At 45.3% G+C, this 126,196-nt stretch overlaps 9 protein-coding genes and 1 long non-coding RNA gene across 10 annotated transcripts; 7 read left to right on the top strand and 3 right to left on the bottom strand.

The window, feature by feature from the left end:
- The first annotated feature begins 4,796 nt into the window (after positions 1 to 4,796).
- Positions 4,797 to 15,512, top strand: pmelb (premelanosome protein b). Its single transcript, XM_072448645.1, has 11 exons — positions 4,797 to 4,908; positions 4,977 to 5,126; positions 5,303 to 5,431; positions 5,651 to 5,812; positions 6,883 to 7,188; positions 8,128 to 8,292; positions 9,413 to 9,538; positions 9,857 to 9,956; positions 12,675 to 12,880; positions 13,534 to 13,618; positions 15,225 to 15,512. Exons 1-11 carry the CDS (start codon positions 4,797 to 4,799, stop codon positions 15,334 to 15,336), a joined length of 1,653 nt encoding a protein of 550 aa, XP_072304746.1. The 3' UTR covers positions 15,337 to 15,512.
- Positions 15,513 to 17,441: 1,929 nt separating this feature from the next.
- On the top strand, positions 17,442 to 19,725 carry LOC140362395 (uncharacterized). Its single transcript, XR_011927083.1, has 4 exons — positions 17,442 to 18,403; positions 18,570 to 18,698; positions 18,833 to 18,998; positions 19,098 to 19,725. It is a non-coding gene; the product is annotated as an uncharacterized lncRNA (long non-coding RNA).
- Positions 19,726 to 21,723: 1,998 nt separating this feature from the next.
- LOC140362722 (tubulin alpha-1B chain) lies at positions 21,724 to 24,600 on the bottom strand. The gene is made up of 4 exons (XM_072448876.1): positions 24,455 to 24,600; positions 23,113 to 23,335; positions 22,884 to 23,032; positions 21,724 to 22,815 (listed from the first exon to the last, which is right to left on the bottom strand). The coding sequence occupies exons 1-4, from the start codon at positions 24,455 to 24,457 to the stop codon at positions 21,835 to 21,837; spliced, it is 1,356 nt and encodes a 451-aa protein (XP_072304977.1). The 5' UTR covers positions 24,458 to 24,600; the 3' UTR covers positions 21,724 to 21,834.
- A 16,229-nt stretch (positions 24,601 to 40,829) lies between these two features.
- Positions 40,830 to 43,468, top strand: LOC140362721 (tubulin alpha-1A chain). Its single transcript, XM_072448875.1, has 4 exons — positions 40,830 to 40,936; positions 41,789 to 42,011; positions 42,092 to 42,240; positions 42,309 to 43,468. Exons 1-4 carry the CDS (start codon positions 40,934 to 40,936, stop codon positions 43,287 to 43,289), a joined length of 1,356 nt encoding a protein of 451 aa, XP_072304976.1. The 5' UTR covers positions 40,830 to 40,933; the 3' UTR covers positions 43,290 to 43,468.
- A 3,136-nt stretch (positions 43,469 to 46,604) lies between these two features.
- Positions 46,605 to 48,726, top strand: LOC140362706 (tubulin alpha-1C chain). The gene is made up of 4 exons (XM_072448863.1): positions 46,605 to 46,653; positions 47,114 to 47,336; positions 47,417 to 47,565; positions 47,634 to 48,726. The coding sequence occupies exons 1-4, from the start codon at positions 46,651 to 46,653 to the stop codon at positions 48,606 to 48,608; spliced, it is 1,350 nt and encodes a 449-aa protein (XP_072304964.1). The 5' UTR covers positions 46,605 to 46,650; the 3' UTR covers positions 48,609 to 48,726.
- Positions 48,727 to 49,209: 483 nt separating this feature from the next.
- Positions 49,210 to 52,037, top strand: LOC140362705 (tubulin alpha chain-like). The gene is made up of 4 exons (XM_072448861.1): positions 49,210 to 49,331; positions 50,461 to 50,683; positions 50,789 to 50,937; positions 51,006 to 52,037. Exons 1-4 carry the CDS (start codon positions 49,329 to 49,331, stop codon positions 51,981 to 51,983), a joined length of 1,353 nt encoding a protein of 450 aa, XP_072304962.1. The 5' UTR covers positions 49,210 to 49,328; the 3' UTR covers positions 51,984 to 52,037.
- An 11,074-nt stretch (positions 52,038 to 63,111) lies between these two features.
- Positions 63,112 to 65,846, top strand: LOC140362704 (tubulin alpha-1B chain-like). Its single transcript, XM_072448860.1, has 4 exons — positions 63,112 to 63,290; positions 64,306 to 64,528; positions 64,634 to 64,782; positions 64,851 to 65,846. Exons 1-4 carry the CDS (start codon positions 63,288 to 63,290, stop codon positions 65,826 to 65,828), a joined length of 1,353 nt encoding a protein of 450 aa, XP_072304961.1. The 5' UTR covers positions 63,112 to 63,287; the 3' UTR covers positions 65,829 to 65,846.
- A 466-nt stretch (positions 65,847 to 66,312) lies between these two features.
- Positions 66,313 to 95,945, bottom strand: jph2 (junctophilin 2). The gene is made up of 9 exons (XM_072448847.1): positions 95,141 to 95,945; positions 89,567 to 89,885; positions 88,741 to 88,872; positions 87,908 to 88,285; positions 73,387 to 73,505; positions 71,766 to 72,272; positions 71,330 to 71,706; positions 69,486 to 69,581; positions 66,313 to 69,007 (listed from the first exon to the last, which is right to left on the bottom strand). The coding sequence occupies exons 1-8, from the start codon at positions 95,517 to 95,519 to the stop codon at positions 69,501 to 69,503; spliced, it is 2,292 nt and encodes a 763-aa protein (XP_072304948.1). The 5' UTR covers positions 95,520 to 95,945; the 3' UTR covers positions 66,313 to 69,007; positions 69,486 to 69,500.
- Positions 95,946 to 97,303: 1,358 nt separating this feature from the next.
- gdap1l1 (ganglioside induced differentiation associated protein 1-like 1) lies at positions 97,304 to 111,353 on the top strand. Its single transcript, XM_072448846.1, has 6 exons — positions 97,304 to 97,540; positions 101,312 to 101,504; positions 105,626 to 105,799; positions 106,487 to 106,581; positions 109,659 to 109,773; positions 110,999 to 111,353. The coding sequence occupies exons 1-6, from the start codon at positions 97,355 to 97,357 to the stop codon at positions 111,340 to 111,342; spliced, it is 1,107 nt and encodes a 368-aa protein (XP_072304947.1). The 5' UTR covers positions 97,304 to 97,354; the 3' UTR covers positions 111,343 to 111,353.
- A 5,919-nt stretch (positions 111,354 to 117,272) lies between these two features.
- Positions 117,273 to 119,223, bottom strand: fitm2 (fat storage inducing transmembrane protein 2). The gene is made up of 2 exons (XM_072448500.1): positions 119,045 to 119,223; positions 117,273 to 118,611 (listed from the first exon to the last, which is right to left on the bottom strand). The coding sequence occupies exons 1-2, from the start codon at positions 119,215 to 119,217 to the stop codon at positions 117,999 to 118,001; spliced, it is 786 nt and encodes a 261-aa protein (XP_072304601.1). The 5' UTR covers positions 119,218 to 119,223; the 3' UTR covers positions 117,273 to 117,998.
- Positions 119,224 to 126,196: the final 6,973 nt, after the last annotated feature.

The following is a 126,196-nucleotide window of genomic DNA, read 5'->3' as shown; positions in this document are numbered from 1 at the left end:
TATTTTTCTTCTCCATCTAAGCCTCTCCTCTGCATCTTTTACGTAATTTCACCCTTTATTCTGCACATTTTGCACAACTTGACCCTCTATTCTGCACATTTGACATAATTTCACCCTTTATTCTGCACATTTTACACAACTTGACCCTCTATTCTGCACATTTGACATAATTTCACCCTTTATTCTGCACATTTTACACAACTTGACCCTCAATTCTGCACTTTTTACATAATTTGACCCTTTATTCTGCACATTTTACATAATGTGACCCTTTATTCTGCACATTTTACGCAATTTGACATTTTATTCTGCACATTTTACACAATTTGACCCTTCATTCTGCACATTTTACACAACTTGGCCCTTCATTCTGCACATTTTACACTATTTGACCCTTTATTCTGCACATTTTACACTATTTAACCCTTCATTCTGCACATTTTACACAATTTAACCCTCTCTTTTTTCAACTTCTGCTGCATCTGACCCTTTAACTCTTCATATTTAATTACTCTTTATCTTTAACTGCCTTTCTGCATCTTTTATATAATTTCAAGCCTTTTTTTTGCACATTTTACTCTATCTCACCGTCTTTTCTGCACCTTTTACTCAATTTGACCGTTTCTCTCCATCTTTTACATCATCTGACCCTTCATTTCTCCATTAGGCTCTTTTTTGTGACTCTTTTACTCCATTTGACCCTCTCTTTTTCAACTTCTGCTGCATCTGACCCTTTTATGTTTTACCTTTAACGCACTTTGACTGCCTTTCTGAATCTTTTACTCCCTCTGACCCTTTTTTCCTGCATCTTTTAGTCGATTTTAACCTTTTAATTTATCATCTTTTACTCCCTCTGACTCTCACTTTTGCATTTGTTTTCCCTCCATTTGACCTTTTCCTCTACATATTTCCCTCCATCTGACCCTCTTTCCTGCATCTTCTTCCTCCACCTGATCTCCGCCTGCAAATATTTGGACTCATTAGTCAAGTGGGACCGTCTCGTGACGCTCTTGTTGCTACGCAAACAGGAGATAATTTCCGTAATAGCCTTTTCTTATAGATTAGGCTGCACTTTCTTAACACTCTTTTGAGCCAAAATAATCCTGGAACACTGTACACACTGTAAAATAATGCGTCCCGCTAATGTCGCTGGCCCAGAATGTGAGCAGAGGCGGAGCTGGGCCGGAGGATTTGGGTGGATGGAGGCGTGGCCCGCGTTAATGCTCTTGAGGTCAAACTTCTTGAGAGCTTTTAAAGGCGCTAAACACCGCTCCGTGTTCACAAAAGGGATTTTTCGCTGACTTTGAGGTGAAAATGCAGAAGAGCGTCGGGCTCCTGGTTCTGCTGCTGGTCGCTGGAACGCTGGCGAGTGAGTAAACCGCGATGGAAGCAGTTTAGAGATTTCAAACATGTCCAGGAGCTCTAATGTTTAGTAGTAAACAAATGCAAACATCTTCTGCATTATAGTTTGTGAAGGTCTGAACTGCAGAATGAACAGGTTCTTTTCAATCATCTAAACCAGACTTTTGTGTTCAGGCTTGTGTTCATCTCCTTCAGTTTGTGTTCAGGCTCATGTTCAGCTCCTTAAAGTTTGTGTTCAGGCTTGTGTTCATCTCCTTAAGTTTGTGTTCAGGCTCGTGTTCAGTTCAGTTTGTGTTCAGCTCCTTAAGTTTGTGTTCAGGCTTGTGTTCATCTCCTTAAGTTTGTGTTCAGGCTCGTGTTCAGCTTTTTCTTCAGTTTGTGTTCAGGCTCGTGTTCAGCTCCTTCATTTTGTATTCAGGCTCGTGTTCAGCTCCTTCAGTTTGTGTTCAGGCTCGTGTTCAGCTCCTTCAGTTTGTGTTCATTGACTCTTTGAATATATTAGACGATTAAGTACAGGTCTAGTAATGTTGTGCCGGGGGTTCCTGTACAGGTCTTATACTGAGAGTAATGTTGTGCCGGGGGTTCCTGTACAGGTCTTATACTGAGAGTAATGTTGTGCCGGGGGTTCCTGTACAGGTCTTATACTGAGAGTAATGTTGTGCCGGGGGTTCCTGTACAGGCCTTATACTGAGAGTAATGTGGTGCCGGGGGTTCCTGTACAGGCCTCATAGTGAGAGTAATGTGATGCCGGGGGTTCCTGTACAGGTCTTATACTGAGAGTAATGTTGTGCCGGGGGTTCCTGTACAGGTATACTGAGAGTAATGTTGTGCCGGGGGTTCCTGTACAGGTCTTATACTGAGAGTAATGTTGTGCCGGGGGTTCCTGTACAGGTCTTATACTGAGAGTAATGTTGTGCCGGGGGGTTCCTGTACAGGCCTTATACTGAGAGTAATGTGATGCCGGGGGTTCCTGTACAGGTCTTATACTGAGAGTAATGTTGTGCCGGGGGTTCCTGTACAGGCCTTATACTGAGAGTAATGTGATGCCGGGGGTTCCTGTACAGGTCTTATACTGAGAGTAATGTTGTGCCGGGGGTTCCTGTACAGGTCTTATACTGAGAGTAATGTTGTGCCGGGGGTTCCTGTACAGGTCTTATACTGAGAGTAATGTTGTGCCGGGGGTTCCTGTACAGGTATACTGAGAGTAATGTTGTGCCGGGGGTTCCTGTACAGGCCTTATACTGAGAGTAATGTGATGCCGGGGGTTCCTGTACAGGTCTTACTGGCAGATGACAGACGCTTGAGTCTGACGGAGGAAGTGAAGAATCCCTGGGTCAAATCTGTGCTTACAACCTGGAAGGAACTGATCAGAACATACAAACTAAACAAATATGTTACCATCTTAAACTGGTAAAGCTTTATGACCAAAGGTTTTGTACTTATATACTTATACTTATACTCCGGAGCGACTTATATGTGATATTATTTGTTATTTTCACACTTGCAACCGCATGTCATTCCCCAGTGAGACTTATTTATGGTTTTTTCTTCTCTATTATGCATTTTTTGGCTGGTGCGACTTATACTCCAGAAAGTACGGTATGTGTCTTTGCTGTTTAGTTGATGTTTGTTTGTATTTTTCTAGTTCTGTTGTGTTCTGTATTGAAAAGCATTTGGGTTAGAAAGAAAAGTAAATCCGTAAAGAGAGGATTGACTTGACATTCCTTGAAAGCGACAGGCTCCTCCCACTAAACGGCGTTCTTCCTCCTGAAGCTTAAACACGTCTGAACACAGGTCTTTCCCATGACCTGGTCCAGTCATGCGCGAGCTGAATGTGAATACCACAACTTTATCACAGAGAAATACTTCTGATTCTCTGCTCAATCTGGTCTATAATTGTTTTTTTTTATGACATTATAGACCTAAAAATACATTGAATCAAATCATTACAAGTGAATTCCAAAAGTATAAAACGGAAAACACTATTTTAAACACATTTTTGACTGAACACGTCACACGAGTGTCACATGAAAGGGATCGCATCAGATTAAAGGCACATTCTGTCACATTACTCACGGACAGCAGGGCAAGAAGTACTCGAGTTTGTGACTTATAGCGCCCCCTACAGGTTGAACATCATTCAACTGAAATAAAATTAAATCTGTTTAAAATGTTCCTAAAAATCATATACATTTGATCACAGAATAGCACATTTTTTAGGTTTGTAATTGTACTTCCTGTTTGTAATCGACGACATCACAGTAGGAAATTACCCAGCAAACACTGGGTCATCTACTCTCAAATTATTGACAACATTTGACTAATAAAAATATACGAGAGCGACTTTATTTTGTTGAATTAATGTTTAGAGTCAAAAAAGTGGTTTCTTTGTGTAAATTCTGTATAAACTTAAAATGCCTGCTCGATTGTTGTAAAACTATCATTTATATTTACAACAGATATAAATACACCAAATAAAGTCAACATTATAAAATTATAAAACTTGTCACGGGCCCTTTAAGTCAAAGTGCAGATAAAGGATGAATTTATCACTTAACAGAGTAAAAGTACTGAACTGTAACTGTTTAAACCTTGTATTTTTTCACATTTGTAGCAGTGGTGTAATAGTTTTCTTGAATCTTTAGGCAGAATGTCACCACGAATGTGCTCAAAAACAAGTGAGTTCAAAGTAAAAAGTACAGATACGTCATCTCAAATGTTGCAAAGTAAAAGTAAAACATATCCACTGTAAATTTGGATGAATGGTGGATTTATTATATCAATAATATTACTTACCTTATGTTCCCCCTGGTCCTGCTCGCTCTTCATGGAAACAGTTCCATCTGATGAGAGTAATCTGATTTAATTCTGATTGTTCACACTGCAGGTGTACTTTATAAATCCACTGCTTCACTGGCGCGTGTCATCAGGTGTTTGAATTATCACAGTTTTTATTATGTCTCAGATCTTATTATTGGATTGTCTGATTTTTCTTCTTTTTTGGCTTTGATAATGAATCCAGAGTTAAAGGTCCCATAACATGCAAAATCGACTTTTCAGAGCTTTTAACCTTCTTACATTGCTATTTGTGCTTCATATATGTAACCAGAGTGTTTTTTTGATTGATTCCCGCAGTTTTTAGCTATATTACAGACTATCTCCTTTCCTCCAATCTCCAAACTGACGGGCGGTGGGGCAAGACCGCGTCATAAGGGCAAGCACGCGTCATTATTCTCTATATATACTCAAGGGTTGGGGCGAATATCAAACCAAGCCGTCTGCATTTCCGGGTTGGTGAGGGGGTCCAAGGTCTGGGTGATATTTCTTAACTATTATGTTAAGGGTGTTGCACAACCCTTATTATTATCAATTATACACTTAGGATAGACTACGAATCGGGAAAAAAGCATGTTATGGCACCTTTAAAGAACGTGATGTATTGTGTTGCAGAGCCCAGAAGCCGTTTCACTCGGTTCCGTTCGTGGAACACAAAGACGTTCCCAATCTGGAGAGAAGGAGACTCGCGTTTCCATGACTCCTGGAAAGGTCAAAATAAACTCTTGCGTCGAATAAACACTTCTGGATATTTTTTTAACACTTCTGGTTTGACGCAGGTGGAAAAGTTACGTTCAATGTTGCAAATGACTCTCCGACTCTGACCGGAGCTAAAGTGACCTTCACCATCGACCTTCAGTTTCCTCACGGTCAGAGAGTGCTGCCCCCTGCAGGAGACGTGGTGTGGGCTCAGGACGGAGAACACAACGGTAATAACACTCTACAGGATCCTGCTAGAAGTCATTTGCTCTGATCATCTTTTAACTCCATATTGATATCCGTGATTGTAGATGGTCGCTCTGCTTTGTCAGTTATATTACACTTTGCTTCAGAGTTTGTGGGAGTCATTGTGTATGAATAAAAATCACTTTCTTTCCTCCGACAGGAACCGAGCACTTTGCCTCTGAGCCGGTGTTTCCTCGTGAGAACTCGGACGAGGAGCTGCTTTTCCCCGATGGAACTCCAATAAGAGACGACAAGAAGCCACAATATGTGTTTGTGTGGAAAACCTGGGGTACGTCGCTCCCCCTCTTTTCTCTGAGGAGGAGGAGAAATGATGAGGTCTATGTGAGATCGTGATGTTATGAGATTTAAACAGGAGTCTGTCCCGAGCCCTCTGCAAAGTCTTCAGTCCTGGTCCTGGTCCTGGTCCTGGTCCTGGTGCTGGTGCTGGTCCTGGTCCTGGTCCTGGTCCTGGTCCTGGCCCGGTCCTGGTCTAACCTTGTGTTTTCAGGTCAGTACTGGCAGGTCTCAGATGGACCGTGTTCTTCTCTGACCATTGACACCGATGGCGTCGCGCTCGGGTCGTACGTCGTGGACATCGTGATCTATCACTACAGAGGGAGGCAGAAGTTCATTCCTCTGGGCTACGCCTCCTCACAGTTCTCCATCACCGGTCAGTTTGGCTCATGTTCAAGCGCCGTAACAGCTCTGGCCTGGTCTAAACCTGGTTTAGTCCAGGTTCAGTCCTGGTTCTGTTCTGAGGCCTGTACTACAAAGACACATGGAGTAGAACTTAAGTCCATGTTTTGCAACTTGAAAGGACTTTAAACTCAGGCTGGTCCATGGATAAATCTCTCCAAATCTGGTTTAGACACTATATTTTTTAATTTTGGCAATGTTTTTAGATGGTAAAAAGCTGCTGATGTTATTAATTTGATGTGGCTGTTATAGTTCAAGTCTGAGTCCATTATTACCCCCAGATTTCTAACTTGGTTTGTAGGTTTTAGAGCGAGACTCTGGAGGTGACCGCTAACACTTTCTCTTTGTTTCTGTGGGACAAAAACGATGATTTCAGTCTTGTCTGAGTTCAGCTGGAGAAAGTTGTTTTGCATCCACACACTGATCTGTTGCACCAGAAGGAGGCCCTCTGGCACCAGCAGGAGGCCGGTCCACACACTGATCTGTTGGATGCAGTGACAGAGTGAATCCACTGGTCCATATTCACCTGCCGACAGTGATACATAGATCTGACTTGTCTGCATCATTGTGATAGGACACATTTTCACTGCGTATCAGCTGATCTAATGGCAGCATGTAGAGGATGAACAGAAGGGGTCCCAGGACTGACCCTTGGGGCACCCCACAGGTCAGGGGCATGTGGTCTGAGACACAAAGTACTTCCTGTCTTCCAGATAGGACCTTAACCAGTTTAGGGCGGGGCCAGTGATGCCCACCCAGTCCTCTAGTCTCTGTAAGAGGATCCCATGATGGACAGTGTCAAAAGCAGCACTCAGATCTAACAGAATTAAGACTGAGGCTTTGCCCGTGTCAGTGTTCAGGAGGAGGTCATTTGTCACCTTGGCAACAGCAGACTCAGTGCTGTGATGAGGTCTAAAACCTGACTGAAAAACATCAAATGAGTTGTTTGTGCTCCGTACCATCGAGATCATCATGTGCATATAAATAAAATAATAAATAAATGAGATGTTTTGTAAATCATCATCTCTTTTGCTCCGCCTCCAGACCAGATCCCGTTCTCCGTCTCGTTGGACCAGGTCAACGACATTGCGGCCGCAGACCTGCGCTTCGTCCAGAACCGGGCTATCGCGTTCACTGTGACGCTCCACGACCCCAGCGCGTACCTGGGGCCCGCCGACGTCACCTTCAACTGGGACTTTGGGGACGAGAGCGGGGCCCTGATCTCCAGAGAGCGAACCGTCACGCACACCTACGTCAGCTCGGGCTCGTTCAAGCCCCAGGTCGTGATCCAGGCCGTGATCCCGGACAAGAGCTGCGAGCCCGCCGCCACGCCCACAAGTGCCCCCACAGGTCTGCGAATGTACTGCTGTTACGCCTTTCACCCACTGTTTTATGTAAGATTAGTCAACCAATCGTGACTAGTCGATGGTAAAAAGTACTAATAATAGTACCGTATTATCCGGATTATAAGTCGCACCAGCCAAAAAATGCATAATAGAAAAGAAACATATATAAGTCACACTGGAGTATGAAATGCAGTTGCAAGTGTGAAAATAACAAATAATATCACATATAAGTCGCTCTAGAGTATAAGTGTATAACCCCGGCCAAAACTATGATAAAAGGTGCGACTTATAGTCCGGAAAATACAGTGTTTTGATCATCGTAATTGTTGAAAAGACGTACGAAAAGTTGTGATTTTCCCTGAATAATGCATTTTATTTATAAATGTTCTCTGTCTGGAAGCTGTCTGTCACCATATTTCAACCTTTTTTTTTCCTTTCATTAAAAAAAATAAGTTTCAGTGTACAATAAACATGATTACTTGAATAGTCGACGATTTGAATAAACCATTATACTTTCGGGCTATGGAGCGCTCCTGAATCAGCCACGCTAACGAAATTTACGAAGAAAGAAGCCCTTGTCCACATACGGGATATGTATATATATATATGAGATATTTACACATAAATATGGACAGGGTGATGGTGCAGGGGTCAGGTCGGGCCAAGAAAGTCTCATTTCACTGCTGCAGGTTCTAAACTGCAGATCGCCGTATATCACATTTGTGTGTCACTTCCTCATTAGAATCATTTCTCTGTCTGATTGTAATAAAACACACAGCGTTTTGAGCTTAAAACAGTGACCACAATCCACTGACGTCTTCTTCTACAGCGAGTCAAACGCTCTGACTCTTTACATTAGTATATTGTATTATTACGGTTGTATTTTTGTCGATTCTGTGCCATGTTCTTCTGATAACATGAGAGCTGGACCTTGTGTGTTCAGAGAAAACTGTTGTGGTGTCTGCGGTTCCTGTGGTCGTGTCCAGATCCTCTCGGTCAAACTCAGCTCCGTCGGACGCAGAGGAAGACAACTCTGAGTATGAAGCTTCGTCTGCTCCAATCACACAGGAAACTAGAAATGCTGAGGCCCACGCTCCCGGGACCCAAGGTCAAACTGCACAAAGACGGCTTTAAATGACACAATACACAACGGAGCCAGTATCATATTTTTACGAACAACATATCTCTATTTAATCAAATCAACTTGAGTCACAGTTGGTCAATTAATCGTTTTCATAAGCAATATTCTACAATTCTACAATTTCATGCATTATTCATTCATTCGCTCTATTTTGGTTAAAACCGTTTAAAAATGGTTAAAGCTCAAGGAAGTTGGATTTGCTGTCTCTTTTTTAAAACTAGTCAAAAACAAGAAATGCACATAGTTTTGATAAATGGAATAATAGAGGATTTTTTGCCGATTTGAGAACTCAAGCGACTGTTAGTCCCTTTTTTTTAAATGCACATGCGCACACTCACCCCCCACCCTCCTGTTGTTTCCAACATGAGCAGCTACAGCATCATCTCTCGTTTCCACAGATTTCCGTCTCTTCTGAGCTCAAACACAGTCTTTCTCTGTGTCATGTTTGTACTGTAACTGAAGGAACTCTCTAAACACACACCGACATATCAACCAAACATGTGTAACCAGGGAAACGTGCTGCTATGGGAACGAGGCTGCAGGTGTGCAGTAGCACACAGGGAATGATTGACATGTGGGAGAGCTACATGAGAAAATGAGACTCAGATTGCGCACCAAAAATCCTCTTTTATTCCTTTAATGGTAGTCTATAGATATGATATAGTAAATAATGTTCAGTTCATGTTCAGGTCAGTGGCGGTGCTGTGTCTCATTTTCAGCGCTGAAGAGCTTTAGTCGTTTAGGCGACCACAATGTTTGTCTACGAATTATGTCAAAGGTTTATTATTCAAAACAGCAGAAAAGGTCAAGCATGTTGTGAGTTTAATCTGACTTTTTAATGTTACCTGTGTCTCTGCAGCAGCAGACGGAGCAGATGGAGCAGACGGAGCAGACGGAGCAGACGGAAGAGCAGACGGAAGAGCAGACGGAAGAGCAGACGGAAGAGCAGACGGAAGAGCAGACGGAGCAGACAGAAGAGCAGACGGAAGAGCAGACGGAGCAGACAGAAGAGCAGACGGAAGAGCAGACGGAGCAGACAGAAGAGCAGACGGAAGAGCAGACGGAGCAGACGGAGCAGATGGAAGAGCAGATGGAGCCGCGACTCTGAGTGGAAAAGTGACCGTTCTCGCCTCTGCGGACAAACTTCCCCATGACAACGGCGACTGCGTCATCTACCGCTACGGATCCTTCTGCACCGGCATCGAAGTGTTCGGTCTGTGGAGAACGTTCATTAAAGCTGCACAGTGTAACATTTCTGGTTGCGATGCTTGAAAGTCACACATTCTTATTGTGAGCGAAGGCACCGCTCCACAGATCTGAGGTGTTACTGTCACCTGTTTGACTCTATGGTTAAGTTTAATGCCAGACTCTGGAACTTTCCAGGCAAATAACTGACATCTTCAACCAGAAAAGTTACGCAGTGAAGCTGTCCTCAAAATGGCGTCTACAACAGGAGAACGTCTCGTCTTCTTCTGTTATTAAAGCCGTTCTCCTTTTAAAAGAACAGATTATAATAATCCTCTGTTTCCAGAGGCCATTGACAAAGTGGAGATTGTGCAGATGGAGAACGCTGTGATGTCATCAGAAATGGACACAAACGTGTTGGACATCACGGTCACCTGTCAGGGCAGGTAAATACAGCACTGAGGGCCACATCACTGAGGGCCACATCACTGAGGGCCACATCACTGAGGGCCACATCACTGAGGGCCACATCACTGAGAGCCGCATCACAAAGGGCCACATCACTGAAACATCACTGAGGGCCACATCACTGAGAGCCGCATCACTGAGAGCCGCATCACAGAGGGCCACATCACTGAGGACCACATCACTGAGGGCCACATCACTGAGGGCCACATCACTGAGGGCCACATCACAGAGGGCCACATCACAGAGGGCCGCATCACTGAGGTCCACATCACTGAGAGCCGCATCACTGAGACATCACTGAGGGCCACATCACAGAGGGACACATCACTGAGGGCCACATCACTGAGACATCACTGAGGGCCACATCACAGAGGACCACATCACTGAGGGCCGCATCACTGAGGGCCACATCACTGAGAGCCGCATCACTGAGACATCACTGAGGGCCGCATCACTGAGGGCCACATCACTGAGACATCACTGAGGGTCACATCACAGAGGGATACATCACTGTGGGCCACATCACTGAGACATCACAGAGGGCCACATCACTGAGACATCACTGAGGGCCACATCACTGAGACATCACAGAGGGCCACATCACTGAGACATCACTGAAGGCCACATCACAGAGGACCACATCACTGAGGGCCGCATCACTGAGGGCCACATCACTGAGAGCCGCATCACTGAGACATCACTGAGGGCCGCATCACTGAGGGCCACATCACTGAGACATCACTGAAGGCCACATCACAGAGGGACACATCACTGTGGGCCACATCACTGAGACATCACAGAGGGCCACATCACTGAGACATCACTGAGGGCCACATCACAAAGGGCCATATCACTGAGACATCACAGAGGGCCATATCACTGAGACATCACTGAGGGCCACATCACAGAGGGCCACATCGCTGAGAGCCGCATCACTGAGACATCACTGAGGGCCACATCACAGAGGGACACATCACTGAGGGCCACATCACTGAGACATCACTGAGGGCCACATCACAGAGGACCACATCACTGAGGGCCGCATCACTGAGGGCCACATCACTGAGAGCCGCATCACTGAGACATCACTGAGGGCCGCATCACTGAGGGCCACATCACTGAGACATCACTGAGGGTCACATCACAGAGGGATACATCACTGTGGGCCACATCACTGAGACATCACAGAGGGCCACATCACTGAGACATCACTGAGGGCCACATCACTGAGACATCACAGAGGGCCACATCACTGAGACATCACTGAAGGCCACATCACAGAGGACCACATCACTGAGGGCCGCATCACTGAGGGCCACATCACTGAGAGCCGCATCACTGAGACATCACTGAGGGCCGCATCACTGAGGGCCACATCACTGAGACATCACTGAAGGCCACATCACAGAGGGACACATCACTGTGGGCCACATCACTGAGACATCACAGAGGGCCACATCACAAAGGGCCATATCACTGAGACATCACAGAGGGCCATATCACTGAGACATCACTGAGGGCCACATCACAGAGGGCCACATCGCTGAGGACCACATCGCTGAGGGCCACATCACAGAGGGCGACATCACTGAGGGCCACATCGCTGAGACATCACTGAGGGCCACATCACTGAGGGCCACATCACTGAGGGCCATATCACTGAGGGCCACATCGCTGAGGGCCACATCGCTGAGGGCCACATCACTGAGGGCCACATCACTGAGGGCCACATCACAGAGGGCCACATCGCAGAGGGCCACATCACAGAGGGCCACATCACTGAGGGCCACATCGCTGAGACATCACTGAGGGCCACATCACTGAGGGCCACATCACTGAGGGCCACATCACAGAGGGCCACATCACTGAGGGCCACATCACAGAGGGCCACATCACAGAGGGACACACAAAACTGGTTCATCCTAAGGACAAGATGCAGACACAAAAACAGAGCAATGTAGTTTATTCTGTCCAATGCAGTGAAGAAAATTGTAAAGAGCGCCACATAGTGAGACTAAAGAGCAACTGCACAAGAGGCTTTCTCAGCACGTCAGACACTGGAGTTCAGGACCACAGACCGCCGTGCATCTTCATCTTAAAGACACAAACCACTCTATCAAAGACAGTGAGGAGAAGATTCTGAGCAGGACAAAAGATAAAGAGAAAGAGTTAAAGAGGCAATCTTAGACGCCCAGAGCATTCGGATGCTAATGTTACACAGAGAGGAGAGTGAGCCAGGGACAATAGGAGGCTGATGGCCCATTAAAGGGCTGATACATGATGCATTGAGGTCTTCCCTGATGTTAAGGATTTAGTGAGGACTTTTCCCAGTCAAAAGAGAATATTTCGAGTTTAATTTCACTGTTGCTTGAAACCCAAGTCTCTTTTTGCATTGCAGTGTTTTCCCCTAGTGATGTCACACAGCCGCCATCTTGAATCGGTGGCTCTGCTTGCGAGTGTTTATCTTTGACTTAATATTTTACAAGATTAGGCTGGGATTAGTTTAGAAATGTGTATTTTGGTTGAAGTTGGACCGGTAATCCGGTCATGGCAGAAAAATACGAGATTTGTTTGTTTGTTTACTTTGTTGCCGTGTTCAACTCTTTGTTTTTTGTGTTATTTAAGTGCATTTTCCATCTGAACTTGCACGAGACATTTGTGCCACTGTAACAGCCGCCTCCCGTGTGTCTGTGAAGCTTTCCGAAGGAGGTGTGCAGCGTGATCATGGACGCCAACTGCCTGAGGCCCCTGCACTCGGTGTGCAACGTGATGGAGCCGTCAAGACAGTGCCACCTGGTGCTCAGACACTTCCTCGACACGTCCGGCCTTCACTGCGTCAACGTGTCCATGGCCAACGAGGTCAGCCTGGCCCACGCCTCCGCCAAGTTCAACATCGACATGGGTAAGAGACAAACACACACACACAAACAAACAAACAAACAAACAAACACAATCACTCAACTTCAGAATGTTAAAGTCCAATTAAGTTTCTCTTATTTTTTTAATTCTGACTTAGTTTGGTGGTGTAAAACCTGTGCTAAATATTTATCAAAGTTTGACTTGTTTAGTTGTAGTTTGTGAAGACATTTTGAAAAATAACAGGAAGTATGACAGGAAGTCGAGCTGAATCCCTCTGTGACGTCATCAGTGTGCGACACCTGACACACTTTTCTGAAAGTTTAAAAATGGTTAGACTAAATAAAGGTGTTTTATGGTATTATTGTGTGTCAGATCAGAACTGTTGTGTCATTTATGTGGAGTTCGGCTCTTGTTTACAGTCTGGTTGCTAGGTAACAGCTGTGGAAATACCTCCACCTGTGTCATATCTGTGCTCACGTCCAACCAGGAAGTACAATTACAAACTTTACAACAAATGGTGGGACAAATTGTTTAGAAGTGAAATATAATAGTTTAACATAAAATAAAGTATATTTGCTTCTAAAAATATTATGGAATAAATGAAAGATCTATAAGTTTCCAGGAGACGAGCAGACCCAGAAAAGTGACACCTTTTCATTGTGGAGAATAATCTTGAATGTTGTGTTTCTCTTTCAGGTTCTCCCCTGGCCGGCGTCCTCGTTCTGACCTTGGGCGCGTTTGTAGTTTTTATGGTCGTGGCGTTAGTGGTGTATTCCATCAGGTGAGATTCAACGCCACTGAAAACCGGACGAAGTCTTTGGACATTTTGTTGTGTTTTTGTGAAGTCCAACCGAGGCACGTTTGAGTGGATTATTAAAGATCACAGAAGCAGAATTAGGTTCATTTACTGTCAATGTCTCGTAAGAAAAGACTGTTCCAGGCCTGAGATCGCCGCTACACCTCTGCCATGCCAGATCTGACCAAGAATTAACTCAATCCAGGTTATAGAGTTATCAGATTATAGAGTTTTCAGATAGAGTTATCAGATAGAGCTATCAGATTTTAGAGTTATCAGGTTATAGAGTTATCAGATTATAGAGTTATAATATTTTAGAGTTATCAGATTATAGAGTTATCAGATTATAGAGTTATCAGATTTTTGAGTTATCGGATTATAAAGTTATCAGGTTATAGAGTTATCGGATTATAGAGTTATTAGACAAGAGTTATCAGAAATAGTTATCGGATTATAGAGTGATCAGATTATAGAGTTATCGGATTATAGAGTTATCAGGTTATAGAGTTATCAGATAATAGAGTTATTGGATTATACAGTTATCAGATTATAGAGTTATCAGATTATAGAGTTATCAGATTATAGAGTTATCAGGTTATAGAGTGATCAGATTAAAGAGTTATCGATTATAGAGTTATCAGGTTATAGAGTTATCAGATAATAGAGTTATTGGATTATACAGTTATCAGGTTATAGAGTTATCAGATTATAGAGTTATCAGATTATAGAGTTATCAGGTTATAGAGTTATCAGGTTATAGAGTTATCAGATTATAGAGTTATCAGATTATAGAGTTATCAGATTATAGAGTTATCAGGTTATAGAGTGATCAGATTAAAGAGTTATCGGATTATAGAGTTATCAGGTTATAGAGTGATCAGATAATAGAGTTATTGGATTATACAGTTATCAGGTTACAGAGTTATCAGATTATAGAGTTATCAGGTTATAGAAATGCCATGTAAACAGTTCCATCCGATGAGCGTAGTCTGATTTTGTTCCGATTGTTCACGCTGTGCAGGTTTTGACCAGGAAAAGGTAAAACCGATGGACAAAAGTGAAAGAGAAAACTTTAAAGATTGAAAGAGTTATTGACAAATGAACAGCTTCGGATTTCTCTCGCTGTATTGTGACGGACGCAACGGCGGCCATTTTTGAAGTACCGCCATTTCCTACACGAAAAAATGAAAATGAATATCGTCTTTCTCTGCACAAAAACTTGCAAACCCTGTTGTTTTGATCTGTCCAGTGAAACTTCATTGAGATTTTTGGCTCTGAATAACAATTATATTTATTTTATTTTATTAATAAAAATATTTAATTTTACTACATTCTTAACCAAATAAAGGTTGAAATGCGGTGACTTACAAATGACGTTTATTGTAGATGAAAAGCAGAAAAGATTTATTATTTTTTGACATTTTGATCTAAAAAGTCTTTGTTAAAAAAAAAGGTCTAGAGATCGACAGTAATTATGAAAAAAATAATAAAAATACAATATCAGTATCAATAACTATCAGTGGTAAATGTCTTTAATCTGCTTGTTCTCTCCATGGATGTATTATATTATCCGTATTCTCTCCGTCCCCAGGCTGGTGGTGAAGTCCGTGTGGCAGCAGGATCCCACAATGCATCGCTTCAGATTCCCGGAGTATGAGAAATCCCTTTTGGACAAGCGCCCCCTGCTGCCGGAGACGCCGTGATCGCCTGCTTTTTCTAATCTACAATGTTTTTTTTTTGTGTGTGGTATTTTTATACACTTTTTTTTTCTACATCAGAGTTTGTATTTACAATATTCACATCGGTCCAGGTCGCTCGTCATGGCAACGCTCACATTGTTGGTGTTTCAGGTTGATTAATAAAGTAATAGTGCGTCATGTTTGTCGTGTTTGTGAGTTTGTGAGTTTGTTCATCGGGTTTGAACTCAAATACCATTTATTCCAGATCAGTTTATTTGCCTTTTGCAGAATAAAAAAAGACATTGGAAAAAAGAGTTTGAGAAGCTCAAGGGCACAAGGGCACAGCATTCATACATTCAAGAGGAAAGTTAATTAAAGTGATTGATTCGAAGAAGACGCTCTCCTGTGGCAGAAACAGTGCGTTTAAAGGCACAATAACACGGATGAAGACGTCTGAACACGTCCTGCAGCCGAGCGGACCTGTCTTTCTTTTCTTTCTTATTAATCTTTTTATTCTTTACTGAATTTAAAGTAATAGTAGTTTTAAAATGACTTGTTGCCACTTGAACTGGAGAAAGCGGCTCTCAAGTTTCAAGTTTGTAGAGCACAATTCATACACAAGACAATTCAAAGAGCTTCACACGACAGGAAAAAATGCATTGAAATCACAAAAAGGTTTAATTTCGGTCATATGTCCTGACTCTGGCACCAGCAGGAGTCCGGTCCATGTTTAGTCCTGACTCTGGCACCAGCAGGAGGCCGGTCCATGTTTAGTCCTGACTCTGGCACCAGCAGGAGGCCGGTCCATGTTTAGTTCTGACTCTGGCACCAGCAGGAGTCCGGTCCATGTTTAGTCCTGACTCTGGCACCAGCAGGAGGCCGGTCCATGTTTAGTTCTGACTCTGGCACCAGCAGGAGGCCGGTCCATGTTTAGTCCTGACTCTGGCACCAGCAGGAGGCCGGTCCATGTTTAGTCCTGACTCTGGCACCAGCAAGAGGCCGGTCCATGTTTAGTCCTGACTCTGGCACCAGCAGGAGGCCGGTCCATGTTTAGTCCTGACTCTGGCACCAGCAGGAGGCCGGTCCCTGAGGTCCTCAGAGTCCGAGATGGTTCATATGTCACTAACATGTCCGAGATGTACTTTGGTGCTAGGCCATGGTTTTAGGGTTATTTTTTGCATTGTGGGATTTATAGCATTGTTTACGCCCTGAACTTTGTCATTAAAGAATAATGCAAACTCAGTACACTTGGATGTGGAAATGAGTTCTAACGGCAGCTGAGCTGGAGGGTTTGTTAATCTGTTACTGTGACAAACAGGACACGCAAGTTGTTACTGCAGCTTCCAATTATTTCAGAAAAATAGCTAGTTCTACATAAAATCAGGTTGTACATGTTCAACTTCTCTTTGTAAATCTCTTTTTGAACCTGGAGCTTTGACTTGCCCCATTTCCATTCGGCCCGGCGGCACTACCTTTTCTGTGCCCTGACCGAATCATCATTTCTCCATGGCGCCTTCTGCTTATTTAAAAACAAAATTAAAAATGCCTTCAGAGGGTTAATGGTGTCCAGATCATTCAAAACACTAGATGTAACAGAGTTCAACAAGTAATTTACATTAGAACATGACACATTTTCAAACTTTATCATTTCCATAATTAGTGCACCATAGCCATAGTTTATGTGTCTCCTCTGAACAGCTGCAGGACCAGCCTCTGAACAACTGCAGGACCAGCCGGTGGTTTGGGAAAAACAGACACAGAAATGATCAGACAGATCAGCATCGACCACATTGTCATTTGAAATATTTACCCCCTTTTAGGCCATACGCCAGACTCTGTAGAGTGAATCACCGCTACAACTGGATGGGGGATAGAAAATGTCTCCACTATAAAAAACGTTATGAACTAATAAATCTAACCTCGAGTTTCAACACGGGAAATTCCTGCAGTTTTCGCGTACTTTCTAATTGAAGGTGGAACTATTTTTCGTCTGTTAAGGACGAGTGAAGAGGCGCGGAGCAAGTCTGAACCAATCAGAACAGCGCTTCTTGGATGTAAACTTAGTGATCTGGTCTGTTTATCAACAAACATCGCGTCGAATCCGCGAAAGTGGCGCCATGTATCTTCAGAAAAACCTGCCTGTTGTATGCACATTGTAGAAAATTGCACCGAACAGACATGCGTTATGACTAAAGTCAGATGGGACACATTTCGGATGATTGTGAAAGAGGGTTATCGCTCGACGAGAGAGAAGCGCGCGCTGTACAACCCGTGCTGAAGTGTTTGGATCTGCAATACACCGAGCTCGAAACTTTGGAGAGTTTCCACTCCTCGTGTTACAAACGGTTTACAGACAAACGGCAACTGTACTATGCCAAAGAACGCCAGAAAAAGTCACCCGAAAATCTTGAAGCAACTTTGATCATTTTTGTAGGAATAATTGTTTTTGGAGAAATGTTGTAGTCCTGGTTTAGTCCTTGTGTAGTCCTGGTGTAGTCCTGGTGTAGTCCTGGTTTAGTCCTGGTGTAGTCCTGGTGTAGACCGGTGTTGTGGAAAAAAATATAATCTGGCCCTTTGCCTTTTTAAATTTTCAATTAAATACTATTTCTATTCGATTTAGTTTTAACATACAAAGTCACACCTTGACACAACCCCTCCTTGCCTGGAAATTTACATGTCCAAGGCCAGGCCCCGTTTGGTTTCACACTAGGACAAAGACGGCAAGACTTGTGAATTGAATTAATGCAAAGGTTATCCACTGTCCACCTTCCTGGAACCCCTGCTTCTTTTGTACCTGAGCCGGTGTCCTGGTGTAGTCCGGGTTCAGAACAGTTTCAGGCCTTTTTTATCATGTTCCTATCCTCAGTAGTTGTTGTATGCCGATGCTCATTTGTTTTGTTTCCCTAGAATCCACTAAAATTGGAGACGTATCATCCCCGAAAAGACTCCGGTCAAAGACAGAGATTATCGCACCCCGATCCCAGGCTCCTCCCACAAGTCTACTTGATATGCAAGAAGAAAGACCTCTACATTACAGTTAACCAAAAAAGAGTGAAGGATAAATTGGCAAAGGCTGAAACAGAATCATGCGGTATGTATAGGCTTAAATTATAGTTCACAATCCCCCAAAATACCACATACATATAGAACAGCCTTTGGTATAATCATTCAATTTCACTCTTTCTGTATAATAAAAATGCACTTTACATATCTATCATTTGTCTCGCTAATTGTTTGTGGTTGTGATTTTCCTTCAGGACGTCTGCGAGAGGCACATCCGGGATAAGGACTGTGTGGCAATAGAGGCAAGACACCATCACAGCAGCTCTAACAAGTACACACGGTTCCTGTTCACCAAAAAAAAAAACACAAGATGAGAGCGCAAGGTAAATTAAGATATGATATTAATAGAAAATATATCTCTTGTTAGGCCTAGAAATGGTTGAAACTAAATAAAGTTACTCTAGAAATGATTTTAATTTACCATATAATTTGCAATGAAAAATGTATCTTTTTCCAGTGAAACCAGAATTCCCTTTGCACATACGTACAAGCTCTTTTGTGATAGTGTGATCACAAAAAATATTCTGGAAGAGCAAGAAGTCATGCGTATGACAAAGCTATTGAGGATATTCAAAGAAATGGTTGCAACACACGAAGCTTTGGATGCATCATCATACAATAATGTATTTATGACTACCTCATTTCAAACACAATATTTGTATCAACTGATCTGTATTCACTAACGTAACAATTTTCAAGATGTTTAATTATTTCTATTCCAGGAGCTATCAATTGAAGAGAAGACTACAAGCTGACTTCCCTCAGATATCATTTCATCGACCAAGTCAACAAAATGCTAGCGACTTTGTGTATGTTGAAACTCCTCAGGCTGGTGATGTATTTGAGCAGCTTCATTCTGACAGTGAGATGTTGTCATCTTCAGAGACTGATGTTGGTAGTATTAGTAGTCCTGAATATGCAACAATTGGACGATCCAGTAAAGACAATTATGAGTTAAATACAAAAGCAGCACATACTACGAGCAAACTATCAAGCTGCAATTCATCGTAGGGCTCTACATCAACACATATCTGCATCGTCACCATCACTAATTGGTTGGAACATAAAGGACAATGAACTGTCCATAAATTGGATGTCTGGCAGTCCAGCCCCAAGAGATGTTCTGAAAGTCATAAACTGCAAGTGTCGCACAAACAAATGCGAGTCAAATCGGTGTTCTTGTAGGTCTTCTCAACTTGTCTGAACTGACCTTTGTCAATGTAATAACTGTTCTAACGAACCTCAGGATAATGATGCAGCTGTCATGTCAGAAGATAGTGAAACAGATTAATGTAAATACAGTATTGCTCTAAAATGAATGTTGACCTCAGACCTGTATGTAATCGTATCAAATGCAATGTCATTATATTTCATTATTAAAAGTTTTATATATTTAATTCATCATTAGTTTTTCATTTGTATTGTTGGTGTTGGTATTGTTAATGGATTTGTGAAAAGTTATTCAGGTTTGATGAAAATTGTCAAAATCGAAAATTGTTTCTAAATGGCAAATTTTTCACTTTTTACACTTACTGGTCCAAGCTTAATATTAATCCGATCAGTCTGAGGTTTTATATATCCAAACTCCAGTTGCCCCTTGATGTGTAAACAAAAAATGGTATCTCTATCTTGTCTGCATCTGGAGTTTTAATGCCAGTAAAAATGCCACATGTGCCAATTTTTGCTAATTTTCGCTATTTATCGAACTTCAACGGGCTATTTCTCAAAAACTGCAGGGATTTGGTTTGTGGAACTTTTTTTCATGTTACCTCAAGTATTTAGCTTTAAGAAAACACCAAAAGAAAGTATCCCCAATAATGTTGCTACGGAATCCACTTTCTAGCCACTTTTCTGTCTTCGGCAAATGGCCTATTTGTAATTATGAGATCTAGAGTGTGCCCTCTGCTGTGGGTGGGGCCACTCTGCTGTGGGTGGGGCCTCTCACTTGCTGAGTAAGACTGAAGGTTTCAAGGACAGCATCAAGCTCTTTAGCGTTTCTGTCACAAATATTAACATGCACATTGAAATCACCTGTAATGACCAAACCATCAAAGTCTGTGCATACGACTGAAACATCTCAGTAAAATCATCAATAAAACGTTGGCAGTGCTGGGAAGGCTTGTATAAAACAATGGAGAGAATGTGTCGGTGTAATCCCTCATTCGTCCAGGCGTGTTCCATAGTAGAAAAATTATTAATTAAAATTAAAAATATTCTAATAGCCCATTAAGATTCTGAATAGGCTAGCTCGGTAGATACAAGGGGGGAGTTTCTGTTGAAACAAACAACTCTTTCTACTTCAGGAAGGCTCCGCCCAATGGGTGGGTCTTACCACAGAACAGTATTAATATCGGAGTTCTCGATCTAAATTCTTTTATTGACAATGACTCTTGGATGAGAGTCGAAACGTCTATTTTTTCAAACTGAGTCCAGATGACTACAACTGAAGCTTTTTCTACAATGGAGAGAATGGATGGAGAATGTTTTAGCTCCATTTTAAAGGATACATACTCAAATGATGAAAACACCCCAAAAGAACAACCTGTGGGTCATTATTTCATCTCTAAAGATTGCACAGACTCCACCCCCTTTTTGTTTTCTCTTGTTTCAGATTCAAACTTAAAGTTAGGTGGAGCAGATTCTATCAGAACTACATTTCCTGTGTTTTTGTCAAGCCATGTTTCAGTTAAAAACATAAAATCAAGATTATAAGAAGAAATAAAATTATGAATTAAGAGTGATTTGTTACATAGGGATCTGGCATTTAGCACAGCAAGTTTCAGACTAGTTTCAGTGGGACTGGGCCTTATCTTTTCACAGGGAATATGAATCAAATTTCTCAGATTGGGCAGCCTGACTCGCATTTTCTTTTCCCATCTGTGTGATGTGACTACAGAAATAGCACTAGTGGGGGGCTGTTTTTACACATAGTTTGATTTTTTTATATGATTATAAGTCCAGGCAGCTCAGAGGAGACCGTGGACCATCTAACATGAGCCAGAGGAAGACATAAGACACAATAATAAAAATGTATTTGTCTCACACTGAGGAGTCCGTGTTGTTCAGGAGCATAAGCAAAGGGCCAGGAACGTTAACACAAAACCTAATCTTTGTTAAATGTGACAATAAAATAAGTTCAAACACGTTTATCCGAAAATAAATTGGTCTGACTTTAATGTAAAACTCCAAGAATAATCTTAAAACGTAAGTCAGAGCAGATCCTGAAGAGAGCTTGTTACCGACTATAGTGAAACAAATTATATATCGGCCCATATATTATTGTGAAGTTATGAATATGTAATAAGCACAAAGTAATACAAATGTAACCATAAAGACAAACACCACTGATTTGTTTCAGGAGGTTTATTTCAAATGGCCAAACACACATTTAAGATTTCATTTTGGTACCAAATATGACATAAACATTTGTTTGGAAAACCTTTGAGAACATGGTCCCCTTTAGTACTCCTCTCCCTCCTCCTCTCCTTCTCCCTCGATGGAATCGACTCCCACCTCTTCATAATCCTTCTCCAGAGCGGCCATGTCCTCGCGGGCCTCAGAGAACTCGCCCTCCTCCATGCCCTCTCCCACGTACCAGTGCACAAAGGCCCTCTTGGCGTACATCAGGTCAAACTTGTGGTCCAGCCGAGCCCAGGCCTCTGCTATAGCAGTGGTGTTGCTCAGCATGCACACGGCCCTCTGCACCTTGGCCAGGTCTCCTCCAGGGACCACAGTGGGCGGCTGGTAGTTGATGCCCACCTTGAACCCAGTGGGACACCAGTCCACGAACTGGATGGTGCGTTTGGTCTTGATGGTGGCGATGGCGGCGTTCACGTCTTTGGGCACAACGTCTCCGCGGAAAAGTAGACAACAGGCCATGTATTTGCCGTGACGAGGGTCACATTTCACCATCTGATTAGCTGGTTCAAAGCAGGCGTTTGTGATCTCAGCCACGGAGAGCTGCTCGTGGTAGGCCTTCTCAGCGGAGATGACTGGGGCGTAGGTGGCCAGAGGGAAGTGGATACGAGGGTAGGGCACCAAGTTGGTCTGGAACTCTGTCAGATCCACGTTGAGGGCTCCATCAAAGCGCAGAGAGGCTGTGATGGAGGACACGATCTGACTGATGAGCCTGTTGAGGTTAGTGTATGTGGGACGCTCAATGTCCAGGTTCCTGCGACAGATGTCATAGATGGCCTCGTTGTCCACCATGAAGGCGCAGTCGGAGTGCTCCAGGGTGGTGTGGGTGGTCAGGATGGAGTTGTAGGGCTCCACCACAGCAGTGGACACCTGAGGGGCGGGGTAGATGGAGAACTCCAGCTTGGACTTCTTGCCGTAGTCGACAGAGAGACGCTCCATCAGCAGAGAGGTGAAGCCAGAGCCGGTGCCTCCTCCAAAGCTGTGGAACACCAGGAAGCCCTGCAGCCCCGTGCACTGGTCGGCCTGTGGAGACACACCGTTTAAAGAGGAGCTCATAATGACACACACACACACCTTCAGACGGCTCGCACCAGTTTGCGGATCCTGTCCAGCACCAGGTCAATGATCTCTTTGCCGATGGTATAGTGACCACGAGCGTAGTTGTTTGCAGCGTCCTCCTTCCCAGTGATCAGCTGCTCGGGGTGGAACAGCTGCCTGTATGTGCCGGTGCGCACCTCGTCTGTGGAACACAGTCAGGTTAAACATCATTCACATGGGCTCATGCACTTAAGGCTCCAAACAGCAGTTTACTGCATTTACCAATGACAGTGGGCTCCAGGTCCACAAACACGGCCCTGGGCACGTGTTTCCCAGCCCCAGTCTCGCTGAAGAAGGTGTTGAAGGAATCATCTCCTCCTCCCAGAGTCTTGTCACTGGGCATCTGTCCATCAGGCTGGATCCCATGCTCAAGGCAGTACAGCTCCCAGCAGGCATTACCGATCTGCACTCCGGCCTGGCCCACGTGGATGGAGATACACTCGCGCTGTGAACGGAGAAGGCAGATTTACTTAAACAGGTGAAGCGTGTACAAATGGAAAAGTACTGCATGTGAAATTGCATTCCGACACGTCATAGTCTAATTGGTCGTGTCAGCTGCTCCCCCTATCGGCGGGGGGCAGTGGTGCGTCAGAGGCCCCGCCCTTCACTTTGCAGGGGACACGCTGAACTCATCCTCCCCCCTCATCCTCATCCGCACAACAACCTGCTCCATTCTGCTCTCTCCTCTTTTGTTTGCGCATTTGTGTTTTTCCAGTCCTTTTCGCCTCCATCTTTTCCCCATCACAAACACCCAAAGATGCAAATGTGAAGTTCATTTACATACGTGCACACGCGCGCCTGCACACGCGCACGTTCACGCAGCTAATCTAGAACATTCCGGCTGCCTGCTCGTATAAGCTTCAATGAAATGCCACGTTTAAACCCACCCGCGTGTGTGTGCGGCATTATCGGACACAAATGCTCATTGTGGCTTTCATTCAAACACTGCAGGCTATTCAAATGGTTTAAAACATGAAGAAATCGAAAACAAATGAGTTTTACTAATTTGACTACGCCAAGGTGCATGCTAATATAGATGATCTGCGGGATGAATACAATAAAACATGCAATTTATTGTTTCATCTCATAAATAAAAGACGCGTCTTCAATCTGTGCTTCACCCTCTCCACCCAAAGGCCCCGCCTTCCGCCACGAGCCGGCCTCAGACGCGTTGTAAGGTGCACAAGTCCTGTAGATGTGCAATAATAAAGCCTGAAAATGGCAAATAGCATAAGCAATTGTGTACAAAAGACTGATTTCTCTGTGCGCTTTCTCCGCTTTGCGCCGCCAGTGCGTTCATTCATTCATTCATTCATTGTTCTCATCCTCCCACAGTGCCACGCGCGTGCTCGTCATGATCATCACGCACACATCAAACACAACGACACCAATTTTTGTTTTTAATCATCTAAAAACGAAGCGAGAGCCGTAAACGCGCGCGGAGGACGTGATGCGGGACTCGGGCTGGTCCCAAATCACGGGCGCGACGCGCGTTTGGAGCGTCCGAGCCGCAAACGCGCGCAAACCTGAAAACGCGCAGCTCCAAATGCGTAAAAGCACTCACCATGGTTACGTTAGGGGCTTAAGGAGAGGAGAAAACGGAGGAAAAAGGTTCGTGTTTTGCGTTGCGTGGTGTACCCGGCGGGGTCGATGCAACAACTGGTGAACGCGAGGGCGGCGCATGCGCTTTTATAAGCGGCCAGCGGGAGACGCGAGTGCGCCGCGCCACTGCCGCAGCGGAAAAACCCGAGAGAAGAGGCGCAAAGGCACGGGCGCGATGTCCCCGTGAAGACCCGGGCACAGCATGTTTAATAAAGACACATTCAAAGCCTTTGGTGCGCGCGTTTTGACATTGTAACGTGCAGCACCATAATTACAGTGGATATTTAGTAATTGTTGTTTTCAGACAGTGAGATGATGAGGAGTGGGGGGAGGGACGAGTCAGAAGGAAGAGCCTCAGATGACTTATATTTGGTACATGGCGTATATACTTTTACTGAACGATGATACAATTAAAGCGCTGAATGGTTGGAATCTCATTTGCACAACCTTTGAGTGATATTCAGCAGATTGGTTCTTCAGACTGTAAAATGTGCTGATGTGTCTGTGAAATGGGTGCTTTCAGACTGGCAGCTCAAAGATGCTGAGTGTTTAGAAAATACTTCTGTGGCTTCAGTTATTGCGTCAGTTCCGTCTCGAGGCGGTAATAATCATAATGTTGTTATTGTGACGGGGCTATTCACAAATCATACTGTAGTGAGATGGTGGGACTGACGTGAAGATAATAATTCATAATAAAACCGTATAATTTTCAGCTTTTAATCAATGATATGACACGGAGGGAAACCGGAAGAGCAACAAGGCCCAACATTTTACAGGCCAGAAGTCAGAATGCACAAAAACTTTTTCAATCCACTTCATATGTTACCGGGACAACGGTTTAAAAGGTGATGACTTGGTCCAACACCCAACCACACATTATTTATCTTTCTGCCAAAATAATCAACAAACTAATACATTTTATATTATTTTTGTCATGTTTTAGATGTGCTTAGGTTCACAAGCGTCCTGCTTTGGTCCAGTTCCCTGTTCATCTCACGGTCCGGTTCCTTGTTCAGCTCTTGGTCCGGTTCCTTGTTCATCTCTTGGTCCGGTTCCTTGTTCAGTTCTCGGACTGGTTCCTTGTTCCATTCTCGGTCCGGTTCCTTGTTCATCTCTTGGTTCCTTGTTCATCTCTTGGTCCGGTTCCCTGTTCTTCGTCCGGTTCCGTGTTCAGTTCTTGGTCCGGTTCCTTGTTCATCTCTTGGTCTGGTTCCTTGTTCCGTTCTCGGTCCGGTTCCTTGTTCATCTCTTGGTTCCTTGTTCATTTCTTGGTCTGGTTCCCTGTTCTTCGTCCGGTTCCTTGTTCAGTTCTCGGTCCGGTTCCTTGTTCAGCTCCTGGGCCGGTTCCTTTTTCATCTCTTGGTTCCTTGTTCATCTCTTGGTTCGGTTCCTTGTTCATCTCTTGGTCCAGTTCCTTGTTCATCCCTTGGTCCGGTTCCTTGTTCATCTCTTGGTTTGGTTCCTTGTTCATCTCTTGGTCCGGTTCCTTGTTCATCTCTTGGTTTGGTTCCATGTTCAGTTCTTGGTCCGGTTCCTTGTTCAGTTCTTGGTCCGGTTCCATGTTCATCTCTCATTTCGGTTCCTTGTTCATCCCTTGGTCCGGTTCCATGTTCAGTTCTTGGTCCGGTTCCTTGTTCAGTTCTTGGTCCGGTTCCTTGTTCAGCTCTTGGTCCGGTTCCTTGTTCATCTTTTGGTCCGGTTCCTTGTTTAGCTCTTGGTCCGGTTCCTTGTTCATCCCTTGGTCCGGTTCCATGTTCATCTCTCAGTTCGGTTCCTTGTTCAGTTCTTGGTTCGGTTCCTTGTTCAGCTCTTGGTCCGGTTCCTTGTTCATATTTTGGTCCAGTTCCTTGTTTAGCTCTTGGTCCGGTTCCTTGTTCAGTTCTTGGTCCGGTTCCTTGTTCAGCTCTTGGTCCGGTTCCTGGTTCAGTTCTTGGTCCGGTTCCTTGTTCAGTTCTTGGTTCGGTTCCTTGTTCAGCTCTTGGTCCGGATCCTTGTTCAGCTCTTGGTCCGGTTCCTTGTTCAGCTCTTGGTCCGGTTCCATGTTCATCCCTCAGTTCGGTTCCTTGTTCAGTTCTTGGTTCGGTTCCTTGTTCATCTTTTGGTCCGGTTCCTTGTTCAGCTCTTGGTCCGGTTCCATGTTCATCTCTCAGTTCGGTTCCTTGTTCAGTTCTGGGTTTGTTCGAGCTGTAAATTTGCATGTTGTGTTTGAATTCGCTCTCGGGAAATGCAAATGTGCCGCGGGTAAAAGTAAATTCAAATGAAACATTTATTATTCAAGAATGTGACACTAAATCAACAGGAAATCCACTTTATTCAGTGCGCATTTCACAATAAAACATACACATAATGCAGCTGAACTTCACTCTGACCTGAACAACGAGCCCAAGAACAGTCGTGTTCAGAACCAAAGCCCCGCTCATGTTCGAAACCAAAGCCCCGCTCATGTTCAGAACCAAAGCCCAGCTCGTGATCAGAACCAAAGCCCCGCTCATGTTCAGAACCAAAGCCCCGCTCATGTTCAGAACCAAAGCCCCGCTCGTGATCAGAACTAAAGCCCCGCTCGTGATCAGAACCAAAGCCCCGCTCGTGATCAGAACCAAAGCCCCGCTCGTGTTCGGAACCAAAGCCCCACTCGTGTTCGGAACCAAAGCCCCGCTCGTGATCAGAACCAAAGCCCCGCTCGTGATCGGAACCAAAGCCCCGCTCGTGATCGGAACCAAAGCCCCGCTCGTGTTCGGAACCAAAGCCCTGTTTGTGTTCGGAACCAAAGACCCGCTCATGTTCGGAACCAAAGCCCCGCTCGTGATCAGAACCAAAGCCTCGCTCTTGATCAGAACCAAAGCCTTGCTCGTGTTCAGAACCAAAGCCCCGCCCGTGTTCAGAACCAAAGCCCCGCTCGTGTTCAGAACCAAAGCCCCGCTCGTGTTCAGAACCAAAGCCCCGCTCGTGTTCAGAACCAAAGCCCCGCTCGTGTTCAGAACCAATGCTCCGTTCGTGTTCAGAACCAAAGCCCCTCCCGTGTTGGGAACCCCGCTCGTGTTCAGAACCAAAGCCCCGCTCATGTTCAGAACCAAAGCCCCGCTCGTGTTCAGAACCAAAGCCCCTCCCGTGTTGGGAACCCCGCTCGTGTTCAGAACCAAAGCCCCGCTCATGTTCAGAACCAAAGCCCCGCTCGTGTTCAGAACCAAAGCCCCGCTCGTGTTCAGAACCAAAGCCCCGCTCGTGTTCAGAACCAAAGCCCCGCTCGTGTTCAGAACCAATGCTCCGTCCGTGTTCAGAACCAAAGCCCCTCCCGTGTTGGGAACCCCGCTCGTGTTCAGAACCAAAGCCCCGCTCATGTTCAGAACCAAAGCCCCTCCCGTGTTGGGAACCCCGCTCGTGTTCAGAACCAAAGCCCCGCCCGTGTTCAGAACCAAAGCCCCGCTCGTGTTCAGAACCAAAGCCCCGCTCGTGTTCAGAACCAAAGCCCCGCTCGTGTTCAGAACCAATGCTCCGTCCGTGTTCAGAACCAAAGCCCCTCCCGTGTTGGGAACCCCGCTCGTGTTCAGAACCAAAGCCCCGCTCATGTTCAGAACCAAAGCCCCGCTCGTGTTCAGAACCAAAGCCCCTCCCGTGTTGGGAACCCCGCTCGTGTTCAGAACCAAAGCCCCGCTCATGTTCAGAACCAAAGCCCCGCTCGTGTTCAGAACCAAAGCCCCGCTCGTGTTCAGAACCAAAGCCCCGCTCGTGTTCAGAACCAATGCTCCGTCCGTGTTCAGAACCAAAGCCCCTCCCGTGTTGGGAACCCCGCTCGTGTTCAGAACCAAAGCCCCGCTCATGTTCAGAACCAAAGCCCCGCTCGTGTTCAGAACCAAAGCCCCGCTCGTGTTCAGAACCAAAGCCCCGCTCGTGTTCAGAACCAATGCTCCGTCCGTGTTCAGAACCAAAGCCCCTCCCGTGTTGGGAACCCTGCTCGTGTTCAGAACCAAAGCCCCGCTCATGTTCAGAACCAAAGCCCCTCCCGTGTTGGGAACCCCGCTCGTGTTCAGAACCAAAGCCCCGCCCGTGTTCAGAACCAAAGCCCCGCTCGTGTTCAGAACCAAAGCCCCGCTCGTGTTCAGAACCAAAGCCCTGCTCGTGTTCAGAACCAAAGCCCCGCTCGTGTTCAGAACCAATGCTCCGTCCGTGTTCAGAACCAAAGCCCCTGCCGTGTTGGGAACCCCGCTCGTGTTCAGAACCAAAGCCCTGCTCATGTTCAGAACCAAAGCCCCGCTCGTGTTCAGAACCAAAGCCCCTCCCGTGTTGGGAACCCCGCTCGTGTTCAGAACCAAAGCCCCGCTCATGTTCAGAACCAAAGCCCCGCTCGTGTTCAGAACCAAAGCCCCGCTCGTGTTCAGAACCAAAGCCCCGCTCGTGTTCAGAACCAAAGCCCCGCTCGTGTTCAGAACCAATGCTCCGCTCATGTTCAGAACCAAAGCCCCTCCCGTGTTGGGAACCCCGCTCGTGTTCAGAACCAAAGCCCCGCCCGTGTTCAGAACCAAAGCCCCGCTCGTGTTCAGAACCAAAGCCCCGCTCATGTTCAGAACCAAAGCCCCGCCCGTGTGCACAACCAAAGCCCTGCTCTCTTTAAAATTGCGGGGACAGAAATGCTGTGTTAAAGGTGCGGTTCTCCTCTTCACCTGCTGCATTGTGGGGGATGGAAAATGGCCTCTTCCGTGGCTGCAGCGGATGGAGCAGGGAAACGCCCAGAAAGGCCTGTCCCTCTCCTCCCCTCCCCTCCCTCCTCTCTTCTCCCCTCTCAGTTCCTCCCTCCTCCCTCCTCTTCGTCTTCCTCTCTCCCTCCTCCCCTCTCTCTCCTCCATCCTCTCCGTTCCTCTCTCTCCTCTCCTCCCCCCCTCTCGGTTCCCCTCTCTCCTCCCTCCTCTCCTCCTCCCTCCTTCTTCCTCTTTAACCCTCCCCCTGCTGCCCCACCCCCCCTTTCCTTTGTATATTTATTGATCTGGAAAAGCACATTAACAGAGTAAATGTGTCTCCTCTGCCAGATTTGAAAAAGACATTGTGTGTTTCCTCAGGCCACGCCCTCTTCTCAACCTCTCTCTCTCTTTAAAGATTCACAAGCATTGATTGTCGTTTTATTTCTTTGTGTTTTTATTTGTTCGTGTACGACTTTGTGCTCCACGAATAAACTCACCTTTTCAAACAAAAGAACCAGGAGCCGGTCTCTCTCCTCCCTCTCTCTATCGCTCTGCCCTTTCCTCTCTCTCTCCTTCCTCTCTCTATCACTCTGCTCTTTCCTCTCTCTCTCCTCCCTCTCTCTATCACTCTGCCCTTTCCTCTCTCTCTCCTCCCTCTCTCTATCGCTCTGCCCTTTCCTCTCTCTCCTCCCTCTCTCTATCACTCTGCCCTTTCCTCTCTCTCTCCTCCCTCTCTCTATCGCTCTGCCCTTTCTGCCCTTTCCTCTCTCTCTCCTCCCTCTCTCTATCGCTCTGCCCTTTCCTCTCTCTCTCCTCCCTCTCTCCATCACTCTGCCCTTTCCTCTCTCTCTCCTCCCTCTCTCCATCACTCTGCCCTTTCCTCTCTCTCTCCTCCCTTTCTCTATCGCTCTGCCCTTTCCTCTCTCTCTCCTTCCTCTCTCTATCACTCTGCTCTTTCCTCTCTCTCTCCTCCCTCTCTCTATCGCTCTGCCCTTTCTGCCTTCTCCTCTCTCTCTCCTCCCTCTCTCTATCGCTCTGCCCTTTCCTCTCTCTCTCCTCCCTCTCTCCATCACTCTGCCCTTTCCTCTCTCTCTCCTCCCTCTCTCTATCGCTCTGCCCTTTCCTCTCTCTCTCCTTCCTCTCTCTATCACTCTGCTCTTTCCTCTCTCTCCTCCCTCTCTCTATCGCTCTGCCCTTTCTGCCTTCTCCTCTCTCTCTCCTCCCTCTCTCTATCGCTCTGCCCGTCCTGCCCTCTCCTCTCTCTCTCCTCCCTCTCTCTATCGCTCTGCCCTTTCTGCCCTCTCCTCTCTCTCTCCTCCCTCTCTCTATCGCTCTGCCCTTTCCTCTCTCTCTCCTCCCTCTCTCTATCACTCTGCCCTTTCCTCTCTCTCTCCTCCCTCTCTCTATCGCTCTGCCCTTTCTGCCCTCTCCTCTCTCTCTCCTCCCTCTCTCTATCGCTCTGCCCTTTCCTCTCTCTCTCCTCCCTCTCTCTATCACTCTTCCCTTTCCTCTCTCTCTCCTCCCTCTCTCTATCGCTCTGCCCTTTCCTCTCTCTCTCCTCCCTCTCTCTATCACTCTTCCCTTTCCTCTCTCTCTCCTCCCTCTCTATCACTCTGCCCTCTCCTCTCTCTCTCCTCCATCTGTCTGTCCATCCTTCCATTTTCTCTTTCTCTCCGGCACTGCTCCTCCCCGTCTTTCCTCCACTCCCTCTTCTCTCTCTCTCCTCATTCTCTCTTTATATCTCTCCCCTCCCCCTCCGCCTCTCTCTCCCCTCCCCCCCTCGTGTCCCAGTTTCCCTGCAGTGACGTCATGCAGTGGGCTGATCACGTGCTCTGAGAGGATTTGCTGCTGTTGAAATCAGGAGCTGAACATTTGCAGAATGAAGCTCGAGGTTAAATCTAAAAGAGACTTAAAACATTCTTTGGTAAATATATTTTATGGGTAAAAATCGTACATATTTCAGACAAATAAAGCTGAAAATTCTATGCATTTCGTTGACATAGTAAATACCAAAAATGTATGGCGGGTTTTAATTTGTAGTATTTGTTGGCTCTGTGTCAGAATGCATGTTTTTCCAAGTTTGTGTGTAATAAATAAAGACTTTTTGGCTCCTCCTTCTTCCTGGTGTGTGTCAAAGCTGCTTTAAGGTCTTTATGTTTCTGAGGGAGAAAGTCACAAAGTCCCAGAGAAATCCAAGGATGAAATCAGAATCAGAAAAGGTTTATTGCCATTGTCAATGAACAGAATTCACAAACATGCTTGCTTACGAACTTGCTTTGGTGATTCGGTGCAACCCTCAAACAGTCCGTGTCCAGGGTCAGAAGGGTCAGCTGCTCGTCCCAGAACCCTGGACATGTACAGGTCCTGCAGCCGATAACCTTCTCAGCAGAGGGCGCTGTAGTCTCTGTTTGTCCGTGGCTGTGGCTTCAGAGTACCACAAGGTGATAGAGGAGGTGCGGATGGACTCAATGATGTAGAACTGCACCATCATCTGCACTGTCAGCTTTGCTTTCCTCAGCTGTTGCAGGAAGTACATCCTCTGCTGGGCCTTCTTGATGAGGGAGCTGATGGTGGGCTCCCACTTGAGGTCCCGGGTGATGGTGGTGCAGAGAAAGCGGAGGGAGTCCACAGTGGTGATGGGGGAGTTTGTCATGGTGAGGGGGGGCTGTGACTTTCCTGAAGTCCACGATCATCTCCACTGTTTTCTGGGCGTTGAGCTCCATGTTGTTACTGCTGCACCAGGACACCAGCCGGTCCACCTCTCTCCTGTAGACGGACTCATCCCCGTCCCAGATGAGCCCGATGAGGGTGGTGTCATCTGCAGTTTTTGTACAGGGAGAAGAGCAGAGGAAAAAGTACACAGCCCTGTGGGACTCCTGTGCTGATAGTCCCAGTGTCTGAGGGGGAAGGACCAGGCACTCAAATAACTTCATGTCAGGGCCACAGGTCTGTAGTCATGAAGTGACCCGGGGCTTCTTGGGGACAGGGACAATGAAACATGTTCAGGAGCAGATTTAGACCGTTTGAATGTCGAGTGTCGGTTAAACACATGTGCAACGCAGGAGGATGGGAGGGCACCTGACACACAGGGACATATTACATTGTGACTGAAGTACTTTGGGCGATAAAAATACTATTTTAAGTATTAGCCCACCCACTCACTCAACCACCCACCCACCCACCCTCTCACTCACTCACCCACCCACCCTCTCACTCACCCTCGCACTCACCCTCTCACCCACCCTCTCACCCACCCACTCACTCAACCACCCACCCACCCTCTCACTCACTCACTCACCCACTCAACCACCCACCCACCCTCTCACTCAACCACCCACCCACCCTCTCACTCACTCACTCACCCACTCAACCACCCACCCACCCTCTCACTCACCCTCTCACTCACCCTCTCACCCACCCACTCACTCAACCACCCACCCACCCTCTCACCCACTCACTCACTCACTCACTCACTCATTTCTTCTTCTTCTTCTTCTTCTTCTTCTTCTTCTTCTTCTTCTTCTTCTTCTTCTTCTTCTTCTTCTTCTTCTTCTTCTTCTTCTTCTTCTTCTTCTTCTTCTTCTTCTTCTTCTTCTTCTTCTTCTTCTTCTTCTTCTTCTTCTTCTTCTTCTTCTTCTTCTTCTCTTTCTGCTGCTGTCTTACACGTTCTCCTTCCCTCAGCGTTCTGACCGATATACTTTCTCCTCAGTTTGCAGTCTACATTTGAAGGCCGGATGTGAGTGACCGCCGTGGCTCGCTGCCCGGAGCTCCTCTCGCAGCTGACGGAGGAGCAGCTGGAGCACGACGGAGGACGGGAATGTGAGAAGGGCGTGGCCGCGTCCACCATCTCGTCCAAAAGACAATGCAGAAGCTTCTGCCTGGACCATCTGCTGCTTCACTGACACGGCCTGTTCTCCATACTCAGGTGGAGACGGTGTTTTTGTGTTTGGAAATGGCTCGTTTCGCAGAATGATCCATAATTAAAGTCAAAATCAAACCCTCGTCGCGCCAGAAACACATCGACAAAAGGGCAGAAATATCACTTTATACTCTTTTGCGTTCACACGTGGTTATTTTGGCGTTTGTACAGGAAGAGCGTCTGATAAAAGCATAACTGGGACAAAATTATGTCAAAACATGCTTCTTATTTAATTTCTAAAGCCAATAAACACTTTATGTTCTGTCTGTGTTCGTCTGTGTTTGTTTGTTCTGTCTGCGTTCGTCTGCGTTCGTCTGTGTTCGTCTGTGTTCGTCTGTGTTTGTCTGTTCTGTCTGTGTTCGTCTGTGTTTGTCTGTGTTCGTCTGTGTTTGTCTGTGTTTGTCTGTTCTGTCTGTGTTCGTCTGCGTTCGTCTGTGTTTGTCTGTGTTTGTCTGTTCTGTCTGTGTTCGTCTGTGTTTGTCTGTGTTCGTCTGTGTTTGTCTGTTCTGTCTGTGTTCGTCTGTTCTGTCTGTGTTCGTCTGTGTTCGTCTGTGTTTGTATGTTCTGTCTGTGTTCGTCTGTTCTGTCTGTGTTCGTCTGTGTTCGTCTGTGTTTGTATGTTCTGTCTGTGTTTGTCTGTTCTGTCTGCGTTCGTCTGCGTTCGTCTGCGTTCGTCTGTGTTTGTCTGTGTTTGTCTGTTCTGTCTGTGTTCGTCTGTGTTCGTCTGTGTTTGTCTGTGTTTGTCTGTTCTGTCTGTGTTCGTCTGTGTTTGTCTGTGTTCGTCTGTGTTTGTCTGTTCTGTCTGTGTTCGTCTGTTCTGTCTGTGTTCGTCTGTGTTCGTCTGTGTTTGTATGTTCTGTCTGTGTTTGTCTGTTCTGTCTGCGTTCGTCTGTGTTTGTCTGTGTTTGTCTGTTCTGTCTGTGTTCGTCTGTGTTCGTCTGTGTTTGTCTGTGTTTGTCTGTTCTGTCTGTGTTCGTCTGTGTTTGTCTGTGTTCGTCTGTGTTTGTCTGTGTTCGTCTGTTCTGTCTGTGTTCGTCTGTGTTTGTCTGTTCTGTCTGTATTTGTATGTTCTGTCGGTGTTTGTATGTTCTGTCTGTGTTCGTCTGTTCTGTCTGTGTTTGTATGTTCTGTCTGTGTTTGTATGTTCTGTCTGTGTTCGTCTGTTCTGTCTGTGTTTGTCTGTGTTCGTCTGTTCTGTCTGTGTTTGTATGTTCTGTCTGTGTTCGTCTGTTCTGTCTGTGTTTGTCTGTTCTCTCTGTGTTTGTCTGTTCTCTCTGTGTTTGTCTGTGTTTTTCTGTGTTCGTCTGTGTTTATCTGTTCTGTCTGTTCTGTCTGTTCTGTCCGTGTTTGTCCGTGTTTGTCTGTTCTGTCTGTGTTTGTCTGTGTTCGTCTGTTCTGTCTGTGTTTGTATGTTCTGTCTGTGTTCGTCTGTTCTGTCTGTGTTTGTCTGTTCTCTCTGTGTTTGTCTGTGTTTTTCTGTGTTCGTCTGTGTTTATCTGTTCTGTCTGTTCTGTCTGTTCCGTCCGTGTTTGTCTGTGTTTGTCTGTTCTGTCTGTGTTTGTCTGTTCTGTCTGTGTTTGTCTGTGTTCGTCTGTTCTGTCTGTGTTCGTCTGTGTTTGTCTGTTCTGTCTGTATTTGTATGTTCTGTCGGTGTTTGTATGTTCTGTCTGTGTTCGTCTGTTCTGTCTGTGTTTGTATGTTCTGTCTGTGTTTGTATGTTCTGTCTGTGTTTGTATTTTCTGTCTGTGTTCGTCTGTTCTGTCTGTGTTTGTCTGTTCTGTCTGTGTTTGTCTGTGTTCGTCTGTTCTGTCTGTGTTTGTATGTTCTGTCTGTGTTCGTCTGTTCTGTCTGTGTTTGTATGTTCTGTCTGTGTTCGTCTGTTCTGTCTGTGTTTGTCTGTTCTGTCTGTGTTTGTCTGTGTTCGTCTGTTCTGTCTGTGTTTGTATGTTCTGTCTGTGTTCGTCTGTTCTGTCTGTGTTTGTCTGTTATCTCTGTGTTTGTCTGTTCTCTCTGTTTGTGTTTTTCTGTGTTCGTCTGTGTTTATCTGTTCTGTCTGTTCCGTCCGTGTTTGTCCGTGTTCTGTCTGTGTTTGTCTGTGTTCGTCTGTTCTGTCTGTGTTTGTATGTTCTGTCTGTGTTCGTCTGTTCTGTCTGTGTTTGTCTGTTCTCTCTGTGTTTGTCTGTGTTTTTCTGTGTTCGTCTGTGTTTATCTGTTCTGTCTGTTCTGTCTGTTCCGTCCGTGTTTGTCTGTTCTGTCTGTGTTTGTCTGTGTTTGTCTGTTCTGTCTGTGTTTGTCTGTTCTGTCTGTGTTTGTCTGTGTTCGTCTGTTCTGTCTGTGTTCGTCTGTGTTTGTCTGTTCTGTCTGTATTTGTATGTTCTGTCGGTGTTTGTATGTTCTGTCTGTGTTCGTCTGTTCTGTCTGTGTTTGTATGTTCTGTCTGTGTTTGTATGTTCTGTCTGTGTTCGTCTGTTCTGTCTGTGTTTGTCTGTTCTGTCTGTGTTTGTCTGTGTTCGTCTGTTCTGTCTGTGTTTTTATGTTCTGTCTGTGTTCGTCTGTTCTGTCTGTGTTTGTATGTTCTGTCTGTGTTTGTATGTTCTGTCTGTGTTCGTCTGTTCTGTCTGTGTTTGTCTGTTCTGTCTGTGTTTGTCTGTGTTCGTCTGTTCTGTCTGTGTTTGTATGTTCTGTCTGTGTTCGTCTGTTCTGTCTGTGTTTGTCTGTTATCTCTGTGTTTGTCTGTTCTCTCTGTGTTTGTCTGTGTTTTTCTGTGTTCGTCTGTGTTTATCTGTTCTGTCTGTTCTGTCTGTTCCGTCCGTGTTTGTCCGTGTTCTGTCTGTTCTGTCTGTGTTTGTCCGTGTTCGTCTGTGTTCGTCTGTGTTCGTCTGTGTTTGTCTCCTTGTGTAAAGCGTCTGTGGCTGTGTTATATGTTATGAATAAAAGTGCAGAAACTAAACTGATTCCTTCACATTCATATTTCCAGTGCTGTTTCAAATCAAAGCTTCTATTGCTTCACAATGTATCGATAAACTAAACTGAAACTAAACTGGGACAAAACTGTGAATAAATTGAAACTAAACTGGGACTAGACTGGGACTAAATTGAAATTAAACTGGGATTAAACTGAAACTAAACTGGGACTAAACTGAAACTAAACTGGGACTAAACTGAAAATAAACTGGGACTTAATTGAAAATAAACTGTGACTAAATTTAAACTAAACTGTGACTAAACTGAAACTAAACTTGGACTAAACTGAAACTAAACTGAAATTAAACTAGGACTAAACTGGGACTAAACTAGAATTAAACTGAAACTAAACTGGGATTTAACTGGGACTAAACAGGGAATAGACTGGGACTAAACTGGGACTAAACTGGGACTAAACTGAAACTAAACTGGGACTAAACTGGGACTAAACTGAAACTAAACTGAAACTAAATTGGGACTAAACTAGAACTATACTGGGACTAAACTAGGACTAAATTGAAACCAAACTGGGACTAAACTGAAACTAAACTTGGACTAAACTGGGACTAAACCGAAACTAAACTTGGACTAAACTGGGACTAAACCGAAACTAAACTGGGACTAAACTGGGGCTAAATTGAAACTAAACTGGGACTAAATTGAAACTAAACTGAGACTAAACTGAAACTAAACTGAGACTAAACTGGAACTAAACTGGGACTAAACTGGGACTAAACTGGGACTAAACTGGGACTAAACTAGGACTAAACTGGGACTAAACTGGGACTAAACTGAAATCAAACTTGGACTAAACTGAAACTAAATTGGGACTAAACTGTAACTAAACAGGGACTAAACTAGGACTAAATTGAAACCAAACTGGGACTAAACTGAAACTAAACTTGGACTAAACTGGGACTAAACCGAAACTAAACTGGGACTAAACTGGGGCTAAATTGAAACTAAACTGGGACTAAATTGAAACTAAACTGGGACTAAACTGAAACTAAACTGGGACTAAACTAGGACTAAATAGAAACTAAACTGGGACTAAACTGAAACTAAACTGGGACTAAACTAGGACTAAATAGAAACTAAACTGGGACTAAACTGAAACTAAACTTGGACTGAACTGGGACTAAACTGAAACTAAACTGGGACTAAACTAGGACTAAATTGAAATTAAACTGGGGCTAAACTGGGACTGAAGTGGGACTAAAGTGAGAATAAACTGAAACTAAACTGGGACTAAATTGAAACTAAACTGGGACTAAACTGAAACTAAACTGAGACTAAACTGAAACTAAACCGGGACTAAACTAGGACTAAATAGAAACTAAACTGGGACTAAACTGAAACTAAACTTGGACTGAACTGGGACTAAACTGAAACTAAACTGGGACTAAACTAGGACTAAATTGAAATTAAACTGGGGCTAAACTGGGACTGAAGTGGGACTAAACTGGGAATAAACTGAAACTAAACTGGGACTAAATTGAAACTAAACTGGGACTAAACTGAAACTAAACTGAGACTAAACTGAAACTAAACTGAGACTAAACTGGGACTATACTGGGACTAAACTGGGACTAAACTAGGACTAAACTGGGACTAAACTGGGACTAAACTGAAATCAAACTTGGACTAAACTGAAACTAAATTGGGACTAAACTGTAACTAAACAGGGACTAAACTAGGACTAAATTGAAACCAAACTGGGACTAAACTGAAACTAAACTTGGACTAAACTGGGACTAAACCGAAACTAAACTGGGACTAAACTGGGGCTAAATTGAAACTAAACTGGGACTAAATTGAAACTAAACTGGGACTAAATTGAAACTAAACTGGGACTAAACTGGGACTAAACTAGGACTTAACTGTGACTAAACTAGGATTTAACAGGGACTAAACTGAAACTGGGACTAAACTGAAACTAAACTGAAATCAGGACCAAACCAACTCTCAGAACTGAACTGGACCAACCCAGGACCAAGTGTCCTTTATAATGAAGCTTAGAACAAACACAACTCTTGTTCTTGAAGCCAGTCGTTTGTGCAGCGCCGCATTCTTGATGGTGCTTTGGTTTCCCATGACAACGGTTGTCAATGGTTTATTGGCAGTAACGCTTTTATTGCATCTATAACTTAACTTTAGAGGCAAGAAAATGCAGACGGGTGCAAGATTTTAGAGTTTAAACTTGTGTAAATCAGACAAAAGAATGACAGGAAAGAACTGGACCAAACCAAGTCTACATCAGGACTAAACCAGGACTAGAACAGGACCAAACCAAGTCTACATCAGGACTAAACCAGGACTAGAACCGGACCAAACCAAGTCTACATCAGGACTAAACCAGGACTAGAACCGGACCAAACCAAGTCTACATCAGGACTAAACCAGGACTAGAACAGGGCCAAACCAAGTCTGCATCAGGACTAAACCAGGACTAGAACCGGACCAAACCAAGTCTACATCAGGACTAAACCAGGACTAGAACCGGACCAAACCAAGTCTACATCAGGACTAAACCAGGACTAGAACAGGGCCAAACCAAGTCTGCATCAGGACTAAACCAGGACTAGAACAGGACCAAACCAAGTCTACATCAGGACTAAACAAAATTCAGAATAAATGATCAGGTTTGCCCTTTGTAGATTTGCCTCTTGAATAATACTAAAAATAACCTTTATTACAGGAATACTGCCAAAATACTGCTAAAATACTGCTAAATACTGCTAAAATACCGTTAAAATAATGTTAAAATACTGCTAAAATGCATTTTTACTTTGAGTTGGTCACCTCTCCACAGACCTGTCCTGTAACTTGACCTGTAGGTGTCACCTGACCTGACACAATACCACAGTTTGAAGTAAGATATATGACACACACGGGTTTGTACGTCTATATTCATGGTAATTTATCTTTTTATTTCAGTTTCTATTGGTGTCAGACGCTCTATTATTAAAGTCTTTCTTACTTACGAACCAGCTCTGCGTTACGTGAGGGCGTAACGCTGTTGTCGGGACGTTTGGACTGACACATATTTAACCAAAAATTAATTTTATGGACGTTATGGAAGTGAAAAAAAGGCAGAATCCATTGTATAATTTTTCCACCAAATATAGTTCAAATGTTCAGGTGCAACTCAGTATGTTCCAGGTCGATACGTCAATGCATAACATTTCCATGGAAACGAGAGTTGCATAATGCATCTCTCCAGCTTTAAATTGACGTGGACAACAAATGTACCCAATTCTGCTGTGGCGGGCTTATTCGGGGGCAGATTTGGTGGCGAGGGGCAGCCGGTCGTTAAGGAGGTGTTTAAGCAGGTCACGTGACAGTCTTTGGCTCAGGCTCTTGGCACCGAGGGCAAGCGGCGGGGGCAGGGAGGCGGGGCAGGCGACGGGTGCAGGGCGGCGCTAAATGACAACCAGGGCAAGAGGAAACAAGCAGGAGTGTGAGAAAGCTTTCTATTTTGGATGATTATTTTAAAAAACAGTGACTCCCATAGAGTAACATAGGCCACCAGCTGAGAGTATGACGTCATCAAATACTCAAACATCTACGTAACCTTTTTGGACTTTATAATGTTAGCCAGTTTTGTGAACGCTACATTTGTAATCAATCCCAGTTTATTTGTAGTAATGGAGAGTTGATATACAGTGTGGTGTCCCTCAGGGGTCCATATTAGGGCCATTATACTTGATATGTGTCCCATGATCTTACCAATGCATGCTGCTGATACTAATATATTTATCATTTTATTGTCTTGTTTTCATATATTTCTTAACAAAAAACAACAGAAAAAAACACAAAGAGCAAAAGTCTGTATTAAGTCAGTTTGGCGTATGTCTCTTCCCAGTCTTTACTTCAGTAAAACCTCTGGTTCCTTTTCCCACTGTAAGTCAACCAATGATTTGAACTGGAGCACAATATATCGACATCTGCATAATATCGTAAATGTTGTTTTTAAGATATGCAACATTTGAATATCAAGTATATTATTTAAAAAAGCACTTTTGTGGTTCATTTTAGACATTTGACGTTTGTTGGATAATCAAACCTGAACTGATACATTTAAAGATGTTTTACCACATTTCTGACATCATATCGTCTGAATATCGGGACATATTTCATTTAATTTTAGTCTATGAACCCTGCCCAAACTTGAACATTTATATTGCTTGCTGCTTCAGATGTGATAAGGTTTTTCTTATTTTTGTGTTTGTCCCTTGAAAATAGCAGATAATTTCATGTTTTGTCCTTCACACTCCAAATTATGAATCAGATATTACATCCAGACAGTTACTCTCACTTAAACAGCAATTTCCCCAAATACTTTTTGACTCTTACTTGAGCAATTCCTACATTATACTTCTACTTGAGTAATATTATTTTTGAAGATACTTTACTCCTATTTGAGCGCAGCCTTGGCTCATATTCTTCTTGTCATCATTGTTGTCACTTTGTAGTTGCCAAGACTTTGGTTAAACGTCACGTGGTCTTCGTGTCCGCAGTTGTCCGTTACTCGCCGCGCCGTGACCGGGCTGACAATGACGCAGCATTCTCCCGGTCTTCCGGTCTCGCGCTGCTGCAGTGACGCGTGGACGCCGGGAAGAGGCGGGCCCTTCAGGGCGGTACCCGAGCTGGAGACTGCGCTCTGGCCAATCAGAAGCCGAGGTCGGTTAGAAAAGCGCGAGACTGACGCGGATCTGCCCAACCAGAGCAGCGGCGCCTCCGGTCCCGGTGCGTCACGCGTATATAGCCCGCAGTCCATCCCCGCGCGCGCCATCGTCTCTTACATCGATCCCATAACAGTCGAATTGTAAGACTTCTCATCCCGGGGCGGCAGTGACTTTGTGACTCGTGCTAAAGGATCAGAATGGTAAGAGATCTTTCTGTGGTTTGTGTTTTGCAGAGCTGCATCCACCTGCCTTTACGCGCCGTTTACGCAGCGGGTTAAGAGGAGTTTTGGAGCAGGCTTAGAGAAAAGGAGCACGATTTACCTCTACTGCATAATATGAATCCATTAGACATCTTTATCAGTGGCTATGTTTATATACAGACTAAAATCTGATCATTTGCCCATTTCTGGCCCAATAAGAGAAAAGACGAGAGAATGATGAGTAATCAGAAGGACCACAACCATCAGAAGATTTGTTTTTTTTTGATTGTGCTGTCAACAAAACATTTTAATAATCCAATAACTCCAGAAACCAAATAATAATCCGATGTCGAGTGCGCATGTAACCACAGACATGTCTTTATTTGAGCCGTTTGGTGCAGAGGTGTCGCCCTTTTGGCGCACACTGCACCGTCTGTGGCACCAGCAGATCACAGTGCAACGATCAGACTCAGACCACGTGATGCTTTCTCAGCATCTCGTCTGGTTCATGATGCATCTTTGGGCGCTGCCTCAAACTGAAGTTGTAATCTTACACCGGCACAGATGCAGGGTCATTAAAAATGCAGGATGATAGTAAATGAGCTCATTGAGATGAGACGACCTCTGAGGCGTTCAAAGGACAGCAGGAAGACGAAGCCTGCGCTCAGTGTCGCTATGGAGACAACGCAGTGCGTCACAATAAAGTTACAACCTTCCATTGTCCTGAGACAGACAATGGATACAGACGCCATTAGGTTACCAGAGTGAATGTGGAAATACATCCCAATCCGATTATAAGAAGATGATTGTATATTTGTATCGAAATAAAACTTTTATTTGCTTTCCCCTCAGCGTGAGTGTATCTCCATCCACGTGGGCCAGGCCGGAGTGCAGATCGGTAATGCCTGCTGGGAGCTGTACTGCCTGGAGCATGGGATCCAGCCTGATGGACAGATGCCCAGTGACAAAACCATCGGTGGAGGAGATGATTCCTTCAACACCTTCTTCAGCGAGACTGGGGCTGGGAAACACGTGCCCAGGGCCGTGTTTGTGGACCTGGAGCCCACTGTCATTGGTAAATGCAGTAAACTGCTGTTTGGAGCCTTAAGTGCATGAGCCCATGTGAATGATGTTTAACCTGACTGTGTTCCACAGACGAGGTGCGCACCGGCACATACAGGCAGCTGTTCCACCCTGAGCAGCTGATCACTGGGAAGGAGGACGCTGCAAACAACTACGCTCGTGGTCACTACACCATCGGCAAAGAGATCATTGACCTGGTGCTGGACAGGATCCGCAAACTGGTGCGAGCCGTCTCAAGGTGTGTGTGTGTGTCATTATGAGCTCCTCTTTAAACGGTGTGTCTCCACAGGCCGACCAGTGCACGGGGCTGCAGGGCTTCCTGGTGTTCCACAGCTTTGGAGGAGGCACCGGCTCTGGCTTCACCTCTCTGCTGATGGAGCGTCTCTCTGTCGACTACGGCAAGAAGTCCAAGCTGGAGTTCTCCATCTACCCCGCCCCTCAGGTGTCCACTGCTGTGGTGGAGCCCTACAACTCCATCCTGACCACCCACACCACCCTTGAGCACTCCGACTGCGCCTTCATGGTGGACAACGAGGCCATCTACGACATCTGCCGCAGGAACCTGGACATCGAGCGTCCCACTTACACTAATCTGAATAGGCTTATTGGTCAAATTGTGTCCTCCATCACAGCCTCTCTGCGCTTTGATGGAGCCCTCAACGTGGATCTGACAGAGTTCCAGACCAACTTGGTGCCCTACCCTCGTATCCACTTCCCTCTGGCCACCTACGCCCCAGTCATCTCCGCTGAGAAGGCCTACCACGAGCAGCTCTCCGTGTCCGAGATCACAAACGCCTGCTTTGAACCAGCAAACCAGTTGGTGAAATGTGACCCTCGTCACGGCAAGTACATGGCCTGCTGTCTTTTGTATCGCGGAGACGTCGTGCCCAAAGACGTGAACGCCGCCATCGCCACCATCAAGACCAAACGCACCATCCAGTTCGTGGACTGGTGTCCCACTGGGTTCAAGGTTGGCATCAACTACCAGCCGCCCACTGTGGTCCCTGGAGGAGACCTGGCCAAGGTGCAGAGGGCCGTGTGCATGCTGAGTAACACCACTGCTATAGCAGAGGCCTGGGCTCGGCTGGACCACAAGTTTGACCTGATGTACGCCAAGAGGGCCTTTGTGCACTGGTACGTGGGAGAGGGCATGGAGGAGGGTGAGTTCTCTGAGGCCCGTGAGGACATGGCCGCTCTGGAGAAGGATTATGAAGAGGTGGGAGTCGACTCCATTGAGGGAGAAGGAGAGGAGGAGGGAGAGGAGTACTAAAGGGAGGAAAAAGTGCAAAATTATACAAATATGTAATAAATTGCTAAACATTCCAAGCTTCATGTCAGTTATTACTTTGGTCATATCAGATTGGTTCCTAAAGATCCTAATGTAATGACTAACCCACTCTGCAAAACTGTAATTTTGGCACTATTCTAAATAAAGTTTTAATAAATCAATGGAGTAATTTTGGTCATTAAAGATGTTCTAGTCATGAAGAGGACAGAAGGATGCTCAACATTGATAATTCATACTTTAAACAGCACTTTACTGCCTTGGACCAGCAGAATCCGCTATTGTCAGTCTCAGGTCAGTGTCGTCTGTGTCAGCAGTTTGTCCTTTTGTAAATGTAGCTGATTATCAAAGGAGATTAAAGCATACACAATTATCTTGCAATAATGCTCGTGCAATAATTGTGTATGCATCGATACCATGCATAAAATATGCAGGATTGGTTGATATATTCAACGGTAAGGTTGATTTATTCAATTCTTAAAGAACAGATATTGGTGGATAAATTGTAAAAAAGTGATAAGCACAGACCCACATTCAACCCAGAGACCCTTGAGGATGGGTCAAATGCAGAAGATAAATTTGCCACCACTATCCAGGACGAAACTTCCAAGATCCATAAGTAGATCAAGAACAAGGCTCCTACAGATGACGTGCTCAGTGAATGTCTCAGACAATGGGGAACAGAGGATGACGAGGTGCTGGAGGGACCATCATGGGAGGACACGCCCTAAATGGGATGTACCATCGGAACATAACTGAAGTGGCTGATATCACGAAATCCTACCAATGGCTACAAAGAGCCGGTCTGGAGGACAGACTGGCCACAGAGTTGGCCACAGTGGGGGCGGGGGTGTCAAATCTGCAGTAGAAGGAGCTGAGCCATTTAGCCAGTTTTTGTAACTGGTGAGAAGCTGGAGCCCACTCCACACAGAGGCGGGCCCACTCCACACAGAGAAGGGGCCACTCCACACAGAGGCGGGGTTGTTGTTGAAGAACTGCTGCTTCAGACGTGTATTGTATTGGGATCTAGCTCTCGACACCTCCCTGCTAAATCCATACATACACAGAGGGAGACTCTTCTTCATCTTCCTCTCCTTCTTTGACGTTCGGTGCTTCCACCGTACAGCTTTATTCTTTAGGCTTCATTCTATAGGCTTTAATATTTCCACTGATGTCGCCGCTTGGTAGCCGTGCGTCTACGAGACTGGACGAGGACAGGAGACCACCCCCACCCCCATCTCGTCACTCTGATCACTCTGACTCCCCACAAGCAGACCCCCATCACTCCGACTCCCATTTAGCGCCTTTAGCCTGTTTTCTATATCTGCCCAATCAAGCTCCTTTGTTCCAAGGAATCTCCCTGCAGCTTTAGCAATGATCCTGATCCTTTCAGTTCTGCTTTGAGTCTGAGCAGCACAGTTTACAACATCCACCATAAAGAGTACAAAATCCTCTCTATCCACAACCAGGGTATTCTCATTAATTCTGGAACCTGCACACTTGGGACCTCCACTCTTGAAACCTTCACACTTCTTGGGAGCCACGCTGGCCTTTCTCATTTCGCCCTGGCTGGGAGCAGCGCTGGCTCCTCTCTCTGTATTTACTCTAAACTCATTACTTGAAACTTTCTTGACTGCATCTGCATAGGATATACCTTGAGAGACCTTTATTTTATGCACCTCAGCAGCTCTTTTGCTAAACCTGCATCCCCCGTAGGCAGCGCTATGTTCTTCCCCACAGTTACAGCACTTCAGTTTTGCTCCCACGTCACACTTCCCATACTCGTGATCTCCTGCACATTTACCACATCTTTGCCTCCCTCTACAGACCGCTGCAATATGCCCAAAGCGCTGGCACTTAAAGCAACGCAGGGGCGGTGGAACATATGGCCTAACGTCATGGCACATGAACCCAATGAACACCTTACTAGGCAGGCACCTCCCTTCAAGCGTTACCATTACCGACAAGCTGTCACATCTTACCCCAGACCAGGTCACCTTCAACCGCCTAGCGTCCAGCACCTTAGCTCCAGTCAAATTCTCCTTAACTTCATCCACAGACGTCGCCGTAGGGACACCTACGATAACTCCTCTGACCGTGTTTCTTTCAGCATCAGACACAAGAATGTCCTTTCCACCCAGACGTTTAGTTCCAATCGCCTTCCGTTGCTGAGCCGCGTCCTTGCACACGACCAGCAGCGAGCCATCTCTAAGGACACTCGCACTCTTGATCACTCCCACAGCTACAGTTAGGCTCTTTGACAATGCCACTGAATTCCACTCCTTAAAGGATGCACTATCCTGTGCAAGCTTTATGATCACCTTACAGTCTCTGCTCTCACCCCGGATATCAATAGCTTCAGCCTCATCCTGCTGCTCATTCCCAGAACCCTCGGACGAGCTAAGGGACTTTTTACGTTTCCGGGCACGTGCAGCCAGAAATGGCTGTTCCTCCACGCCGTCCAGAACGTCTTCGACCACCGATGCACTCTCCTCCGCCGGTTGGTCTCTGAAACAACAACAACTATTCTAGTCACAAAGACATATCATGACCTCATGGGCTTTGTAACACCAAAGCAATGGAAGGAGTACTTTTACGGACTACGACAGTCTGAGGACTACGAAAAGTCTGAGGAATAAAGTCTGGCGGTAATGCAACAATTGGATGCCAACCGCCATAAAACAACAACAACAACAACAACAACAACAACAACAACCCCATGGAGCAATCGCAGGGGACCACGTAAAGGCCTAACTGTGAGTGTACAAAAGACACCCCGTAGAACCGGTCTGGCCTTGTCAGTTGTTGCGGTTTCAGTTCGGCCGGAACTGGCGATCCAGCCTTTGTCGGCCGGGATGGAATGGGGCATCGCGTCATAAGATGCAGCTTGCATTCCATTCTGCTTGATGACTTCAGGCGCTGTGAAGTTATGCTTTGAAGATAAATGGATATATCGGCAGCTGCACAGTCTAAAAAAACACCAAAGAAGAAGAAAAGCTTGGCAAGGGGGATGATTAAGATATCATCCAGTTGGCCTATCTAGACGCACGAGTGAGCAAACGAGCGATCGATCAGACGGATCAGGGAGAACTCAGAGCAGAGTCCGAGAACGATCAGAGAATCAGAAAGCAATCTGTGTGTACCAGTGAAGTTCGATAAAGCTCCTGGGCCTGTGTCTCCTCATTGTGTCCATCTCTCCGAATATCCGCCCAGGCCTTGAGTAGTGACAGCTACTAACCTGAACCAGAACCTTACAGTCCACACAGTTCAGAGTATCTCTCCCAACAGAAAGCGTCGCGTTCAGCCTCCTTATCCATCCACAAACTGTCCAACATCTTCTGCGAACATGGTGAGTGGTTCTTTTTTGACATTTCGAGTCAGATTTTGTGTTAAGTCAAAGGTTAACACAATTAACCTTTCTTTTGTCATGGGTCATTGTGTCCATACAGTGATGTAAAAGTGTATATAAAAGAACAGGATTAGCGGGACGAGTGTCTATTTAACAATATTTTAAGATGTAGTCCCATTTTGAATGTGGTTTGATTTTAAACTGCAGAAATTTGAGCGTGACCTATTTTCTATTAACTAGTCACAAAGAAGTTTCTGCTGGTTTAATTCCTCTTTTAAATGAAGTTTAAACTTTGTGTACATCTGGAATTATGTCATTAAAGCAGTTTTGGACAAGAGAATGTTACTTTTTATCCATAGTAACTCTGTAAACTGTAAAAAACACTCAGTGATCCCTCAGTGTGTGATGACGGAGCAGATAAAAAAGTAACTTAAGTATTTGAACCTTTCTCTATTTGCAGCGTGAGTGCATCTCAGTCCACGTGGGCCAGGCCGGAGTGCAGATCGGTAATGCCTGCTGGGAGCTGTACTGCCTGGAGCATGGGATCCAGCCTGATGGACAGATGCCCAGTGACAAAACCATCGGTGGAGGAGATGATTCCTTCAACACCTTCTTCAGCGAGACTGGGGCTGGGAAACACGTGCCCAGGGCCGTGTTTGTGGACCTGGAGCCCACTGTCATTGGTAAATGCAGTAAACTGCTGTTTGGAGCCTTAAGTGCATGAGCCCATGTGAATGATGTTTAACCTGACTGTGTTCCACAGACGAGGTGCGCACCGGCACATACAGGCAGCTGTTCCACCCTGAGCAGCTGATCACTGGGAAGGAGGACGCTGCAAACAACTACGCTCGTGGTCACTACACCATCGGCAAAGAGATCATTGACCTGGTGCTGGACAGGATCCGCAAACTGGTGCGAGCCGTCTCAAGGTGTGTGTGTGTGTCATTATGAGCTCCTCTTTAAACGGTGTGTCTCCACAGGCCGACCAGTGCACGGGGCTGCAGGGCTTCCTGGTGTTCCACAGCTTTGGAGGAGGCACCGGCTCTGGCTTCACCTCTCTGCTGATGGAGCGTCTCTCTGTCGACTACGGCAAGAAGTCCAAGCTGGAGTTCTCCATCTACCCCGCCCCTCAGGTGTCCACTGCTGTGGTGGAGCCCTACAACTCCATCCTGACCACCCACACCACCCTTGAGCACTCCGACTGCGCCTTCATGGTGGACAACGAGGCCATCTACGACATCTGCCGCAGGAACCTGGACATCGAGCGTCCCACTTATACTAACCTCAACAGGCTCATCAGTCAGATCGTGTCCTCCATCACAGCCTCTCTGCGCTTTGATGGAGCCCTCAACGTGGATCTGACAGAGTTCCAGACCAACTTGGTGCCCTACCCTCGTATCCACTTTCCTCTGGCCACCTACGCCCCAGTCATCTCCGCTGAGAAGGCCTACCACGAGCAGTTAACCGTTTCAGAAATTACCAACTCCTGCTTTGAACCAGCCAATCAGTTGGTGAAATGTGACCCTCGTCACGGCAAGTACATGGCCTGCTGTCTTTTGTATCGCGGAGACGTCGTGCCCAAAGACGTGAACGCCGCCATCGCCACCATCAAGACCAAACGCACCATCCAGTTCGTGGACTGGTGTCCCACTGGGTTCAAGGTGGGCATCAACTACCAGCCGCCCACTGTGGTCCCTGGAGGAGACCTGGCCAAGGTGCAGAGGGCCGTGTGCATGCTGAGCAACACCACTGCTGTAGCAGAGGCCTGGGCTCGGCTGGACCACAAGTTTGACCTGATGTACGCCAAGAGGGCCTTTGTGCACTGGTATGTGGGAGAGGGCATGGAGGAGGGCGAGTTCTCTGAGGCCCGTGAGGACATGGCCGCTCTGGAGAAGGATTATGAAGAGGTGGGAGTCGACTCCGTCGAGGACGGGGGAGAAGGAGAAGAGTACTAAACACAACATGATGTGCATAAAACATCTGTGAGGCACTTCACATTGTTCATTTTGTGATATGTTTTTTAAATTAAAGAATGTATTTATGAAATGTTTTTCAATAAACGTGATGCCAGCATTTTGTGAGTTTGCTCAAATCTTTATCTTTCTAGTTTAATTCTTGTCACTTTTAAGTTTCATCTGAAGCAGTGACTAGTGACCAAATATAAAGTGGTGAATGCGCACCCTCTAGTGGTGCAGATGTGAAGCTTAATCTGATACTTTTGTGTTGAATTACTTTTGGGATCAATTCAACGGCTGCCCACACAAGTGTACTTTTACTTTGGAGGTTTAAACAATTAGGTTTAGATCAACATCATTATTTTGCCTATTGACAAAAAAAACTAAATATTTCACTGTGGACTTATAGTTATCTCGGAGGATAAAGGGCTTACTACAGCCTACATGTATATGACTGCTGCGCTCTTTTTTCTACAAAGATGCTTCATTCTGTCTTTGAATTTGGAGCTTGTCCAATGAGACAGGGGGCACGTGACTTCAGCAGCCAATCCGCTCCCGCGCCCGCTCTTGGCTGACGCACGCGGTATAAATACGCCCCACCCTCTCGCCATCTCCAGAGCTGATTCTTGCCTGAGACGCATCGAGGTCTCTGCTGTGAGAGTTTACTTCTGCTGCTCTTTTCTCCTCTCGTCTGCTGCTTCTCTTCTCTGTCGACCAATCATGGTGAGTATTTGTTCAAATATGTGGATATTTCATATAAATTCCCTCTTAAAGGAGCCGTTGTTGCCGGTTACGCACGTGGGACAATCACCAGTCCGGTCAGGTTCTTTCCTCCGGTCAGATTCTTTGGTTCATATTTAGGCCGCAGCAGCTGCTCTGAGGCTCTACAACTGTTTATATGCTCACATCTCACTTCACTGGCCTTTCTGCTTTTATCATCTTAAGCCTCATCGATTCTTGCACGATGACGCACTTTGACCGATTAGTGATGGTCAGTGCCTCTGGTCAGTGCCTCTGGTCAGTGCCTCTGGACACTGCGCGTAATGAAACCTCTACTTGCGTTTTGCCTCTTGTTGTTCTGACTATAAATAAAGCACATTTTTGATTCCTGGCTTATTGTAATTAAGACCCAACTATTTATCTAGGTTTTTATTTGCAGACAAGTCTTATCCTGGCACGTGAAGCATATTCCCTTTTTTAAAAATGACAGTACAATTTATTTTATATTCGTTTGGTTAAAAATGGCTCTTAAAGATTTGGATCAAATGATCTGGTGGCGTTTACTTATAAAAGCTCTACTTAACTTAATATAATGGCTTGTAACATGTGAGATGACTAAAGGTCAATTCATCTTTAGTCATTTGATGATCATGCTCTTGATCATATTTTGCTATGTTCTCATTACGTCACCGCCTACTTAAGTTTGGTCATGACTTGTACAAAGGTCTTGGTCAAGGTTTATTGTCCATCTGTAGTGACCGGTGGACGAGTTGGAACAGGCCAAAGCTGTTTCCCGCTCAGTCCCATAAATGCCATTATAAGATCTCCAATAGTTTCCAGATCCTCATATATTTCCTAAATCAATTTAAGCCTGCAGGCCTCACAAAAGATGTCATTTGTTGTCTAGGCTATGAAATAATCAACATTCATTACTAATTATGCAGAGTCTGTTTTACTTAAGTCACAATAACAAAGGAATTCAGCTCTGTTTTTTCACTATAAATTACTTAAATTAGTTAAAAGTGCTTTATTTAACAGGAAACAATGCATTATTATCAATTATTCCTAATGTATCTTGGACATACAGATGTCTGCATGAGAAGCTTAAAGACATGCATTTGTTTCCCCTCAGCGTGAGTGCATCTCAGTCCACGTGGGCCAGGCCGGAGTGCAGATTGGTAATGCCTGCTGGGAGCTGTACTGCCTGGAGCATGGGATCCAGCCTGATGGACAGATGCCCAGTGACAAAACCATCGGTGGAGGAGATGATTCCTTCAACACCTTCTTCAGCGAGACTGGGGCTGGGAAACACGTGCCCAGGGCCGTGTTTGTTGACCTGGAGCCCACTGTCATTGGTGCGGAACACATTAAACTATTACCAAAGTTCAGGAGTGTCTCAAAACTTGAAGGCTTTTCTTCTTCTGGTCGCACTTTGTTGAATGTAATTTTCTTCTCCACAGATGAGGTTCGCAGTGGAACTTACCGACAGCTGTTCCACCCCGAGCAGCTGATCACTGGGAAGGAGGACGCTGCAAACAACTACGCTCGTGGTCACTACACCATCGGCAAAGAGATCATTGACCTGGTGCTGGACAGGATCCGCAAACTGGTGCGAGCCGTCTCAAGGTGTGTGTGTGTGTCATTATGAGCTCCTCTTTAAACGGTGTGTCTCCACAGGCCGACCAGTGCACGGGGCTGCAGGGCTTCCTGGTGTTCCACAGCTTTGGAGGAGGCACCGGCTCTGGCTTCACCTCTCTGCTGATGGAGCGTCTCTCTGTCGACTACGGCAAGAAATCCAAGCTGGAGTTCTCCATCTACCCCGCCCCTCAGGTGTCCACTGCTGTGGTGGAGCCCTACAACTCCATCCTGACCACCCACACCACCCTAGAGCACTCCGACTGCGCCTTCATGGTCGACAACGAGGCCATCTACGACATCTGCCGCAGGAACCTGGACATCGAGCGTCCCTCATATACTAACCTCAACAGGCTCATCAGTCAGATCGTGTCCTCCATCACAGCCTCTCTGCGCTTTGATGGAGCCCTCAACGTGGATCTGACAGAGTTCCAGACCAACTTGGTGCCCTACCCTCGTATCCACTTCCCTCTGGCCACCTACGCCCCAGTCATCTCCGCTGAGAAGGCCTACCACGAGCAGCTCTCCGTGTCCGAGATCACAAACGCCTGCTTTGAACCAGCAAACCAGTTGGTGAAATGTGACCCTCGTCACGGCAAATACATGGCCTGTTGTCTGCTTTTCCGTGGAGATGTTGTGCCCAAAGACGTGAACGCCGCCATCGCCACCATCAAGACCAAACGCTCCATCCAGTTCGTGGACTGGTGTCCCACTGGGTTCAAGGTGGGCATCAACTACCAGCCGCCCACTGTGGTCCCTGGAGGAGACCTGGCCAAGGTGCAGAGGGCCGTGTGCATGCTGAGTAACACCACTGCTATAGCAGAGGCCTGGGCTCGGCTGGACCACAAGTTTGACCTGATGTACGCCAAGAGGGCCTTTGTGCACTGGTACGTGGGAGAGGGCATGGAGGAGGGTGAGTTCTCTGAGGCCCGCGAGGACATGGCCGCTCTGGAGAAGGATTATGAAGAGGTGGGAGCAGACAGTGTGGGAGATGAAGACGAGGAGGGGGAAGAGTATTAACATGCACTCCATCATTCCTGAAATCTTGAATAAAGTCATTCATCTGCTCAATTTCACTTGTGTATTTTGTTCTAGAGCAAAGGTCTAGACACTTCTTGACTCGTTATGGAAAATGTTATTGAGAAATTACTTCGGGCTGCTTTACTATGCAGCAAATTCTATTAAACATGGCTGAAGGCTACTTGTTTTTGTTCAAGGTTTCTTTGGGGCTTATAATGTCATCCAGGCCCTCCATGGCGGTCTCTGCTACATCACTAGCATGTTCAGGGACTTCATATTGGACATAGACACACCCATATACTGCACCTTACGCCAAGGAGAATTTATTTATTTATTTTTTTGACCAACGTAAACCCTGTTGTCCATGAAAGCATTTAGAACAATTGATTACAGAGGAAATGTTGCCAATGATCAAACTCGTATGTAAATGGTAACTGGGGAACTGGAATATAGTTAATCTGCTTTTATTCAGAAAGTACCACGTTCATAAAATGAAATGTGTGGAAAATGGACATCTCCCGTTCAAGTTATTATTGATTTGCACAATTACACTGGCTCTTTTTATAACAAAGACCAGTGAGGGAGTAATGGAAACTAATATGAATCTTAAATAACCTTAACACAAACGGCACACTAAAATCAATAAAATTACGGCACAATACGCCCTACATATAGGTCCAGGTTAGTCAAGTCTTTCGAATAAGTCCATTGAGTGTCATTTTTTCCATTTAACTGATGTCTGTCCCGACATTTGATTTTGTGGTCCTCCACTGGGATGTACTGAGCAAACCAAATTTAGAACAGATGATTTAATGATGAAAAATATTGGGGCTCTTTACGGTAGCCCAACATCAAGAATCAAAATGAATGGTCACTTCGCTTTGTACTTGGAACCATTGTCCCAATATATTAGACAAACAGTTTATGGTGTCTCAATTGATTTTATATATATATATATATATATATATATATATATAAATATGTTTTTAACACATTTAAACTAATAAGAATATAAGATAATTCTGAACAAATTATATTGTTTTTAGACACAAAAATATGTATGTACTTGGCTGATTGACAGGAGGGGGGCGGCTTCATGGACCAGCCTCCGCTGGACAGAACTTAAAAGTGCCTGCTATGCAGATGATGTTCTACTATATTTGACCAAAACAGACATTTCCATACCCAATGTGATTCATTTCCTTCAGGATATTTGTCCAAAGTCTGGAAACAAATTATAAATGGCAACTGGATAAATATTCGGGTGTGGTCTTCCATAAATAATTATCATTATCAATAATCTAAGGGAAAACCTACACTCCTCTTTTCTCCGCTCTAAAGAAAGACCTCAAAAAATGTAATCTTATCCCATACTTAAGTCTAAATCAAAGGATTTAAACTATAAAAATGAATGTTTTGCCCAGATTTCTCAATCTGTTTCAGACTCTTTCAATTTCCATACTCACGCGGCTGTTTGATGAGTGGAATAAAGCGATCTCAGGATTTGTATGGCAAGGCAGGAAACCTTGAATCCAATTTAAAACTACCCAAAAAAAATCAACAAGAAAAATGAGGTTGGGGTTTACCTGGTCTGAAATATGACTTTATTTCAGCTCAAATCAGAGCATTGCTGGTGTGACCCAGAATATGAAACTCAATGGAAAAATATCGAGATCAATGTTGTGCCGGGGGCTCCTGTGCAGGCCTTACTGGCAGATGGTAGACGTAGGAACTACAACAACGGAACACAATACGACAAACAAAATGCAAAAAAAAAAAAAACTCAGATGGTGGAGGAAAAAACCCCAAAACATTTTCTGAGTTAAAAAGGCTCTCCTGTACCTTCTTCCTACTCCTCCGGGGGGATCCCGAGGCGTTGCCAGGCCAGCCCAGAGACATAGTCCCTCCAGCGTGTCCTGGGTCTTCCCCAGGGCCTCTTCCCGGTGGGAAATCCGGAACAGATGCCCGAGCCACCTCAGCTGGAGGAGCAGTGGCTCTACTCCGAGCTCCTCCCGTGTGACTGAGCTCCTCAACCTATCTCTAAGGGAGCACCCAGCCATCCGGTGGAGGAATTTTGACCGCTTGTATCCACGATCTTGTCCTTTCGGGCATTACTCAAAACTCATGACCATAGGTGAGGGCTGGAACGTAGATTGACCGGTAAATAGAGAGCTTTGTCTTCGACTCAGCTCCTTCTTCACCACAACAGTCCCATGCAGCGACTGCATCACTGCAGCTGCTGCACCGATTCAACTGTCAATCTCAAGTTCCATCCTTCCCTCACTCGTGAACAAGACCCTGAGATACTTGAACTCCTTCACTTGGGGCAAGGACTCCCCACCCACCCAAAGTGGGCAAACCACCTTCCTCCGGTTGAGAACCATGGCCTCGGATTTGGAGGTGCTGATTCTCATCCCATCCTCGGCTGCAAACCGTCCCAGTGCATGCTGCAGGTCCGGGTTTGATGGAGCCATCAGGACAACATCGTCTGCAAACAGCAGAGATGAGATCCTGTGGTCCCCAAACCGGACCCCCTCCGACCCTCCGACCCCTGACCCTACCCTCCGACACCTGACCGCACCCTCCGACACCTGACTGCGCCTAGAAATTCTGTCCATAAAAACTATGAACAGAACCGGTGACAAAAGGCAGTCCTGGAGGAGTCCAACATGCACTGGGAACAGGTCTGACTTACTGCCAGCAATGCGAACACAGCTCCTGCTCCAGTCATACAGGGACGGGACAGCCCTGAGCAAAGGGCCCCGGACCCCATACTCCCGGAGCACCCCGCAAAGGACACCCCGAGGGACACGGTTAAACACCTTCTCCAGATCCACAAAGCACATGTGGACTGGCTGGGCAAACTCCCATGAACCCTCGAGCACCCGATGGAGGGTATAGAGCTGGTCCAGTGTTCCACCACTAGGACCAAAACCACTCTGCTCCTCCTGAATCCGAGGTTCAACTATCGGTCAGATTCTCCTCTCCAGCACCCTGGAATAGACCTTACCGGGGAGGCCTGAGGAGTGTGATCCCTCTGTAGTTGGAACACACCCTTCTTGAACAGAGGGATCACCACCCCGGTCTGCCAGTCCAGAAACACTGTCCCCGACCGCCACGCGATGTTACAGAGTCAACCAGCCAAGACAGTCCTATAATATCCAGAGACTTTAGGTACTCAGGGCGGATCTCACCCGCTCCACCCCCGGAGCCCTACCACTGAGGTGCTTACCAACAACCTCAGTGACTTCAGCTTGGGTGATGGACGAGTCAGCCTCTGAGTCCTCAGTCTCTGCTTCCTCTTCGGAAGACGTGACAGTGGGATTAAGGAGGTCCTCAAAGTATTCCTTTCACCGCCCAACGACATTCTCAGTCGAGGTCAGCAGGTCTCCACCCGCATCGTACACGGTGTTGGTGAAGCACTGGTTCCCCCTCCTGAAGCGCCGGACGGTTTGTCAGAATTTCTTTGGGGCCGACCAATAGTCCTCCTACATGGCCTAACCAAACTCCTCCCAGCACCGTGTTTTTGCCTTTGCGACTGCAGAAGCCTGGCCCACCGATACCTGTCAATGACCTCAGGAGTCCTACAAGCCAAAGAGGCCTGATAGGCCTCCTTCTTCAGCCTGACGACATCCCTTATTTCCTTTGCCCACCACCTGGTTCTGGAGTTGCTGCCGCACCGGAGACCTTGTGACCACAGCTCCGAGCAACCGCATTGACACACACTGGCCCACATTGGGCAAATACTCATGTCTCCAGTAAAGTCTACATATCTGTGTTCCTTCATTTCATCGGACATTGCTGCACCTGTCTATCACTCATCTCCTCCCTCACTCCTGGACTATCTACTGCGCTAGCCGCCAGCTAACAGCTGGTTTAACACCTGCTGAGGCCTGTCATGGCATTGCAGGGCCTACCTGCTGTGCAGAAAAGGTCTCGGGTAACCAACGTCATTCACTCCACCAGCTTCAACACCCGGTCCACTGCTGCTTTCTCACAACTCCCTGCCCACCAGCTTCTAGCTAACCAGCTTCCAGCCACTGCCAACATACTAACCGGATTACTCTCATCTGCTGTTACGTTCCATCTCCTCCTCGGACTATCACTCCCGCGTCTCCAGGCCACCGCTCCACCAACTTCTCGCCCACTCACCTACACTGCTGCTGACCTTCACCTCCTCAACCATAACCACCGTCTCCCAGCTGCTGCTGGGATCCTTCGCTGGCCCCGCTACATCCACCGGGGCTCTGGTCTCTCCCACAACCAACACTCCAACGATGGCTCACCTATCCCCTCACTCTGGACAAGTTACCCCCCGTCACCCCCACCTGCCACACTGCCAACCTCAGCAACCTCCGCCCCCCCACCCCTGCGCCCCCATCCATCTCAAATCACCTGTTATATCTGAACTGCTACTGGACAATAACATTGATCTGCTTCTCCTCTGTGAAACATGGCAATAGCCCCTGGACTTCTATGCTCTCAACCAAGCCACTCCATCCAACTACACTTACACTGCCAAACCCTGCCTCTCCGGGCGTGGGGGAGGTCTTGCTGTTATACATCAAAAATCTACATCCATCACTGAACTGAACCTCAACCTTCCATCCATCTCATCATTTGAATACCTCGCCTTCTCCCTCCCCAACTCTATCACCGCTATCCTAATCTATCGTCCCCCAAAGCCCCACCCCTCTATTCTCACTGAATTGTCTGAACTCCTCACCATCGCATCCTCTCTCTCTGCCCGCCTCCTACTCACTGGTGACTTCAACATCCACATTGACTGCCCCAACGCCCTACTGACGTCCTCTCTCTCCTGGACTGCTTCCTTCTCAACCAATACATTGACTTCCCCACCCATACCAAAGGCCACACTCTGGACTGGAGTCTGTTCCTCTCTCCTACCCATATCTAACCCCCACCCCCTCCCCTTCGCACTCTCTGATCATCTCTGCATCCTTTTCTCCGCCCCCCCTACCCTCGCCCAACAACCCCAAAAAACGCACCATTACCTCGTGAGTCAACCTCCTCACGCTCTCCCAGCTCATATCCTCTGCTTTACCCCCTGACTCCGCCCCCTCTTCCCCCGACCACTATGCTGCCATGCTCAACACCATTCTCTCCGACTCCCTAGCCCCCTGGAAAACCTCCTCTGTCTCATACATCCACCCCGCCCCCTGGTACACCTCTGAACTCCACACCATGAAGCAGACTGGCCGCCAACTCGAACGACTCCTCAAAAGAACCCGCCTCACCGTCCATGCCGAAGCCTTCAAACTACACATCTCCTCCTACCATGATGCTCTCCAAGCCGCCAAATCTGCCCACCTCTCCACCCTAATCAATAGCTCTCACCGGAGCCCCCGCACCCTGTTCTCCACCGTCAACAAGCTGCTCCAGCCACCGGACATCACTCTTTCCTCCTTGCCTTCAATGACAACATTTCCAAAATCAACAGCTCCCTGACTGCCGTCTCCATCAACTCTATCATGTTTACGCTAGAGACTGAGGCATGTGCGCGTGCCGCGCGGAAGTGCCACACACGCCGTGTTTTCCGTGTTTACGTCTTAAAACTGCATCTACAGACATCTGTGACAAAAGGTACGTCCAAAACGACTCAGAATGAGCTGCTCAACTGTTCGCTGCTTTATTCGTGTTGAAAGCGGCTGATTTCGTATTAATCCGAGCCGAGACATGTGATCTGTCAAACCCGGTGCTACGTTACAAACAAACAAACAAACACGCAGTTTTTTTTAGTTTATTACTTGCATGAGGCTAACGCTAGGCATTAAGTATCGCTTAACTTCTAACTTATCCTTAACAAAAGTGGAAATAAAGTGTGTTTACTTAATTAATTCAGTTGTAAATGTGTATTTAAAATATGTATCCATATAGTCAATGTTAAAAATTTCTATTTTGGACATTTAAAAAAAACAAAAACACGGTCATGTCAAATAGCCCCCCCTATAAATTGTACCACCAGCCGCCACTGATCTCTACCCTCAGTGTCCTCTGAAATGCCAAAAATCCGCAAATCATCTGCATTCTCGGTTCTCCAGGTTGTCCAGTTTGTCTGTCCAAACACGTACCTGGTTTGTCAATTCTGCCACTCAGAGACTGCCTCCTCGACCTCTGTGGTCCAAGTGTCCAGTTTGCCATTCTAGGATTTCAAATAATGAATTTCAACCAGGGCCATGTCTATCTTTGGGTCCATTGTCTTTGTAATCTTGTCAGCTAGCTCCGAGCGAGCCCACCAGCCCCCCCCCGCGCCCTCCGGCCGCGCTAAAGTACGGCGTGTCGTCGGTACACGTTTATGTACACGTTTATATGAAAGAGGAACTTCACGAACGATCGGGACACGCACTGGAATCGCTTTAAATTAACTTGTTTTGACTTTATTCGGCTGGATTGAGTGTTTTCGTCGTGTTGTTGCGATGTGTCTTGGCTCTGAGTCCCCCGGCTCCGGCCCCGCCCCCCGCCCGGCGCCGTACCGCGTTTACACAAAGGAGGAACTCATGAAACTGCGGAGAACAGTCGTCTTACCCGGAGATCGTCACGTTATCCCGGCGGACATCCTAAGGAAAACGCAACGAGGCAGACGGGCTGGACGTAAACTCCGAGAGAAGAGAGGGACAAACAGGAAGTCGGTTCCCGCAGTAGTCATGGGTAACGTGAGGTCCCTTCAAAATAAAATGACGGAAATAGCGAGCCTCATGCGGTCCCAGAGGATTTATAGGGACAGCAGCGTCTTGATTTTCACAGAGACCTGGTTGACAGCAGAAATGCCAGACTCTATTGTAGGTTTGGACAATTTTCATCTGCTGCGGGCGGACAGAACGAGAGAATGCTTGAAGAAAAGAGGTGGAGGTCTGGCGGTGTATGTGAACACGAGCTGGTCCAAACCCGAACACTGCACAGTGAGGGAGCAGCTATGTAACAGGGATGTTGAACTATTGGCTATTGGCATGAGGCCATATTATCTGCCCCGGGAGTTCTCACATGTGATTTTGATCGCAGTCTATGTGGCCCCGTCTGCCAATGCTGAAGATGCTTGTGAAGCACTGCTCTCCTGCACTTGTAGGCTGCAAACACAGCATCCACAGGCTCTCTTCCTCATCTCTGGTGACCGCACTTCTCCCTCTTCTGTTCTACCAACATACACCCAGTATGTTACCTGCCCCACCAGAGAGAATAGAACATTGGACTTGTTTTTTGCCAACACCAAGGAGGCTTATTCTTCTTCCCCCCTCCCTCCCCTGGGCAGCTCGGACCACAACCTTGTACATCTGAGGCCTGTGTATGAACCCATCGTGCGCAGGCAGCCTGTGGTGTCCCGTGAGGTGGGGATGTGGTCTGCTGAGAGCGAGGAGGCTCTGAGGGACTGCTTCAGCACCACTGTCTGGACTGAGCTTTATGACCCACATGGGGAGGACATCAACACCATCACAGAGTGCATCACGGACTACATCAACTTCTGTTTTGAGAACATTGTTCCCTCCCGGACGGTGCGGTGTTTTCCAAACAACAAGCCATGGATTAACCGTGAACTGAAGGCTCTGCTGAAGGAGAAGAAGAGAGCCTTCAGGTCAGGGAACAAGGAGGAGCTGAGGACTGTGCAGAAGGAGCTGAGGAGGAAGATCAGGCAGGCTGAGGCCGGCTACAAGAGGAGGATGGAGGAGCAGCTGCAGCGAAAGAACATTCAGGGAGTGTGGAGGAGCCTGAAAACCATCTCGGGCTTCAAAATCCCCCCTGCCCAGACAGAGGGGGATCTACAGTGGGTGAATGATTTAAATGCTCACTTCTTGAGGTTTGATCGGTCACCCGCCCCTCCCCCTGCACAGCTGCATGCTCCCTCTTCCACAGCTGGACAATGCCCTGCATCTGTTCCTCTTCGCTTATCTGCCCCGGACCATCAGCTCCCCACTTCGCCTGGACTCACCCATCCCCCCAGCACACAGTCCCCCTGCCAACCACTGACTGTCACAGCAGCACAGGTGAGGAGTGAGCTGAAGAGGATTAAAGTGAGGAAGGCAGCAGGACCTGATGGCATCAGCCCCAGGCTCCTTAAGTCCTGCGCAGATGAACTGTGTGGAGTTATGGAGCATGTCTTCAACATGAGCCTGAAGCTGAGGGTGGTACCACAGGTCTGGAAGACCTCCTGTCTGGTACCTGTGCCTAAGACACCGCGCCCCAAAGACCTCAACAGCTTCAGGCCAGTGGCTCTCACGTCCCACCTGATGAAGACACTGGAGCGGCTAGTCCTGGACCACCTCCGCTCCACCGTGAGCTCAGCCATGGACCCGCTGCAGTTTGCATATCGGTCTGGCATCGGAGTGGAGGACGCCGTCATCTCCCTGCTGCTCGCTCTCTCTCTCACCTGGAAAAGCCTGGCAGCTCTGTGAGGATTCTGTTCTTCGATCTTTCCAGCGCCTTCAACACCATCCAGCCGCTGCTCCTGAGGGACAAGCTGGAGACGGCTGGTGTGGAGTATGACCTGGCAGAGTGGATCCTGGACTACCTCACAGACCGACCCCAGTTTGTGAGAGCCCGGAACTGTGTGTCTGACACTCGGACCTCGCGCCCTTTCTCTTCACCCTTTACACTGCAGACTTCAGACATGACACAGACAGCTGTGTCCTGCAGAAGTTCTCTGACGATTCTGCCATCATCGGACTCATCACGGACGACAATGACGCGGAGTACAGAGGACTGGCGCAGGACTTTGTGGACTGGTGTCAGCGGAACCACCTCCTCATCAACGCGGGGAAGACCAAGGAGATGGTGGTGGATTTCCGCAGACGCCACCCCACTGCCCCCTCACCAGTGAACATCCAGGGACGGGACATTGAGAGAGTGGACTCATACAAGTACCTGGGTGTTCATCTGAACCACAAACTGGACTGGACTCATAACACAGACGCACTGTACAGGAAGAGCCAGAGTCGGCTCTACCTCCTGAGGAGACTCAGGTCTTTTGGAGTGACAGGGCCACTCCTGAAGACCTTCTACGACTCTGTGGTGGCATCAGCTCCTGTACGGTGTGGCCTGCTGGAGCAGCAGCATCACAGAGAGGGAGAGGAGGAAGCTGGACAGAGTCATCAAGAAGTCCAGCTCCGTCCTGGGCTGTGCTCTGGACTCGGTGCAGGAGGTGGGGGACAGAAGGGTCCTGGCTAGATTCACATCTATGCTGGACCATGAGTGTCACCCCCTGCAGGACACTCTCTCCGCTCTGGAGAGCAGCTTCAGTGAGAGACTGATCCACCCTCGATGTGTGAAGGAAAGGTTCCGTAGGTCTTTCCTTCCTGCTGCTGTCAGACTTTATAACAAAAACTGTTAGTACTGAACACTCGCAATACTGACCTAACCATGTGCAATTCTGTCATATGTGCAATTGCTGTTGGAATTCATGTGCAATTCATGTGCAATTACTATGAAATTCATTACTATGAAATTCATTACTATGAATTACTATGAAATTCATGTGCAATCTATGTGCTGTCGTGACACATATTCATGTGCAATTACTGTTGTGATCACATGCAATGGTATTTATGTATTTATTTATTCATTTGTCTATGGGAGTTTTTATTTATTTATAGGAGATCTTCTACTGAAAGTGTTTTTCAGACTTCCTATAGGTGATCTGTTCTTCTGTATCTACCTCTGTATCTACCTGCGTTGCACCAATGAAATTTCCCCATGTGGGACAATAAAGGAATATCTTATCTTATCTTAATAATATACCGTAAATCCACCATAATCACCGGGTCTATCTTGCTCTGGGACTTCTCCACCATTGCATCCGATCCGGAGCGGGAGAGGACATGGGAGGTGGCTAGAGGCGGAGCCTGGGCATGTGGCGGCTGGTGCAGATGCGGCGTATGACCCGGAGTCTGGACACGCAGGGATTACCGCCAGCCCCTAGCTTTGGTGTAGCAAGGCCAGCCTGGTTCTTGTTGGCATTTTCTTCATGCATTTCTTGCCATTTTCCCGAAATAAGTGTCCAAGCTCATTTTATGTCTGCTCCCATGTAGAACTATTGAGTCTTCCCAGGTGAACCTGTGATAAATATGGATAAGACCCCATTACACCCTGACATCAATTTTCTGAAAGTTATCTCTATTTCGCTGCCCATTTTTACAGTACATTTGAAATCCATGTTAATCCATGTAAAAATACATACATATTCATACATATATATACATACAGGAAAGTCACAGCCCCCCCTCACCATCTCAGACTCCCCCATCTCCACTGTGGACTCCCTCCGCTCTCTCTGCACCACCATCACCCGGGACCTCAAGTGGGAGCCCACCATCAGCTCCCTCATCAAGAAGGCCCAGCAGAGGATGTACTTCCTGAGTCCATCCTCACCTCCTCCATCACCGTGTGGTACTCTGGAGCCACAGCCAGGGACAAACAGAGACTACAGTGCATTGTGCACTCTGCTGAGAAGGTGATCGGCTGCAGACTTCCATCTCTGCAGGACCTGTACGTCTCCAGGGATCTGGGACGAGCAGGTCGGATCACAGCCGACCCTTCTCACCCTGGACACCGACTATTTGAGCCACTCCCCTCAGTCAGGAGGCTACGGTCCATTTGGACAAGAACAGTTTCTTTCCCTCTGCCGTTGGACTCATGAACACAGCCTAAGCATCTTGCACTCACTGCACTGTTCACTTTTATTGCACGACATATTTTACTTATGTATATATCATGCCTATTCCTAACATTATTTTAATTTTACTTACCTATTTTTTTAATATATCTGGTAGCTATTCATTGTCTATTATTTTGTATTCATTGTTCAATGTTTTGTTGTTTGTGGGCAATAAACTCTATTCTGATTCTGATTATATATATATATATATATATATATACATATATATATATATATATATATATATACATATGTATATATGTATATAAATATATATATATACATATACACATACATGTATATCATCTCTTTTGGGTTTAGTGCGTGACATTTGCCGCAGACTCGCGCTCCCTTCTTCTGCTGCTGCTGCTGCGCTCTTTGTCTACAAAGATGCTTCATTTTGTCGCGTCATAAATTTGATTTTGGAGCTTGTCCAATGAGACAGGGGGCACGTGACTTCAGCAGCCAATCCGCTCCCGCGCCCGCTCTTGGCTGACGCACGCGGTATAAATACGCCCCACCCTCTCGCCATCTCCAGAGTTGATTCTTGCCTGAGACGCATCGAGGTCTCTGCTGTGAGAGTTTACTTCTGCTGCTCCTTTCTCCTCTCGTCTGCTGCTTCTCTTCTCTGTCGACCAATCATGGTGAGTATTTGTTCAAATATGTGGATATTTCATATAAATTCCCTCTTAAAGGAGCCGTTGTTGCCGGTTACGCACGTGGGACAATCACCAGTCCGGTCAGGTTCTTTCCTCCGGTCAGATTCTTTGGTTCATATTTAGGCCGCAGCAGCTGCTCTGAGGCTCTACAACTGTTTATATGCTCACATCTCACTTCACTGGCCTTTCTGCTTTTATCATCTTAAGCCTCATCGATTCTTGCACGATGACGCACTTTGACCGATTAGTGATGGTCAGTGCCTCTGGTCAGTGCCTCTGGTCAGTGCCTCTGGACACTGCGTGTAAGGGCACGTTTGCAGTTAGTCCTGATAAATTATATTTGTTCATGGATCCTCAGATATTTCCTGGATGCTTTAACCTTGAAAATCCAGAGCAGGTTCTGGGCCTTGTCTGTGGCATGATGCGCCCTGAGATCTGAAGAACTGGTATTGAAATTAAATGCTAATTTTAACAAGTGTTTCATTCAAAATAAATCTCATAAATAAGACAAACTTTAGGTTTAATTGCAGACACTGACTAAAGAACTAAATTATTTTTCATTAAATATCTAAGCTGTTGGTTTAGAAAATTAAATTTTATCTTTACAACATTATGGAACAGTCAATATTCAGTGTTCATTCTGAATTTTTTTTTTTTATTATTATTATTGTTATTACTATTTATTTGTATTTTTCATATTTTTTTTGCCTCAATCAAAATGTAAATCGGAATTATTTGAGCTCAAATGTCACGCTAGGTGTTTTCACTGAGTTTATTTTAATCTCTTTGCAGAGTGATGGCCAAGAAGCAGCAAAAACAATATTTTTGCATCTATAATTTCAAGAATTTGATTCGATGCAAATTACACAGGTTGTTTTGACAAAAAAAATCTAATGGACAAATGATCCATCATGCCTCCTTGAGGAGCTGCTACTCTTGCATTAAGACCTCACATCTACAACTTTAGCAGAAATACAAATGTGCATTTGTTTCCCCTCAGCGTGAGTGCATCTCAGTCCACGTGGGCCAGGCCGGAGTGCAGATTGGTAATGCCTGCTGGGAGCTGTACTGCCTGGAGCATGGGATCCAGCCTGATGGACAGATGCCCAGTGACAAAACCATCGGTGGAGGAGATGATTCCTTCAACACCTTCTTCAGCGAGACTGGGGCTGGGAAACACGTGCCCAGGGCCGTGTTTGTTGACCTGGAGCCCACTGTCATTGGTGCGGAACACATTAAACTATTACCAAAGTTCAGGAGTGTCTCAAAACTTAAAGGCTTTTCTTCTTCTGGTCGCACTTTGTTGAATCTAATTTTCTTCTCCACAGATGAGGTTCGCAGTGGAACTTACCGACAGCTGTTCCACCCCGAGCAGCTGATCACTGGGAAGGAGGACGCTGCCAACAACTATGCTCGCGGTCACTACACCATCGGCAAAGAGATCATTGACCTGGTGCTGGACAGGATCCGCAAACTGGTGCGAGCCGTCTGAAGGTGTGTGTGTGTCTCATTATGAGCTCCTCTTTAAACGGTGTGTCTCCACAGGCCGACCAGTGCACGGGGCTGCAGGGCTTCCTGGTGTTCCACAGCTTTGGAGGAGGCACCGGCTCTGGCTTCACCTCTCTGCTGATGGAGCGTCTCTCTGTCGACTACGGCAAGAAGTCCAAGCTGGAGTTCTCCATCTACCCCGCCCCTCAGGTGTCCACTGCTGTGGTGGAGCCCTACAACTCCATCCTGACCACCCACACCACCCTTGAGCACTCCGACTGCGCCTTCATGGTCGACAACGAGGCCATCTACGACATCTGCCGCAGGAACCTGGACATCGAGCGTCCCTCATATACTAACCTCAACAGGCTCATCAGTCAGATCGTGTCCTCCATCACAGCCTCTCTGCGCTTTGATGGAGCCCTCAACGTGGATCTGACAGAGTTCCAGACCAACTTGGTGCCCTACCCTCGTATCCACTTCCCTCTGGCCACCTACGCCCCAGTCATCTCCGCTGAGAAGGCCTACCACGAGCAGCTCTCCGTGGCTGAGATCACCAACTCCTGCTTTGAACCAGCAAACCAGTTGGTGAAATGTGACCCTCGTCACGGCAAATACATGGCCTGTTGTCTACTTTTCCGTGGAGACGTCGTGCCCAAAGACGTGAACGCCGCCATCGCCACCATCAAGACCAAACGCTCCATCCAGTTCGTGGACTGGTGTCCCACTGGGTTCAAGGTGGGCATCAACTACCAGCCGCCCACTGTGGTCCCTGGAGGAGACCTGGCCAAGGTGCAGAGGGCCGTGTGCATGCTGAGCAACACCACTGCTATAGCAGAGGCCTGGGCTCGGCTGGACCACAAGTTTGACCTGATGTACGCCAAGAGGGCCTTTGTGCACTGGTACGTGGGAGAGGGCATGGAGGAGGGTGAGTTCTCTGAGGCCCGTGAGGACATGGCCGCTCTGGAGAAGGATTATGAAGAGGTGGGAGCAGACAGTGTGGGAGATGAAGATGAGGAGGGGGAAGAGTATTAACATGCACTCCATCATTCCTTTAAAAAAATCTTGAATAAAGTCATTTTAACTGCTCAATTTCTGTTTCCTGTGTATATTTCTCTTCTAGAGCAGGGGTGTCCAAACTATGGCCTGGGGACCAAATGTGGCCCCCGAGGCCTTCAGCAGGTCTGACGCGTGGCCTGGCCTGTAATCATAACCTTTAATGTGGTACAGACTCAAGTCTAGACATATGCAGTAACTGTTATGGGCACCAGATGGCCCTAGGGAGTAAAGCTTTGGGGCTGTTGGAGCAGCATTTGTTATGACTTTAATAAAACCAAACTGAACGCTACATTAACACTTAATCAGTCACTAACACTTTTCAAACTTAACTTGACTATTCTTGATCAGACTGATTGATCTCATAAAACTGAAGTTGATGCTACACAAACTGAATTGGGACCAAACCAGTTGTAACCGTGACAACCTGGCGTGCTTCGCTGAGGTCAACAAAGAGCCCCAGATTTAGATCAACATCTTTTTATTTGTTCACAGGTCGACCAAACGTAACTCGCTGTAAGACTTGCAGTTAAGAATCGTACTTTATTTTCCAGGGAATCGACAAAATTCTCATCCGTCAATGTCGTTTTTTACAGTTTTCGCCCCACGATAAAGTCGATATAGCTAAGCGTGGAGTCTAAGGACGTAGAACCCTAACTTTTACTCCTGAAACGTGCTGTAATCGTTAAATGTTCTGCCAAACAGAGCAAACGTCTTCATTTCTCTGCAACTAACGGTTATTTAAATATCCGGATGAAATATGTGTTTTTATCCATTTATCTACCTTTGAGATGGAGAATATTCACAACTGTTGTGTATTATTGAAGAAAATCAAACGGGTTTTGATTTTGGTACATTTTGATTGAATAATGTCACTGTCTTTGTAGTAAAAAGGTATTTTCGAGCACGTTTTGGAGTTTTCACAATCCAGATTATACTATTACGACCATCAAAATACAATTATGATCCTTTTCTATAGTTGAACTGTCACCATTAGTTACATAACTGTTGCTGGTGTTTGCGTAATGCTGTCGAAAATGTTTAAAATGTACAAATACTTGAGATATTACAGAATCTACACATCGTGGTTGTCACATTTCACCATCTCTTGAAAAAAGTGTATTCTACTTGTCGGTGGTGACTGATGTGTCATGCACATAAATAAATTACAAAACATTCAACGTGAGTGCCCTGCATACAAAAGGTGGCCGCGGGCCCAGAAGGGATGCCGGGGTGTGAAGACTGCGTCCAGCATTGAGTTTGAAACATAAATAAAATCATGAAACATCCAAAAAAGCCATTCACAAATGTACAAGCTCAGCCTCAGGCGTACAGGGCCCTCCGCTCACAAGCGCCACCTCCTGGAGAGCGCAGGGGCGGCAGAGACGTTTATCCTCTGTTTTACCCTCTGTATTTAACTCAAGTCAAGATGGACTTTAAAAATCTAGAGCAGCTAGTCCTGGTTTAGTCCTGGTTTGGACCTGGTTTATCCCTGTTTAAGTCCTGGTTTAGTTCTGGTTTAGTCCTGGTTTATCCCTGGTTAAGTCCTGGTTTAGTCCTGGTTTAGCCCTAGTTTAGCCCTGGTTTAGTCCTGGTTCAGCCCTGGTTTAGTCCTGGTTTAGCTCTAGTTTAGCCCTGGTTTAGTCCTGGTTCAGTCCTGGTTTGGTCCTGGTTCAGTCTTGGTTAAGCCCTGGTTTACTCTTGGTTTAACCCTAGTTTGGCCCTGGTTTAACCCTAGTTCAGCCCATAACTATTTGCTGCATCAGCGGAGCAGTAGGTAAAGTAAACAGTGGGTGAAGCACATCTGAACGGAGAGCTCTGTTTGACCTCTTGGGCACGAGACAGGCACACGGGGCACAGGTGGGCACGTTTACAGTTACATCTACACGAGAGGTCACTATAGCAACAGACTACCTCCGTAATACAGTACAATCAGCACAGTGTCGTCATCACAGGAGAATGATCGTAGTGACAAAAACAAACAGGTGAAAATGAAACGTTTCACAGTGAAGATCACAACAGTGCGAACGACAGACGGCGCCGGTTTAAAGGGCCCGATCCGTGAGTTTGGACGCGCAAACAGGACTGACCTTGCCACACACAATGTTCCCGCTGCACTCGTGAACCCGTGACCGCTGCATTAAGGCTGAATCTGCTGCTGGAACGGGACCTTTACCCTCTCCTTCTGTACAATCCAAATACTTCAGTTTTAAGGCGTGTCCGTGTGTCGACGAGTGAGGTACAACGTAAACGCAGTTCTTCTGATGTACAGTATCCGCCTACAGTTTCTTTTGTCCCTCTCGACAGCGACAGATTTTATATTTCAGTCTGAATTTATTGTAAAGAGTATTTGTCTTGACTCGAGACAGCAGGTACAGGCCCTTTAAACCTTCATAAAACATACGCATGGATGTTAAAATTATTACTGTTACTCAAATAAATATATATTGTCAGATGAGCGTAAAAGATGAGCTTTAATTTGCCTATCGCAAGTGTTTAAATGCATATTTAACACTTCATAATTTAACATTTTTCCTTCTTCTTTAAAGTAAAATCATAAATAGCGTGATTTAAACGTTAAGCATTTCACATATTTTTGTAACAAGTCTTTTATGTTTTTCATACAAATGGCGACTGTTTTCCAGCAGGGGGCGCGTGGACGCAGTTTAAACAACGCTAAAAAAAACAAACCGGTTACCACCCCGTGACATCAGCAGGTGCTCTGAGACGGACAGACAAAGGGCAGAATTACAGCGCGACGCGGGATGTTTGCGACTCGGTCAAAAGTCCCCGCGGAACATGGAAAACAACATCACACGGGACGTAACGACACACTCCCACACTCTTCACACGTGTGCTGCTAAATAATCCTGTTTAAGGCATTTGGGTGAGAATATTCAGTCAGTACATAAGCAACATCCGCACGGTTTTCCCTCCGTCAACGTGGACCGCTCCCTCCATCACAGACGTTCTCTCCCTCCACCGTCCCGACTTTAACACACTTGTTTGTCCTGAATTGTCCCAGTTTCTCTCTCTCCCCCCTTTTTCCGGGCCGAGTCTCAGAGTTTCGTCACTGAACTCGAAGCCCCGGCGGCGGTCTGCAGGAGGCCCAAGCGTTTTCTGGTCCTGTGAGGCGGCGCCAACGTGCCACTGCCAACCTGCAACGAGCGACGCGTCAGTTTACGTGGGTAATTCATCTATGACACAACACGTATAACTGGGACCGCAAAGAACCATTATTTTAGTAGTTTTGCACATTGAGATAATAGATTATCAACTAAATACAAGTTGAAATATGGCAACTGAAAGCTTCTAGATGGAGAATATTTACAACATTTTGATGTATTAATGCCATTCTTCCCGATCATCCCTCTCCAGGTGTCACTGTCATTGCCCATGTGGGCGTTGAAGTCCCCCAGTAGAACAGCGGAGTCCCCGGTCGGTGCAGTGGCCAGTACCCCTCCCAAGGACTCCAGGAAGAAGGCCTGGTACTCTGCACTGCTGACACAACAGTGACTGCCGCCCAGATCTCTGCACACGCCCCCCTATTCCACTGTTCTTATTATTATAGTTATTATATATTGTATTTAAATTACTTTTATTACACTTACACTATGATACTCGCCGATTTCTCACCTGAAGTGAAGTACCTCAAGACAGGATGTGGACGAAGAGAATGGCCAGACCGATGTTCAAGAGGATCACCATGGAGATCAGGACGGTGTTTGGACCCTGACAAGTACAAGAGACACTCGGGTTATACTCAGGACGCAGGAGGTCGGACCCACAGCAGGAGGTCGGACCCACAACATGAGGTCTGACCCAGAGAAGGAGGTCTGACCCAGAGAAGGAGGTCTGACCCAGAGCAAGAGGTCTGACCCACAACATGAGGTCTGACCCAGAGAAGGAGGTCTGACCCAGAGCAGGAGGTCTGACCCACAACATGAGGTCTGACCCAGAGCAGGAGGTCTGACCCAGAGCAGGAGGTCGGACCCACAACATGAGGTCTGACCCAGAGCAAGAGGTCCGACCCAGAGCAGGAGGTTTGACCCAGAGCAGGAGGTTTGACCCACAGCAGGAGGTCTGACCCACAGCAGGAGGTCTGACCCAGAGCAAGAGGTCTGACCCACAGCAGGAGGTCTGACCCACAGCAGGAGGTCTGACCCAGAGCAAGAGGTCTGACCCACAGCAGGAGGTCTGACCCACAGCAGGAGGTCTGACCCAGAGCAAAAGGTCTGACCCACAGCAGGAGGTCTGACCCAGAGCATGAGGTCCGACCCAGAGCAGGAGGTTTGACCCAGAGCAGGAGGTTTGACCCACAGCAGGAGGTCTGACCCACAGCAGGAGGTCTGACCCAGAGCAAGAGGTCTGACCCACAGCAGGAGGTCTGACCCACAGCAGGAGGTCTGACCCAGAGCAAAAGGTCTGACCCACAGCAGGAGGTCTGACCCAGAGCATGAGGTCCGACCCAGAGCAGGAGGTTTGACCCAGAGCAGGAGGTTTGACCCACAGCAGGAGGTCTGACCCACAGCAGGAGGTCTGACCCACAGCAGGAGGTCTGACCCAGAGCAAGAGGTCTGACCCACAGCAGGAGGTCTGACCCACAGCAGGAGGTCTGACCCACAGCAGGAGGTCTGACCCAGAGCAAGAGGTCTGACCCAGAACAAGAGGTCTGACCCACAGCAGGAGGTCTGACCCACAGCAGGAGGTCTGACCCACAACAGGAGGTCTGACCCACAGCAGGAGGTCTGACCCACAGCAGGAGGTCTGACCCACAACAGGAGGTCTGACCCACAGCAGTGTTTTGTTTTCTCCGTGAAAGAAAAACATGAACCGGCTTTTGACGTCGGTTCCATGTTTAATGAGATAATTACTACCTTAATTTAGTGATTTAACAGCGCTGCGTCGACTTTGTAAATGAGATATAACATCTTTACGTCTTTAATGGTTCAGAGACATAAAAAAGACCCTGCGGTATTAAAAAGATTCAAAATGTTGATGGCGGCGACATTTGTGGGCGGTGCTTTCACGCCAAAGGGGCGTGTCTGTTCGGCCCGAGCGAGGGGTGTGTGGTTTCAGGTTCAATTACAAATACAAACCTCTTTTCAAACCATTAACAAGAACGAGTCTACACGTACTTTGAGTCTGTCCAAGAAAACAAAACTAAATTCAAATCTCCAACGATGAAAAATGTGCCAAAGCTGCTGGTGTTTTACCGGTAAAACGTTATGTACTGTGCCTTTAAGGAACCAAACGTAATATTATTCAGTGTTCTCTTCTGTTTTTCTCTCCGTCCTGATGATGGATGTATATTTTGTTCAGTTGAATTTGACTTTGATAATAATAAAACCACAGGGGGCAGCACATACTCCATTTTCAGTGTTTTAAGACCACAAAGCTGTAAAATGAATGGTAAAAACAAAGAAAGAACAAGGAACAGAAGAGAATCCTTCACTTTTCCCACACCTCCCGACACGTACCTCCAGATCCAGAGCGTCCGCCGCCTCCTCTTTGCTCTGACTCGCTCCTGTGGCTCTCAGTCTGTTTTCAGCTTTAGCTTCGGGTTTGACCGCCGCCGGTTTGGCCACAGCGGGTTTGACCTCCGCGGGTTTGACCCCCGCGGGTTTGGGCTCGGGCGTTTTGGCCTCTAGTCGGGTTCTGGGGGCGGGACTCGGCTGCCTCTTGGCCGCTGACCTCGACTCGGCTCTGCTGGACGGTCTGCTCGCCTCCCTGGACTCCACTTTGGACACGGACGGCGCCCTCTCCTGGACCGAAGGGGCTCTCTCAGGCTTGGGCTCTGGAGTCACGGCTTTGGCGGAAGTTTTGGACGTGGGGCGCGGCGCTGGTTCCTCTGCGTCTGAAAGTAAATGTAACTGAGTAAATGTGACTGAGTAAATGTGACTAGACTCTACCAACCTCTCGATATTAGGCTGTTTCTTGTCGTAGCGTCACATTCTTTCGCGTTTTCTAATTTCTGAAGAGGTTGGATTTCCAGATCTTGCTCGATTTTGTCACTTTGTCGGCTTGGGGCACGGGGCGGTTCGGGGGCGGGTTCGGGCGCGGGCTCGAGTTCGGAGGCAGGTTCAGGCGCGGGCTCGGGTGCAGGTTCGGGGGCGGACGGCGTAGTTGGGCGACTGCTCGACCTGCTGCTGTTGGACTTTGCGCTCCCTCGTCCCTCGGTCCAGGATCCGGGGCTGAGGAGCTTGTCGTCCCGGGCCGCGGCGGTGATGCCGGGGCTGGGCGAAGGCGTGCGGGCGGGCGAAGACTCGGGCAGCAGGTGGTCCAGCTCGTTGGGGACGGGGCTCTCCGGTGGCGTGGGTAAAGGCTCCTCTTCGGCCAGCAGCGGCTCGTGTATCGTCGTGTCGGCGATCTCGCTGCCCTCCAGCGCCTCCTGCAGGGCGCGCTTCTTCAGGTACTCGGGGCCTGGGGGACGAGACAAAACATTGTGTGGAGTTAAAATCTATGACACTTGTAGATCAATGTTTCATGTTTTTGGACATTTTAAATCACATTAATTTAGGACAGTGGCAGTGGGCGTGGCTCTGGGATCGGTGAAAGTCGGCGTAACATCGTCTTGAATGCAAAAGAATAAAGGTGACTCAAACTTGTATAAATCACTCTAAATACAAACTTTGAGAGGGTAAATGAGAAGGGAAAACAGTTAAAACATGGTTAAAAGCTCAAATGACCAAATCAAGTTTAATGAGCTTTAATCTTGTTACAAAGATGTTTCTTCGTCATTTGCTCAAAGTTGTGTTTTGATCTGAGCATGTTTGAGTTAATCCTGTTTTCTGTCCTGCAACTGAGACTCGGGTGCTCGGAGAAGTCTTCTTTTCACCTACCCCCTAGCCCCGCCTTCCCCACACTTCCCTGTGTGATTGTTTGAACAATTAAGACTCAATTAAGAGTGAAGTGACTGAGTAAATGTGTCTGTGTGGGTCTACATGGGTCAACATGGGTCAGTGTTGGTCTGTGTGGGTCGGTGTGAGACTATGTTGGTCTGTGTGGGTCAGTGTGGATCTGTGTTGGTCTGTGTGGGTCAGTGTGGATCTGTGTTGGTCTGTGTGGGTCTACATGGGTCAGGGTTGGTCTGCATGGGTCTACATGGGTCTACGTGGGTCAGTGTTGGTCTGTGTGGGTCTGTGTGGGTCTGCATGGGTCAGTATGGGTCTATGTAGGTTAGTGTGGGGCTATGTGGGTCGGTAAAGAGCATGTCTCTGGATATACATAATGAAACAATCTCCAGAACGCAATAAGACGCTCCATTTTTAGATTTCCAAATGTAGAAGCCGCACAGTTGAGCTCTCACACCATCTCAAGGCTGTAACGACGAGTCCTCACGCAATAAACGTTTCTCAAGGCAAACTGATAAGATCTAAATTTCAACATATTGCTTTACTTATTTAGGATTTTGTTGTTTTGTTGTTATTATATTGTAATGTGTGTGTGTGTGTGTCTCCAAGTCATTCTGATTGTGGATGAAAAAAAACCGAGTCAAGGCCTAAGTCCAGACATGATTCAGGGTGTGTTTGGTTACCCGGCTGGTAGAAGGAGGGCGAGAGCTCTTTGGCCACGGCTCGTGCCAGGCTGGCCTCGCCGCTGGAGGCCAGAGCCGCCTGGTCGGCTCCGTCAGACTTTCCCTTTGCGTGAGTCGTTCTGCAGCAAACGCAGATAAAAACACACATTAGAACAAATCACTCATAACTTTACGAGTGTGTGATGATAAAAGTGCAGTGTCGGGTTGGTTCACACAGTTCACACACGAAAGTAAAACGGCTAAACAGCACAGTGCCGGATTTACATTCACTTATGACTCGATTTGGATCCGGGCCGAGGCTCAAAACGCGTCTGAGATCTACAGACCGGTCTCATGTGACCTACAGACGCACAGCACAGTAGAGACAGTAGAGTTTTAGGCGAGGAACGAGAGCAGTAGGAGAGACCGTCGCCTCCTCTTCTGTCCTCTCTTTGTGCTCCCAAACCTCCTGCTCTCTTTACAACCAGCTCAAAAAGCACCGCCTTCCCTCTCCGCACAGGGTTCCCGTTTTGTCTGTGATCTGCAGATAAAACTCCATTGTAAAACGTCCAAAAAGTTTTGGTCACATTTGCGTCATAATTTATCCCTACACGGCAATATATCGCACTTCTAAATATGTTCTTGCAACAGTGCTCTCTTTCAGACCTTTCATAAATGACCCAAAAGGAGAAGGAATTGGAGTAGATTTTGCATTCGACACGTTTGCGCCGTCCAGAACGAGGGAGTGATTGTGATTACGCTGTAAATACTCCGCATACTGTAACTCTAACCAGGGCCTGAAATAGCAGCCGCACTCTTGAAGGCGCCGCGAGGAGGTGCTTCCCCCCCTGGAACAATTAGACACTGAGGTTCCTCCTGCGCACCTGTCTCTACACACTCAGCACCTACCGCCATGGCAACAGGCTCGGTACTCTGGCTGTGAGGAGTGTGTATGGACCCCTTAAAACGCTCTGTCTGTGAGGAATGTGTATGGACCCCTTAAAACGCTCTGTCTGTGAGGAATGTGTATGGACCCCTTAAAACGCTCTGTCTGTGAGGAATGTGTATGGACCCCTTAAAACACTGTCTGTGAGGAATGTGTATGGACCCCTTACAACGCTCTGTCTGTGGGGAATGTGTATGGACCCCTTAAAACGCTCTGTCTGTGAGGTATGTGTATGGACCCCTTAAAGCGCTCTCTCTGTGAGGAATGTGTATGGACCCCTTACAACGCTCTGTCTGTGGGGAATGTGTATGGACCCCTTACAACGCTCTGTCTGTGAGGAATGTGTATGGACCCCTTAAAACGCTCTGTCTGTGAGGTATGTGTATGGACCCCTTAAAGCGCTCTCTCTGTGAGGAATGTGTATGGACCCCTTACAACGCTCTGTCTGTGGGGAATGTGTATGGACCCCTTAAAACGCTCTGTCTGTGAGGAATGTGTATGGACCCCTTAAAACGCTCTGTCTGTGAGGTATGTGTATGGACCCCTTAAAGCGCTCTCTCTGTGAGGAATGTGTATGGACCCCTTACAACGCTCTGTCTGTGGGGAATGCGTATGGACCTCTTAAAACGCTCTGTCTGTGAGGAGTGTGTATGGACCCCTTAAAACACTGTCTGTGAGGAATGTGTATGGACCCCTTAAAACGCTCTGTCTGTGAGGAATGTGTATGGACCCCTTACAACGCTCTGTCTGTGGGGAATGTGTATGGACCCCTTACAACGCTCTGTCTGTGGGGAATGTGTATGGACCCCTTAAAACGCTCAGTCTGTGAGGAATGTGTATGGACCCCTTAAAACGCTCAGTCTGTGAGGAATGTGTATGGACCCATTAAAACGCTCAGTCTGTGGGGAATGTGTATGGACCCCTTAAAACGCTCAGTCTGTGAGGAATGTGTATGGACCCCTTAAAACGCTCAGTCTGTGAGGAATGTGTATGGACCCCTTAAAACGCTCTGTCTGTGAGGTATGTGTATGGACCCCTTAAAGCGCTCTCTCTGTGAGGAATGTGTATGGACCCCTTACAACGCTCTGTCTGTGGGGAATGCGTATGGACCCCTTAAAACGCTCTGTCTGTGGGGAATGTGTATGGACCCCTTAAAACGCTCTGTCTGTGAGGAATGTGTATGGACCCCTTAAAACGCTCTGTCTGTGAGGTATGTGTATGGACCCCTTAAAGCGCTCTCTCTGTGAGGAATGTGTATGGACCCCTTACAACGCTCTGTCTGTGGGGAATGTGTATGGACCCCTTAAAACGCTCTGTCTGTGAGGAATGTGTATGGACCCCTTAAAACGCTCTGTCTGTGAGGTATGTGTATGGACCCCTTAAAGCGCTCTCTCTGTGAGGAATGTGTATGGACCCCTTACAACGCTCTGTCTGTGGGGAATGCGTATGGACCTCTTAAAACGCTCTGTCTGTGAGGAGTGTGTATGGACCCCTTAAAACACTGTCTGTGAGGAATGTGTATGGACCCCTTAAAACGCTCTGTCTGTGAGGAATGTGTATGGACCCCTTACAACGCTCTGTCTGTGGGGAATGTGTATGGACCCCTTACAACGCTCTGTCTGTGGGGAATGTGTATGGACCCCTTAAAACGCTCAGTCTGTGAGGAATGTGTATGGACCCATTAAAACACTGTCTGTGAGGAATGTGTATGGACATGCCGCTCCAGCTCCAGCATTTACCCGCTCCAGCTCCAGTATTTACCCGCTCCAGCTCCAGTATTTACCCGCTCCAGCTCCAGTATTTACCCGCTCCAGCTACAGCTTTTACCCGCTCCAGCTCCAGCATTTACCCGCTCCAGCTCCAGCATTCACCTGCTCCAGTTCCAGTATTCACCCGCTCCAGCTCCAGTATTTACCCGCTCCAGCTACAGCTTTTACCCGCTCCAGCTCCAGCATTTACCCGCTCCAGCTCCAGTATTTACCTGCTCCAGCTCCAGCATTTACCCCCTCCAGCTCCAGCATTCAACCGCTCCAGCTCCAGCATTTACCCGCTCCAGCTCCAGTATTCACCTGCTCCAGCTCCAGTATTTACCTGCTCCAGCTCCAGCATTTACCTGCGCCAGCTCCAGCATTCACCCGCTCCAGCTCCAGTATTTACCCGCTCCAGCTCCAGTATTTACCCGCTCCAGCTCCAGCGATAAGTGACTCTTAATCCGGCCCAAACGGCAGCTGCCTTTGTGCGACAGGTTTAAATCAATCCCACGGCCACAATTAACACGTTAGTCATAGTCCACAAATGCACGCTCACCGCCACGGCAACAGACGTGACGCGGATCGCACGCCACGCCCGAGTGTTACGGCTTTATTTTCACATTTGGCGGTTTTCTTTGATCAGACGACGGACCAATAGGAATAAACAAAGTTAAAAAAAACACACGTTACTTCTCACTTTCTGTTCGGTGCAGCCCGATAATTCACGTTTGTAAGTCATCGCCACGACTTTCAGAGGCCAGAGCGGAGGTTTGCGACACTTCCTGTTTTTTGGGCCGTAAAAGGGTTTGTGATCAGATGCAGAGTGTACGCAGTGGTCTCATTTTGACACAAACAGCTGCTTTTATGATATGAATATAAACGTACTGGAGAAGAAACACATATTTAATCAATCATCTTTAACTTCGTTCAAGTGCTGCAGTGCTGCCCCCTATTGACGGAATGTATTTTGTCATGATGTTTCTAGATAAGTCACTAAAATAAACCCAAAATAAATAAAATCTGACGCTGAAATTCAAGACAAATAAACACCACAAAAGTGCCTGACGTCGTGAGACACAAAAAGATGGCAATCAAATAATAAATATAAACATAAATATTAACAAACAACCATTTTGCAAATCGATTAGTCTCAATATAGAAGCGATTACTCTTTCCATAAATCTTTTCAAACGCAAAAGATGATTGTTTTCATAAATGTGACCAGATGAAGCAGTTTGAGGAGCACATTCATGGACAAAATAGCGTTTTTGTCACATTTCCGACGTCATTTTCACGTATTTACGACTCAATTTCAGTCGTAAAAAAAACTATTTTCTCGGCTCAGGACACGTTTTATAACCCGTGTGTAGAAAAGTGAACGATTATTCATAAATAAGTTGAATAATTCAGAATAAAAGACCACAGACTGTGATAGACAAAGTGCAATTATTTAGTGTTGAAAATGACAATCGTGACGACATAAGAACAAGCAAGTAAAAGACTTTTGAGAAACATATTAAAACTGTAACGTAAAGACAATATGTGAAGATGTTTTTCTTTTACATATTATACATAGTTGAAGCAGCAGATTTACACTTTTGTCTTTGTGAGTCTGTGGAAGTGTTGGCTGTGAGATGCAGGCAAAAGGTCAAAGGTCAAACGGAAATAAAGCTGCTGTCGCCCTCCGTTTACGTTTACGAGGACAGATGATATTTCATCATTGTGTTACTCATGATGTGATTCCTGCACGTTTGAATGACCCTGTCTTTAGTGGAAACAAATATGAGTCAAAAGAACTGCACGATGTATGTTTGAAGCGCATTGTAAATGAGACAGAACAGGAAGTCAAGGGACCTGTTGCTACGGAGACGTTTCACATTGATGTTGTGCTTTACACGGACAAAAAATGCAAAATTATGATCTATTACAGAACCAGTTAATAATTTAAACTGTTTATCTGTCTGTCGTTAGTTTGTCAGTTGTCTGTGGTCTGTTTGTGGTCTCTCTGTGGTCTGTCTGCGGTATGTTTGTGGTCTGTTTGTGGTCTGTCTGTGGTCTGTCTGTGGTCTGTTGTGGTCTCTATGTGGTCTGTCTGTGGTCTGTTTGTGGTCTGTCTGTGGTCTGTCTGTGGTCTGTCTGTGGTATGTCTGTGGTCTCTCTGTGGTATGTTTGTGGTCTGTCTGTCGTTAGTTTGTCAGTTGTCTGTGGTCTGTTTGTGGTCTCTCTGTGGTCTGTCTGTGGTATGTTTGTGGTCTGTCTGTGGTCTGTCTGTGGTCTGTCTGTGGTCTGTCTGTGGTCTGTCTGTGGTATGTCTGTGGTCTCTCTGTGGTCTGTTTGTGGTCTGTCTGTGGTCTGTCTGTGGTCTCTCTGTGATCTGTCTGTGGTCTGTTTGTGGTCTGTCTGTGGTCTGTCTGTGGTCTGTTTGTGGTCTGTTTGTGGTCTGTCTGTGGTCTGTCTGTGGTCTGTTTGTGGTCTCTCTGTGGTCTGTCTGTGGTATGTTTGTGGTCTGTCTGTGGTCTGTTTGTGGTCTGTCTGTGGTCTGTCTGTGGTCTGTCTGTGGTCTGTCTGTGGTCTCTCTGTGGTATGTTTGTGGTCTGTCTGTCGTTAGTTTGTCAGTTGTCTGTGGTCTGTTTGTGGTCTCTCTGTGGTCTGTCTGTGGTATGTTTGTGGTCTGTCTGTGGTCTGTCTGTGGTCTGTCTGTGGTCTCTCTGTGGTCTGTCTGTGGTCTGTTTGTGGTCTGTCTGTGGTCTGTCTGTGGTCTGTTGTGGTCTGTCTGTGGTCTGTTTGTGGTCTGTCTGTGGTCTGTCTGTGGTCTGTTTATGGTCTCTCTGTGGTCTGTCTGTGGTATGTTTGTGGTCTGTCTGTGGTCTGTTTGTGGTCTGTCTGTGGTCTGTCTGTGGTCTGTCTGTGGTCTCTCTGTGGTATGTTTGTGGTCTATCTGTCGTTAGTTTGTCAGTTGTCTGTGGTCTGTTTGTGGTCTCTCTGTGGTCTGTCTGTGGTATGTTTGTGGCCTGTCTGTGGTCTGTCTGTGGTCTGTCTGTGGTATGTCTGTGGTCTCTCTGTGGTCTGTCTGTGGTCTGTTTGTGGTCTGTCTGTGGTCTGTCTGTGGTCTGTTGTGGTCTGTCTGTGGTCTGTTTGTGGTCTGTCTGTGGTCTCTCTGTGGTATGTTTGTGGTCTCTGTGGTATGTTTGTGGTCTGTTTGTGGTCTGTTTGTGGTCTGTCTGTGGTCTGTTTGTGGTCTCTCTGTGGTCTGTCTGTGGTCTGTCTGTGGTCTGTTTGTGGTATGTCTGTGGTCTGTCTGTGGTCTGTTTGTGGTCTGTATGTGGTCCATCTGTGGTCTGTTTGTGTCCGTCCGTCGTCTGTTTGTGGTGTGTCTGTGGTCTGTCTGTGGTATGTCTGTGGTCTGTTTGTGATCTGTTTGTGGTCTGTTTCTTGTCTGTTTGTAGTCTGTTTGTGTCCGTCCGTGGTCTGTTTTTGGTGTGTCTGTGGTCTGTTTGTGGTCTGTCTGTGGTCTGTTTGTGGTATGTCTGTGGTCTGTCTGTGGTCTGTTTGTGGTCTGTATGTGGTCCATCTGTGGTCTGTTTGTGTCCGTCCGTCGTCTGTTTGTGGTGTGTCTGTGGTCTGTCTGTGGTATGTCTGTGGTCTGTTTGTGATCTGTTTGTGGTCTGTTTCTTGTCTGTTTGTAGTCTGTTTGTGTCCGTCCGTGGTCTGTTTTTGGTGTGTCTGTGGTCTGTTTGTGGTCTGTCTGTCATCTGTCTATGGTCTGTCTGTCATCTGTCTGTGGTCTGTCTGTCATCTGTCTGTTGTCTGTCCCCTGCTGCAGCCGTGCAGAGACTCATGGGAGATATCGCTGTCATTCAGGCATGTGGCACTGGATCCTTCTGGAGCGTGTGAAGGAGGCGGATCTGTAACGTCTGCAGATATTTCAGAACATACAGTGCCTTCTACTGACGCCTCAGTCAGGTCTGTGCTGATGTCAGTACCTTCTACTGACGCCTCAGTCAGATCTGTGCTGATGTCAGTACCTTCTACTGACGCCTCAGTCAGATCTGTGCTGATGTCAGCACCTTCTACTGACGCCTCAGTCAGATCTGTGCTGATGTCAGCACCTTCTACTGACGCCTCAGTCAGGTCTGTGCTGATGTCAGTACCTTCTACTGACGCCTCAGTCAGGTCTGTGCTGATGTCAGTACCTTCTACTGACGCCTCAGTCAGGTCTGTGCTGATGTCAGTACCTTCTACTGACGCCTCAGTCAGGTCTGTGCTGATGTCAGTACCTTCTACTGACGCCTCAGTCAGGTCTGTGCTGATGTCAGTACCTTCTACTGACGCCTCAGTCAGATCTGTGCTGATGTCAGCACCTTCTACTGACGCCTCAGTCAGGTCTGTGCTGATGTCAGTACCTTCTACTGACGCCTCAGTCAGGTCTGTGGTGATGTCAGTACCTTCTACTGACGCCTCAGTCAGGTCTGTGCTGATGTCAGCACCTTCTACTGACGCCTCAGTCAGGTCTGTGGTGATGTCAGTACCTTCTACTGACGCCTCAGTCAGATCTGTGCTGATGTCAGTACCTTCTACTGACGCCTCAGTCAGGTCTGTGCTGATGTCAGCACCTTCTACTGACGCCTCAGTCAGGTCTGTGCTGATGTCAGTACCTTCTACTGACGCCTCAGTCAGATCTGTGCTGATGTCAGCACCTTCTACTGACGCCTCAGTCATAAATGCAGTGCTAATACAAACAAAGCCGATTTTAGAGATGGCTGAGAGAATCTTGTGAACAGGATGAATGAAATAATCAGAGGACAAAATAATCAAAATAACACAATTAAAAGCTAAACAAAAAGTAATATTTGTCCTTTAAAGCTGCATGACCTGGTTTTCCTTTAAATATAACTCCAGTGGGTTTTCCGTGTTTTTAAAGCTCATTCGCCAAACTCAAGATGGTTTTCTACTTCATACAAAGACAGAACTTAATATCTTTATGCATTTGTGAGTTCAGATATAGCATAATTCAGAGAATATTCCCATTAATAAACTGAGAATAATACAGCGTTTGCAACCTTTAAATTATGAAAGCTCGACGTGGGAGGTATATTAAAAAGCAGGAGGTGGGCCTCCTCAGGAGGAGGGCCTCCTCAGCAGGAGGTGGGCCTCCTCAGGGGGAGGGCCTCGTCAGGGGGAGGAGGTAAGCAGAGCCTCATGTCGGAGGAGCAGATCCAGTCACATATATAAATATATATATATATATATTTATACATATATATTTATATCCATTGAGCACTGGACACTTCTGCTGACGCACAAGGAACGGAGGGGCCAGGTTCTTCTCACAGAGGTCAGATGGACGTGATTGACAGGACAGCCAATCAGTGACGAGCACGGTCAAAACAAACATGGCCGCTCGAAAGGGAAAAGAAAGCAAAACACATCACAGGGACCGAAATGTTCCAAAAGTGAAGCACTCTTAATCTGAGGAGAAAATTTGATTTTACATAATTATTATTCAGTAAGAGATAAATAAACATGCTGCGTCTGATTGGACGGTTCAGTCTGAGTCTTTAGAGACTCATTCAACTTCTGCACACGCTGGACATGGGTTCACTTCCTGGGCTTGATCATTTTCTGAATGTCTCTCCTCTCTCCCTGTTTCACGCGACAGCTGTCCTGTCTAAAAAAGTATTTTAAAAAAGTATTCCTCGAGCATTGATTCATTTACTGTGTTTTAATTCTCATCAATACTTTGAACACTGTAATATACGGAGAAACATTCCAGACAAAGCAATGACATCTCTATGGCAACAAGCCGGGGGCGGAACCTCAACAGGAAAAGCTGCAACTATCGATTATTTTAGTAGTCAGTGATAGTTTTTCTATTTTTCAATAAGTTTCTGTTGATAGAGTATTTTAAATACATTATGATCAAACAAAGTCTGAAATAAAGTGACATTTACAAATAAAATGTTTCTTCTTTTGACATTTTGATTCACTAAAGCCTCTGTCTTTGTTCTGAAAAGTATTTTTGTTTCTATTTTAGAACCTGTGCAGTCCAGAGAAGGATTACAATAATAAATGAAATAAAATGAAAATAAATAAAAATAAAAATGTTAAATTGATAAATAAAAATAAGTAAATAAAACTATTCTTCTTTTTTTCGTGTCGGCTGGTCACAGATGCAGATCTGGGCCTTTCACAGTATTTATTGTTTTGTCCCCTCAGGGCCAAACCTCAGGCTCCATTTGCAGCAGACGTGTTCGAGTCGAGCAGGAAACATTGAGGTTAGTGAAGGGGGGTCGGGCTAATCAGCTGTTGCATTCCCCCCGATGATACAGCTGAGTGTAAATGTGTGTGTCCATATTTAGCTCCGGGCCCCTCTGCAACCAAAGGGCCCCTCTCTGCGTCATTTGCACCCGGCTTAGGGCCTCCAGACGGCTGCCCCGCTGCCCACGTCACAGCCTCAGCTCTGCCCAAAGGTCAGAGGTCAGCTCCAGGTGATGACACGGCGCTCGTAACGTGAGACATCGCAGAGGGAACGGATGAAGAATGGGAACATCTCAGCACAAAAGCACGTTCTGTTCTTCTCCTGAGACCTCCTTCTGCGAGGGAGAACCAGAGAGGAACCAGAGAGGAACCAGAGAGGAACCAGAGAAGAACCAGAGAGGAACCAGAGAGGAACCAGAGAAGAACCAGAGAGGAACCAGAGAGGAACCAGAGAGGATCCACAGAGGAACCAGAGAGGAGCCAGAGAAGAACCAGAGAGGAACCAGAGAGGATCCACAGAGGAACCAGAGAGGAACCAGAGAAGAACCAGAGAGGAACCAGAGAGGAACCAGAGAGGAACTAGAGAGGAACTAGAGAAGAACCAGAGAGGAACTAGAGAGGAACTAGAGAGGAGCCAGGGAGAAACTAGAGCGGAGCCAGAGAGGAACCAGAGAGGAGCCAGAGAGGAGCCAGAGAGGAACCAGAGAGGAGCCAGAGAGGAACTAGAGGGGAACCACAGAGGAACCAGAGAGGAATCAGAGAGGAACCAGAGAGGAACCAGAGAGGAACCAGAGAGGAACCAGAGGGGAACCAGAGAGGAACCACAGAGGAACCACAGAGGAACCAGAGAGGAACCAGAGAGGAACCAGAGAGGAACTAGAGAGGAACCAGAGAAGAACCAGAGGGGAACCAGAGAGGAACCAGAGAGGAACTACAGATGAAACAGAGAAGAACCAGAGGGGAACCAGAGAGGAACCAGAGAGGAACCAGAGAGGAGCCAGAGAGGAACCAAAGAGGAACCAGAGAGGAACCAGAGAGGAACCAGAGAGGAACCAGAACGGACAGAACGCCACTGCCAAGATCAAACCAGACGATAAGAGAGAAGCAGATTAACAACGTTCACAGGAATCTGTGCCAGAGCCCCCCCCTGTCTTTAAAAGCAGAAACTTGGAGGAGAATCACATCCAGAACCAGGACTGAACCAGGACTGAACCAGGACTGAACCAGGACTGAACTGGGGGGTCAGGGGGGGCGGGGGTTCAGTGGGGGCCGGCGGGTTCCTGTGCCTGAACAGAGCCAGGCTTAGGTGTGTTTGGCGCCGTTATGAGTGGAAACGCTCCACACTTTGTGCCGTTTAGCCGGACACGTCGAGACCATTGTATTTTTAACCCTGTTTCTGCAGCGCCAAAAGGATCCGAGCTGCACCGCTGCCAGGAACAGATGTGTCACGCTCCACTGAGGCTTACGCCATCGGGAGTCCAGACCGTTACAGCGCATGCTAATGAAACAATCGCCGGTCTCAGGAGTAACTAATAACCACGACTGGACTTCAGACGGAGCTTCACGACCTTCTCAAGCGTCTCAGAACACGTCACATGACCAAAACACGGTTTCTGTTGAAACAACAACTTCTTCTACTTCAGGAGGGCCCGCCCGGTGGGTGGGGCTTACCACAGAATAGGATAAATATCTGAGTTCCCGGTCTAAATTCGCAAATTGACAATGACTCTTGGATGAGTCATTGATTGTTTTTTCTAAAACTGAGTCCAGATGAAACGACTGAACCTTTTTCTACATATTTTCCGGAGTATAAGTCGCACCAGCCAAAAAATGCAAAATAGAGAAGAAAAAAACATAAATAAGTTGCGCTGGGTACGACTTATACTCCAGAGCGACTTATATGTGATATTATTTGTTATTTTCACACTGACAACCACAAGAGGGCGCTCTAGGTTCTAAGCGACGCAGAAGAAGAATCTGCACTTCCTCTACCTCTGGAGTTTGTGGAGTTGTTTAGAAGTGACACAGAGGAAGAAGAATTCGATGGATTTAGTGATTTGGGGTAATACAAACTAGTTATCTGAATAACTGTTGATATGTTACGTTAACATACCAGACACTTACCACAGTTCTGTCTGTGCCTCATGTAGCTGAAGGTGTTAGCGTTAGCATACGTACACCTATTCACCATGTTCTCTCATCTGTTATTATTTTAAACTGCATTTCAAGATTAAATGTCTGTTCTTGGTCTTGGATTTTATCAAATAAATTCCCCCCCAAAAATGTGATTTATAATCTGGAAAATACACTAACCTGTAACAAGAACAGATTTATCATTTATTAGTAATGTTTGATGATTGATGTCGTGACAAGTTGGAGTAATAACTGGGCACAATTAGAATACTACTTGACAAAAGACAGATTTGTGATATATGTTTAAAAAGTAGGCTTCTGCACATTTATAACGACCGAAGACGGAAATATGAATATGAAACATAATGAGGTTTAAAGTGCTTATTCTGGGCCCAGGTCGAGTGACAGTCGTGTGAAAATGAGTGAAGTTTAAGGCTATTACCGTATTTTCTGGACTATAAGTCACACCTTTTTTCATAGTTTTGGCCGGGGTGCGACTTATACTTATATTTATACTTATATACTTATACCCCAGAGTGACTTATATGTAATATTATTTGTTATTTTCACACTTGCAACCACATTTCATACTCCAGTGCAACTTATATATGTTTTTTCTTCTCTATTATGCATTTTCTTGGCCTGGTGAGACTTATAGTCCAGTGCGATTTATAGTCCGGTGCGACTTATAGTCCGGAAAATACAGTAGTCAGGATCATTGTGACAATTAATCATCATCCTATTTTCTTATTATGGTAAATGTGATCCAGAAAACACTCCAAAACGCACGCCAAAAGTCCTTTGACGACAAAGACAGCGACGTTATTAAATCAAGAGGTCAAACAGAGAATAAACTCTTTTGGATTTAAATCAATAAAACACAAATATTCTCATTCACATCTCAACCTTTATGCGCTCGTAGAAAAGCTCAATAAGAATTCATCTTCTGGCGACTGAAAAAAGCCCTGGGAAAAATGTGTAGAGAGCGAGCGGACAATAAACGCTGCAGATCCATAACTCTAAAGCCCCGTCTCCAGAGTTTATTGTTTGGGTTCGAGGCCTGCGACGCGTCAGGTCCTGGCTCGGGGGAGTAAACACAGATTTGGGAGGCGAGAGGAGCCTGGCGAGTGCACACACTGCCTTGTAAGGACAAACCGACGGCGAGCTGTATCTGTGGGACGATCCCAAGAACTTCAGCGGGGACAAAACGCACGCCTGTGACATCCCGCGATGTCAGGAAGGAACATCACAGTCATTTCTAGCATAGACTTTAGGAAAAAATATAATTTTAAAAGCGTGTTGGAGGCTAAACAGCTTGTGGGAACTTTATAAGCCGCTAAGATATTAAAACATTTAGAAGAATTGTAAGTTTAATGTGTTTTAAGGAGCGTAAAACAACAGCAGAAGGCATTTTCACACATCATTTTAACGTGAAATACGTTTCATTAACTGTCCGATTATGTTGATTTACAAGCGCAACACTATAGCATCTTCCAAAATACAATTCTTAATGAGTAAGTAGTAACTAAACTTCTGAAAAAACTAAAAAATAAGTGTGATTTGCTGTAAATTTGTTTGGTATGTACACGGTTTAAAGAGCTCAAAAGGAGCAGGAAGAAGGGGAAATATACGTTTATCTTCCTAACTTTAATATTTAAATGTTCTAATCTTATAGTATAGCTGTATGAACGTGAGCAGGGCAGTCCGGGGGGTTCCTCTGACTTAATAGGGACTTAGTTCTTGGTACTGTTATGTTCAAAAACACCTATTATGGATATTTAAAACTCTTAAAACTACATATATTTTTTATCTACGATGGCAGCAAAATGAATGGGAAAGTTACTTCTGCAACCAGTCTCTGTGAAGGAACTGTGAGTCCTGCACTCTTAAAAAATACCGTAACTACAACAGCTGAGCCTTAAATGAAAATTTTCCTGACTATAAGACGCACATAAAAGCCTTAAATTTTCTCAAAAAACGACAGTGTGCCTTATAGTCCGGAAAATACGGTATGTAGCAAGTAATGGCACGTCATAAGGCGCTGGTACAGCTGGCAGCCCGGTGTAAACGCTCTCTCTTCTTTCTCACACTTATTGTGCTTTATCTCCTATATTTTGTAAATATAGTTAGTATATTTTTTCTATTTTACTGTACGATAGGGACACGCGCTGGAATAGTTTTTTAATTCAACTGTTTTGGACTTTTTTCGGCTGGATTTGAGCGTTTTTCGTTGTGTTGTTGTGACGTGAGCTAGCTCCGAGCGAGCCCACCAGCCCCCCCCCCGCGCCCTCCGGCCGCGCTAAAGTACGGCGTGTCGTCGGTACACGTTTATATACACGTTTATATGAAAGAGGAACTTCACGAATGATCGGGACACGCACTGGAATCACTTTAAATGAACTTGTTTTGACTTTATTCGGCTGGATTGAGTGTTTTCGTCGTGTCGTTGCGATGTGTTTTGGCTCTGAGTCCCCCGGCTCCGGCCCCGCCCCCGGCTCCGGCCCCGCCCCCCGGCCGGCGCCGTACCGCGTTTCCACGAAGGAGGAACTCATGAAACTGCGGAGAACAGTCGTCTTACCCGGAGATTGTCACGTTATCCCGTCGCAATACTGACCTAACCTAATACTGATGTGCAATTCTGTCATATGTGCAATTACTGTGAAATTCATGTGCAATCTATGTGCTGTCGTGACACATATTCATGTGCAATTACTGTCGGGATCACATGCAATGGTATTTATTTATTTGTCTATGGGAGTTTTTATTTATTTATAGGAGATCTTCTACTGAAAGTGTTTTTCAGACTTCCTATAAGTGATCTGTTCTTCTGTATCTACCTCTGTATCTACCTGCGTTGCACCAATGAAATTTCCCCATGTGGGACAATAAAGGAATATCTTATCTTATCTTAAATTGTAACAACAAAATTGGACCACCGCGCGCTGTCGGCAGCTACTCAGCCAGGTAGAGCCGAAAGCCGCGCTCTGATTGGCTGTGCATTCCAAACCACTTTCACTTCTGGAAAAAGCTGTTGTGATAGTTAATAATCACGCGAGGGTTTAAACATGGTTCAGCCTTTAGCGACGAGACACGCTCCGACAAATCAACCGCTCCGACCAATCAGAGCGAGAATTGCTGGGCCTAAAGTGACATCACGCCCAAAGTCACTTCAGAATTCTCTACATTTGCGTCAAACTGTCCGAATGCGGTCAAACTGTTTTGACCCGGTCTATGGTTCTTATATCTCTCATTACCGGACGTATTCACATGAAACAAAAACGACCACAAAGTTCAACGTCTTCTCCGTTGCCACCAATCAACAAAAGTGCGAGTTCCACAGGCCCTGGTCCACCGTTTGAGACGCGTAATCGAAATCTACAACGTGAACGCAACCGACGAATCCGACCTCTGCGAAGGCCGTGGGTCGCCGCCCGCCGAACACGCCTTTGCTCACCTGGACGCGGCGATCTCGGCCTTCAGCTTTCCGATGGCGGCGGCCCTCTGCGCGCCCTCCACCGCGCGCTCCACCTTGTGCTTGATCTTGGGGCCCTTGAGCTGGATCATCCTCTTCTTCACCGCCTTCACCAGCATGTTGTTCAGGTACTTGCCCTCCTCCTTGCCGCCCTCGGCGAACGTGGTGCAGCCGTAGCCGTGGCGCTGGTTGTTGAGCCACTCGCCCTCGTACTTGAGGCCACTGGAGCGCTCGCTGATGCCGTAGCCTGACCGCTTGTCGTTCTTCCACTCGCCCATGTAGACCTCGGTGGTGGTGGCATCGATGTCGGCCTCCACCGGGGGGAAGTTGTCGGCGCCGGCCAGGCTCTCGTCGCCCAGGCTGAGGGCGGAGGAGGACGTTAAAGGGACTCATGTCGGTGATCGTGTCTGTGATTGTGTCTGTGGACTGTCACCTGTAATGCACGTGCTCTGGCGTTGCCATGGTTCCTATTGCATTTGACCCGAGGCCATGGGCAGATAAAGGCAAATAGCACATGTCCAACATTTAGATCTGGTTTAGACCTGGTTTAGACCTGGTTTAGACCTGTAGTTTGCCCCATAGTTTGCCCTGTAAGTTTGTCCCATAGTTTGCCCTGTAGTTTGACCCGTAGTATGCCCCGTAGTTTGACCCGTAGTATGCCCCATAGTTTGACCGTAGTTTTCCCTTGTAGTTTGCCCCGTAGTTTAACCCGTAGTTTGCCCCGTAGTTTAACCCATAGTTTGCCCCGTAGTTTAACCCGTAGTTTGCCCGTAGTTTGCCCTGTAGTTTGCCCGTAGTTTGCCCGTAGTTGGTACCTGATGGTGGAGTTGGTGTCGCTGGCGTTGGAGCTCAGGGCCGACTCTGTTCGGAGGAAAGACAGTTTACTTTTCTGACTCGACAGCGACGTGTTGGACTCGGCTTTCTTCAGCTTTCCCAGAAGAGAACTCCTGAGGAACGAGACAAAACACCACAAAATATTAATCTTGCGGGCGCGGGCATCGTCGGGGCAACGGCAGGAGAACAAACACGACTCAAACGTGATCACTAAAGGCAAAATGTTGAATAATACGTCCCATTTGAAGCACTTTCTCTATGTGTCGATGTGACCGGTTTTAATAAAAGATATGTTCATTCTACATCAACAAACGTGGGCTGGTTTAGCTCTGGTTTAGCTCTGGTTTAGGTCTGGTTTAGCTCTGGTTTAGCTCTGGTTTAGCTCTGGTTTAGTCTTGGTTTAACTCGGGTTTAGCTCTTGTTTAGCCCTGGTTTAGCTCTAGTTTAGCTCTGGTTTAGCTCTGGTTTAGCTCTGTTTAAGTCCTGGTTTAGTCTTGATTTAGCTCTGGTTTAGTCCTGGTTTAGCTCTGGTTTAGCTCTGGTTTAGCTCCGGGTTAGTCCTGGTTTAGCTCTGTTTTAGCCCAGATATTATTTCTCATGATAATATTAGAGAGTTTTGCATAAGATCTTTACACTATATTTGACAGTATATTTTCTAGTGTTGTTGTTGTTGTTGTAGTGGTTAATGTTGTTGTTGTTGTAGTGGTTAATGTTGTTGTTGTTGTTGTAGTGGTTAATGTTGTTGTTGTCGTCCCCTCCACATCCCATAAAGCCCTTCACCCCTGAACACATCTCTCTCGTTCATACCTCTGGAAAAGACCCTTCTTCTTGGTCTTGGCGGTCTCTGGATCGACCTGCAGCGTCAGGGCGAAGCCCCCTCGCGCCGGGCCCAGGTGCGTGGGCGTGGACAGGGGCGTGGACAGGGGCGTTTCCTCCCCCGAGGTGCTGGTGGCGGTGATGAGCGGGACGTCCTGCTGCAGCACGGCCCCGTTGCTGTGCTCCGAGCGCAGGGAGGTGAGCGAGGTACGCAGCGGCGAGCGCACCACCGCCGCCATGCCGTAGGGGACGCTCTGACGGACGCCGTAACCGTGACGCATGCCCCCCGTGAACTGGCCCTGGAACGTGCCTGAGGGGACACAGCGGGGGGTTAAGGGTCAGTAATGGCGAGTACAGGCGAGTACAGGCGGTAGTTCAGGCGAGGGTCAGTATGTTTCCTCACGTCATTCTGGCTCCAACTGAATGCTGAATGTCCTGCCCTCTCTCATCCACATTTCACACTAAACTTTCCTGTCCAAAGGAGGATTTAAATGAAGCTTTACACACCAAGTACCACCTAAGACCACAATAATCATCATCATCACAATCATCATCATCATAATGATGTGTGATGTAGGTGTTGGAGGAACAGCCCTCAGCTGGTTTAAATCCTATTTATCTGATAGGTACCAATTTGTTAATGTAAACCAGAGCTCCTCACCTTGCTCTAAAGTCATTTACGGTGTGCCACAGGGATCAGTACTCGGTCCAATTCTGTTTACTCTTTATGCTGCCGTTAGGCAACATGATCAGAAAGCATGACATTAACTTCCACTGCTCTACAAATGACACTCAGCTGTATTTATCAATGAAACCTGATCAGAGCGATCAAGTAGACAGACTTAGTGCTTGTGTGAAGGAGATAAAAACCTGGATGACACTTAATTATCTGCTTCTTAACCCTGAAAAAAACGAGGTCATTGTGCTTGGCCCTAAGCATCTACGAGATGCTCTATCTGAGCAGATAGTCACACTGGACAATGTCAGTGTAGCCTCTAGTTCTACTGTAAGAAATCTCAGAGTCTTATTTGACTGGGAGCTCTCATTTAAAGCTCATATAAATCAAGCTTGTAAAACAGCCTATTTCCATGTGCGCAATATAGATAAAATCAGAAGAATCCTGCCTAAAAGTGATGCTGAAAAACGTATCCATGCATTTGTAACGACTAGATTAGACTGTAACTCCTGCTCACAGCGTGTCCTAAAAGCTCCATGAAAAACTTTCAACTGGTTCAAAATGCAGCAGCAAGATTACTAACAAGAACGAAAAGAAGAGAGCACATTACGCCGGTGCTCAAGTCTCTTCACTGGCTCCTGTCGAGGTTAGAATCAAATTTAAAATTCTACTCTTGACCTACAAAGCCATAAATGACATGGCCCCATCCTACCTCAAAGATGCTATAGAACCATATCATCCAAACAGAGCTCTTCGCTCTCAGAATGCTGGCCTTCTGGTGGTCCCAAGAGTCTCTAAAAGTACTGTAGGAGGCAGAGCGTTTAGCTACCAAGCTCCTGTGTTATGGAATCAGCTCCCGACCCATGTTAAATATGCCGACACAGTCGCTTCATTTAAGTCCAGGCTTAAAACGTTCCTCTTCGAAATCGCTTATGGTCAGACTAGTTAGGAACAGAAACATAAACCCACAGCTTTAGCTACGCTGCCCTAGGAGTAACTATGCTGGGGGAAGTATGACAGCTTGAGCACTATCCTCTTCTTCTGACTACTTATTCTATAAAACAATATTTATTTTTTAATTCCACTTGCAAACTGTTCACCGCCTTCTTTTTCTTTCTCTCACTCCTGAGGACCTGTGGACCCAGATGCCCCTCTCCTGGTGAAGTGGTCCCTGCCCCGTGTGGACGGTCCCTCATCTGCCTGAGGAGTGGGTCCAGCTCGACTCAGACGGTCCCTCATCTGCCTGAAGAGTGGGTCCAGCTCCAGTCTCCCTCGCGTCCGTCTGTCCGTCTGTGAGAGTTGGATCTCTCCTTCACCGGAACTCCTCCAGGTTTCTACGCTTTTTCCCAAGTAGGTTTTTTTGTAGTTTTTCCTGGCCGAGAAGGAGGGTCTAAGGACAGAGGACCCTGGGACATGGTCCCTCGCCACCACAGACATTGTCTGACTCCATCCCACAGTCATTGTCTGACTCCATCGCCACCACAGACATTGTTTATTCGGCCCTCAGAGGCGACTGTTGTTGTGATTTTGGGCCTTACAAAAATAAATTGAATTGAATTGAATAATCATCATCATCATAATCATAATAATCATCATCATTATCATAATAATAATCATCATCATCATAATAATAATATAGCAGAGTAAATTAAGCTAAATAAAGGATAAAGTCAATAAACCAAGAGGAGCAGAACAACAATACATTTGTCTCTAAGAATATGAAAAACTGAAACTGCAGAGTTGACCTCAAACAGGGCGGGGCCATAGGGTCACATGACAGCCACAGTAAACAAACAGTAAACAAACTGCACCATAAACACTACTGTAGAGTTTCATTATCGTTCAAGAATTGTGACAGCAATTTTATTTTATTTTCAAAGTTCACATTATAACTAATTATGCAGATTTAGTTAGAGTTTGTTCAGGAAACGATGGCACAGAGTCGATTTGAGACTTTTTTAAACACTTTTTAACCAAATAAAGGTTGAACTGTTGTGACTGAAAGATTCTGTACAAAGAATAATCATAAATAAAGTATTTTATTAAAGAAATGTATTGTTTTTTGACATTTTCATCCAATAATGTCTCTTTCCACACGTGTTTGAATTTGTTTAGTCCGGAAAACAGTTATAAATTTTTTTTAAAAATTGTCGCATTGAGTTGATTACTTTTTGATTAAGTTATTTAACTAACAACATTTTCACAACAAAATGTCTTATTGTAACAAAGCTTTAGTTTAAACCTCCACAAACTCAGATTTCAGGTTTAATGATCATGACCCATTTCATTTATTATTATTTCTCCTGGAGAGTCTCATGTTCGTCTCCATGGAGATGTTATTGCTCTGACTGAAATGTTCCAAAGTGTGGCATTGGTTCAGTTACACCTGCCACAATAATGAGATCAGTGTGTGGAAGAAACACAACTTTCTCCAGCTGAACTCAGACAAGACTGAAACCATCATCTTTGTTCCAAAGAAACAAAGAGAAAGTGTTAGCGGTCATCTCCAGAGTCTCGCTCTAAAACCTACAAACCAAGTTAGAAATCTGGGGGTGATAATGGACTCAGACTTGAACTTTAACAGCTGCTGCTCGGGTCCTGACTAGAACCAGGAAGTACCATCACATTAGTCCTGTTCTCAGGTCTCTGCACTGCCTCCTGTGGCTCAGAAAAGATACTTTAAAGCAGCTCTGCTTGTGCACAAGTCTCTCCATGGCCTAGCACCAAAGTACATCTCGGACATGTTAGTGACATATGAACCCTCAGGGACCGGCCTCCTGCTGGTGCCAGAGTCAGGACTAAACATGGACCGGCCTCCTGCTGGTGCCAGAGTCAGGACTAAACATGGACCGGCCTCCTGCTGGATGAGTTGTGCACTTCAAATAAATTTGCCGTAAATGGACTTGAAGCTTTACTTACGGGAAACTTTACTTTCATTTTCTGTGTCACGTAAACATTTGAGCTGCAGAAGGTCGAAGAATCGATTGACGACTCATCTATGGTTCCTTGATGTAAAAAGCTTTGATGGTTAAAAAGCGCAGAATAAATGTGACCATTTATTTATTTTTTATGGTTCAGTCAGAACACTTTCTCCTGCTTTACAGACTGTGTCAGTGGCAGAAAGTAAGTATTATCATGTTTTCATGTCGGGTGGGTGCACGGTGGCTAAGGCGGTTAGTGCTCTTGCCTCCCAAGAAGGAGATCATGGGTTCGATTCCCGGACCAGACCAACATCACATGATCTCTCTGGGTGGAGTCTGCATGTTCTTCCCGTGTTACCGTGGGTTCTCCGGAAACTGGATGGATGGATGGACGTTTCACCTAACATGTGACCAACAACAGCTAACATGTGACCGTACATGGTTAATAATAAACTTAAAATAATATGTCCGTTAACATAAATAGACATGTATAAAAGAGTCAGGTTATGAGGCTTCTAAAATAGTCACGATGACTTTTAACTTGGAACAAATATATATGGAGACAAGACGTTGCTGTACCAGGCTAAGTTACAGGTCAGATCTGTGGAGAGGCGAGCCCACCACACGGTTTTTCGAGTATTTTTGAGCAAAAAAAAACCTAGAAATACTGAAATAAAAGCGAGGTGTGTCCTGTGGGACCCTCCCCTGTAGAACCCTCTCCTGTGACGGCCCTCCGCTGCAGGAAAGGTTCCGCAGTGCAGCTTTAACTTGGAATAACACAGTGAGGGAGGGCGTCGCCCCTGGAAGTGTGTGCTCTGCACTTTGTACGAGTGCTAAGCTGCGTTTGACTGACAGCGACAGACTCAGACCTCCTTCTCGGCTCAGACTTCATGAACCGCTGCAGGGATTATACCTCAGCGGGCTCTGATTGCACTCTGGGCTCCTGGACTCTCTGTGAAGGGCCCGTCTCATGCCTGAACCTGCTTTTATCGAGCGTTTGTGGGCTCTGATTGCACTCTGGGCTCCTGGACTCTCTGTGAAGGGCCCGTCTCATGCCTGAACCTGCTTTTATCGAGCGTTTGTGGGCTCTGATTGCACTCTGGGCTCCTGGACTCTCTGTGAAGGGCCCGTCTCATGCCTGAACCTGCTTTTATCGAGCGTTTGTGGGCTCTGATTGCACTCTGGGCTCCTGGACTCTCTGTGAAGGGCCCGTCTTCTGCCTAAACCTGCTTTTATCGAGTGTTTGTGGGCTCTGATGGCACTGTGGGCTCCTTGACACTCTGTGAAGGGCCCGTCTTCTGCCTAAACCTGCTTTTATTGAGCATTTGTGGGCTCTGATTGCACTCTGGGCTCCTGCACTCTCTGTGAAGAGCCCGTCTTCTGCCTAAACCTGCTTTTATCGAGTGTTTGTGGGCTCTGATTGCACTTTGGGCTCCTGGACTCTCTGTGAAGGGCCCGTCTCATGCCTGAACCTGCTTTTATCGAGCATTTAATGCTGTGTTCTGGTGTCGTCTCATGTGGGAGAAACAATCCTGTCTCTAATGTGACGAGGTCCGTTCTGCTGATTATCCAAAGACATCTCAAAACCAATGAACGCGTTTAGTGTTGTGGTTTCTTTACAAACCTATAGGCTATATTTACTATATTTAATCCACTTATAGATGTGTTTAGTCCAGGTTCAGTTCTGCTTTAGTCCTGGTTTGGTCCAGCTTTAGTCCTGGTTTAGTCCATCTTTAGTCCCTCTTTAGTCCCGGTTTAGTCGTGGTTTAGTCCTGGTTCAGTCTTAGTTCAGTCCTGGTTTAGTCCAGCTTTAGTCCTGGTTTAGTTTAGCCCTAATTCAGTCCTGGTTTAGACCTGGTTTAGTCCTGGTTTAGACCTGGTTTAGTCCTGGTTTAGTCCAGCTTTAGTCCTGGTTTAGTCCTTGTCTTGATCCTTTCGTCGGCCCAAAGCGTCTCGCGCGCGTCTCACCTCCGTCCGCGTACGTCTCCGTGCCGTACCCGTCCTGCAGACCGTTATTCCACGTCCCTTCATACTTGGCGCCGCTCGTCACGTTCGTCCGCGCGCCGTACCGGCCCTTGAACCCGTGTGTCCACTCGCCCCGGTAAATCCAGTGGCCCTTGGTCTCGATGCCCAGGCCGTGGCGCTTGCCCTGCTGCCAGTAACCCTCGTACGTGTTCCCGCTGGGCCACGTGTAGACGCCGACCACCTCGAAGCCATAGTTCCACGAGCCCGCGTACTCCCCCTGACCTTTGGGCCCGGTGCAGATGCCGTGGCCGTGCGCCTTGCCCCCCTCCCAGCCGCCGCAGTACGCTCCGCCGTCGTCGAACTCGAAACGACCTCCGCTCATGGTGCCGAAGCCCCCGGGGCAAACCCAGACACACGGGAATCCAAGAGAACTACCTCAATGACAGCGCCGCGCGTGAGTCTCCGCTTTTACCGGACATCCAACCCGGTTAGAGAGTCCTCCTGCGCGCGAGGAACGGAGTGGAGCCAAGTTGTCTCCAGGTGCGTAAGTGCGTAAATCCCAAGACTTCTTGATTTGTGGTTTTGACTTTTCAAATTCACTTTTCTTGATTCTTATGAATAAAGTTGCACAAAGTTAAACTCCGCTTTAGTCAAAACGCCAGAGGTCTTACATGGCGCGCGCCCTCTCCTGTCCTCCCCCTCGTCCCGGGGCCCTGAGCTATCTTCTGACAGAATATCTGCGCGGACCTAACAAGGCGACCAATCCTCGGACACACGCGCGCGCTCGTCCAAAAATACGACCCAATCCTTGCCGCGCGGCTGCTGCTGCCCGCAAGGAGCCGTGCCAGAGTCTTGTGCCACTTCGGGACCAGAGCGCATGCCATTCAAATGGCCAGTACGTGCCCCCCCAGGGCGTGTACGTGCCCCCCCCCCCCCGGGCGTGTACGTTGGTTTTAATAAATTGGGATTAAAGTTTCTCTTGGATACAAACTCGTGTGCGCTCTCTGCTGGTAGAGGAAAATCCTACACAAGAACATTAATTTTACATATTTTATTTTACTCCAACTATTACATATTCTATAGGTAATTCATACAGGCCTTATCTTACACAATTAAAGCTCATGTCATTTTAGTATTTGTTTCGTTTTAATAAACAAAAAATATAAATATATAATCTACTCAACAAAATAAAGGACTGCAGATTTGGTCAGTTTTTTCAGCAAAATAAAACAGCAACATGTGTTTTACACTTTTAACAGGTCCAAATTCTTGACTGAATTGTTGGTTCATTTTGAAACTGAACAATAAAAAAAGGAAATAAAAGTTTCCATTTGATGCATCGTACCAGAGTCAGCCCGAGGCTAAAGTCGCCAGCAGGGAAAAGAACACACATACATTATAGTATTGTGTACATACAGTACACAATACTTCACCGTCCTCTCATACACACACTGTACATACTTCATACACACATTTACACAGAAGGTTACAACACTGAGCTCTTCATGTCCTTTCTACTTTCTAACAAAAAACATGTCGTGACTGAATATTCCACTGTGCCGTGTTTTTAGCTTGAGTGGATGATGCTGTATCATTAGTGTGCAGTTGTAATTAGTTGTTTGTTGTGGAAGGTGTTAATTAAGGCTAAAAGTAAGAGGCCTAGTAAAGGCCCCTGAGGCACTCCCAGTGTGTACACCAAATATCTTGCGCAGACAACTGGACAAATGTGAGGTCAGCAGCATCACTGAGCTTCGTTCATCTTACTCTCTATGTCACGTGACATCCCACGCGCACACGGTGGGCTAATCATGAGTAACGTTACTACACTGTGCGCTGCGCAGTCCGTTTACTCACGGCACACGGAGCACGAGCTGCGTGTTTACCATTTCAGCACCGGAGCTGTCCACGCGTGATCTGGCGAAGCTCGTGGCGTTGAACCCCTTCCCCCCTTTCTCTCTCTCTCTCTCTCTCTCTCTCTCTGTTCCTCCTCTCTTTCCTCCCTCCTCTCTCTTCTCTCTCTCCTCCCTCATTGCTTTCCTCTCTCGCTCTCTCCTCTCTCTCCTCCCTCCTTGCTCTCCTCTCTCCTCCCTCCTTCCCTCCTCGTCGCTATCTCCTCTCTCTCTCCTCTCTCTCCTCCCTCGTTGCTCTCCCCTCTCTCTCTCCTCCCTCCCTCCTCGTCGCGGTCCGCTCCTCTCCACACGCACAAAACGCTCTGTCATGGCGTCTTCCAACCATGTTACCCCCACCAACTGTAGCTGGTGGCCCATCTCTGCCGTGGACGAGGACGGCAAAGCGGCGGACGGTGACGAGTGCGAGGAGCCGGCGGCGCACGAGCCCAAGCCGCCGCACAGTAAAGACCGGCTCGTGCTCTACCACTGGACGCAGTCTTTCGCCTCTCAGAAGGTAAAGCCCCAGAAAATGGATTCCAGGGCTCGTGTGCGTCGCGTGTTTGTTGTGGTCGCGTTGTGATCGTGCACGGGCCACGGGGATGCACGTGCACGCTCCTGTCTGCAGCGCGAGGCTCTGGGGGTCCACGTCCAAAATAACAAACAGCAGTGGAGCCGGAGAGCGGGGCGACCACCGCATTGCCTCGTCCATATCTCATCCGCCGCGCGCCGTCAACGCTCACAACCGCCGCGAAACAGCCGCGTGAATTATTGATCCATACGAGGTTTTTCTGTGATAAACGAGGCAAAGGCCACGGCACCTGCAAATACCTATTCAAGGATCACGCGTGGGCCAAGATCTGTGATGGACATGTGGTCTCCTCAGTCCAGTCCTGCTTTGGTCCAGCTTTAGTCCTGGTTTGGTCCCGGTTTAGTCCTGGTTTGGTCCCGGTTTAGGCCTGGTTTAGACCTGGTTTAGTCCTGGTTTTGTCCTGCTTTAGACCCGGTTTAGTCCTGGTTTTGTCCTGGTTTAGACCTGGTTTAGACCTGCTTTAGTCCTGGTTTATTCCTGTTTTAGTCCTGGTTTAGTCCCTCTTTAGACATGCTTTAGTCCTGGTTTAGCCCTCGTTTAGTCCTGGTTTATTCCTGGTTTAGTCCTGGTTTAGTACTGGATTAGTCCTGTTTTAGTCCAGCTTTAGTCCTGGTTTATTCTTGCTTTAGTCCTGGTTTAGTCCAGCTTTAGACCCGCTATAGTCCTGGTTTGGTCCCGATTTAGACCTGGTTTAGTCCTGGTTTATTCTTGCTTTAGTCCTGGTATAGTCCTGGTTTAGACCTACTTTAGTCCTGGTTTAGTCTTGCTTTAGACCTGGTTTAGTCTTTTCCATAGATAAACTCTTTATTAAAGATTATTGCACATTAATAAAATCCTAAAGGCTTTCGTAATAAGGTGTTGTAAAAGTCTTATTTATGTACAAATGTCCTCACATAGTAGTCGCTCGTAGTCATAAGTAAATGACTAACGAGCGATAGAATCATGTTATGCAGAATAAGACATTAATAAAGGACAAATAAATATGACTTAATTAACACTGAATTAACCACTTTCTGTGCAAATATGAGCAGCTGGTTTGATAGGCTAATTATAAGATTCACATGCACCACATCAACATTGTGACTAAACCAGGTCCAAACCAGGTCTAAACCAGATCTAAACCAGGACTAAACCAGGACTAAACCAGGTCTAAACCATGACTAAACCATGACTAAAGCAGGACTAAACCAGGACTAAACCAGGACTAAACTAGGACTAAAACATGACTAAAGGACTAAACCAGGACTAAAGCAGGACTAAACCATATCTAAACCAGGACTAAACCAGGACTAAACTAGGACTAAACTAGGACTAAACCAGGACTAAAGTAGCACTAAAGCAGGACTAAACCAGGTCTAAATCAGGACTAAACCTGGACTAAACCTGGACTAAACCAGGTCTAAACCAGGACTAAACCAGGACTAAACCAGCACTAAACCAGGACTAAACCAGGAGTAGACTAGGACTACACCAGGACTACACCAGGACTAAAGCAGGACTAAAGTAGGTCTAAACCAGGTCTAAACCAGCACCAAATCATGACTAAACCAGGAATAAACACGGACTAAACCAGGACTAAAGCAGTTCTAAACCAGGTCTAAACCAGCACTAAACAAGGAATAAACCAGGAATAAACCAGGTCTAAACCAGCACTAAACCAGGAATAAACCAGGACTAAACCAGGTCCAAACCAGGACTAAACCAGGTCTAAACCAGGTCTAAACCAGGTCTAAACCAGGACAAAACCAGGACTAAACCAGGACTAAACTAGGTCTAAACTAGGTCTAAACCAGGTCTAAACCAGGTCTAAACAAGGTCTAAACCAGGAATAAACCAAGACTAAACCAAGACTAAACCAGGTCTAAACCAGGAAAAAACCAGGACTAAACCAGGACTAAACCAGGACTAGAGTAGGTCTAAACCAGGACTAAACCAGGTCTAAACCAGCACTAAACCAGGACTAAACCAGGAATAAACCAGGACCAAACCAGGATTAAACCAGCACTAAACCAGGACTAAACCAGGAATAAACCAGGACTAAACCAGGATTAAACCAGCACTAAACCAGGACTAAACCAGCTCTAAACCAGGAATAAACCAGGAATAAACCAGGACTAAACCAGGACTAAACCAGGATTAAACCAGGATTAAACCAGGTCTGAACCAGGTCTGAACCAGGTCTGAACCAGGTCTGAACCAGGACTAGTATTTGGTTGGACCGTCTCAGAATCAGAAAAGGTTTATTGCCATTGTCAATGAACAGAATTCACAATCATAGGAACTTTGGTGATTCGGTGCAACATAAAACCTTAGATCGTCCTTCTGCAGGAAAAACTACCAAACCTCTTTGGAAAAAGTATAAGGAGAGATGCAATTCTTCTGAATTCTTCTTAAAACTCTTTTTTGATTTCATTTTGCTCCGACTCTGTCACTAAATCATGTTTTGTACTTCATGAGTCTGTAGCCTCACAGAACCGGGCTCTCCAGGCGTCCCCGGAGCCATCCACGTTCATTAATCTTATTTGGGCTAATAGCTCCGTGGGACCTTGGCGTCTCCTTCAGACACTCATGAACTCTCTGTCTGTGGGTTTGTACTCGTGCTGTGAATGTTACTGTACTCACGCAGTATAAGTACAAATATGTTCTATTAGTACACAAACTACAGCACATTATGGTAAAGTGAGCCAATTATAAGAAAGAAATGCAAAACAGCTCCGTTTAATGCACGCTCCAGGCAGCAGACTCCTCCAGGACTGAACCAACAAAATTAACACAGACAAATTGTTGCTGTTTATACGTTACATAAGCCACGTTTTCACCAGACGTTTAGCAGCGCTTTGAACGGTTCTTTCCATGTTCATGGCCTGACGTCACCCAAACTCAACAAATGTTTTTCTTAAAGCAGAACTAAGTCACATTTTGACCTTATTACACCTGTTTGTAAGTCCCTGTGATGGTTAGAAGTGTCAGTCATCGCCCCCTGCTGTCTCTAGGCGGAGACATTGCCCTGAAGACAACTCTCTTGAGAAACCCTGGCTCTATTTTTATATCTGGCAACGTAAAGTGTTTTTGTCTGTGATTATACTGACTTATAAAGAAAGAAAGAAAAAAGTGACCCCTAAAGTTTTGTGTCTATTTTCTGACAATGTACTTTCACCATGGGCCTGCAGGTGGAGCTCTTTCACCAGAGTTACGAAGTTCTGCTTTAATAAATCAAATCTAAATTGCACTTGAATTACACTTTTTAATCCTGAGGGAGTTACAAAAAGACGTTTAGTAATTCCAAGTTTGTGTGTGTGAGGGGCGTGGCTAAAGCTAGCGTGAACAGGAACAGTTTTGCCTCATTTCTTTGACTTCTTTGACTTCTTCAAAGCCTCTACGTTCGAACCTCTCTTTATGTCATGCTTTGGCTTTGGATCATGTTGGACGCATTATGACCTGGAAATATCAGATTTTGGCTCTTGCTTGCGGCAATAAACAGGAAACGGCTGATGCTAACGTGCTTTGCTTGCTTCGTTTTGCTAAGGCTCAACATCAGTGTAAATTTGGCGCTTTAGCACGAGATCAAGTCAGAGTTTGAGGAGGAATTATTTGTTTCCGCTTTTCACCGTTTCGTTCTCGCTTGAGTCGGCGTTTTCGCTCTCGTCCGATCGTCTGAAACGGTCCGAGAACTGAACGTTTCCCCGTGTGGTGCAGGTGCGTCTGGTGATCTGCGAGAAGGGCCTGGTGTGCGAGGAGCGCGACGTGAGCCTCCCGCTGCAGGAGCACAAAGAACCCTGGTTCATGAGGCTGAACCTGGGAGAAGAAGTCCCCGTGTTCCTGCACGGAGACGCCATCATCAGCGAGTACAGCCACATCATCGACTACCTGGAGAACAACTTCACTGGAGGTACCACAGGGTTCTGTAGTTTAAAGTACTTCAAGTGCAACTTCACCGAAGGTATGAGAGTATTCTGTAGTTTAAAGTACTTCAAGGGCAACTTCACCGGAGGTACGAGAGTATTCTGTAGTTTAAAGTACTTCAAGGGCAACTTCACCGGAGGTACGAGAGTATTCTGTAGTTTAAAGTACTTCAAGGGCAACTTCACCGGAGGTACGAGAGTATTCTGTAGTTTAAAGTACTTCAAGGGCAACTTCACCGGAGGTACGAGAGTATTCTGTAGTTTAAAGTACTTCAAGGGCAACTTCACCGGAGGTACAACAGGGTTCTGTAGTTTGAAATACTTCAAGAAAAACTAAACTGGACGTACGAGAGATCACATAAGTATTCTGTAGTTTAAAATACTTACCACATCTCATGATATAAAAATCCTAACAAAATTCCGACAAAAAATAAAACAAATATAGAGCATTATTTTTTGTTGATTTAAATATTATGTGAGCGTTTTCATCATATTTTTGGCGACTAAAACGTATAATTAAAATGCATGAAAAATATAAAAAAAATATGACAAAAAATAGTGGAATGTGGAATAAAAACTAAAAAGAAGTGAATTAAAGAAAGTTCCACTTTTCAATCCAAAAGCCCCAAACCAGAGCGTAAACAAACAAACAAACAAACAAACCAAGAACACATCTTTACAAGTCACATGGCGACAACTTTACAATTAATAAAAAATTAAAATAAAGTTCAAATAAATGTAAATATGGAGGATGATATTCTTGTTGAATAAAAGTAGACAAAAAACAATCTTCAGACAAAAGACTGCGACTGTGACTAGATTAAATTCTCTGAAAGTGAACAGGATTGTTTTTGTTTCACACTTTTGTTCCAATGACACTTGAGATTGTGTCAAATTATAAAACATAATTTATCACTTACAGTCTTTTAAGTCTCGTCTTAAACACACTTTTATTCTCTGACTTTTAACACTGTGTGAGTTGTGTTCTCCTCTCTGCGTTTTCATTTATTTGAATTTATCTTACTTATTTAATGCCGTTATATGGATTTTTATTTAGCCGTTTTATTTTTGTGTCAGTGTAAACAAAGTTCACTGGTTAAAACTGTGACCCTGTAAACCATGACACAAGTACACGCGGTAGAAGAAGATGACCTCAAAAACATGACACAAGTACACACGATAGAAGAAGACCCCCGTAAACATGACACAAGTACACGCGGTAGAAGAAGAAGACCCCGTAAACCATAACACAAGTACACTCGATAGAAGAAGAAGACCCCGTAAACCATAACACAAGTACACACGATAGAAGAAGAAGACCCCGTAAACCATAACACAAGTACACTCGATAGAAGAAGAAGACCCCGTAAACCATGACACAAGTACACTCGATAGAAGAAGAAGACCCCGTAAACCATAACACAAGTACACTCGATAGAAGAAGAAGACCCCGTAAACCATAACACAAGTACACTCGATAGAAGAAGAAGACCCCGTAAACCATAACACAAGTACACTCGATAGAAGAAGAAGACCCCGTAAACCATAACACAAGTACACACGATAGAAGAAGAAGACCCCGTAAACCATAACACAAGTACACTCGATAGAAGAAGAAGACCCCGTAAACCATAACACAAGTACACACGATAGAAGAAGAAGACCCCGTAAACCATAACACAAGTACACACGATAGAAGAAGAAGACCCCGTAAACCATAACACAAGTACACTCGATAGAAGAAGAAGACCCCGTAAACCATAACACAAGTACACTCGATAGAAGAAGAAGACCCCGTAAACCATAACACAAGTACACACGATAGAAGAAGAAGACCCCGTAAACCATGACACAAGTACACTCGATAGAAGAAGAAGACCCCGTAAACCATGACACAAGTACACTCGATAGAAGAAGAAGACCCCGTAAACCATAACACAAGTACACTCGATAGAAGAAGAAGACCCCGTAAACCATGACACAAGTACACACGATAGAAGAAGAAGACCCCGTAAACCATAACACAAGTACACACGATAGAAGAAGAAGACCCCGTAAACCATGACACAAATACACACGATGGAACAAGAAGAAGAAAGGTGCAGATAAAACCCTTTCAGTGAATCTTTCCAGCTCTAAACTTTGAACTGCGACTGAACTGACTGTAAACGGCGTCGGTTTTACGTCAGATGCCCTGGTCTCGTGTAACATGGAGCTTTTATGTAACAGAGAAACAGAAACTCTCCGAGGCGCTGACAGACAGTGAGCAGCGTCTTTTACATCGAGTTTATCCTCAGATCGGGTCCTTTTTTCATTCGATAGAAAGTCCCCTGTAGCTTTCAAGGCCCTGTTCTCGTTCTATTACGCTCATAAATCTCGTTAAAACCTCCTCTAATTGGACAATATTGTTAGAAAACCACAAGCGGCTTTACATGGGCAGCAGAACAAAACACTTCCCTGCTTTTGGATTTTGACACTTATTTGACCAAAAATGTCCCGAATAGTGCACAAAATACACTGTTCAGTCTGTCATTAGCAAACAATAGTGTATAATTTAACGTTTTTGAAAGGTCACTGAAGTAAATTACTATATAAATGGGACTGGACTGTAATATTCAGTGTAAAATTGAAGTTTCTGTAGTTGAATATGCAGATTTAGTCCTCTAGTGACACTGTCATCCTGTCTGGGGTTTTGGAGTCTAAAATAGAAACATTATCGTCATCACAAGGTCAGTCGTCTCGAGGCGCATCCGGCTGAAATTATTTTATTATAGATCCGAGCGTGACTTTTCAAACGGATCATTTTACCCAAACATCATTCCTGTAGCTTCAGATAACGATGACCTCTAATATCTGCTCCTCTGCCAAAGAAGAGCGAGAAAAATGCAATCGCCGAACGTTCCGACGAGGGCTTTAAATCATCAAGTTCATCGTGATTCAGCGACTGATCGTGACCAGTCGACTTTGCTCAAACACATTTGACCGTCTCACTTGTTCTCTGGACCAAACAGACTCTAAAACACGTCCGAAAAGAGCTTTTATAGTGAAGACGGTTTCATTATTAAGGCCAGACGCTGCAGGTGAATAGGAAAAAATCTTGAATTTAAAGAGATCGATGCGAAACTTCTGCTGTCGTTCACTCTCATAAATGTGAGAAACAAATGTATTACGAGTTTTTTATCGTGTTACGTTTTTGTATAGAAATAACATGTTTTATGTGTAAAATTGGTCAAAATGGATAGAGCAGGTTTAAATTTATTGGCACATCATAGAATTTAAAAAAAAAATGTTATTATTTAGTTTATTTCATTTTGGAGTAAGTTTGAGCTGACTGAAAATGTGTAAATAATGTGTTCATTATTTTAAATCATTGTTTGGACTCAAAACTTCAGGATTAGAGTCAGATATTGACGAATCCTTGAGTTGTTTCTGTCAGAATCTTGTTGAGGTCAAGATTGTAAAGTTTGATGTGTCGGAGCCGATTTAAGGCCTTTTGAGTAACAATGTCCCAGAGAAATATATGGTTGAAGTGGATAAAATTAATCAATAAAACAGCTTTAGGAGCAGATCGGACACTTGTTGTTTCCACATGAAAGACGTTATGTTCATAGAGCAAACTGACAACAAAAAGAAGAGTTTCACCATCAGTTTCTCGTCTTAAATCAAAAAGGTAAAAAAAGAATAGACTATTTATGGTTTTCATCAGCAATAAACAGGCGTATTCTCCAACTAGAAGGCTTCAGTCCTCAGATTCCAGTCTTTATTATTTTACAAATGTGTTAAAAAAGTCTCAATGTACTAACAGAAATACTCATTTGACCAGTCGATTGCTGAAATACTGTTTATACGGTTCATACTGAGACTTGTGGGCCCCCGAGCTGTTACAGGGGGTTTGAAGGGCCCATTTCGAGTAACAGACGACCGCAATTTGCACAGAAAGTAAAGAAAAAATGCGTCAAAACCATGTGAATGATCAAGAGCAAGGCCCGTGTCACCTGAAGCTGCTCTGTGGTCATACGTGTCGTTGTTGTTGTTGTTGTCGTTGTTGTTGTTGTTGTTGTTGTTGTCGTGTTGTCGTTGTCGTTGCCGTGACTCTGCTGTGCTCCAGACTCGGCGGCCCAGCTCATCCCGGACCCGTCGTCTCCTCTGTTCGAGCGTGTGCAGCAGTACAGAGCGCTGCTGGACGGCCTGCCCATGGACGCCTACACGCACGGCTGCATCCTGCACCCGGAGCTCACCGCCGACTCCATGATCCCCAAGTACGCCACCGCCGAGATACGACGTAAGTGCCTTTGCGTCTTCTTCATTCTCGGGACTCAACAGCGTCCTGTCGCTCGCTCGGCCGCCCGCTCGGCCGCCCGCTCCCGGGAAATCCACAGATACATGAATGTTTTGGCCCCTTGTTTTAACATTTTAAGCAGAGGTGGAAAGAGTACTGCGATACTCAAGTAAAAGTACAGTTACATGCCTAAAAATGTACTCGGTTACAAGTACAAGCACAGCTGCCGAAACTGTGCTTAAAGTGCCTCCCCCTCCTTATTTTACTTTATTTGTTATAGTTTTGTTATCTTGTTTTTATTGCATGTTCTCCTGCTGCTCGTGGACAAACTGAACGGAGTGTTTTTCCCTCCCACATCAGAGGCGCAGAGGAGTCGTTTGTTTGACGTCTGTCATTTGTCCCGGGTTCACATTTGTTCACGGTTCCACAGGTATCCATCCAGCGCTTCCACTGCTGGAGCGGTACGTCCGAGAGCCACAGGTTTAGAGCCAAATGGAAAGTGTAAAAGACGATCTGCAGAGCCTCGTTCGTGTCATGAGAAACAGGACGATCCATCTCAGCGACAGTAGTATTTGCAGTATTTGTAGTATTTGCAGTATTTTCCCGTCAACACTCTGGTCTCTGCAGTACGACACAAGAGCCTGAAACCTGCTGCTGCTGCGTCTGGTTGAACTTCCTCTGTGTGTCCAGGACATCTGACCAACGCGGCGACGGAGCTGATGAAGCTGGACCACGAGGAGCCTCAGCTGACCGAGCCGTACCTGTCCAAGCAGAAGAAGCTCATGGTCAGTCGGCGCGTACGGTCCGACCACGTCACGCCGCAAAGTGACCTATGACGGGTTTTTGGGATGTTCTAATTTGGTGTGTTTGTACTTGCTCTAATTATAAATTATAGTTTTACACCAATCGAGCAGGTATTTGTGGAGAAAAGTAGACAATTCTGTTGAATAGGACAGGAAGTGACATCACACCAGGGACAGGAAGTGACATCACAGCAGGGACACTCAGTCAATCCAGAGTTTGTGCATCGTTTACACAAAATAAATGACTTTTTTCACCCTTTAAACATAAGTAAAGTCGCTCTCATATGTTTTATTTTATAAGATGAGTTTGGTGTGATGTCAATTACAAACAGGAAGTGATGTTATAAACCTAGAAAAATTGCTACTTTGAGATAAAATGTGCACATTTTTAGCTACATTTAAAATACATTAATCTGAACTGCTCTTTAGGTCAATGAGTCGTCCGACCTGTAGGGGGCGCTTTAAGAGGAGGGGAATACAAATACATAGAGATTTAGAGAATACCGTGAATTAAAAAAAATAAATCTACAAAAAAGCTCTGAGTAAAATGAATGACTGAATAAATAAAATAAATAATAAACACAATAAACAAAACAAAATGAAAGAAATAAATGAAATTAATGAAAAATACAATGAACAAAATAAAATAAATAAAATAAATAAAATAAATAAAATAAATAAAATAAATAAAATAAATAAAATAAATAAAATAAATAAAATAAATAAAATAAATAAAATAGCATAATCCATCCATCCATCTTCTGCCGCTTTATCCGGGGCCGGGTCGCGGGGGCAGCAGTCTGAGCAGGGACTCCCAGACTTCCTTCTCCCCAGACACTTCCTCTAACTCTTCCGGGGGGATCCCGAGGCGTTCCCAGGCCAGCCAAGAGACATAGTCTCTCCAGCGTGTCCTGGGTCTTCCCCGGGGCCTCTTCCCGGTGGGATATGCCCGGAACACCTCCCGAGGGAGGCGCCCAGGAGGCATCCGGAACAGATGCCCGAGCCACCTCAGCTGGCTCCTCTCGACGTGGAGGAGCAGCGGCTCTACTCCGAGCTCCCCCCGTGTGGCCGAGCTCCTCACCTTATCTCTAAGGGAGCGCCCAGCCACACGGCGGGGGAAACTCATTTCGACCGCTTGTATCCGTGATCTTGTTCTTTCGGTCACTACCCAAAGCTCATGACCATAGGTGAGGTCAGAACGTAGACCGACCGGTAAATCGAGAGCTTTGCCTTTCGACTCAGCTCCTTCTTTACCACAACGGTCCAATGCAGCGACTGCATCACTGCAGCCGCTGCACTGATCCGCCTGTCGATCTCACGCTCCATCCTTCCCTCACTCGTGAACAAGACCCCGAGATACTTGAACTCCTCCACTTGGGGCAAGGACTCCCCACCCACCTGGAGAGGGCAAGCCACCTTTTTCCGGTCGAGAACCATGGCCTCGGATTTAGAGGTGCTGATTCTCATCCCAGCCGCTTCACACTCGGCTGCAAACCGTCCCAGTGCATGTTGCAGGTCCGGATTTAATGGAGCCATCAGGACAACATCGTCTGCAAACAGCAGAGATGAGATCCTGTGGTCCCCAAACCGGACACCCTCCGACACCTGACTGCGCCTAGAAATTCTGTCCATAAAAATTATGAACAGAACCGGTGACAAAGGGCAGCCCTGGCGGAGTCCAACATGCACTGGGAACAGGTCTGACTTACTGCTTGCAATGTGAACACAGCTCCTGCTCCGGTCATACAGGGACCGGACAGCCCTGAGCAAAGGGCCCCGGACCCCGTACTGCCGGAGCACCCCCCAAAGGACACCCCGAGGGACACGGTCGAAAGCCTTCTCCAGATCCACAAAGCACATGTGGACTGGTTGGGCAAACTCCCATGAGCCCTCGAGCACCCGATGGAGGGTATAGAGCTGGTCCAGTGTTCCACGACCGGGACGAAAACAACTCTGCTCCTCCTGAATCCGAGGTTCAACTATCGGTCGGATTCTCCTCTCCAGTACCTTGGAATAGACCTTACCCGGGAGGCTGAGGAGTGTGATCCCTCTGTAGTTGGAACACACCCTCCGGTCCCCCTTCTTGAACAGAGGGACCACCACCCCGGTCTGCCAGTCCAGAGGCACGGTCCCTGAACGCCACGCGATGTTGCAGAGACGTGTCAACCAAGACAGTCCTACAACATCCAGATACTTTAGGTACTCAGGGCGGATCTCATCCACCCCCGGAGCCCTGCCACCGAGGAGTTTGCGAACAACCTCAGTGACTTCAGCTTGGGTGATGGATGAGCCAGCCTCCGAGTCCCCGGTCTCTACTTCCTCTTCGGAAGACGTGACTGAGGGATTAAGGAGATCCTCAAAGTATTCCTTCCACCGTGCGACTACATCCCCAGTCGAGGTCAGCAGGCCTCCACCCGCACCGTAAACGGTGTTGGTGAGACACTGCTTCCCCCTCCTGAGGCACCGGACGGTTTGCCAGAATTTCTTTGGTGCCGACCGATAGTCCTCCTCCATGGCCTCCCCGAACTCCTCCCAGGCCCGGGTTTTTGCCTCTGCGACAGCACGAGCCGCTTGGCCTGCCGATACCCGTCGATGACCTCCGGAGACCTACAAGCCAGAGTGGCCTGATAGGCCTCCTTCTTCAGTCTGACGGCATCCCTTACTTTCGGTGTCCACCACCGGGTTCGGGGGTTGCCGCCACAACAGGCACCGGAGACCTTGCGACCACAACTCCGAGCAGCCGCATCAACAATGGAGGCGGAGAACATGGTCCACTCGGACTCAATGTCCCCAACCTCCCCCGGGACATGGGAGAAGCTCTCCCGGAGGTGCGAGTTGAATACCCTACTGACAGAGGGCTCCACTAGACGTTCCCAACAGACCCTCACAATGCGCTTGGGTCTGCCAAGTCTGTCCGGCTTCCTCCTCCGCCAGCGGATCCAACTCACCACCAGGTGGTGAGTTGTGTCTCAGTTGCTCGGCCTTAAAGGTTACAGACGATAAAGCTGAAGGTGGAACGTCTGTGGTTCACGATGTCGTTGTGTCTCTTCTTTTCCAAGGCCAAAATCCTGGACCATGACAACGTGAACTTCCTGAAGAAAATCCTGGGAGAGTTAGCCATGGTTTTAGACCAAGTGGAAGCGGAACTGGAGAAGCGGAAAATAGAATATCCAGGTATGAACCGAATGATTTACTCGCTCTTTATTATGCAGTACAATACAGTACAATACAGTTCAAGTTACACATATACTCAGTACACAAGTATCTTAACTAACTAACTGTTTATGTTTGTTTTTGTTTTTTAATTAGTACCATTTTTATTTCTTAGTAACATTTATAACTTTTAGTGCTTTTTCAATACCATGTTTTTGACTTCTACTTGCGTAAAAATGTAGTTTGAAGTAACAGTATTTGTCACTGTTCCTGTTGTAAATCTAGATTATTATTCTTACTTACTTAATTATTATCTCGGTTGAATTACTGTGGAAATACAATTAAATATACTCAGTACACAAGTATCAAAGTACTTGTTGGACCTCAGGCCACAATATTCCACTTTTTTTGTTTTAATTAGTACTATTTATTTTATTGGAACATTTAGAAATTGTATTTTCCAATACAATATTTTTCACTTCTACTTGAGTAAAAATGTAGTTTGAAGTAACAGTATTTGTCACTGTTCCTGTTGTAAGTCCACGAGTGACAACGCTACTGTAAAATTAATAAATCAAACTGCTTTTTTACACCTCGTTTTGGTCATTTTCAGCTCTTATATTCTATGGAAATCATGACATAAATGACACAATCCACAACTTATGATTGTAGAGTCTCAATGTAGACGAGTAGTGGTTTCTCCAAACATTTATTATTACTTACTTTATTTTTATCTTGGTTATAATACGGTGGTAATACAATTAAATATACTCAATACACAAGTATCCAAGTACTTGTTGGACCTCAGGCCACAATATTCCATCCATCTGAGGAAATTCTGTTCTTTCCAATACCATGTTTTTCACTTCTACTCGAGTAAAAATGTAGTTTGAAGTAACAGTATTTGTCACTGTTCCTGTTGTAAGTCCATACTGTAAAATGAATAAATCAAACCGCTTTTTCACACCTCGTCTTCAGATATTTTGGTCATTTTCAGCTCTTAAATTCTAAGGAAATCTCTCAAATGACATAAATAACACAAACCACACGTTATGATTTATGAATGAAATAGTAGTAGCTATTCTTACTTATCATCTCGGCTGTACTGCACTGTGTATTCGTGTAACTTTGATGCATCATTCTTAAAGCCTCTCCTACTCGAGTACAAACCTCGCCCTCGTCACTCTTTCGAATCGTTGCACTGTAAAAAAACAAAAGTCTTGACCTTTGACCGTTGCCTCCGCAGACGACCAGCGTGCGCCGTGGCTCTGCGGACCCGACTTCACGCTCGCCGACGTCTGCCTCGGCGCCCTGTTGCACCGGCTCAAGTTTTTGGGACTCTCCAGGAAATACTGGGAGGACGGCAGCCGGCCCAACCTGCAGGCGTTCTTCCTGCGCGTGCAAAAACGATACGCCTTCCGCAAGGTCCTGGGCGACATCCACACCACGCTACTGTCCGCCGTGCTGCCCGACGCCTTCCGCATGGTCAAGAAGAAGCCGCCGTCCTTCTTCGGGGCGTCCTTCCTCATGGGCTCGCTCGGGGGGATGGGCTACTTCGCCTACTGGTTTTTAAAAAAGAAGTACATGTAGCGGACGGCCCCCCAGCGGTCGCGTTCACGTGTTCCGTTTACGCGGCGGTTTGTGACGTTTCCCTCACTTCGGTTTTCTTCTTCTTCTTCTTTTCGTTCGTTCGTTTGTCCGCAGCGTTCGATGAGGACGGCGGCGGCAGCGGGAGAAAACCTAACTACAATCTATATAGAGGACACTATTACGTTAAAGAGTTACAGTGAAACATTCCAGCGTTTAGAACATGCAGAAGAGGGCGTTTTTTTGTTTCGGTTTTCGAGGGTTTGACCGTACACTGCAAAAAAAAGGAATATCGACGTGAGTTTGGGCTATTTGAATAACAATGGTTGATTTGACTTGAATTTATGATGTAAAAGTGACTTGCGGGGCATACCTGTACTAAAGGTGCACCGTGTAAGGGCGGGGCATACCTGTACTAAAGGTGCACCGTGTAAGGGCGGGGCATATCTGTTGTAAAGGTGCACCGTGTAAGGGCGGGGCATACCTGTACTAAAGGTGCACCGTGTAAGGGCGGGGCATATCTGTTGTAAAGGTGCACCGTGTAAGGGCGGGGCATACCTGTACTAAAGGTGCACCGTGTAAGGGCGGGGCATATCTGTACTAAAGGTGCACCATGTAAGGGCGGGGCATATCTGCACTAATTAATTGTGTAAAGTTAATTTTTTAGACAAAATGATGAAAATTAAATTAAAAATCTTCCCTGGTGGATGAATGTGAAAGGCCGGTTAAGTTCCAGTTCGTAAACACGTCTAAATTAATCAATTAAATTCAAATCAAGGTCCTAATTGTGAACTCAAGTCATTTGAACTCGTGCAGATGTTCATTTTTTGCGGTGTAATTGTTGTACATTTTATTTTTGTTGAAGTTACTCGAACACGGCAAGAAAAGACCTGCACGAGCCATGAACATCACTCCTCACACGTATTTATACTTCTCGTTTGAAGTATTTACCTGTTTTTTTCAAGAATCTTTGTAATTTCTGATTCCGAGATCTCAAAAGAAGAAATGCGTCTGGCAATGGGCTTAAAAAACGAGACAAATACACTTGTTTTAGGCTAAATAAAATAAGCAGAAAGGGAATTTTACTTATCTAAAATGATTAAAATTTGCTTAATAATCTTTCTTATTTAGCATTTATTTATTTAGTAGAAATGTCTTAAATCTAGACAAAACAAATCTGATTTAAGTGAATAAAGCTGTGACGGATTTAGCACAATTTGGCTTGAAAAGGGAATTTTGAAGAATAAGAATGGTAAAAATGAAAAAAAAATAAACGATAAATTATAAATTTATAATTTTAAGAAACAAGAAACATTTAAACAGCTGCGGCCATCACGTCATTCACTAATTTTACCTCAAAACTACTCATATCAGAATACTCCGAATACTCCAAATACTCCAAATACTCTAGTAGATATTTATTCTTTGCGAACCTTTTCTGACACAAACTGCCAGAGGACCGGTGTCACAGAGCCAATCACAGCCAGAGGGCGGGGCATACCTGTACCAAAGGTGCACCGTGTAAAGGCGGGGCATACCTGCACTAAAGGTGTGTAACCTTTTCTTTCTTTTGAGAGTCTGCCACGTCGTCAGCTTTGCCCCAGAATGTCCCGTAATGGCATTAAAAACACACCGGCCCAAACTTCAACAGTGTGGTAATGTGGGCCACAAACGACCCAGCGAATTTTATCTGTATTTAACTTTTTTGTAACATATTTTAATATGATTATTTCTGTTTATAATTTAATTGCATTTATTTTTTTGCACCGAGATCTATTTTGTTCTTTGTTTTTTATCTGTTTGTATAGTTGTGAACACAAAACTCGTCACGTCTGTGAAGAGGCGAGCTCAAAATAAAAATACAGATCGGAAAAAGGCGGAACATGATGGAAAAGGTGTCAAAGATAGTTATTTGGACAGTGTTTTTTTTTGTTTAAAAAAATGTTTTATACGTCATTCAGAAGACATTTTCAATCTGAAGGTACTAGTTTGAGACGCTAGAGTTTGTTCTTTCCTGAGCTGGATTACTCTTGCTCAATCTGAATCGCACAGTCTGATATTTATTGTGAATCGTGACCGTCGTCATAAAAGTGATTAAAAACGTATTATTTATTATTATTTCTTCATGTTTGCACTGAACTGGAGCAAAGGATCATGGTCTTTGTAGTTCGACTGGAGCAAAGGATCATGGTCTTTGTAGTTCAAACTGGAGCAAAGGATCATGGTCTTTGTAGTTCAAACTGGAGCAAAGGATCATGGTCTTTGTAGTTCGACTGGCGCAAAGGCTCATGGTCTTTGTAGTTCGACTGGAGCAAAGGCTCATGGTCTTTGTAGTTCCCTCGTTTCTTTCAGCTGTTCCCGACATCATGAGTCATGGGTCATTGTTATCGTTTACACTGAGGGACAGTTCTGGTAAAATGATCTCCATGGAGACGAGCGGGGGGCGGAGACAAGCGGGGGGCGGACCCTCTCGCTCTGCAGTTTCACGTTTCATGTTCTGTTTTCTTTGTTGTTAAAGTTTTAAAATACAGCAGTGAGTTTGAGCTTTTTGAGTAGTTTAGACAAGTTTTATTTAGAGTTTACTCATCGTTCTGGGGTAAAACACGCAATTTGTGCTTTTGCTATTTTCAATTTCTTTCAAACGCAATCAAAATTAACTCCTTATTTAGCATTCAGTGTGAAGTAAGACAATTAAATCTGCCATTAAGGTAACGAAGCATGTGTTGTTATCATCCTATTGACTGATTATGTGAAATATAGTCAGAAATATAACTCTAAAAAGAGCTCTAAACTTGTGGAAACTACTCAAAAGTCTGAATTAAAGCCATGTTGATGTAACTCGTGAAGATATGTTTTGCAGTGTATATTTGAACAGAACTAAACTGAACATTTATTTTAAGATGATCTATTCTTCATTTATTCTTTATTCTTCGTTGCCTCGTCAACGCTCCGGCTCAAGCGCATTGTTTTATATTTTTAATTAAACGTCGCCTTTTTCCCCCGATTTTTGACTTTTTCACAAACTCGTAAAAGGTCGAGCAAAATGAAGGAAACGCCGTGTCGTTCTGGACCGTGACGAGGGAGAAACCTTTTTTTTTTTTTTTTAATTCCAATTATCTGCACTGTAAAAAAATCGACCTTCATTTCATCTCGAGCCGTTTTGATTTCTTTACTTATTAAAACTAAATAATCTGTCACTCAAAAATGGAAAAATGGAAAGGTTTCACTTGATTTAAATATATTATGCCACTTTTCTTTTCTTTTTTTAAGTAAATGGGACAAAAAGGATCAACATTTCATTGTTTGAGTGCTAACCCTAACCCTTGCCAATGGAATAAAAAAAAGTTAACTTTTTTTGTTATTTCAAACTGTTTTAACACCTTAAGTCTTATAAATGAACAAACACATCTAAGTCCAATTAACTCATTTCATCTGAGTCACATTAACATGTCAGCGTCACATGTACATTTTTACAGTGTGGGTTTTGTTTAATGCATTTCCTGTTCCTCCTTGTGCATTTGTATTACTATTTTATTTTCATCAGACTTCAGGGTTTAAAGTTCATTGCTGTTCAGTTTAAAAAAAAAAAAAAAACTTTTTGTTTGTAAAAACTCCAAGTGACAAATGCGCACTGCAAAAATACACCCTACAAACCCGAAAATGTCTGAATATCTTATTTTTATTGTAAGACGCAGTTATGTCGTCATCATTTAGATTTTTTGACAGTACATTTGATTTTATTTATTGTATTATATTTGTATTTTTTGTTTATTATATTTATTTTATTTATTTATACATTTTATTTAAGTTATTTATTTCATTCACTTATGTTATTCATTTAATTAATTTATCTTATTTCTTTATTCTATTTATTTTATTTCGTTATATATTTTATTTGTTATTCATTTCCTCTATTTATTTTATTTATTCCATTTATTGAAGAAGAAAAAATTGCTGCAAATAATCATGAATATAAAGAGGAAACGTTTATTAATCAAAACGACGCAAACAAATCAGCAACATTCTGAATTCAAGTCATTTAAAAATACACAGTTTACACCGAACCAAAGACACGCCCCTTTAATGTCGTCGAGTCGTTATCGTTAATGTCAGAGTCATTATGTCATTTTTGTTTACAGCGAAAGGCCGTGCAACGAATATGCAAGAAACACAGGAAACATTGGAAACAGGATAAACAGGAAACACTGGAAACACAGGAAACAGAGGAAACAGAGGAAACAGGAAACACAGGAAAAACAGGGAAACAGAGAAAACAGGAAACACAGGAAATACAGAAAACAGGAAACACAAAACACAGGAAAAAGGGAACACAAAACACAGGAAACAAGAAACACAGGGAACACTGGAAACACTGGAAACAAAACACAGGAAACACAGGAAACACTGCAGGCGGCAGGAGCACAAGGACGACCGCGGTGTCCGTCAGTAGAAGAAGAAACGCAACAGTATTGTATAAATCATGAGTATTTTCAGCACCGTTACGGGGAAGTAAAAGTATTTAAATCCACAGATGTTCAAAATGGAACATAAATGAAGTTCGAACATTCGTGGACATTTCTACCACAAAAATGTCCAAATCGCAAAGAGTTTTTTTTAAAATGACTCGAACTCCCGATCTCGCCTCGAGTCATTTGGACCAAATGCTCAGATTAATTCCATTGTATTTTTGGCTAATTTTTTTTCTCGTTTGAAGTGTCCAAACGACTCAAAGACGTCCTTCAAGTCATTTTAACTCTTTAGATCTTTATTATTTTTCTACAGCTCATTAAATATATATCTGTCTTTGAAAACACTTCACAATTTTGTTTAAATTTATGCCAAATCTCCTGCTCTTTTTTTTGACTGAAGACGGAACACAAACCTCGCTGTGGTCAGTCGCCGTGACGATATTTCACCAGAGTATATATATATTTTATTTACCTTTTACCTTTCGTTTTGTATATTTTCTAAATGCATTTATTTACGGTGCTTTTTATGATGTTTGTTCACGGGCCTTAATTCCTTCCGTTTTTTCATCGATTACGAATAAATGATGGAATTACTGCTCGACTGCGGCGTCTTCTTTGTGCAGGTTTTTAACGGGAAAACAAGACCCCATAAAACATATTTAGTTCCACACGTTTTCTCCTAATTTAGCCTCTTTGTGATGAGTTTTGAGACAATTTAAACGGTAATTTCTGAGAAATCTGGAATAATTTCCCCATCGTGCGGCGAGTCTCGTTTGCTCCAAGGAATACAAAATAAATATATAATGAATAAATAAATAATGAATACATTAAAAAATATTAAATAATACATAAATAACAAAAAAAGAATAAAATAATGAAAATAAATTATAATAAAAAAATGAATAAATAAATAAAAAATAAACAATGAATAAATAAAAAATGAATAACTACATAAATAATGAATAAATAATAAAAAATACATAAAGAATAATACAAAAAAATACATTAAGAATAAATAAATAAAATAATAAGAATAATACATAATGAATAAATGATGAATAAATAAATTAAAAAGAAATACTGAATAAAACAAAAACAAGTATAAATAATTTAAAATAAATAATTGATACATAAATGCATGATACATAATACAAAATGAATACATAATACATTAATAATAAATACATATTTATTAAGCTTGATTTATTATGTATTTATTAAAAAGCTTAAAAATGAGTGTCGGACCACAAACAGTCTTTTACTGCCTCGGTTTAAGAAAAATAACTCCAGACTTTTCCTTCATTCCATAAACGATAAGAATCCCTGAATATTTAACTAGATTTTTTGCGTTAAACTGTGAATTTTGAATGTGTTGTGAATGCAATTTGGCTGCAAACCAATAAAGTCTTTAAAATAAACGCTCGACAGAAACTCTTGAACACGACTCGTTAATAATCTCTTTATTATTCATCTTTTATTCAGCATTGGTACCAAATCCAAGCGTTCGTCAGGTGGATTTTTATGAACAAAATAAATAAAAACAAGAAGGCAAAAAAACTACGTATGAATATTATGAGAAGATTAAAACTGAACTTGAGCTCGAGCTCTATCAGTTTTCAAACACAAAACCCGACAATAAATATTTTTCTATTTTGTTCGTTGAATAATAATATTGCAACTGGACAGGAAATAAGCTCAAATATTTTCTCATATTTTTTTCATTTTTGTAATTTACTCGCTAAATGATTACATATTTCTTAAAAACATGAATGTCTGAGAAGCAGCTACCGAAAAACAATCAGAGCAAACGATGATCTCTGTTAAAAATAAAGACCATGAGCTAAAGGTCAGACAGCACAAGCTAAAGGTCAGACAGCGTGCACGCCAAGGTCGTAGTGTTTGTTTAATATCATGACATTTGTAAAAGCTCAAAGTTTAAAAGTGAATTAGAGGAATAAGTCAGAATCTGCTCATTTAAACATTAAAACGCGGATGTTTCGGTTTATGGTTCATCTCTGTAATTACTGGGTCTGTCCAGCACAAACGAACAAAGTTGAACAAATTATTTTTATCTGAACGACACTCTAAAAGTACCTATGGAAATGACTCGGCAATTTTGTGCAGTAAAAACGACACGTTCAGCGTTTCTTTTGTCTCAGATTCCTTTCACAAACGCGTGAATGACATCGATCACGCGTGTTGCTTCTGTTCCTTGGTCTGTTGCCGAGGCGGTAGTCCCGGCGACAGTGGCTGCAGATACCAGAGCCGGTAGGTGGAGTACCAGGCCAGCAGAGCGCACAGCGTCCCGAGCAGCTTGTCCAGAGGCTGATGGAAGTAGAGCGAGGTGCAGCAGAACATCCACACCCACAGAAGCACCAGACCGTTCAGCGCCACGTACAGAACGCCGAGCAGCAGGCGTGGCACGGCGGGCACGTCGGCGTTCCTCAAGTAGCCCATGGGCGCCGTTTCCTCCACGATGAACAGCGCCGCGTACGCCAGGATGAAAGAGTGTCCGGAGACGTCGCGGCCGAGCCAGTGGAGGCCGGCGCTCCTGCAGCCGGCTCTGGAGGAGAACTCGCTCCGCAGTTCCATGGCGACGCCGGTGGTCTGGAAGCAGGAGCCCGTCGCCTCCTCGATGCGGAGGAACGCCTCAGTGAAGAGGTACCAGACGGCGGTGGCGACGGGGAGCGCGAGCAGGCGGCGCGTGAGAAACGGGAGGCCACGCCCGAAGGAGGCGTTGGACAGAAGGACAAAGGGAGCGAGAAGGAGCAGCGTCCAGCCCCACGAGACTTTGACGAAGTATCTGTGGAGCACAAAGACGTCACTGAGGCAACAGCGAGCACGACCGACACTCAGAGGTTTGTCGAGCACAGGGGGGTCCAAACTATGGCCCGGGGGCAAAATGCGGCCCTCAGGATTCCTATACATTGGCCCAAGCAACAACAAGTTGTACTTTTGTATTGTAAAATTAGAAACTTTCTGCTATAATAACTTAAATAAGACATTCTGATGAGATACAGACCTAGTATTAATGTTCCAAGCCTTATTAAAAGGTGTGGACGCTCATCAAAACTACATTTCCAATGATTCACTTGTTCTGTCCTACAAAATGTTGCTCAGCTTCTGTTTTTCTTGTAAATCAACGATAATAATATGCACTATTTAAACGAGGTGGAGAAGCTAATGAGACAATCCGGTGTTAGCAAAGTTAGCTGACAGCAACATTAGCCACTCACAAGTTGATAACATTCTTGCTGCTGCTGAAATACGTGTCCGGGACGAGCTGCGCATCCTTCACCCACGAACCCGCGACGCAAATGAGTAAAAATACCGCGGGAAAGTATCGCCTGGAGCCTGGGATTCTCCAGAAGGAAACTAGCTTGTCCACAATGACATCCAGCGCCGCCATGTTGGACGCTACGCACTGTACGAACATCTGACGTAAGCGCCACGACCAATCAGGAGCGCTGGAGCGGAGCCTCTTCCGAGTTTTCGACGAATAAGCGCGCCTCGGCCAATCAGGAGTGCCGGAGCGGAGCCTCTTCCGTGTTTTTGGACCAATGAACGCGTGTCGTTTTTTTTGAGAAAAATGTTTCAACTTTTCGAGATCTTTAGTGTTTATAACGTGACATGTTGATTAAAAAATAAATAAAGTAGAAAATAGCGTATCATTTTCATGCACGTTTGTTTGTATTTGTGAATGACGGTCAACGCTAAAGGGGAGGGGAGGAGCTGAAGAAGTGAGTCAGGTGAACACGCAAAAAGTAAGTGAAGTTTTTTTTATTTATTTTATTTTGTCTAAAAACGTTTAATATTCAGTGCATGTGTCATATTATTTTAGTTTATAAATGTGATTAAATATATTAAATAGGTTTCAAGCAAACTGTAAATGCACGTGATACATTGAGAAAAAACAGAAGAAAGAGGGCCTGAAATGTTATGTCATTTATTCCCTTTTTCACTCATCTAAAAGTGAACAATAAAGCATTTAAAACACAAAAAGAAGACTATAGCCCACGTATGTTCAGTCGAATCAATCATTCTGGGAAGAAATACAAAATAACCTAAAATATACCAAATGTTAATAAACCTTTTAAAGCAATTCCACCTGGATTTATTTTAATTTTTTTAACTTAATGTAAAGCCCCTAAATTTCATATTTAGTGATATACACTTCAACAGTCTGTCAGTCCATTCCCCCGACAGCAGTTTAAGATAAGATATTCCTTTATTGTCCACACATGTAGATACAGAGGAAAAGGAAGGATAACTTATAGGAAGTTAAAAAAACTCTTATAAAAACACTCTTAATAGAAGAACTCTTATAAACAAAAATCTTACAGACAAAACCTCTCATTTCTTAATAAGGAATGGAGGGGAAAAATAAAGATAAAAATAAAATAAAAACCGCTAGCGTAAGACAAAATAATACTACTAATAATAATAATGGTAAAATAAACAGTCTATTTACATTAGTTATATGCACATGAATGTGACATTATTGCGTGTGAGTACGACAGTAATTGCACAGGAATATGACGGTATTGTTTGTCTCCTGATGTAGAAACATAAAGCCCAGGCATCAGTTTGAACTCCACATGTTCAGAAACAACTTCAGCCCTGAGCTGAAGAGCTTAAAGTGCACTCTGTATCTTTCTGTATCCTTCTGTATCCTTCTGTATCCTTCTGTAACCTTTTGTAACCTTCTGTATCCTTCTGTAACCTTCCGTAACCTCCCGTAACCTTCTGTATCCTTCTGTATCCTTCTGTAACCTTCTGTATCCTTCTGTAACCTTCCGTAACCTCCCGTAACCTTCTGTATCCTTCTGTATCCTTCTGTAACCTTCTGTATCCTTCTGTATCCTTCTGTATCCTTCTGTAACCTTCCGTAACCTTCCGTAACCTTCTGTAACCTTCTGTAACCTTCCGTAACCTTCCGTATCCTTCTGTAACCTTCCGTAACCTTCCGTAACCTTCTGTAACCTTCTGTAACCTTCCGTAACCTTCTGTATCCTTCTGTAACCTTCCGTAACCTTCCGTAACCTTCCGTATCCTTCTGTAACCTTCCGTAACCTTCCGTAACCTTCCGTAACCTTCTGTAACCTTCCGTAACCTTCCGTATCCTTCCGTAACCTTCCGTAACCTTCCGTAACCTTCCGTAACCTTCTGTAACCTTCCGTAACCTTCTGTATCCTTCTGTAACCTTCCGTAACCTTCCGTAACCTTCTGTATCCTTCTGTATCCTTTTGTAACCTTCCGTAACCTTCCGTAACCTTCTGTAACCTTCTGTAACCTTCCGTAACCTTCTGTAACCTTTCTTCTGTCTCCAGGGAGACTTTATTGCGTTCCTGAAATGTTGTGGTGTTTAACGTATCTTTCATGCATTTATTCAGTTACAGGTGGTGAGAACAGAGATCATGCATGAGTGAGGCGCCTCTCCACAGATCTGACCTGTAACTTTTCTTGGTGTCACCTGCTCGTCTCCATGGAGATCAGGAGCAGAAGAATGTACAGACTCCAATCTTGCTGTGAGGTGAGAGTGCACCATGTCATCATCCTCACAAGTGTCCTCTGATCAACAAAACATGCATCATAATCTATCTAATTGCTCTGTGTGAAAACACCCTCAAAACAGGTTTCAAAATTGCACTGTAAACAATAAAATAAAACATAATAGACAATAACTGCACATAAACCCTGCACATTCATCCTCTCAAACTCTGTGTTCTGCTTAATAGTTTCTACAGTTGTACAAAACTGTAGAATCCTTCGTGATCTAATGAAGCAGTTTTACATCATAAATGTGTGTTTTCTCTTCCTGGATTTGCCCGTGTCACATCTGTGCTGCCAGCGCTCTTTCCCGGCAATAAAACTCTTCAATTGCTAATGCTGCTTTTATGGTCTGAAAATATATGGCTGAAACAAACACAGCGCAGTAGTTCACACACGGAGCAGCTGCAGTTACTGCAACTGACAAAAGTACTAAAGTACCAGAGATACTCATTGAAATGACACTAGTGACACGGTCTATGAAACGATCTTTATTTAATGTAAAGAACACACAACATGGCACACAGTAAAACATATTCAATAATAGTAATAATAATGTTGTTTGTGGTGGTACCAGTCTCAGTTACATTTACTTGAGTAACTTTTGAGTGACATATTTGACATATTTGTGTCTTTTAGGTGTTAAATCTAAAGACAAAAGCTAACAATACGAGTTCGTAACTTTCTATCCAAAACACAGACTTAAACAAAAGCATGTTTCTTCATTTTTGTTGTTTTTATTGCACTTGAAAACATAGAAAAAACAGTGTCTTTTCCATGCGAGCACTTGCATCTCCACAGACCTGACTCCTCCTGCTCGTTTCCATGGAAATGCTGTACATTTGGCTAAAACATTCCACAGTCCGGCATGAAACGCACATATCTCCATGGAGTATGTGCAGAAGTACTGTTTCCACTCTCTCTCTGTGGAAGTTCCACACTGTGACTTCAATTTGAGCTTTTGTCTCCTTCAGATATGACTCAGTTCTGTTTATTTTTGCCTCTGTTTTTTATTTTATTTAAATGATCAGATTTATTTAATTAATTGTTGTTCCTAATACACAGATTAAAGAAATTAAATCAGATATCATGCCACTTAAGTTTGGCCAAATACTTTTTACTTTTACTAGTAATTTTAATGGATCATACGTTGTACCTTATACTTGAGCAACATTATTTTAAAGTAACAGTGGTTTTACCATTTACTACACTTTATTGTCCTCTGCATTTGACTCATCCGCCAGTGTCTCTGGGTCAAACCGACCACACAGAACTTAATGTATGAGTTTAATTTCACCAAAAGTTGACATTTCAGAAATATAAAACAAAGAACTACACGGCTTTTTCCACTCAGTTTTCAATGTTTAATGTAACTGACTTTAAACTTCTTACATTCTCTGAACAAACATGGAATTCTGGCTGAATGAACGAACTTGCGGTCTGAATTCCGAATCCATTTTTCACGTTTTTTCGACAGCTGCACGTTTAAAAACACACGTGTGGACTCGCCGACCGCGGAACAAAGCGCTTCTGTCGCGCTCGGTTCAGGCTCAACGTGAAGTGCTTTTCCTTTTGGTTGTGAACAAAGACGCTTCAACACCTTGGGTACATTCTCCACCCGTCCGGCCTCTCCTCCTGCAAACTTTCCCCGTCGCCATCCTCCACACACATTCAGAACCTGTTACAGAGCGTGGAGAATGGCCTCTTTTGTTGTGAGCAATATTAAGATACATACAACGATGAACAACAATAACAAAGTTTAATATTAAGTATCAGTGTCAAGCAGAACTCTAGTGTGAAACAAATACATCTTAAAATAGAGTCATCAATTGCATGACACGAGAGAGGCTGCTGGCATTAACTGACTGCCCCAGGGCAACTGCGGCTGCAAAAATTTGTGTAAAATTCAAATATTGTTTAAAAATGTAAACGTATTAAAGTGACGTATGACAGATTTTTACGATTTTCAAATTTTCTTTTGTGACTTTATTTGGTGTGTTTATACCTGTTGTACATATAAATGATAGTTTTACACCAATCGAGCAGGCATTTATGGAGAAAACGTTCTGTAGAAAATGACAGGAAGTGACATCACACCAGGGACATCCCAGTCAAAGTTTATGCAGAATTTACACAAAGAAACAACTTTTTTGACTCTAAACATTATTTCAACAAAATAAAGTCACTCTCATATATTTATATTTGTAAAATAAAAGATGAGTTTTTGCCCAGTGTTTGCTGGGTAATTTCCTACTGTGTGTCAATTACAAACAGGAAGTGAAATTATAAACCTAAAAAAAGTCCTATTCTGTGATAACATTTTTATAATTTTTAGCTTTATTCAAAATATATGTATCTCAACTGCATTTTAGTTCAGTGAGTCGTTTGACCTGTAGAGGGCGCTTTAAAGGCGCGTGAACAATAACAGATCTTGTTCATTTCACACTCTTCGTCCCGAGCGTCCTAAATATTCACCGTGACGAGTTCATGACCACGTTTTGCCATCCCGGGTAAAGCTAACAAACATTAGCATGCTAACGGAGCACTTCCTGCTTCTCGGAGAATAAAACGCTTTTTTTTCAGACGCAGAGAAATCACTGTGGTCTCATTTTCAACACATCTGAGCAGGGGACAAACAGATGTTACTTTATATTACGTGCAAAAAGAAGATCGGGTGCATGAATTATTCTGTTTTTCACGTTTCAAAACAGTAAAAATGACAACAACGACAAAAACAGTGATGGTCAACGTTTAAAAAGTCAACACTCAACTTAATAAATATTTGTTTTGGAGTTTTAATATAAATAATTATGCTAAAAAATCTATAGACCTTTGAAAAAATCCTAACAGGAACAGGAACAGGCCAAGTTACAGGTCAGATCTGTGGAGCTAATCGACAGGCTAATCGACAGGCTAATCGACGGGCTAATTGACGGGCTAATAGAGCACTCTAGAGCTCTCTATTCTGGCGATGAGACTCAGTGCATCATAACTAAATGTATTTGAGTTTCTATCATCGCTTTGGCATGGTTACCGCCGCAATAGATGGGTGTCCATACGAGTGCTTTAGTTACTGTTTAACCTACCCGCCCAGATTAGGAAAATCAATAAGATAACAGCAGCGGCAGCAGCAGCAGCAGCGGAGGTCGGACCTGCTCCTTCTCACGCCGGGAAACAAACCAAAACTCTAATTCATGGTGGAAAAGCTCAGAAACTGGACCTGCTCCAGACGAAGGAACGACGAGAAGAAATGGTCAACGTGAATTCACAAGTGAGCGGCCGAGCGGAGAAGTCGTACGGTCAGTCTGGCTTTTGTTGTGATCGGCTGAGAACCCAACGGAGAGCAGCAGCTGTCGGGCTGTGTCCGGGTTTCACTGTGGGGGCTTACTCTGTAGAGATGTTAGAGATGTTAGAGATGTTTAGGGTCGTTTAGAGATGTTTAGGGTCGTTTAGAGATGTTGGAGATGTTAGAGATGTTGGAGATGTTTAGGATCATTTAGAGATGTTTAGGGTCGTTTAGAGATGTTTAGGGTCGTTTAGAGATGTTGGAGATGTTGGAGATGTTTAGGATCATTTAGAGATGTTTAGGGTCGTTTAGAGATGTTGGAGATGTTTAGGGTCATTTAGAGATGTTTAGAGTCATTTAGAGATGTTTAGGGTCGTTTATTTTAGAGATGTTTAGGGTCGTATTGAGTCGTTTAGAGATGTATAGAGTTGTATATATTTGTTTAGAGTTTTATAGAGTTGTATGGAGTTTTATAGAGTTTTAAAGAGTTGAATAGAGTTGTATATATTTGTTTTTGTAGTAATATATATTTGTTTTAGAGTTGTATATATTTGTATAGAGTTGTATAGAGTTGTATAGAGTTGTATAGAGTTGTATAGAGTTTTATAGAGTTGTTTAGAGTTGTTTAGAGTTGTTTAGAGTTGTATAGAGTTGTTTAGAGTTGAATAGAGTAATTTAGAATTGTTTAGAGTTGTATAGAGTTGTATAGAGTTGTTTAGAGTTGTATATAGTTGTATAGAGTTGTTTAGAGCTGTATAGAGTTGTTTAGAGTTGTTTAGAGCTGTATAGAGTTGTTTAGAGTTGTTTAGAGTTGTTTAGAGCTGTATAGAGTTGTTTAGAGTTGTTTAGAGCTGTATAGAGTTGTTTAGAGTTGTTTAGAGCTGTTTAGAGTTGTTTAGAGCTGTATAGAGTTGTTTAGAGTTGTTTAGAGTTGTTTAGAGTTGTTTAAAGCTGTATAGAGTTGTTTAGAGTTGTTTAGAGCTGTATAGAGTTAGACTCTGGGGCAGGTTCCACTCGCTCTCCAGTTAGTAAAAATAGTGTCATGTAATGGGACAAATGTCGGTGTTTGTCTTTTTGGTGCAGACGTCGGCTCTGGACATTATGTTATTCTGTCATTAACTCCATGTGTGTGGGTTATGACTTAAATCAAGTGAATCTTATTTGAGATTCTTTGACGAGGTTAGAGCGATCGTTTAACTTGAGCTGTGTTTTTACCCGACAAACGTTTTTGGTTCAGTTTAATTAAATAGCCTCAAATGGCTGAACAAAACAACAGATTTTACAAGCAGAAAGTTAAAAAATGACTCGATTGCTAAAATAATCTCTAATTCTAAGCAAAGAAATAACTTAGTCCATCTCAATACGTTTGATGAAAAAAATAATGAAACAAATTGATTATCGTAGGATTTAAAGGAATAAAAGAGGATTTTTGGCGCGCAGTCTGAGTCTCATTTCCTCGTGTAGTTCTCCCACATGTCTATCATTCCCTGCATGCTACTGCACACCTGCAGCCTTGTTCCCATAGCAGCACGTTTCCATGGCTGCACATGCT

This window comes from Eucyclogobius newberryi, unplaced genomic scaffold (assembly GCF_026437365.1).
Source record: "Eucyclogobius newberryi isolate DKJ021-1_F unplaced genomic scaffold, fEucNew1.0.hap1 SCAF_17, whole genome shotgun sequence".
Taxonomy (NCBI): domain Eukaryota; kingdom Metazoa; phylum Chordata; class Actinopteri; order Gobiiformes; family Gobiidae; genus Eucyclogobius; species Eucyclogobius newberryi.
The sequence above is the reverse complement of the archived record's forward strand: the minus strand, read 5'-3'. Positions and strand labels throughout refer to the sequence as shown.

Bases quoted from the DNA above. Each gene is read 5' to 3' on its own strand.
- LOC140362721 (XM_072448875.1), top strand. The intron at 42,012-42,091 runs GTAAATGCAGTA...TGTGTTCCACAG, and splicing joins CCTGGAGCCCACTGTCATTG to ACGAGGTGCGCACCGGCACA. The intron at 42,241-42,308 runs GTGCGAGCCGTC...GTGTCTCCACAG, and splicing joins TGGACAGGATCCGCAAACTG to GCCGACCAGTGCACGGGGCT.
- LOC140362706 (XM_072448863.1), top strand. The intron at 47,337-47,416 runs GTAAATGCAGTA...TGTGTTCCACAG, and splicing joins CCTGGAGCCCACTGTCATTG to ACGAGGTGCGCACCGGCACA. The intron at 47,566-47,633 runs GTGCGAGCCGTC...GTGTCTCCACAG, and splicing joins TGGACAGGATCCGCAAACTG to GCCGACCAGTGCACGGGGCT.
- gdap1l1 (XM_072448846.1), top strand. From the start codon at position 97,355: ATGGCGTCTTCCAACCATGTTACCCCCACCAACTGTAGCTGGTGGCCC. The intron at 105,800-106,486 runs GTAAGTGCCTTT...CTGTGTGTCCAG, and splicing joins CGCCACCGCCGAGATACGAC to GACATCTGACCAACGCGGCG. The intron at 106,582-109,658 runs GTCAGTCGGCGC...TTCTTTTCCAAG, and splicing joins CCAAGCAGAAGAAGCTCATG to GCCAAAATCCTGGACCATGA.
- pmelb (XM_072448645.1), top strand. From the start codon at position 4,797: ATGTATTGTGTTGCAGAGCCCAGAAGCCGTTTCACTCGGTTCCGTTCG. The intron at 5,432-5,650 runs GTACGTCGCTCC...TTGTGTTTTCAG, and splicing joins GTTTGTGTGGAAAACCTGGG to GTCAGTACTGGCAGGTCTCA. The intron at 9,957-12,674 runs GTAAATACAGCA...GTGTCTGTGAAG, and splicing joins ACGGTCACCTGTCAGGGCAG to CTTTCCGAAGGAGGTGTGCA.
- jph2 (XM_072448847.1), bottom strand. From the start codon at position 95,519: ATGAGCGGAGGTCGTTTCGAGTTCGACGACGGCGGAGCGTACTGCGGC. The intron at 71,707-71,765 runs GTTGGTAGAGTC...ATTTACTTTCAG, and splicing joins AAACAGCCTAATATCGAGAG to ACGCAGAGGAACCAGCGCCG. The intron at 69,582-71,329 runs GTACGTGTCGGG...TGTACTTGTCAG, and splicing joins CGGACGCTCTGGATCTGGAG to GGTCCAAACACCGTCCTGAT.
- LOC140362705 (XM_072448861.1), top strand. The intron at 50,684-50,788 runs GTGCGGAACACA...TCTTCTCCACAG, and splicing joins CCTGGAGCCCACTGTCATTG to ATGAGGTTCGCAGTGGAACT. The intron at 50,938-51,005 runs GTGCGAGCCGTC...GTGTCTCCACAG, and splicing joins TGGACAGGATCCGCAAACTG to GCCGACCAGTGCACGGGGCT.
- LOC140362704 (XM_072448860.1), top strand. The intron at 64,529-64,633 runs GTGCGGAACACA...TCTTCTCCACAG, and splicing joins CCTGGAGCCCACTGTCATTG to ATGAGGTTCGCAGTGGAACT. The intron at 64,783-64,850 runs GTGCGAGCCGTC...GTGTCTCCACAG, and splicing joins TGGACAGGATCCGCAAACTG to GCCGACCAGTGCACGGGGCT.
- LOC140362722 (XM_072448876.1), bottom strand. The intron at 23,033-23,112 runs GTAAATGCAGTA...TGTGTTCCACAG, and splicing joins CCTGGAGCCCACTGTCATTG to ACGAGGTGCGCACCGGCACA. The intron at 22,816-22,883 runs GTGCGAGCCGTC...GTGTCTCCACAG, and splicing joins TGGACAGGATCCGCAAACTG to GCCGACCAGTGCACGGGGCT.
- fitm2 (XM_072448500.1), bottom strand. From the start codon at position 119,217: ATGGCGGCGCTGGATGTCATTGTGGACAAGCTAGTTTCCTTCTGGAGA. The intron at 118,612-119,044 runs GTGAGTGGCTAA...TGTGCTCCACAG, and splicing joins AGCAAGAATGTTATCAACTT to ATACTTCGTCAAAGTCTCGT.